Source organism: Equus quagga, chromosome 9 (genome assembly GCF_021613505.1).
Source record: "Equus quagga isolate Etosha38 chromosome 9, UCLA_HA_Equagga_1.0, whole genome shotgun sequence".
Classification (NCBI taxonomy): Eukaryota; Metazoa; Chordata; class Mammalia; order Perissodactyla; family Equidae; genus Equus; species Equus quagga.
The window spans coordinates 92144776-92288954 of record NC_060275.1 but is presented as its reverse complement, the minus strand read 5'-3'; the positions used below and the strand labels follow the sequence as shown (position 1 = coordinate 92288954).

The window sequence follows — 144179 nt, the reverse complement described above, 5'->3', positions numbered from 1 at the left end:
TGCCCATCAGTGGATGAATGGATAAACAAGATGTGGAATATATAAATAGTGGAATACTACTCAGCTATAAAAAAAAAGATGAAATCTTGCCATTTGTGATAACATGGGTGGACCTTGGAGGTATTATGCTAAGTGAAATAAGTTAGAGAAAGTCAAATACTGTATGATTTCACTCATAAGTAGAAGATAAAAACAACAACAATAACAAGCAAACACATAGATACAGAGGTTAGATTGGTGGTTAGCAGAGGCAAAACGGGGAGGGAGGAGGGTAAAGAGGGGAGAATAAGGTACATTGTACAGTGATGGATGGTAATTAGTCTTTGGGTGGAGAACATGATGCAGACTACATAGAAATCAAAATATAATGATGTACACCTGAAATGTATATAATGTTACAAACCAATGTTACCTAAATAAATTAAATAGCCATGCCATCCAAAAAAAAAAGAAAAGAAAAGAAAATCTAGGGCTGCACAGGTGTCCACAATCCAGCTGATTCTACCACTGAAACAGGTGGTCTGTGAGTTCCACCCCTCACCCACCCTCCCTGGCCTGCCTTTCAAAAGTTTCCATAGAGATGATGATAAAATGACCACCTTTCCACTGGCTTCTCCTTCTGTGAGGGGTGTTATCATTAGTGGTATCTTTTACACCAACCTATATCCACCCCAAGCTTTTGTCCCTGGTCTTCCCAGTGCTTGGAACATCCTTACTCTCCTTTCCTGCTTGGTAAATATCTTCCCAGCCTTTTCAAGTTCCAGCTCACATGTAACTCCTTTCCTCACCTTCTCTTTACTGAACTCTTAGACAATATTAACCACTCTCTCTTCCTTATTCCCAAGGTATATCATTCTTTACTCTATTTTAGAACTTAACAGTTGTGTACAGTCACTTGTTTATTCATAAGTCACTCCCAGAGCAATGGAGGGGAAGGACTGTCTTATTTAATCCTTATATCCACAGTTCCTAACCTTGTGCCAAGCACATAGTAGATGTTCCATCAATATGAAGTATTGAATGTGAATAGGCTAGAGGTTCTTGAAATGGACCCAGATGCCACACTGCCCAGGCAGGTAGAAGTCCAGCCCAGGGCAATATTCTACTGCTGCTGCTGATTGCTCCAACTCTCACATATCAACATGGAATTTCTTCTTCTTATCCCAGCTCTGATACTCACTTCTGGTTATGCTTACTCTGCAGGCCCATTGTAGGCCGACATCTCTAGCTTTATTTTTTTTTGAACTCTCTCTGCACAAGCTTAAGCAATTGCCTACTACCTCTGAGCTTCACTTTCTTCATTTGATAAAAACCTACTTGTAGCATTATTGTATAGAGGGAAATGAGGTGTATATGTAAAAAAGTGTTTTGTACTGAAATGTCAAACAGTATGGCAAACAAAAGAAATTCTACATGCACATTTTAAAGTAAAAGAAGGTAAAACTTTAAGGTAGCATTTCTAATCAAAAATGGTGATAATAAAAAAGCAATTCATAGAATATGAATGCAAAGGAGTCAGGAATGCAAAAGAGGGGCCAAATAGGTCAAGAAAAAAATTATAACAATGTAAGTATGGTTGAAAAAATACACTGGACTAAAAAGTTACTGAATATTCCCAATTGTCAAAAGAAAAGACAAAAATCATTCTTTTCATTCCATATTTAAACATCTATTATTATCTCCCCATAGACACCTCAAAACCAGTATGTTCAAAACTAAACTGAGAACCTCTTACCCACCCACTCCCAAACTAACTTGCTTCTCTAGTCTTTTATTCATTCTCGTGGGCAGTGCTGCTGATATCCATCAGTCTCTCAAACCTGGGACCTTACCCCTAACTCCTCCTCATCCACCCATCCTCCATCCAAGCCAATCCAAGTCCTCTGGCTTCTAAGTCCTAAAATATCTCTTGTATCTATCTCTTTCTATACAAATTCATTGTCCCACTTTCAGGCCTTTACAATTTCTCATCTGTTCTGCTTAAGTCATGTCCCATTAAACCTTCTGTCTACAATCCACCCTCCACAATGCTACTAGAGAGAGCTTTCAAAGGTATAAACTTTAACATTTCCCTTCAAAATATTCTGCGGCTCTCTGTAATTCAGATTAAAGACTGAATTCCTTAACATGTCCTTCAAATTCTTTAATGATTTAGCCCCTGTTTATCTTTCAAGTTATACTTCTGTTCTTCTTTAAGCATCTTCTAATATAGAAAATCTTCTCTGACCTTCCCAAGGTGAGGTTTCTTTGTATTCCCCCATAATACTGTGTGCTCACCTTAATTAGAGCATCTGTCTCAAACATTGTCATCTCTGAACAGGTCTCTTCCCTGCCAGACTATACACCCTTTGCCTGTCAACTGAAACTTTTACATGAAGATTTTAATTGGAATTCTTCTATTGCCTCCTCATCCAGGCAGGCAGCCTATGAGTGAGGTGATAAAAAGAAGAGAACCGGATGGGAATGAAGGAAAGAAGAAAAGGTTAGTCCTGACATTGGAGGGAGAAAAGATTAGGGCCTTGTAGCCTCTGTTGGTGAGTGAAGAAAGAAAAATACTGTACTCAGCATAACTTTGACCACATAACCCCAGGAAGGATCAAGGAATTTAACCCTTGATATGAATCATCTTAAAACAATACAGACAGCAAGTCTCCCCATCAGGACCCCTGGAAAAGGCAACTGACTAGACAAGCTTTTGCCTGATGGATATGGACTAATCCCCAAGAACAAATGTTTCATTGTGAATTATGTCTTGACCACATGCCAACAGGTGACTGCATTTAAAGAATACAGAGGTTTTTTAAGCGTTCTTACAATGTTCTCCTCACTGAAACCCCCAGGGGCAGATAAACATTTCAAAATCAACACACTGACCCAAACAGAGTACAAACAGGTCACAAACACAAATTTAACCAGTTAAATTTAGTTCTCTGTGTTCCTCTCTCCACACTACCATCCTCATCATTGGTCTCAATACCTAACCAAGCCGAAGTTTATGCCATAAAAAATAGGACATTCTAAAATTCTACCTTCTTTAGGAAGAAGACTTATACAAATGGAAACGAGGGTTTTATCCACTTAGTAAACGTATTCTCAACCAAACTTTCTGCACTAAAAGCACTAACATTTATAGAGAACGTAACATAGACTATAGTTCTAATGTGATCATTGACTCTGCTGCCAGCAGTGTTAGATGTATCTCAGCTATTTTCGTGATCGATATGACCCTCTTTACCAACATGGGATATAATATAAACTGTCTTTTTTTTTTTTTTCCTGCTTCCCCCCCCCCCCAAATCCTCCCAGTATATAGTTGTATATTTTACTTGTGGGTCCTTCTAGTTGTGGCATGTGGGACGCCACCTCAACATGGCCTGATGACCGGTGCCATGTCCGAGCCCAGGATCCCAACTGGTGAAACCCTGGGCCGCTGAAGCGGAACGCAGGAAGTTAACCACTTCGCCACTGGACGGCCCCTAAATCGTCTTTTTTTAAAATTCAAATTAAACAACTATGCATCTTACTCTTCTATTGTGAAAAGTATTGCCTCCCTCTTCAGGGTGTCTCACCTCCCACACCAAGAGAAAAAGCCCGAGGCGTCTTACTCAGCTCAAGGGGTCAATCCTGGTTACAATCCTTGTGATGGAAGAAAACCAAAAACTATGAAGAGTCCATCCACTGACGGGTGCCAGGATCTGTGGCAGTTGCTGCTGACAGAGAGTCTGTGGAAAGCAGGTGGTTTGATAGTGAGATACAGTACTTGGTCTTTGCTGCAAGAACAGTGGTGACTCACGCTATCTGTGCTGGCCACCATGCCACTGAAGAAAGGGACCTGGATGTCAATCCACAGCTATGCCACTGGTCTGGCAGGAGTTTCTCCCCAAAGCAGAGTATGGAGAAAGAGAAAGATGTATTAAGGTCAGCAATACTCACTACACAACAAGGGCACAAATTCTCATTACGTGGCTTGTCCTAAATGATCACACACAGCTGTTTTTCAGAGGCATATCCGCAGCGCCAGGGAGGCTGCATCAGAGAAAACTTGCAGCCTCAGCCATGTGTTGCACTCCAAGCCAGCCCTTTTCTTGACCTTGGTTCCTTTTCTTCATAGTGAATGTTCCTACCTACCAGCTGACCCTCGGTCTGAGCTGCCTTAATTCAGTGGAGATGGTCTGTTAACATTAATCTGTAAAACAGAAAGTATTGGAGTCTCCATCCTCATCCTCCTAGATGCCTCCACAGATCTTCCCAAATTGCTCACTACTGCACCACATACACACATCCCAACGAGGAGGGTGTCTCAGTCAGAGTCCTGACAGTGAAGAGACGGCACACGTGTAGTTTGGGGATAGTCAACAAAGGGACCATTTAAAGTTGTGTGGGCAGGAAAATGTAGTACCATGCTAGTAACAAAAGCCTGAAAGGCAAGGGGACAGAGTAGATACTAGAACTTAAAGAGAGCAGCCGTAATGAGAGGGCTACCTGATAGGAGCTGTGGACTTTAGTAGAGGGACAATCCTCAGTGACTCATTAAGAAAGAGCTGTAGGAACAAACCCTCCAACCTCACTCCTCTCCTGCCCTTCCATTTCCCGCTGGTTGTCTCTATTGGCCAAATGCAGCAGGAAGCCAGAAGGCGAGAGCTCACATTCTGTACATGTCAGTCTCCTGAGGACAGAGCAGGGCAGAAAGGGTGAAGAATAAAACTAGAGATGGGGACGGGGAGAGATCCAGCCCAGAGAGCTAGGGGGAGAATGTTGTGTATATCAGTGCTCTCCACAGTGTGTTCGCGGGCTGGTGCCAGTCTGTGAAAGGTTTGTGGCTGAACTACTATGAGAAAAATGCAGAATCGGAGAGTATGCATTTAGAAACCTTGAAAGCAATTTGATGCTCAAGTGTGTAATTGTGGACTCAGTTCATTAAACAGCAAATAGGGCAGTTCAGGGGCTGTTGTATGCGGCATGAGCTACCTTCCAGTGATACACAAATACCATCAGTTTAACACATGAGATATTTTAAGGTAAGTTTGTCAACCGTAATCCAAATATTTACAAAAACCTTTTAAAATCTTTAAAAATTTTATTTTTACCACTTATTCTACCATTTCAATTATTAATTCTATATATAGCATATTTATCCTTTATTAGATAAGTTAGGGAGTAATATTTGTATTACTGTTTCTATATCTGATATTGGCAAAGTAGCTTGTATTTTCTGCAGATAATGCTGAAAAAAAATATTTAAAAACAACCCATGGAAGGCTCTGGAGAGCAATCAAAAGCAGTATAAACTGGATGATAGTCTACATTTCAAAGAGAACTAAATTGGATAAAATTTGTGTTTATGTAGCTATTTTGTCTGAGGATACTCCCCAGTCCACACAGGCATAAGGCAACTAGAATGTTAGCAGAAATTTCCAGTCTTACTGGTTTGAGGAATCAACCTGTAGTTTGAAGAAGTCAGTGAATTTAATAACGGGTCAATAGAAATTATCCAATATAAAAAGAAGAAAAAGATTGAAAGAAGATAAACAAAGCTTCAGAAATCTATAAGACAATGGAAAGCAGGCTGCATCCTTGTAATTAGAGTCCCAAAAGAAGAGAAGAGAAAGAATAAGGAAGAAAATTATTTGAAGAAATAATAAAACGTTTCCCAAATTTTGTGAAATGCCAGCATCAGGGGGGCATAGAGATCCAAAAAGCCCAGCAAACTCCCAACAGGATAAATACAAAGAAAAATACACTTAGGCACATCCTAATCAAACGACTGTAAACCAAAGATTAAAAGAAAATCTTGAACACATCAAGAGAAGAGAGAAAATGATGTGGATGATGGTGGACCACTCATCAGAAGCAATGGAAGTAATAATGTCAGTCTTACATAAACTAAGAAATAAAGGACAAAAGATTCAAAAAGAAGAAACAAGACAAAAAGTATCTCTAACCACAGACATCATAAATGTTAAGTTGGAAATCCTTAAGAATCTACAAAACTGTAGTAGAACTAATGAGTGATTTTATCAAAGTACAGGATAAAAAGTCAATATAAAAACATCTATTGGACAGCATTTCTATACACTAGCAGTGAACAATTGAAAAATAAAATTCAGGGGCTGGCCCCGTGGCCGAGTGGTTAAGTTCGCACGCTCCGCTGCAGGCGGCCCAGTGTTTCGTTGGTTCAAATCCTGGGTGCGGACATGGCACTGCTCATCAAACCACGCTGAGGCAGCGTCCCACATGCCACAACTAGAAGGACCCACAACAAAGAATATACAACTATGTACTGGGGGGGCTTTGGGGAGAAAAAGGAAAAAATAAAATCTTTAAAAAAAAGAAAAAGAAAATTCAAAAACAATTCAATTTACAATTGCATCAAAAAACATAAAATATATAGAAATGCATTTAGCAAAAATGTGCAAGATTTCTACACTCAAAACTACAAAATGTGCTGAGATAAAGGTTAAAGACCTAGGGGTCGGCCCCGTAGCCAAGTGGTTAAGTTCTCTCGCTCCACTTCAGCAGCCCAGGGTTTCGCTGGTTCGGATCCTGGGCATGAACATGACACCACTCATCAGGTCATGCTGAGGCAGAGTCCCACATAGCACAACCGGAGGCTCTCATAACTAAGATATACAACTATGTGCTGGGGGGCTTTAGGGAGAAGAAGAAAAATAAAAAAGAAGGTTGGCAACAGTTGTTAGCTCCAGTGCCAACCTTTAAAAAAAATGTTAAAGACCTAAATTAATGGAGAAATATGCCGTGTTCATGGATTGGAAAACTCAATATTGTTAAAATGTCAGTTCTCCACAAATTGATCTACAGATTCACAGCAATCCCGGTTATAATTCCTGCAAGTGTTTTTATAGACACTGACAAGATAATTTTAAATGTATACGGAAAATGAAAAAAACCCTAGTATAACCAAAATAATATTTAAAAAGAGGACAAAGTTGGAGAACTTACATTACCTCATTTCAAAACTTTCTATAAAGCTAAAATAACCAAGAGTGTGTCATAATAGCGTAAAGATAGACAAAACCAATGGAAAAAAATAGAGTCCAGAAATACACTTACACCATTAATTGATTTTCAACATGACCACAAAAAGCAATGAAATGAGAACAAAAGGAAAGCCTTTCAACACATAATACTGAAAACACTAGATCTATGTATGAGGGAGAAACAATCCTCAACTCTTATCTCATCGTTCACAAACATTAATTTGATGTGGATTATAGACCTAGCAGTAAAAACTGAAGTTGTAAGACTTCTAGGAAGATCCAGGAGTATATATTCATGACCTGCATGTGAAGTTCTAAAATAGGTAAAACTAAATTAAAGTGGTTTTAAAAAATCAGGAAAAAAAAATTTTGAGTGTGTTTATTGCGGGAGGGACTTAGGAACTGTGAAAAGCAAGAACAAACTCACTCAAGTGACAGAAATGCTCTTTATCTTGATAGGGGTTGTGATACCCGGGTATATCCATCTGGAAAATCCCATTGTGTTGTACACTTAAGATTCTACACTTCACTATATGCAACTTTTACCTAATAAAACTGTAAATATATTGTAAGCTCTAGTAAGTATGTCTGCTTTTCACGGTGGTATGATTGAGCAATTCCAAAGCTAATTTCTATGTATTCTAAGCATGGCCAAATGAGTAATTATATACTATAGATATGGAAAGGGAGAAGACTGGGATGTATTCTGTGCTGTTGGATTGAATTGGAAGTTATAGCCTAAATTCATGGTTCTATATAATACATACAGAGAAAGAGAAATTTGTGGATGTATAATTTTGTGGATCTGTGTGTATGCATGTGCGTGTGTGAGCATGTGTCAGCACTATCACTGAAACAGCCTGTAAGCAATGACACACAGGTAACAATAAGCACACCTAGTTCTCAGATCTTGGTTTATAAACACCATTCTTGACCAAAAAGCCAGGGCTGCCTGGAGAAAAGGTCGATGGCAGGGTTGGAGCCATAAGAGTATGAGATGATCCTGTAATACCTCATGCTGAAAATTAAGGAAATACTTAAAGAATAAGAGACAATATCAAAAGAACAAGGAAGCACCTTAAAGGATATCCCATTGATCAAATCTAGAACAATTGATAAAATCAACTGATGTTAAATATAGTGGGTAAAAATTTGATTTACATGATTTCCAAGTAATTCTCACAAAATATATCTCCACCTTCCAAAGGAGAGATCTTGTAGATAGCACTTCATCCAAATGATCTAAGTCTACATAACTAGTATTGGGGCAAACTGACATCATGTGCCTCCAGAGGAGATGCAATGAGAAGGACATATCACTTTATCCCTGCCAAAAATGCATGGCCTGAAACTAATCATACCCAAATTGAGGGACATTCTACAAAATGACTGGCTTGTTCTCTTTAAAAATGTCAAGGTTAAGTAATTCAAAAACTGAGGAACTATTTCAAGTTAAAGGATGCCAAAGAGAGCTGACAACCACGGCTACATGTGATAACTGGATTAGATCCTAGACTAGGAAAAAAACGGCTATAAGGGACACTGTCAAGACAAGAGATGAAATTTGAATGTGAACTATGTGTTAGATAGTATCGATATAGTAATGTTAAATTTTCTAAATTTAATATCCTTATTTTAGGAAAATCCACACAAAATGATTTAGTAGAAAAGGGACATGATGTCTTGAACTTACACTCAATGGTTCAGAAAAAATGATTTCATATACGTACACCAATTGACATGAAAGAGAGAGCATTTTCCTTTCTCTAAATGAAAATGCTTCAGTTAATGGAGTAAAATGGAAACTGTGAAGGAATCCTGGAGCTCTTTGTAGTATTCTTTCACCTTTTCTATAAGATTGAAATGGCATCAAAATAAGAACTTGATAAATAATTAAAATTCTTTATTTTGAAATATTTATTCAGTGACCAATATATTGGTGTTACTTTATTGAAGAACTTGTAAATTATTTCATTAAAAATTATTTTCAAAAATAAAATTCTTAAAAAGTTAAAATAATGTATCTGAGTATATAAGCACAAATTTTTTGTCTTTACATTAATTATCTGAACAGTAAAAATAATAAAACTGAAATATTTAGTAAATATTTAATCAAATTTAGAGTATGCAGAATCATGGGTCTTCTCAATTTCAAACCATTCCAGAATAGAATATAAACTTATCAAGTTAAAAATAAAATCTCCTAGCCAGGCCTAGTGGTTAAAGTTCAGCATTCTCACCACTTTGGCGGTTGGGGTTTGGTTCCTAGGCACAGAACCACATCACTGGTCTGTCAGTAGCTGTGCTGTGGCAGTGGCTCACACAGAAGAAGAGAAGGACTTATAACTAGAATACGCAACTATGTACTGGGGTTTTGGAGTGGGGTTAAAAAAAAAGAAGATTGGCAACAGATGTTAGCTCAGGGTGAATCTTGCCCAGCAAAAATTAAAAAATAGAAAATAAACAAAATTTTCATTAAAAGATTTTTTCCATATGTTATTTTACCATTTCAGCTCTCATTAATTAATTTACTTGCATCTTCCCTTACTTTTGTACGGATAAATATCAACATCTCCCTGTTTGCAAGCTTTGTCTGTAACAAATGCAGTTGTTAAAGCTAAAGGTTTTGGTTGTTTCCTGCATTGGACAATTTGATTAAATATTTCCAACCAATTTTTAGCAAAATGAAATCAAAATTTAGAGGATCTTGCCCTATGGTCGACACTTAAGCTGATTTTTCAAGCAATTGTTCGAAAAGTTCAAACATTTATAAGATTCAATTAATGACTCATGGCAAAGACAAAGTACATACTACCGACCTGAAGTTTTGGGGTTTTTTTTTTTTTTCTGCTTTTTCTCCTCAAGTTCTCCCAGAACATAGTTGTATATTTTAGTTGTGGGTCCTCCTAGTTGTGGCATGTGGGACACAGCCTTAGTGTGGCCTGACAAGTGATGCCATGTCTGCGCCCAGGATCTAAACCAGGGAAACCCTGGGCCACTGAAGGGGAGCACTTGAACTTAAGCACTCAGCCATGGGGCTGACCCCCTGGGTTGTTTTTTTTTTTAACATCCGCTTCATCACACAGACTCAAAAATTGTAATTCAGTTACTCTGTGTACATATAAAAATATTTGTAAAATTGAACCACTAACAGCTTCTATTCCAATTGGTAAAATACTGAATTTTTTTCTGGATGCAATTAGGAGTTGAATGTGCACCAAAATCAATTCCAACTATATTTCTGCCCCATAGATATCTTGATTAGAACATAGTTTTAATCTCTGCCATGCTCTGCCAAAATTTGTATTCATATTTCAGCATAGCAATAAATGATTTCATCTTCAATGTTGAATTTTTAACTGAATTTATCGTAATATTCACAGTGATGTCAGATGTTTTGTTTTCAACAGATGAACTTCTAAAAGGTTTACTTTGACTTCATGAATTGTCAGATGGAAAAAGAATTGAATCATTAACTGGAATTAACTTGACAGATTTCCTATCTGTTGTATCTGATAACCCTGATATTACTGGAACTATTTAACTGCAAAATTCTTCTATTGCTAATAGAGCCAACACTTTAATATTGCTTTGTACATGCACAAGAAATCCTAAAACTGAAAATGATTGAAATTAATTTAGAAGAACAGACATTTGATCTAAATGAAAAGTCACTCTTCAAAGAGTCATGTGTAAGCATACCTTTTCACAGCTGCACATATTAAATTGTTTTCTCTGGGTCCAATCCTTTTAAAGTAACTTCTAACTTTGAGGTAGGTGCAGTCGCTTCTTCAGCAGGTGTATGCCTCTATTTTTCACATTTAGTGATATCACTAAAATTCCTCATGTTAACAAACATTTTGTACAAGTTTTCTATTTGTCATTAACCATCTTGAGAAATGAACATTCAGGACCTTATTTTTCATTAAATAGGCTCTTTCAATTTCTTGGTTTTGTTTTGTTTTGTTGTTGTTATTGCTTTTGTTTTTTAGCTTGTTGCTGTTGAAAGTGCTTATTGCAATATATTTAAATAGAGTTCCCAAGTAATAAATGATACAACCGTCACAGCAAGAGAGTTCATACTATTTTCTGAATATCTATTGGTGTCCAGACTGCTCAGCCTTCACATCCAGCACATATTTCACATACATCTAACCTGTTGTTTCCTGTGTTTCCCATTGATGGACAATCTCATGGGTTTGTGAATCTCTCCAGCCATGGCACATACTGCGGTACAACCAGCTGGTAGACCAAGTGGCCAGCACAGGCAGCCACTTGTCAAAGAGCAGAAGGACACAAGTGTCACATGCTCCAGGGTAAACACATTTCCTTTCAACAGTTAGCCCCCTGCATGCTATTCTTGAAAAGGAAGGTGTTAATTACACTGCCTCTGGAAATAGTTGGGAAAAGAGAGACCAGTTATCATTAGTCCTCGTTTAGATTTACCCACATTAAAACAAAAACTCTGTTCACTGCACATGCGTCTTACATGTGACCATGACCACACAGAAGCTAAAAGCACAAGGTGGAGGGCTACCGTATTAGTCTTCTAAGTACTTAACACATGTTCCTTATCCAAAAAGTGGGAAGAAATTAGATCTATTCATTAAGTTGTTGTGAGGAATAAAAGAGTTAATTTGTATAAATACGCCTGGGTCAAGGGAACTGCTATTAGAACAGAATTAGGTATTATTATTATAATTATTACTACTTTCTAGAAGAAAAAAAACATTATCATTCCTTCAACAATTCCTCAATGTTCTCTTAGTGTTCTATTTGCCAATTCCCGTCCCTTTATAGTAGTATTTCTGCAGATATTGCTGCAACCACAGCAATTAGCTTTTTATGGGCAGCCGTGTTACATATTCATTGGCTCATATTAAACTTAAGCCAAAAAAAAAAGTAAACCCAAGTGTATTTTACATGAAGTCTTACTGAGCCATAGTTTCCCCATTTCGAGCTCTAACAGCTGGTTTTATGAAGGTCCATTCAGAATTTTCCATCTATCCCCATTTTATCTAATCTCGTTAGTTTCAGTCCATAGCTCTATTTCTTTTCAGATCTTTCTGATCATCAAATTATCAGCTTTGGAGTCTTTGTCATTAAGAACACGGGTTTGGATTTAAATAGTTCTAAGGTTCAGTAGTAGCTCTGCTCTTCATTAACTATGAGGACTTGGGCAATTTCAACCCAAGTCTCAGTTTTCACATCTGTCAAATGGAAATAATAATAAATATTTTACATCACAGGATTCTTGGGATTACTAAAAGACATAATACCTGGTGTATATCTCTCAATATATTATTATAGAAATAAAATATTGCTATAATTGTATATATTATAACAGCATAACATTAAATATTTTTATTTATTATAATAATTAATATGAAATTATTAGGGAAGATTATTCACCAGAATAAGAATGATCCCTGTGATATTCCAATAGGGACCTCCTTCCAGGGAGATATATGACTATTATATAACAGCTACAAATTTACCTATCAACCAATTTTAAAATCCTACCTGTAAGAAATGAATTTCTTTGTTAAGACTGTCAATACAAATTTTGGTTGGCTTCTTATTCTCAGATCTTTCTTTTTTGATGCATGATTTTTTGTGCCTTATTCCCATCTTATTCTTCAACTCTTTCTCTATGTCCAAATCGGTGTGTCCACCTCAGACAGTAAGTTCCTGGGCAGAAAACATGTCTTCAATCCAGCGCCATAAATAAGCATAGTGCATAGTATTATGGACACATGGGGGCTCAGAAAGTATTTGATGGGGATGATTTTTCTGACCACAGTTAACACTTATTGACCACCTTCTAAGCGCTAGATACTTAATAATAATGATAGCCAGTGCTTCATAGATCTTACCACACGCCAGGCAGCCTTCTCAGTGCCTCATGTGTAAACCTATTTAATCTTATAACAATCCTACAGTTGATACTACTATTATCTGACTTACAAATGAGGACACTGAGTTCAAAGAAGGTTAAGCACTTGTCCAATCGGCAGAGCTAGTTTACAAAACTAGAGTGTGATGCTAGAGTCCATGCTTCTAACCTCTAGCTTTGCTGCCTCTCTGCTTGCACAAGACACGCGTGCCTCACCCAGTAATCTAACCAGGCAGCTACACTACACTGGATGGAGCATGCTGGGCCAGAGTTCTACTGCCCTGGAAAGCAGGCATAGGAAACACATTCCAAGATAACACATCCCAAATGCTGCAAATGCTACAAATGCTATTCCATTTTTAAAAAGCTGTCTATTTCAGCAACACACACGGAGCGGGCATTCCATACATACGGAGATAAGATTCCCTACGCTGCTTCGTTTGTAGATTCCCTCTCCCGTCCTGGTGCCGTGTGGAGGTACCCTAGAATGTCCTACATTTTCCCTCTCTCTGGGCCTACTTTCTCTCTCTTCTACATTGTTTTCAAGGCACCCTACATCAGTGAATCCTCTCTCTCTCTGTCTGGGTGGACTTTGGAGGTGGCAGGATGGAGGGGTGGAGGGGAGGGTCCCATTGGATCTTGCACATACGTCTGAGCACTGAACAAAGCACGGCGCCTCTCAGGGCATATCCCCTTCCCTGCACAGTCCAAGACACTCCCCAGCCGGCCTGTTTCACCATCATCCTGGCACTTTCCACTGGGTTTGTCTTTCCTTTGCCCTTTTTTTTTTTTTTTTTTTAAAGCCCTTTCATCACAGCTTTTCCCTTTGGAATACAACAAGGAGGGACAGAGGTGGAGGAGTGATGACTCCTCCTTGTCACATTCTCTGTGGTACTAAGGAGCCTGTACTTCATGAACAGCCACACCATCCCCAGGCCCCAACCTTCCCTGTGGCACTTGGCCAGGTCAGACTGCCATGTGGTCAGCTGCCTTGTCCTCCTTCCCCTTTGCTCCATTTCCCTTTCCTCTGAGTGCTTTCGCCATCCACCACCACCACAGCATCAGGTCCCATTCCAGTAGATTCTGCTGGACGGTGCCCTTCTGCCAACGAGCCGCATCTCCCTGGTGAATGCCAGAATCTTCCTTAAAATGCCTACTGGAGAAGTTCGTTCTTTAACATCCTGGCTCAAATCCTCCTTCTTGCAGAACCACATACTCATTACTTCATCTATACTCCTTCAGGGAGGAATACTGCCCACATCTTTAGGGTGTATAAACTGAGACTCTAAAAGATTAGTAAGTGGAGGAAGGGAGAAAAGATCATCTTCTGTGCCTGATATACCCTCCTGCTTTACATGCATAGTCTCCAGGGAAGTGTTCCTGGGGCTGTTTATTAATGCTCACAACTATCAGGCAACTCATCCTGGACCTTGGAGTTGAGCCTCACCCCTCCAACTCCAAACCGAGTGTTCTCTCCACCAAGCCAGAGAGAATATTTCCCCAGATCTCTCAGGAATAAAATCACTCCCTCCCCAACCCTTCCCCACAGCACATTGTGGAAATCACTCCCACCTCCCACAGCCTCAAATACTCTCATAGCTGCCTTTCTCCATCCCTGTCTGAAGAGTAGGGCCGACGTTTTGCTCATCTTTATAGTCAACACCCTCTCTCCCATCTTGGAGGCTCTCAACAATATTTGCTTTATGGGATATTTTAAGACAGACCACAGTCTCATAGAGAGAGAGCTCTCAATAATACTCAGGATCCGGCTCATACATAAAGGGGACTGGGGACATCTTTCCTTTTTCCCTAGGCGATCAGCTCCTAATCTGACCCACCCACCCAGCGTGATTAAAAACATAACAAGCATCTCCTTCTTCTCCTGTCCTTCCATGGGATTTAGTAAGAGTCTCTATTATAGCGCTTATCACAGTGTGTCAATATAATTTTTTCCTTGTTCTGTTTCCCTATTAGACCGGGAGTTCATCAAGGACAGAAGACCTTGTAATTCATCTCTGTGAAAGATGAATGGTAGGTGCTGGGTCAAAGCTTCTTGAATGAATCCATGAACTGAAGATTGTACAAACTAGATTCTCCACTTGAAATAGGAAGTGAGGCAGGTTGATACTGGATGTGAGGTTGTCAGTCTTAGATCTGTAGAATGCTAGCATCTAAAGGCACATTAGAAGTGAAGCCCAACTCCTCATTTTACCCAGGGGAAGCCCAGGAAAATCGAGCAACTTGCCCAAAGTCACCACTTAGCCGTTGTGCTGGAACTAGGCCTCAGGTCTTCCCAGTTCAGAGTCCCAATCCTTTGAGAATTTGAGACAAAAGAGGGGAGAAGCCTTCAAAATCTCCCAAAGTGACCTCCTTTCTCCTTCAGTCCAGGCTCCTCTGGAAGCCAGCCTCAACTGCCATCTCTTCTCAGAGGCCTTGTATCGGAGGCAGCCGAGGGGGTTAGGAGGAGTCTGGACCGAGACAGATGAGGAAAACGCTACCTCCACTGAGTTCTCGTCCTTCCCCCAATGATTCCTTCTACTTTCAGGAATTTACCTTCACATGGAAGGTGGATGAAGTTTTATATTCAAGGATGTTTCATCACAAAATTATTGATGATAGCAAAAGTTTTACCCTATATAAATGTCCAAAATAGGGGAACAGTTAAATAAATCATGAAGCAGTTATAAAATGACATATTACGCACTCGTTGAAAAATCATACTTTGATAATATAACGAATCCATGCATGACGTGAAATATATTAATATATTTGTATTAGCTTGGGAGTGCTTACCATATGCCAGGCACTAGCTAGGGGTTGTGCATATATTATCTTCTTTAGTCCTGAGAGCAATCTTGTGAAGGAGGTACTACTATTGTCTCCATTCTACAGATGAAGATGCTGAGGCTTACAGAGGTTAAGTAACTTGCCCAAGCTAACACAAGTAAAAGCAGAGCTAGAAATTTTAGGAAAATGTTTGTATTATAATGTTAGGTTTTAAAAATCAGATGCACGGGGCCGGCCCAGTGGCATAGTGGTTAAGTGAGTGTGCTCCACTTCAGTGGCCTGGGGTTCGCAGGTTTGGATCCTGGGTGCAGACATACACACCGCTCATCAAGCCATGCTATGGCGGCATCCCATATACAAAGAAGGGGAAGATTGGCGCAGATGTTAGCTCAGGGACCAACTTCGTCAAGCAAAAAGAAGAAGACTGGCAACAGATGTTAGCTCACAATCTTCCTCACAAAAAATTTTTTTAAATCAGTTGCACAATTTCATGTATTATATATTCCAACTAGCTAATTTTTTAAAAGGAAATACCATTTAAGGTACAGTGGTCCCCCCTTATCCGCGGGGGATATGTTCCAAGACACCCCAGGGATGCCTGAGACCACAGGTAGTATCAAACCCTGCATATACTATATCTTTTCCTATACATACATATTTAAGGTGCCATAGCAAAACTTGCATGAATTTCTTTTTCCTTCTTCGCAATTTCAGTGATAAAAGATTCGTTCTTACCATAGATCTTAGCAACCTCAGCATATGATTTTTTTCTTTCCTTGTTAAGTCAACAACTTTCACTTTTTCACTTAAAGGAAGCCCTTTATGGCTCCTGGTTGGCATATGCAAATTGCCAGCATAACCACTCTTGTGCTTTGGAGCCATCAAGTAAAACAAGGGTTATTTGAACACAGGCACTGCAATACCATGACAGTTGATCTGATAACCAACATGGCTACCAAGTGACTAATGGGTGACTAGCATATACACCGTGCATACGATGGACAAAGGGATGATTCATGTCCCAGGTGGGATGGAGCAGGACAGCACGAGATTTCATCACGCTACTCAGAATAGCACGTAATTTAAAAGTTATGAATTGTTTATTTCTAGAATTTTCCATTTAATATTTTCAGACTGCAGTCAACCGTGGGTAACTGAAACTGTGAAATCGAAACCACGGACAAGGGGAGACTACCGTAGTTGTCCACGACTCATGGAAGTGTGTCTATCTTTTGTTTTCTAAGGATGCTCAATATTTTTCAAGTGTTCTACAATGAATAAATATTTCTCTTATTTGTTTGTCTTTATTTCTTTTAAGACACAATAAAAGCTTTTCTCAAAGTATTGCTCCTAGGGAAACGGTAGTTACATCTCCAGAATCTGAAAAAAAGGAAAAGAGGGGCTACCTTACAAAAAGCATATGGGAGAGTGAGAGAGGCTGAGCTATCCTGCGGCCTGCACCCTGCTCCCACCTCTGCCAAGCCTCCTCCCCAAGATCTAGCTCAGATCCTGCCTTCGCCAGTAAGAACTTCCCCAGCTCGAGACCTGGAATAAGGAGACAGAAGCTGTTTGCCTCATAGTACCAACTACCCGAACAGCTATCTTGGCCATCTCCCAAAGAATTTCCCCAGAAGGGCTCTGGGTGGGAAACTCCAAAGTCCCCTGCTCCAAGCCGTATTTTTCATCAGAGAGTAAGAACCTAGCACCCACCTCAGACCTTTTAACTCAGTGAAATCATCCAGCCCCTGTACTCAACGTTTCACATGATTGCACAAAGGGTATTATAGAGAAGGCCAGGAAGGCCAGAGGTGGGCACAAGAGTCCCTTGCCCATTTCCTTCATGCAGCAGCTCTACCCAGTTTCCCCAGAATGACCTAGATTCAGTTTGAGGAATGGCTGAGACAGGGACGGTTAGACATGTACCTCGCTCTTGCTTCACTCAGCTTGAAGCTTGGACAGCCACATTGTTCTTTCTGAAGCACTAGGACTACGCTACTTACTTTCTTTCGAGACACTCACTTCTGAGAATGACTCCCCTTCAGGAGAATGTGTGTGTGCACACAGACACACGCAAACACACTTGCCGAGCCATAGCCACAATCACCAGCGCACGTCATCCAAACCCATGAGTAAGCTGACAGTTCCAGCCAACACTCTCTAGTTAAGTCTTATAAATCAGCAATGTTTAGAGACTACCCAACCATGGGGAGCAAAATGATGACTAGAAGTAATGCAGAGACTTCAATATCTACCTTCAAGAAATTTCCACTGTATCTTGGGAAGTAAAGTTCTCTCTGTCAAATCTTTGAAAAGGAAGGAAAGGGAAGAGAAGGGAAAGAAAGTCTGCTTTAAAATGCTTTGCAAAGAAGTTTAAGACGGCTCCAATGAGCAAAGGAGAAATGAGTTTCACAATGTGGACAACTGTAATAACAATAAAAGTGTACTTTTATGTAGTCCTCCTTATTTTTTGAAAGCACTTTCAGATTTGTTTTTTCATTTGATGTTCATAAGAACACTATACAGCCAGCAAATGGAATATTTTCAACCACAGCTATCCTGTGAAGAAACTGAAGCCCAGAGAGAGAAAGTGATGCTCAGAAGATCATAGTAAAAGTGTGACTTAGCCAGAAACCCAGGCTCAGTCTCTCAAATCCAAGCCTGGGACAGGTCAACCATACCTCATTGTCCCCCATTCCCCTCTTTGAGCCGACTACTGATTGTCAGCCCCTAGATAGCACGGCAATAGAAAGAAAAAAAGAATGGACCCGGAATTTCTGCATTCTGCATCTGATACACTTTAGTCTTTGATATCTACCACTGAAACCCTAAGAAAGTTTGTTAATTAGGATTAGATTCAACTACATACCTCAGGGCAAAAAATTGGCTTAAAAGAAGATAGAGGTTTATTCTCTTTCATGTAAAAAATACTGGAAATAGGTATTCCAGAGCTGAACAGGATCATCAGGGACCCAGGATCTTTTTTCTCTGCTCTGCCTTCTTCACCACTGGTTTCCATCCCCAAGATCCCTCACAGTCCAAGATGGCAGCTGGCGCTCCAGTCATTAAGTCCACATTCCAGCCTGACATCAGAAGGAAGCAGGGGAGAGCTATAGGGCCATCTTCTCCTTACTTTTAAAAAGCTTTTCAAGAAGTTCCACATGATCCTTCAATTTAGATTTCTTTGAACAGAACTTCATCATGTAACCAAACCGAGCCACAAGAGAGGCTTGAAACATTGTCTACACTCTAAGTGGCCATTCCCTACCTAAAAATTGTGGTTCCATCACTAAGAAGGGGAGAATAGATATTGGAAGGCAATCTGCAGCCTGCCACCTAATTATATTCAACTGAAGGCTAAGAAAAAGTTGTCCTCATATTTTAAAAGCCCCTAATCCAACACTTACCTCTCGTTCCACTCCCCATCCCCTACTACCTTCAAAGCACCTGGTACACATTTATCCATCAACTTTGGTACAATTTAGGAGAAGATGAAATCACATTAAGGCTAACATAGTCTATTTTCTTGTCAAATTTCACTTTTTAGCATGTTCTGGTGCCAGTGTGTAGTATCTCTTATCCTTTCCTGCACACTTAACATTCCTACACATTGTTTACCCACTTACATAGTATCACTGCCTAAAGAATATTTAGTTCTTGTTTTCTAGTAGGTTAAAATGACTTCAGAAAATCTGAATACAAAAATAATTTGAAAAATAAAGAATTACAAAAGAAAAAAATTAGTAGTTCTAAGATGATTCCAGAGTAATCCATTTACGTCCAGGTGACATTTTTATTTCTAAAATAACAAAGCTTCAAGCCCATGGCGGTACCACATGTCACCTTAAGAAGCAAGAAATTCTGTGCTATCTTTGAACAACAAAGGCTGATTATTTTCTCTGAGATTATTTAACCACCTAAACATCTCAGAGTCATCTTCAACTCCTCTTTTGTATCCACATTTTGCCACCTTACTTCATCCTTCATTCTCTGCTTGGATGATTGCAGAATAAAATGTCTAAAACGTCCTAAAATGTCTACGATGTCTCTCCACTGTAGTTTCCTTCTCTCCCAATCCAAGCCCCGTTAACATCATGCAAATCTGAATACGGCTTTCTCTTCATCGAATAACCTCCCAGAGAATTTCTAGTTGAAATAGCAGAGGAATTACAAGCCCAGTTCTACCCCAACACATCGAAAGAAATAACAGATAAATGTTGTTTAAACTGTTTTTTTAATGTGGTTATTTCACCTGTGACACTGACAGATTAAGTAGTACCACACCAGTGCTCAGACCTCAAAATTACCAAAGAAAGACAAGAATATGTGGGAAACAACTGTTTTTAGATTTTAGACAACCGGCGTCAGAGAATAGCAACCTCTGTGAGAAGGAAAACTAATGAAATGCTCCCTAGGATGACCCCATATTTCTCTCTGAAGGTATTTGCCAGACTCCAGACCATGGAGGTGTAAAGAAAGTAGAGCAGAGCAGTCTCACTGAGTGGAAGAGACATTCATCGAAGTTTAAGGAAGCTGAGGTGCTTGAAATGTGCAGGGCAGAGAGGAGGGAGCTGCGCAGAGGTAGAGCTTCAGAAATCTGCAAAGGGGTCTCCGTGAGTCTTTGACTGAATGCTGATCTGCGCATGCCTAGGGTAATGCTACATGAGACCAATCAAAGAAAGCCAGAAATGCCATTCACAACTCTGGATGTTTTCTTTCACTGAAGATCCCATAGAGGACATGCCTTAGAATTAGGGCCAAATTAATCCTAGAGTCACAGTTACTCCAGACTGACCCTAACACAGCTCAAAAACAAGCCTCAAAATGCTGAAGCAGATCTGCCAGTAAATTAATTGCATAACAGAACAAATCTATCCACTCTTCCATTAAAGGAAGATAAAAAGATGCAGCCAGGAGAAAATGGACCAACATCTTTACAAGTTTGAAGGGTTAAGAAAACAAATCAATCTGGAATGCTATATCAAAAAAACAAATAAAAAAACACTTTCAAAAATGAAGTTGAAACAAAGACATTTTCAGACCAAAAAAAAGCTAAAAGAATTCATTGCCAGGAGATAGGCACTTCAAGACATGTTAAAAGAAGTGCTTCAGGCTGAAGGACAATAATTTCAGATGGAAATTTGAACCTACACAAAATAATGAATAGTGCCATAAATGGTAAATATGCATATAAATATAAAAAAACATTTATTTCTCATTTTTAAAAGTCTTTTAAGTGGTAATTGACTTAAAAAAAAATACTGTGAAGTTTATACCATAGGGAGAAGTAAAATCCATCGCAATAATAGAAGAAAGGGAAGGAGGAAAGGAAGTGTATTGCTGTAAAGTTTTTAAATTTTATGGAAAGTAGCATAAAATCAACTTCTTACCTCACCTCTTACCCTTACACTTTCTTATTCCATCAAATCCTAATGAACCCAATCTTTGTCCTCATCATGACTTCCAGTCCCTGTTCTACTAGCATTATTCCCTTGCCTTCCAACTCAGCAAGACCCTGTGGTCACAACATACAACCACAGAAGCTACAGTGCTAAGGGTTGGACAGCATGCATTACAAAAGGCTCACTTTATAGATAAAGAGAGAGAATTCAGACCTGTAGCTCCTTTCCCTGCGATGATGCTCTTACCATGATCCTTTGCTTCCATGACCAGTGCTCTCCTTGCCTTGCCAATCTTCATGCTATGCAAACACCTCAATTCAATTTTTCCAGCTTCATCTTTTTATACTCATTGCTGTAGTTAATTGCTTAAGAAATTCATTAGTAACATCAAAGGCCGCTATTGCCATTTTCTGCATCAAGTCTCAGCCAGGCTTTCAACACTGTTCTGTATTCCTTTTGTCCATCACTATTTAGTTCCTTAGTAGAATTTATAACTTCAGTCTCAGATGCTTACCTTTTAGTTTTCCTATGTCTTCATTTGTCCTCTTTCTTCCTGTGGTAGACATTTGTAAAGTTTTTGATTTCCCAACATTTGAACCACTGGTACACCCTCCTGTGTTTGAGGAATTTCCCACTGTGGTGGGTAGACTTCTAAAAGATTCCAAGGTTCTTAGTCCCTGCTGTACACATACCTTCTCCCGGTTACTCAGACACTAACGCTGTGAACCCCAGTTATTCAAACACTCATTTCAGATGTAATAAGGTTCCCAAATCAATTGACCTTAAAATAGGGAGATTACCCAGACGAGCCTGACCTCATCACAGTAGGCCTTCACATCTGGATCTAGAGGTCAGAGACAGAGAAAGTCAGAGAGATCTGAAGCATAAGAGAGGGATTGAATGAGAGAGACTCTCCATTGCTGGCTTTGAAGAGGGAGGGGGCCACATGGCAAGGAATGCAGGCAGTGTCTAGTCTCTGAGAGTGACCCATAGCTGACAGCCAGTGAGGAGACAGTGACCTCAGTATTACAACCACAAGGAACTGGACTTTCTACAACCACATGAGTTTGGAGGGAGACTCCTAGCTCTAGAGGAGAATGCAGTCTGACTTACATCTTGGTATGAGTCTTGTAAGACTCCAGACACCAAGACTTCTGACCCACAGAACTATGAGCTAATGACTAAGTGTTGTTTTAAGCCGCTAAGTCTGTGGTAATTTGTTATGCAGCGGAAAGAAACTACTAGACCCACATTTTACCTTTGGGGAAAAGCAGAAACCAGCCTCTTTCAGGATGTAGGCATGTGGTTCAGGTTTTGCGTCTGTTAAAAACAAGACAACAGGCTCAAAATGGAGTCGTTTATGCTAAGCCCCATGTCACCAAACTGAGACTTAATTATGGTTTTGGCTTTCCCAGAAATCTGCCTGGTAGACCCCTGCCATCCCCTAAAGGAAAGTAACTTTGCAATAGCCAACCTGCTTTTTTGGCTCATATAACTTCCTTGTTCCTGCTCGCTTCTACCTGTAAAAGTCTGTCATTCTGTACAGCTTTCTCCTTTCTATCGGCTGGGTTGGCTGCTGCCCAATTCTAGTCAATTTTTGCTCAAATAAACTTTTAAAATGTTTAACATGCCTCAGTTTACCTTTTAACAGGTCTAGTATCCATCGGGGGAACTGAGGGAGACCCCCGACTGCCCACAGGCTCAAGGAGAAACCAGATCTAGGTCCAGCGGAGCCCCTTGAGCGCGCTGCTTTCTCTCTGCCTCTGAAGGTGGTGGGTAAGTCCCTCTTGGATCCTAGACCCGAAACTTTGCATTATGAGCTTTCAGACTATATTTGAGGATTTCTTCTTCCGGACTGGGGCCAGAAATCAGCCGGAGTTGGAATGGGTCCAACTTAGAAACCAGTCCCAGTCAGATTGGATCCAACTTAGAAAATGAACTGCGTTCAGGATCAGAAGAGGTCCAACTTAGAAACCAGAGTGGGTCCAGCATGAGGCCTCAGGTGAGTAAAATTTCGTTTTAAGGCTGAATAAGCAGGTCAACCTTACCAAAGATAATCTTGAATTACAGTGGCCACAGTAGAGAACTTTTGATCTAGATAAGCTTATCCATTTACACAACAGAAGTTATGAGTTTTAGCTGAGCACATGGCCAGCTAGACACTACAGTTCCCGCCCTTCTAACGCAGCTCAACAGAATGATATGACTAAGTTCTGGCAAATGGGATGTAACCAAAAATGCTATGTGCCACTTCCGGCTTATATCCATGAAGAAATAAGCCTGCCCTCCCCTGACCTTTTCCTTTTCATGCTGGTTGAGATGCAACTGGAGCAACCATCTTGGTCTTAGAGATGAAGCTGCATGTTGAAAATGGCAGAGATACTCTTTCAGCCCCAGACCTTGTAGCTCTGGGAGGAGAAAATAAGACTTAATGCTTTGCCATTGGATTTGGGACTCTCTTTGTTACAGCATTTTCGTCGGTACCCTATCCAGTATGATAGCTAATTTTTATACTGAGAGGTTTTTACATGGCAGACACTGTGAGTCACACCATTTAATCCTCACGATGATATTACGAGGAAGATAATATCAGAGATGAGGAAACTGAAACTCAGTAAGAGTTTGCAACTTTTGCAAGGCCACACAGTTAGAAAGTAAAGGAGTTAGAACTCAAATCTAGGCCAGTCGATTTCAGATATTATATTTTTACTTTTTTTTTTATTGAGGTAACACTGGTTTATAAGATTACATAGGTTTCAGGTATACAACATTATAATTTGACATCTGTATCTACTACAGCACACTCCCCACCAAAAGTCTACTTTCTGTCGGTCTCCATACAATTAACCCTCTTTGTCCATTTTGCCCTCCCCACACCCTCCTATCTTTTAATCCCTACTTATTCCTTTACTCTGATCCACAGCCTTAGAGGCATAGGCAGATCTCATTGAGGTTTGCTGAGTGTCCCCATGAACACTTAGAAAAATGCTTTGCATATAGTAGATAATAGATGTTTGTTGAATGAATGATTGATTGGTTTTAGGAAAGCAAGCTTTTTGAAAGTTCCTAACTGCAATAATATGATACAGTTAACTATTTCGGGTTAGCCAGCAGCCCTGCAGCCCTATTTTATACAGAACTCTCTCCTGAGTGCATAATACCAGACAATTTTCTCCCTGAAGAATACCTCATATTGCAGCAGTTTTGGTCCATGTCTTTATGTATCCTACACACAATCAACAGAGAGTACACGTGAGCGGAGCAGGCAGTTGGGGAAAGGATTCAGCCTGTTGCACTCATCTGTATTTATTTACACAGCTGCTCTTCCCCTTGTTCAAGCAGAAGACTCTGGCCCAGAAATGAGAGATGGAAATAAAATTAGGGGGCTTTTTGAAGACTGCTGCGCAGTATCCTGCATCCTGGGCTCTCAGCAGGGATGTGGGGTCCAGCGACATTCAAAGTCTTCCTTTGTGCTGTGTTAAGGGTACTAGTACAAAGTGAATAGTGCTGAGAGTTTGGGGCTGTGGGAGAGGTTATTATAAAGTACTGACGTCCTGCTGTGAGAGTTGAATGTGTTCCCTTCTTCAGGGCTCTTATCTGGAGCCCTTCGATAGAAAAGGAATAGAACAGAATGCCTGAACTGTTCTAGCATTGCCATCAGCCCTCCCCTGGGAAAACTTTTAGCAATAAACACAAATCAAGAGGAAACTAAAGAATGATTTTTTTTTAAAGGGCCTTCAAAGAGCCAGGCTTTATTTTTTCAAGTGGGGGGACTAAAAGAAAGAAATTAGAGCCGAATTTCTTTCTAATTAAGTTCCACGGACCTCCCAAAATACAACACAGATGCTGTAATGAGCATTAACGAGCTCTTCAGTGGAGTGTGCTTGAATCTAGTAGCACTAAGATTGAGAATGATTTTTAAAACTAAAAAAAAAAAAAAAACCACACATAGAGAAAGACTGTAAAAGCTTGTTGTAATTCATGACTTGCATTAGTTCTTTGGGAGGTTGTGCAATAAAGTTGAATTCCTTTTCATCAGTACATTCGAAAATAAATTCACTCTTCTCTTTCCATTCCAATAATGATGTACATTTAAGATTATTCTTTCTCTTCCTATGGGCACCTATCACATTAACATAACAATTTAAAAGTAAGCATTATTTTGTTTTAGAACATATGTTTGGGACTAATACCCCCACCCTGGAATTCCATAGAGTCACGTGGTTCAGGGGTGGGGCACAAGGGTTGGAAGGCTAAGATGGATCTACTACCCAGAGGAACATGTCAATTAGCAGAAGCTAGGCGATCGTTGGAAAGACATGTTTGTCCCACTGGTGGTCAGTTTTACTGAAGCCAGATATCATGGGATAGGAGTAGAATGGGTGTAGGATAGATGATTGGCCCTGGGTTGTTCTAGCTTCAAGTTCAGCAAATAAGAGAGGATGCTGGGTCTTTCTCCCCCAGTTTTAGGGTCTATGGCAGTAATCCCATAGACACCATCAAGGACATGAAAAACACACTATGTAAAGGGAACTATGCATGCAGGTTGGCATCACTTTGGAGTTAATTAATTTGAGGTAAGAGAGTCAGACAGAGCCAAGCTATGTGACAGATGCCAAGAAAGAGATGATGCTGTCCCAAAACAAGTACCACTGGAAAAAGTTTAACTCAATGACAGAATTCCAACTGGAAGCACTTTAAGTTCGGATTGAGAATTATTTGTTTGTGAGATTGTATTAAGGATTATTTGTAAATCATTTGATGAAGAGAAAGAAAAAACCAATGGAGAAATTTATGATTTCTCTCATGTTTACATTGGAGTGAGAGAATATAGCAAGATAATTAATGTAGGGGAATTGTAGAAGACAAGAAAGGCTTTGCAAGTGGAATGAACTGAGGTAGAAGATGAAGGTTTCAGCGTCCCTTCTTAACATCTCTGCCTATTACGTCTCTCCTCTTAAAAAGTGGGATAATAAGTTACTCCTACCAGCATCATATTGTTAGAAGAGAAACTATCAGTTTCCTTTCCTATGGAAGGGTAACTTTCAAGGCCTTTTCCCAGCTCCCTCCCCCTCACTCTTCCTCCCCTTTTGGCAAATTTGGGAACAATAAGGTAGACCTCTTTGACTCCATTCCTTCTTTCTTTGGAGGAGTGAGTGGGCTGCAAAGAGTATTGGTTCCAAAAGTCTTACCTGGACAGTTCCCACCTCAAGAGGCCATCCCCATGAGCCAGGAAACCTCTTCAGAGCTGGGCACTGCAGACATCAGGACTTGGCTTCTCAATCCCTGACTGCCATGCTGAGGTGCTCTTTAGAGTCTCTGTGTCAGGAATTTGAAGAGGAGAGAGTGGGGTGGTCACATAACTTAGCTCCCAGGGGTTGGGTTTCTTTACCTGCCATTCAGGTCAGGTTGGAGTCTTTAAACAACCACAAGCGAGCTATAGCACTTGATCAGACTTTGCATTTCTTTATCTTTTGAGGTTGTGTCAAGATCTTTCTCTAGGATTCCCAACCTGGGGTTGGAGGAGGCCTCCAGTGTGTCTCATGGATAGAACCCAGGGTTTGAGCAGAAGAGGACTGTCTTTCTTTAAGGATACCACTGTGGGAGGGATTTTTCACCTGTCACCCTGTGATCAGGGACTTATCCAAATTATACCACTGTATTTCTGCTGCTGCATCCTGAGTAAACCAAGTCAATGGCAGTTAACCTTTTCTTTTTAATTTTTTTCCAATTTTATTGAGATGTAATTGACGTATAATGTTACCTAAGTTTAAGGTGTACAATATAAGGATTTGATGTATGTCTAGATAGTGAAATGATTATCACAATAAGCTTAGTTAACATCCTTCACCTCACATAGTTACAATTTTTTTCTTGTGATGAGAATTTTTAAGATCTATTCTCTCAGTCACATTCAAGTAAACAATACGGTAATGTTAATTATAGTCATCATGCTACCCTGCCTGTGACAGGGGGTCATATCTGCCCAATTATGAGGTTCAGCTCACAAGCCCATTTGGAGGTCATACTTAACTATCCAACTCAGCCTTGGTCTCTAATAAAGGTTATACAGTATTTTGATTTTCCATATACTTAATTCTTTAGCTTTTTTCTCAATTTGTTCGGAACCTGGACAGAGAACAGGAATGCTATCTATTGAGATCCCTGGGAAATCCCAACAAAATATTGGGATTATGACATATTGGAATGTATAAGATGATTTCAGAGTATGTGTGGGAAAATAAGCAAGCAAGAATAGCTAAGATAATTGTGAAAAACAACAGTAGTCAAAGAAAGTCTTTACACACACACTGAACATACAGACAGGTCAACGGATCAGAGCAGAAAGTCAAGAAATAGACCTAAGTATATGTGGAAATTTAGCAGTTATTAAGAAGGCATTTACAATCAATGGAGAAAAGAAATATTATCTAATAAATTGTGTTGGGGCAGTCATCTGGAAAAAAATTAAGTTGGGTTCTTACTTTATGGCAATATAATTCTACGTAGAAATATTTAATTTCAAAAAATAAAATAACAAAAATTCAAAAAGCAATCGAAGTCTTTTTATAAGCCTGCAGTGGGAAAAATTTTTCTGAGTACCATAAAACATCCAAGAAACCACAAAAGGGAAGACCAATCATTTCGATTACATAAAAATCAAAACTTATATAGCAAAATCCATCATAACCATAATCAGAAGAGAAGTGACAAACTAGTCAAAATATTAGAAATTTAAATCACAGAACAAAGGTCAAAATTTCCTAATACATACATTCTATAAATCAGCAAGAAAATACTAACAACTCAATAGATAAACAGGCAAAGAATATGAAATAGAAATGGTTCTCGAAGATGTGAAAAGATGCCCAATCTCATTCATGAGAAAAAAATATGTAATTAATGCTCCAATGACTTATTTTCTTGCATATTAAATTGGCAAAAGCAGAAAACCTGCATAAAACAATGTACGGAGGAACCAGTACTATCAATACATTATTGGTGGGAGTATAAATTGATACAGCTTCTACTGAGAATAAGTTGACCTCATCTATTACAAATGTACATACACTTTGTCTCAGAAATTCCTCTTCTAGAATTATATTCTACCAATATATTGGCATATGTGCAAAATAACATATATAAAGTATTCACTGCAGTACTGTTTATAACAGCAAAAGATTGAAAACCATCTAAATATCCATTATTAGGGAACTGGTCAAATAAATTATGATAGATCTCATTAGAATATAAGCTCTATGAGGGAAAGGATTTTTGTTTGTTTTGGTCACTGATATATGAGAGCTTAGAAGAGTGCTTCATACATAATAGGTTTTCAATAAATATTTGTTGAGTATATCTATACAATAGAATTCTAAGTAGAAGTAAAAGAGAATGAAGAATCTTTTCAAATATAGATATGGAATGATGTCCAAAATATATTAGTAAGAGAAAAATAAGAAGGTGAAGAATAATGTGTATAATATGCTATTTTGTATGTGTGTATATGTGTGTGTGGGTGTCTGCGTATAGTACATATATTCGTTTATATATGCATAAATATATCTTTTTGAATAGTCAATGCTTTCTTAATTTATCATATTTTTAGCAGCTTTACTGAGGTATCATTGATATATAATAATAAATATGTGCATAAACAAATATCTCTGTAAGGATACCAAAGAAACTAATGACACTGATTACCTCCAGAGAGGGAAATGAGCAACTGGGGCTAGGATTGGGTATAAGTAATAAAGAAACCTTTTACAACATAACATTTCATGTCTTTAAGTTTCAAACCATATAACTATATTAACTGTTCAAAAGATAAATAAATAAAATTTAAGATATTAAGAAATAAAAATAGTTCACTATCTTGATTGTGGTGATGGTTTCAGACATGTATACTTACGTCCAAACTATCAAATTGTACACTTTAAATATATGGAGGTTATTGTATATCAATTATACCTCATTAAAGCTGCTAAAAAAATGCGGTAAATGAGGAAAAGATTGACTATCCAATAAATGGTGTTGGAATATTTGGCAACCATTTTAGGAGAACAAATTAAAAAGTTAGATTCTTACATCACAGCAGACATAGACAAATTCCAATTGGATTAAAGAGCTAGATGAAAAACAAAACAAAACAAAAACCCTAAAAAATGTTGGAAGAAAACATTGGAGAGTACAGTATTTTTATAACTTTGGAGTGGAGAAGGTCTTTCCAAGAAATACTCAAAACCCAAAAACCATGGAGAAAAAAGTAACAATAGCAGACTTCACTACCTAAAATTTAAAACTTCAGATGAGAAAAGACACCAAAAACAAAGATAACGTCATTGACCAAAGCCTCAAGATATCCAGCAGAATATTATTACACTACCTTTAAGAGAGGTATGGTGCCAAGAAGTAGCAAGTACAATGGAAAGAATGCAGGACACAAGTTCAGAGACAGCAGGGGTTCTCCACCTTTCTGCATCATTGTCCTCTTTGGCAGTCTAATGAAGTCCCTTCTCAGAGCAAAATGAAATATGTAAGTACATAAAGTAAAATGCAAAAGATTACTAAGGACATCAATTATGTTGATATACAGTTGTATGTATACGTGCTTTATGTGCTTCTTTACTAACATAAAAAAAGATATAGCATCGGGTCTAATAACTACTGCAATTTTGAAGTCATGAGGAACAGAGATGACATTTTGAGACATCCAAAATAAAGCTAAGGCAATATGATGATGTTTATGATTTCTACTGGTGACAAAGTCCAGGTCATGCTAATACTAATGTGGTTTGTTACCTACATTTATAATTGAAGAAATTTCTGAATTTCAAATAAAAGTTAATGAAAATAAAATTGTGATGTTTTTCCCATCCACATTCACAGATCCCTGGGTTCTCTCCACAGAAGACACTTTGGAGGCCTCCTCCAACCCCAGGTTCGGAATCCCAGGGAAAGATCTTGACACAATCTCAAAAGATAAAGAAATGCAAAGCCCAGTCAAGTGCTGTAGGTCCCCTGTGGTTGCTTAAAGACTCCAACCTAACTTGAATGATAGGTAAAGAAATCCAATCCTTGGGAGTCATGTTTTGTGACCCTCTCCCCTTGGGATTCCTGACACAGAGACTCTAAAGAGCACCCCAGCAGCTCAGTCAGGGACTGAAGCCATGCTTTGATGTCTGCAGCTTCTCATATCACACCCAGCCAGAATCTCTGCAACACTGATTAGCTGGAAATGTGTGGCTGGAAACATAATTCCAAAATATTCCTTTGGGAAAGCAATCCCCAAATTATTTGGATGACAGAATTATTTTCTTAGCAGGCAAGTATCTATAATCCTGGAGAGATTAAGAATTAAATACACAGACTATGTAAATCAAATCGATGGTACTCTGTTTGTGTTAAGTTTGAAAACAATCTGTGACTATTTGATATTTTAAGTAGTTTTAATGTTTAAGATAATTTGGTATGTTAGACAAAACTTCTGCTTTTTCCTCCCTTACCTCATTATCTCCCTTCCAATTCCTCCATATCTTCTCCATCTCTAGACATTGGACAACCCCCAGGGCCAGTCCTTGATTATCTTTTCTTGATTATCTATTTTCTAGCTACACTCGTGCCTTGTGGAGATGACATTCATGTCTTTAATATTAAACTGTATGATAGCTTTAAACACTATCTAGATGTTGATAACACCAAATCTAATCTCAAACCAGACCTCCCCGATGAATTCCTTCTCCCATATCTAATAGCCTATTCAACATCCCACTTGATTATCTCAAATTTTGATTTCTCACCCTGACCACACCCCACAAAGTCTGTTCCCAGTCTTCCCCAAATCAGTAAATTACAACTGCAGTCTTCCAGTTTCTCTGGCCAAAAAACTTGGTGTCATCCTTTTTGAGCCCATAAATGCTCATAAAAATTTGGCTAACAATACGAGGCAGAATAATAGAGATTCCATTAGCTATCATTCCAGTCTTTCTAATAGTGCTTGGTGTACTAGCATGCATCATGTTAAACAAAATAACTTTAGCTATTTAATTTTTAGTTATCCCATTCCATTTCAGCTATGAATCTTCGTTGTCTTCGTGCACTCTCATGCACTCCCTTGGCACACTCATGCAGAGCTGTAGCTTTTAATTCCATGTGTGTGTGACAAGTCCCAAATGTGGAATTCTAGCTTTCTCTCTCTTGAATGCCTTTGCCACCTAGACATCTCCATGCGGACATCGGAGAGTATACAAAATAGATCGCTTCATTCACCTACACCTAACCTGAACCTGTTAAACTCTATTTATCCAGTTGCTCAAGCCTAAAACCTTAGTTCCATCCTTCACTACTCTCTTTCTTTCATACCCTTTGTCCAGTTTATAATCAAATCCTGACAATTGTTCTTTCAAAATATACCCCCAAATAGGACCACTTCTCACCGCCTCTCCGGTGGGTCACCATAATCAAGCCGCCATCACCTCTCCTTGGGCTTTCCCAGCAGCCTCCTAACTAGTCTCCACACAGCAGCCAGAGTTAGCCTTTAAAAAGGCCATTTCACTCTTCTGCACCAAGCTAAGCCCTACCATGGCTTCTTATCCCATTCAGAGCAGGATCCAAAGCCCTTTCCTGAAGCAATGAGCATTCCTTTGTTTAGAGTCTGTCTCTCCCTGACTGGAATGAAGCTCCCTGAGAGGCAGAACCTCCTCTCCTTTCTTCATCACTTTATCCAAACAGTACCTGAAACAGTGCTGGGCACACAGTCCAGACTCCAGCAAATATTTGTTGCATGAAAAGTGAATAAACTGCTGAACATGGAGTGAAGGTGGGAGTGTGAAAGACTGCAGAAGGGCCACACTAACATTTTACCTTATATTTTTTACTCTTTTGCAATAAGAAGACATTTTGAAGACCTAAGTCTTCAAAGATTTTAAAGGGAAAAAATTTACTTAAATGTGTCATGAAGTCCAAGCTCTATATTAGAACTGAAGGGACACCAGAATAAGAGAGAAAAATCTATAGGGCCTGTGCTAGTGGAGCTGAGGAATCTGAAAATGTTAAATCCATCTTAAGAGAAAGATCAGAAAGGAGGCTCCCTCTAGTCTACACTGACATTGTAAGGAGAATCAAAATCCTTGCTTTGTCCATAGCCTGTTTTATCCTTTTGAAGATTGTTTGTGTTCTTGCCCACTCTCGTTTGTTCTTTTCCTTTTTCTCACCATAATCACACCAATTTGAGTTCATACAGTCAATGTGCATTTTTAAATCTCCAGACAGCTATTAGCAACTCAAGACAAGCCTGAAGGAAGGGCCTTCTTCCATAAAGCCCCAATATCTCGATTGCGGTCTCATCAAGACCCAAGGAAACAGCTCTAACAGGCCAACAAGGAAGCAATGAATTCTTGTGATAAGAAGTTGGGAAAACCAGATATTCCTGGTGGATGAAAGGCATGCCAGAGGGGTAGCTCCAAGATTGACAGTAAGTGCCCCATGGAATAGGGCCAGTTCCAGAAGGAGTAGGATTTGCTTCGTGCTGGGCTATGCGAATGAGTTTGTAGTAAAAGGTGCAAAGGGTAGTCAGCCTTGGATAAATTTACCCCTCAACATGCCTCCTTTCCCTAAGCCCATCCCCGCCCGGCCCCCTCCACACACATTTTAACCTCGAGGCAGATCCTGGGCTGGGATTAGAGTGGGACCACATTTCAATCAGTAAACTGCTCCAGAACAGTAGGCTTCACCTGGTGGCTCCAATTTCCTGGAAGAATTTGAAAACAGAACCAGCAGTAAAACTTCTGGGTCCTGTTGGATTAGGCAGAGGAAAGACGCAAATATAATCAGCTTTAGAGAAAGGAGAACTCCAGCTACGTGTCAAGGGCGTGAGGAGTGATTTCTGTCCTAAATATTTGAAAAACACAGCAGACATCTACAAAGGGATTCCAACAGATTATCTAATAAAATTATTCACTCTCTTCTACATCTGGTGAAAGCTGCTTTTACTGGTCTTTTCTGCCTGCCTCATAAATGTTAGCAATTGTTATCCTTTGGTGAATCTACTGTCCCAGAGACAGACCTTCCTCTAATGGAAGAGAAGACAACCAGGATTTTGACCAGAGTGTGGATTGGGGTGAGGGATGAGAAGGCTTTCTGTTTCTGCTGATAGAGATCCTGGAATGTGGAAGAATTTTGGCCACCAAGGGATCGCTCCCACGGTATCTTTGTTACATTTGGATATATTCCTTTTGGCTTATGAAGATTGGGTAGTTCTTGGAAGGTCTTAGGGCCTGATTATGTTGTGGTTGGTATTACTGCTTGCTATGCCAGATTCTAGAAAAAACACATTAGCATTGTACAAAGTGCTTTGATACAAAGCTACCTTTGATTTTGAAAGTCGCACCTAAAGACTGTTTCTCAGTCCAAGGAATACTGTGACTGCATTGTCAAGAAATCAAGGTGTATCAGCTGTTTCTACTTTCTTACCTCTCACTCCTCTACTTGTCCAAAACATGGTATACTCTATCTCTGCAGTCTTTTCTTTCACCTTTTGCCATGTAATAGCCCATCTGGAGTCCTTACTGGTTCCCTCACAAAATCTGTGTATTTGCTCCTGCAGGTTCTTCCACCTAGAATGACTCTCCTTAGCTATTCCTAACTGTGGAAAAGACTTCTTCATCTTTAAAGTTCCTTCTGAAATGCTGCCTCTCCCATGAAACCCTCCTTTATGCCCCACAACTGGAATTAACCTCTTTCCTGTCTGTCTAGAGAAATTTATTTTTTAATCTCTCATCAGGTCTTACTTTGTCAGATATTTCATGGTGCATATGTTTTCCCTACTCTATTGTAAGATCCTTGAGGATTGAAATCATTCTGCCCCTCTTTCTGTATCCCACCATCCCTCCAGTGCCTTCAAACATAGTGAATTTGTAGAATTCTGAAGGCATATTTTCCCTGGGAGTGTTAGTTCTAGAAAAGCAGAATTGTGTGGCACTCAAGTGCCTGAACTTTGAATGCAAGTGGCCTGGGATGGAATCCTAGTCCAACCACTTAACCAGCTTGTGATCTTGGCTGGTTACTGATTCTCTCAGAACCTCAATTCCTTCATTGGTAAAGTGGGAAGAACAAAACTGAGTAGGAGTAGGGTTGTTGTGACAAGTAAAAGAGCCAAACATAAAGCACTTGGCACAGTGCTGGCACATAGAAGGGACAATAAATGGTAGCTATTTTTATTATTATTACTATTACCACTAGCAATAAACCTCTGTGCATGGACCAAAATATTCTCACCACATGTTAATCTATTTAAATAAATTGGGAGAGAATGGGCTGAAGAGGGGATTGCCAGTTCTGCCAATTCCAAAGACTTCTCTATAAAATGCAAGGACTCCACTAGAAAGAAATCACTGCATAACAGTGCTGCTCAATAGAATATAATGTGAGTCACGTATGTAATTTAAAATGTTTTACTGGTCACATCAAAAGAAGCAAAAGAACAGATGCAATTGATTTTAATACATTTTATTTAACCCAATATCTAAAATATTAAAATGTGATCAATATAATTATTAATGAGATACGTTACATTTTTTTGGATTAATTTTTCAAAATCCAAGGTATACTTCACACTCAACAGCACATCTCAGTTTGTACTAGCCACATGCAAGTGCTCAATAGCTACATGTGGCTAGTGGCTCCCATATTGGACAACACAGCTTTTTAACATTAGATTTGAAAACATCTGCCTCATAAATGAATCAAATCATACCAGGCTTTCACTGAATGCAACTGGTATTATAGGACAATATGTTTCTCTGAAAATGATTAGGGCTGGGAGTGAACATGGGGTTCTGGTCTTGACTTTGACATTCACTTGGTTGACTTTGGGCAAACCATTAACTTGGCTGTGCTTCATTTCCCACATCTGTCCTGGGGCTTAGCTAGGTCACAAGGCCAAAAAAGTATGACCAGTCCCTCAGTCCAGTCTCTTCACCACCCTCCGCACTAGGCCGAGGCCTGAGACCTGAAACACATACCCCTACACATTTTACCTGTGTTAAATTTATTTTAAAAAGTCATGACTCTATACGATTTATTAATCAAGGCATCACTAATACCATGGGGTTCTTAGAGTTTACTTTATGCCTTTTGTCTTCTTCCTCAGAGGTTATTCCACCTTATGAGAATGTTATTCCTAGAATTTTAGCCCTTCAAGTTACCTGAAACAGTCATTTCCATATGGTGCTCTGGGAATCTGCTCAAGGTCCAGACGCTGGCAGTGAGGGCAAGGGAAGATGGAGGGGGAGGGGAAGCCAGAGGAAGGGCCAATCTAGTGGTTCTGGGCTCCCTACCCCCTCGTTAGGCTTACCCTTGATGTGCCATATTGCTGTTTGCTTCATCGTGAGATTTTACTTGAACAAAGAGTTTTTAAAAAGTTTGAAATCCAGTTCTTGTCTTACCTTTCATTCGGAGGGGAGGACCACAATATTTGCCCAGGATTACACAACCCAACCCCAGTCTCAGTGTATTTTTCTCCAATGCCATATTATCTCCTCTGATTTTACCTTTGATGTTAAGAGACTTTGAAGAACTAACTGGACTTATGCAATTCCAATAGAAATACCCTTTTACAACGGAGGCCTGTTGACAGGAATGAACTGGTCACCCTGAGTTAATTTCATCAGCAGGTGCGATCTTGTGCGGGGAGGTAGCTGGGTGAAGAAGGAAAATCGCCTTTGCCTCTTCTGTGACCCAGAGGTGAACTGCCTCAAGAGGCGCCAGCAATTCTCCTGCCCAGCTGAGGAAAATGGGATGGGTAAGCATTTGGGAGGTTTTCTTCCCTGGTCTTTCTACTTAGAATCAATCCCTAGACACAGCATTAGCAGAAGATGGACTTTGACTCAGGGGTACAGCACAAATCTTGAATGTATGTTTTAAAGCATAAAATAACTTTATTCTGACCTTCCTCCAGATTACTGTAACAGCATCCAGTGACCAAAAATTATTTCAGCTGCTAAGGTTGATTTGTGTTCAAGGCCCAGACAGTTTCCACCATTCACCCTGTTTTCTCAACTCAAAGCTGCATTTTGCCTTGCTCAAAAAATTTGCATATTTTCTCAGTGCCTGTTTCTGACTCACAATAAACAATGCCCAGACCTCCTGCCAAAAAAATGTCCAAATGCGAAGTAGTTGCTATAATAGTCGTTTTTGTGATGGCAACTTTGAGCTGTGTGCTTTTAAATTATAATTACTTTTTCTCCTTACAAAAGATGTGTATCTGTCTTGATTGCTGTAATTATGATTCTATACTAGCAAACACTTATAAAAGATTCATGTCATTGCTGTGCTTCATAAAAACCCGTGCCCTTCAATAAGCTTCCTTTGGTGACTGTTTATATGTTTGTGTTTAATTTGTGGCAGAGAAATCTAATGAGAAGCCATTAATCATTGAGTGCATATAAAATTTGTGTCCTTAACCAAATAGACAGAAGTGGATAGGGCAAGCCCATTATTGGCACGACATGATTTAGAATCATGGAATATGAATAGGGAAAGGGACTTGAGGAAAATAATCTAGCCTAACCTCATTTTACAGGAGACCTTCAAAATTGGGACGGGAGGAAGATGTGGTTTAGTGATTGAAAACACAATGGGAGCAGGACTGGGAGGACCCAAGTTCTAAACCTGGACCTGGCACTAAAGAATCATGGCACAAGCAGAATTGACTTCCTCATCCATCCTCGTTTTCAAGAATGATAGGTGGAATCCATGATTGATGAGGTGCTTCAGGGGCCCACCTGGGGGAGAGAAGAGGGGGACACTGAGGTAGGCTCTGACCCCTACCCCAGATCAGTTCAATTACAGCAGCCACACTTAGATCTATTTTATATTGTAAAGATTGAAAAAGGATCTCACTGGTTTTGTTGTTGTTGTTGTTTGGTTTTTACTGATATCCTTTTCCTAAGTCTTAGAATTGGAGATGGATTCATGAAATCTCTCATATTTGTGGCTGTGTTGTGTCCACTTACTCATGCAGCAACTCTTTACTGAACACCTTCTGTACTGGTTACTGAGTATGCAGTAGTTATAAACACAGGCTCTGCTCTCAAAGAACCCACAGTCTAGAAAGGGAGAGTTGCAGTACAGGGTGGTGATCACTCTGGAAATTAAGCCCAAGGAGCCTTGGGAGCACCTAGGAGGGGCCATCAACCCTGTCGGGGACTTGAGGACTGACTTCCCAGAAGAAATAACAGACAGTAGGCCTTCCTTTTAATGTTCATTACTTTCTTTTCTATCTGTCTTTAATAAAAGCTGCCAGAGACTTCCTTTGGAAAAAGATGAGAAACTAAAGTTCCAAGAAATGTTAAGAACTCTTGTCACTCACTGACTGTAATCCTGGGTAAATTGCTTAATCTCTACGAAACTACATGTCAACATCTGCATATCGGACCAGTAATAATAGAATGTACCTCAAAGCATTGTCACAAAGATTAAATTTGATAACCTGTGTAAAAGTGTTTCTAATACTGTAAGTCCTTTAAAAATGTTGACTATTATTGTTGCTAACACTCAGCTGAAGGCTTTAGTTCCAATTAACCTACAAAATCTTTCCCAACTAAACCAATATTCTGGTCCTTCAGAGATTTGGCTCGTGTTGAACAACTGGGAAGGATGCCATTTCACAATATAAGTCATAACTAATAGCAATAACACTTATGAAATCTTCATTAAAAAGCAAACCCTCTTTTGCTTTAGTATGGAGAAAATGTGTTAAATTCCTCTAAACCACCATTATGTCCAGCTCTTAGCTAACTTGTGATCAAATGGTTGGAATAACTTCTCACCATTTTCAGATCTGTTTAGGGAGCCCCTCTTGCTCTTCTTCCTCCTTATGTTGGAGTTCCCTGGTCCAGGCCCTTGGCTCAGACCACTTCTTAAACTCCAACAGAGGTCAAAACTTTAGAACATGCTAGAGGAACACACTGGTAACTAAACCAAGTGAAGTGGGCGGGCCAAGTGACCTGGAGAATACACACCTCATCTAAAGGAGGAATCTCAACTCAATGCTGGCCTATCCCTTGAAGGGCCTCAATACCATGAGATTTCATGGCATCTATTTTTTTAAATGTGAGTGTGAACTATCTCAGTTTGTAAATGCCCCTTCACCCCACTTTCAGCTTCCTAACTCAAGTCTTGTTCACTTAAAGGCTTTTCATCAATCTAAAAATAAAATTAATTATTATTATTTTTTTTTTTGCTTGAGGAAGGTTAGCCCTGAGCTAACATCTGTGCCAATCTTTCTCCATTTTCTATGTGGATCTCCACCACAGCATGGCTGACAAGTGGAGTAGGTCCACCCCCTGGATCCAAACCAACAAACGGGAGCCACTGAAGCAGAGCACACGGAACTTAACCACTAAGCCATGGGGCTGGCTCCTAAAATTAATTTTTTAGTTAATTGTGCTTAAATCCTGTGCTCCCTCTTGCCTAGGATTAGAATTCAAGTTCTTTAATTTGGTGTTTGGGGTCCTCTGTACATACAATGTTGAGCCAGCCACAGCTCCTTCAAGGAGCAATCAGTCTCGTAGGGAGACCTGGTCAATAGGCCTCAGCACAGAGTTCCCCTAACACTTTGTGGCGCCCTTCCATTGCCCACTGCGTAATAACTACAGATGCATGTTTGTGGGCTCCTAGAGGAATGGGACTAGTATTTGGAGCATAGTACTTGCTCAAGGTTTGTTGAGTGAAAGGATGAATATGATAATGGTTAATTATAGTTCACCTCAATGGTTGGGTTTTTCACGCTTCAATGAGTTTAAGATAAACCCAGTCCGTTAAAAATCCAACTAACCAGAATTCACCACAGATTCTTTATTGTTTTGCTTTTTACATTCAAACCTAAGAAGGAAAAAAATTAAGACAAAACAAAAGACCAACTACTGCAAGTACCACTTCTACTACTATCTCTAGTACTTCACTAGAGCAAGTCAGCTCCCGTGCATGGTCTCAACATTCTACAATTTCCAAATCGTAGAGGGAGAATTGACATTCTTTATGTGATCCTAAGATACAAGCTATTTGAACAAGGAATGACAAAATCCCTCACGAAATTAAAAATAAAAGTGCAAAATATTTGGAAGGTTAAAAGTTTTTCTAATCCATTTTCTTCCTCAAATTCCAGAATTCTCTTATCTTGAAAGTTGAAATTTGACTATTCTGTACTGTGTTACAGGGCTTACTTATTAATCATGACTCCTCACTCTGCAAACTAATGAATGGGAACAGGCCATTCAAGGATAGATTGGATTTGATTGTTTACTGTTATAGTGATATTTTTTCTCAAAAAAAAGAATTTATCTACAACATACTTTATAATAGTATCTTTAAAGAAAGTTCTCGGAAGATTTTGCAAAAGGAGCAGCATTTGCCACGTGTGGGTTTTTTTTCACTCTGGAATACCAAAATTAATATGGTTCCCTGGCTCTGTGTCTCCCACTCAGAGTAGCTTTAAATGAAATACAGCATACAGAGGCTTGTTCATAATTTCTTGATCTTTCACTTATTTAGTATTTCCATGAACCAAAAAAATGTTTAACACTCAAGGGTCTTATTTATAACGTCAGGGAAAAAGTAGAAATATGTGTTGAGTAAACCTATGTTGCCCCAAGGGCATTATTGCTATAGCTTTCCAAAAGAGAAAGTGGTTCTTAGAGAAGTAATTCCCAATATTTCCCCTGGACTAAAATCTTATAATTCAGATGAACTCTGAACTGAGACTCTTTGCATCTCATTTTCTCATTAGGTTTTATTACAGCCAACAAAACTTTCAGTGGTGAATTACTACCCTTCCCAAGGGGACACCAGACTCCCGTAACGTCTGTGCAAACTAAAATAATAAAATGGTTTTTAACCAAGCTTTAGCGATTAGAAAAAAGGAAAAAAGAAGGGGCACTAGGGTCTTCTCATCTCTGTGCTAACCAAAGTGTGGTTTTTCTAGTCCTTTTTCTTGCCTATGAAAAAACAGAATTAAAAAACGGAAATCCATTTGGCTTGAAACTCCATTTAAAATCATGTAATGATTTCTCTTTTAAGTTGTCTTGAAACACAGGTTACTTCCTCGAGAAAGGTGGACAAATTAGTCTTAAACCCACGGCTCAGCTAGGACTGAGCGTAGTAAATAAACGCTTTAAAATGTACTCATGGTGTTGAGAAATGCCATCTGCTCCATCCACTTAGGCCAGAAGTGCCAACATAAAAACAAGTAGTTTTGTTTTAACACAGAAAATTGAAAAGCATTGTGTTTCATACCTTTATTTTACGCCATCCATTTATAAGAGTTATTTCGTTGTACTACATATCAGGCATAAGACCTATTCCTGCCCTCAAAGAACTTAAAATTTAGTTGAGAAGCTAAAATTTAACTTGACTTTAAAAAGAGAGAAGCAGTGGAAGACAGTATAAGTGAGCATTAAACAATGTGGTACAGATGCTAAATGACCTAGGAGAGCCGAGGAAGGGAAAAATCACCGAGGATTAGGACTGCTAAGAGTATATATTTCCAATAAACTCTTAAAATGATACCAAATTTTAAAGTTGTTATAATTGCTGCTAATTTGTGATTTTAAAGCACTTACATCATTCACCACAGCTATCCAACCAACATCCGTTCAAAAGGACGCACATGGAACAGTTGAAGCTGGCAGGAGACATGGCTTTAGAATCTCCCTGGATTTGCTAATGAGGGAAAAAGATACACTTTCATGTTGGATAAGAGACACCAGAATTAGCAGATTTTGCCTGAGGAATATGAGATTTAATGAACAAGAATACAGAACTGTAGCCGTAATTTTTGGTATGGGTTTTTGTTTCTGTTAAACTTTTTTCTTCATGCTAAACAAATTCTAAGTTTTGGAGCTGAGTCAGGCTCAAAAATTTTTTTTAATTTTTTAAAATCTATTTTAACAGTCTATTTTCCTTCTTAAGAGAAGTGGACCAGAAATGCAAGCTATATTCTCAAGACAACGACAATTTTCTAATTCCTAAAAATCATGGGATGGGAGGGGGGAGAAGGGGGAGACATTTAGCATCTTTGAAAATTGAGGCATCTATCTGTATAGTGACTTTTCTTTTAAAATCACAAAACTTCAAGTGTGCATTTACACTCTTAGTCTTAAAACGCTTTTCACTGTATAGTTGAGCAAAGATCCTGCTGTCTTTGTGTTTCTTACCTTCTTAGTCTTTGCAATGCAGGCAGTTAGAGCTCAACTAGATTTGTTATAAGAGAGTTTAAACTGCTAATATAGAGACATGTCTCATCTCGCGTTTTGGGTAACTTTAGGCAAGTTTAGAGAACTGTGGTAAGCATTTTTTTCTCTCCATACTTGATTGTGTTCCGAGTCTTCCCAAGAAATGTCAGTTATTTCCCCAATTCTAAAAGGGGGACGCTGTCGTAACAGGCAAAAGAGCACACTGTCGTGTTTCCTGAAGGAGAGGAAACCTGCAACAACGTGAGATAATTAAATTTAGCCTTAGAACAGTCTTCTTTGAAACGTTCTAATCAAGACTTCCAGCTTTCTGAGTGTGTGCGCGCTTTATTCTTCAATTCTTCCTGATCCCGGTTTTGCATTTCTAATGAAAGTGAACTGACAAAGCGTGAAAGTGGTCTAAGGAGCAAAACAAAGCCAGCAAGCACGCTTCTGGTGAGCCAAGATTAATCAATATTCCAGAAACCTTGGGTTTTCCCCCTCCTTCCCCGTGGTGTTTTCATTTTTCCCCACTCCCCTTTTCCCGGGCACAGACTCCTCCCCTTTTCTTAAGTTGCCGTGATAGTAACTTGCCGTTTCAGAGCACATGCATGCGTCGCTCGCTGCGTTTTGCTACTCTGCTGTACCGCCTGGGGAATTCACCTTGTCATTGCTTGGGGTATCTTCCACCCGTTACAAAATCAGGAAAGGTAAGTCTAACGTCCTACATTCCTGCTGGGCTTAGATTCTCGTTGCACTTCTCTGCCGATGTATTTTGTTTCTCCAGAAGAGGAGTAGCGAGAGTAAAAGCTAGCCATTTTGGTAGATGAAGTCCGTGTTAGTAATTTAATATAATGAGCGTGGGGTGTCTTACTTACGCCGTGTCCTCTCTTAATTTGGAGTTGAGTCATTTAGAGTGGATTGAAGGCAGATGGTGGTTCGAGGTCTAGAAAAGAATCAAGGCTGAGCTGGTCTGTTTAAAAGTGACTGGTAAAGGGAATCAGAGATTAGAGGAAAAAAAAACCTGGTCTCTCGCGTCTCCCCTTCTTCAGTTCTCCCTAAACTTTTAATCTGCTGTGAAGTATTAAACAAGTTGTAGGTCTTATTATCACTGACCCCAACCTGCAATTTTATTTAAAAGTCAAAACTGTTAAGTCTTTTTTTTCCGCACTTGGATCCGGTTGCCTCCCCGACCGAGACACACGCTGGCTGCTTGCGTTGCCAGCTACACACGTCCACAGGCACGACTGATTTTTAGTTGGATTGACCATGGGAAGGATTATGCGTTAGAAATCTTGAAAAGCAGCAGGAGGAATCCCCTGATTTTTCAAAACAGCTGATTTCCACCAAGGACAGATTTACTTAGATATATTTGAATAACCTAAGAGCACGTTAAAGAAACTGGAAACCGCACACTGTAATATTTGGAATGAAAATTGGATTCATATCTTCATCTGTACTAGAAATCCTAAATTGTAAAATGCTGAATTTCCTTAGAAGACTCCAGTGTGTTTGCCACAAAGACAAATGCTATTTTGTACTGCTGCTTGTATTAAAGATGAAAATGAATTATGATTTCAGATAATTTATAGCTGTGTCCAGAGTACTTTGCTCATTTCATGGAAAAAATTACAAAGTTACCCTGTAAAATGGTAAAATGTATTTCCCAATTCCTGCGAGTATTTGTGTTCTTTTTATGACCATTTTTACTAGTTGATATTATCATGAGTTTTTCTTAATGAAGAAAATCATTATTATATATAACAGAAAGATCCAACTGTGAAATATCAATATTTTAATTCATTTTACTGACCTGGTTATGCCTTCACTCTGTACAGCCTAAGTCATGAGGTAATTAATGAGCACTTCCTGTGCCTTCATTTCAATCAGACATTTATTGAGAGTGTACATTATGCAAAGCACTCGGCTAGGTTCCAGGGAATAGGGCTGAGGTAGGGGGTGCTCAGCCATATCCAGCTCTGAAGAACCCTTTTATAGCCTCTTTGGAGGAGGAAGACAAATTTTTAAAAATAGAACACAAATTTCTGCTAGTCTTTTCTGAATTTATGCCTGTTTTTTGCACGTGGTCTGGGGAAATATGTACATTCTAGCCTTGAAACCTGGCATTGCGGCTCTCCCAGCCCTTGATTCCTACTGAGATTATGCAGTTTGCCAGCATGTTGCCCTGTGGTGGAGCTCCCTGATTTCTCACCCCTACAGGCTGAAACTCTTGTCTTTCTCTCTTCCATTATAGTTGTGTTCTCTAACACCAGAGGTCTGGCTTTCTGGGGGTGATTCTGAGACATTGAAGTGCAAAGAAGAGACAACTCCTAGAGAAGTAAAATATGACTAAAAGCAATGGAGAAGAGCCCAGGATGGGGGGCAGGATGGAGAGATTCCAGCAAGGAGTCCGTAAACGCACACTCTTGGCCAAGAAGAAAGTACAGAACATCACAAGAGAGGATGTTAAAAGCTACCTATTTCGGAATGCTTTTGTGCTGCTCACTGTCACCGCCGTCATTGTGGGTAAGTCATTTGATAACAACCGAAAAAAACTGGATCTTGTTTCTCTGGGGCATCTGGCTGCCTGGGAATATTATCAGATGGACTGATTGTTGGTATTCAGAACGATAGCCCAGGCTTTTCTCTGAATTTCAAGATGTTTTTCCCATTAAATGACAGTTTGTTGGCATGTTTGGAGCAATATATGATAAACACATGGGACTATGAAAGAAGCATCATTAGGCATTATGCAAATCAGTTGATTATGTGGAGAAGGGAAATAAATCAAATGTTTTCCCATCTAATGTAAGGATAAAAGAGTAATAATTTAATCATTAGGCCTAAGCAGTTAAGTAACAATAAAAACAAGCAAGCAAGCTAGAGGTGGCCAAAATGTAATCATTATACAATGTCACTTTCACTTAAAATTAATTTATACAATTAGTATACCCAAAGTGAGATACAGGTCCCTAATAGTACTTATTTTCTAACTGGTACTGATTTGAAGCTGAGTATCAACACTTAGATATAGAGGCTGAATCTTTTATGTGTTTGCACTGTCTCACCCAGTGACTGGGAAAGGTAAATTGGAGAAAAAGTTAACACGGATCTCTTTCATTCATTGCTTTGAAGCACCTGCCATAAATAGCTATACCTTTTTTGAAACATTTCGGTCTCTTGCTAATTTAGCACTGTTGACAGCAATCTATACTGATAAACCATTATCGTTTTGTTGGATTTATTGGTATCTGAAATTATAGTTTATTATTTATGAGTGGCATTGTAAAATACAGCTGAGAAAACTACTTATTCGAAATTTTTCATTGAACCAATATAGAAATTGTTAAGCTGGTAAACAGGCCAATGCCATGTTGTAAAAACTGCTCTAACTTTAATATCTACTAATCTGCCACAAAAAAAAAAAGGCATACACATACAGTTTTAATCTCTATCTTGGAGTTTGCCATCAAATATAAAGAGGTAATCGTAAAAAAAACTAAGAAATTCCTGTAGCATGTAGGTCTAATTATAGCTTTATCCAAAAAAATAGGATTTGTAAATTTTAGACAACTAGGAATACAGCAGAAGAGTATAGTTTATCACAAAGACTGTAGATATATTCCATTGCCACATCTTTGGCTCCTTTTAGTAATTGTTGGTGATTAATGACTGTTCCATTAAGTTTAGAGATGTTCAAAGAGAAAGTATCCTGATTGACTCAGAGAAGTAATGCCTTTCTTTAGTAGGTTTCCAGGTTTGAATACATTCCTGGAAGCAGTATTTCAGTACCATGTCATTGCCTTGAAAGTCAATGTAAAATTCGGTATGCTCGCCTCATTTTTTGCTTTGAATTATAGTCATTGTCAAGCCAAGCAATAGCTACATAATAATAATAATAGTGAACATTTATATGGTCCTATTTCAGTGACTTTCTAGGTGTTTTGCATATATTAGCTCATTTTATCCTTAAACACGCCTGTGAAGTGAGTGGGTAGGTATGAGTCCTGTGCTCTTCATTTTACAAAGGAGTAGACTGAGCATGGAGAAATCAAGCAGCTTGCTTTAGGTCACGCAGCTAGTAAATGCTACAGCTGGAAGTCAATCTCAGGCTGTCTAGTGCCAGAGGCCTTTAACTTAACTTCTCTGCCATCCTGCCTCTAGTTGACATCTTGTAAGAGATGCCAGGAAGAAGAATGCTGCTATGTCTTGGTAGAAGCCAATTAGCAAGTAATACTAGATGCATTCACATAGTATTGCCATTTTTCTATATGATTTACCCAATTAAACTCAGCAGAAAACTTATAATTCTCCTACAAATGATTAAGCCATGTCCCTCTTATTCATTTAACAAATATCCATTTATTTTGTAATCCTATATGTATAATCATAGAGCTCAGTGATACTCGAGTATGTTTGGAAAAGATGCAGAATGCTTATTCAGAATGGTGTTCTAAACACAAGAGTTCAATTTCTATGACAGAAATGTTTCAGTTAAAGAAGAGAGAAATGGAAAGTAATAAAACATGAACATGGAAAGCAGATTGATAGAAGAAAATAAATATTACAAAGAAATAACATCTCTAATAGAAGGAAGATAATGCCAAGATTTGAGTCCATTTTCTCTAAGAGTTCTGGGATCATTTCCTAGTCCAGTGAAGACTTTCCTAAGATTTGTGAGAACTGCAATGAGTTGGCTGAGCTGGGGTAAACAACTTGGCAGGATGCCCTTGTGGTTGGCTTTACTAATGGAACTGAGGAGGTAGAAATAACAAGAAGAAGGCACTAACAAAGAAGCAAATGAAAAGAGCTCATTGATAGTCAGAGAGACCACTGAGTCTACCCCAAAGACTCGGAATCGCAAATAACAACTTAGTAGCAAACAGATTTAGGAGAGAAGGAAGAATCCTTCAGTTATCTCTTGGTACAGCTTCCATTGAGGGTCCAGAAGAAAAAACAGCTCCATTTAGCTTGTTGCTGGGTACCATGTCTATATCAGTCCTAAAAGAGATAATAGGGAAAGCACATCTGGACATCAACTCTCGAATTTATATACTGCAACATAGGAAAAAACTGGAAAGATGCTAGCAAGGAAGAAGAAAATAGCTATTTTTCCCCAAAGATGAGATGAGAAGAACTATAGCTCTTGTTTAGTTTTCAAATTCTTAGGTTTTGATAGCTTTTAGTAAAAAAGACTGGGAAAATCTATATATTGGGGTGAATTTTTTGTTCAATCTGTTTTCTTTTGTCTTTTTGAAATAAAATGAATATGTATTTAGTATATGGAATTGGAAACTAGAAAAATATTGAGGAGGAGTAGAGACACTCCTCCTGAATATGTTCTAAATCCCTATATTCAGAATAAAACAGAGAATTGTAAATATTTCGGTACCAATTCCTCTACAAGCACAGGCGTAGAACACTTGTGCAATTTTGTGCCATTTCTAAGCAATGACATTTCTAACGTCATTTCTAAGTGATGTCAAAGTCTGAATGTGCCATGCTACGGCAAAGCCCATGTAACACGAGTAGGTTAGCAACCTGAGAAAAGGCAGTGCCAAGTGCTAAGTCCCTTTAAGAGAGTTCATTATTAGATAATGCATTAGGTAAAGTGTCTTCCGGGGCTGTTGTAGACATCTGTCTGACGAAAACCACACTGAGAAGAGTGGTTACTGTCGTTCTTCCTCCAGGAAGCACTTTCTCATTTCAAAATGTGGTAAGTTGTGTTAGAGTGACCTCAGACATCTCCCTGAAAGACAGGGAAAGTCCTTTGTCATGTTCAAGCCACTGAATGCCACTCTTTCCATGTCTAGGGAATGAATAGCACAATAAAAATGGATCTCAGGCCAAAGAATTATGAAGAAATAGGTCATAAGATCAGCTTTGAGGGGAGGGAATCAGTGAATAGAATTGCCTAGAATTAGATGGTGGTTTTACCTAAGGGAGGTCACAAACACCTTTCTCTGCTGTTAGTCTTAACACACACACACACACACACGAAGTTTATGTTTAGGTAGTCCTTTATATGGGTTTGAGAGAAACTGGCGACTTTTCAGGAAAGAAAACATGCTGGTTAAACTTGTATAAAGCATTTCCCAACATTCCCTAATACTCTCTGACAATAAATTTAAATTGCACTAAAATTCAATGCAGTTCGATAATATCTCTAGAAGGATATACAAGAAACTGGTCACTATGGCTGCCTGTTGGGATCAGAGCTGGATATGTGGGGAATGGGATGGAAGGGATATTACTTTCCTCTAAATAAGTTTCTATATCCTTTTACCACATTCATATATTATCTACTATTATCTATTATGTGCTAAATAAATATTGGTTATTTTTTTAAAAGAAGATTCAATGCTATTCAGCAATTTAACACATATTGCATGTTGCGTATCTGGCCTTGTCCTAAGCAAAGGGGAGTCTCTGCCGTTAGGTAATTTAGTTGGAGACATGGATGAAAAATAGGATGACAAAGGGATAGACAAGGTTCAGAGGCAGTAATAGAGAAGTTTGTAATTAATTCTAGACACTTTTTAAATGAGATCGTATTATGCATACTGTCCTGTATAATATATGATGTCTTCCTCCGTTAGTACTTAAAGGTTCCACTTTCTTATTAACAACCACATTGGGAGCCCTAGATGTGCCATGAGGGAAAAAAAGAGCGTGGCTTTTGGTGAAGGATAGACCTGGATTCCTATGCCAGCTGTATTGTTTAATAGGTGTGTGATCCTAAAGAAGTCGTTGAACTGCTGAGCCTTGGTTTCCTCATCTGTCGTTCCGTGTAGAATATATATTCTGAACACTTACACTGTGCCAAGCACTGTTGTAAGAGGTTGTTAGTATATTAGCTTTATTTAACCCTCACCACAAGCCAGGGAGGGAGGTATTTTTATTTTCATTCTATCGATGAGGAAACTGAAGCGCAGATACTTATCCCACAGCTGATGCATATTGACTAGGATTCAAATCCACCATTCTGGCTCCAAGTTCATCCTCTTATCCACCACACTGTTCTGGGTGCTGATTCCTGCCCTCAGGGAATGTCTGTTCTTGTTTTAATACAGCAGTTAGCTAGGATGTGCAGTGACCATCAACAGGAATGATGGAAAGGAGAGGTTGAATTGAGACCTCATTACAAGGGTCAATTCTGAGTCTTGGTAATTAATTGCATGTGAGACTTGACAGAAAAGGTGGACTGCAGGTCAGTGGTCCGATGTCTGGCTTGAGTGACCAAGGCAGAATATGGAAGGAAGGTTGGGAAGGGGGCGTAATAAGTTCACTTGGGGATGTGTTGAGTTGGAGATGAGGGATGCCACTGCAGTGGAGGTGCAGGGCAAGAGGCTCACTGTCAACAGAGATTTGGAAAGTATTCTTGTGATCTGCAGACTGAACAAGGACAAGTTCTATCTTGGAAAGTTAAATGAATTATAATCAATGAATTGGGTTATCCTACTGCATAAGCTGCTCTATGAGTCTCTTCTCAGAACAGTATTAACTCTAGGGCCCTTCTTTATGACTAAAAGTACTCATCTCCCGGAAATGCTGTAGTGCTGTTCTGTGCCTTGGACACGTACGCACTGTCTAGCTGAGTCAGTCAGTTCAGCCAAACAGGTTCAACCATGTGGTTAACTATCAGCTGCTGTGCTGAAGTGACCAGTAGTGGGACCAAACTAGCCAACTGCTAGAGTTAGTGGTGTGGGCACAGTCTGGCACCCACACTGACATCCTGTCAGCTTACAAGAGAAGGGCTTCTTCACACAGGTTGAACAACAGGAATTCAAAAAATGGTGAGCAGATTTCTTCAAACTTCCTGGAAATGAGAAAGGAGACAGGGAAGCTCAGGGATGGTGAATAGATTTCTTCAACACTTCCTGGAAATGAGAAGGGAGACAGGGAGCTTCAGGCAGCTGAGGGGAGGGTGGCTCCCTAGGCAGGCCCTCCAAGTGTTACCAGAGCTCAGCTATTCCCTGTCACTCATGCAGGCTCCCCAGGCAGAGGGCTGGGAGGGAAGGGTTAGGCCTTTGGAGCTGAGAAGCAGTGGCTTCTCAATGCCCTGCTCTGGTGAAGTGACACAGGGATAGGGTGTAAGGACTAGAGTCTGATTTTTCTCTGCTTCGTCTTCTCCACCAGGAGGTAGAAATACAGAAAAATTGTTGGGGACAGCAATAGCAAATAACTGACGTGTTCATGGCACACTTGGATCTCGGCCCCCTCTCCCAACTTCTCCAAAAGCATTCCAGGGGGCTGCCTCCTGTCGTGGGGGAATAGTCCATTACGGTATAGGAGAGTGGATCAGAGCTGCAGATTCCGGGGTCAGACACTTAGGCTTATGTCCCAGTTCTGGAACTGAGCCTCTGTTTCTTCATGTGTAAAATAGAATAATTATAACACCTCTCTGCCAAGGTTTATATCGCAGTTCTGCCCCTTATAACCATGTAACCATAAATAATTTCCTCAAATGCTTGGCAGGTAAAGTGTCCAAAGAAACTGTAAACCCCTCGTCTTTTGCTTCTGTCTTTGCTATGGCACCAAGTGAAAATACACACTGATTTGATGATGGTGATCTGCCAGAGAACTGAGACCCAGGGATATGAGGAGGACAAGGAGTGGAAAGGGAGAAGATGGTCACCTGGTTTAGCTCTAGAAGAAGTCATTTCTATTTCCCTAGCTAGAGAAGAGAGCCAAGAGTTGTAAGAAGAGACTTAATAGTTGTCAAGGGCTTTGAGAGGCGGAGATGGAAAGCCTCAGAGTAAGTGATACCATCGTTATCTGTCCCCTACCTACCTGGCCTCTTGAGCCGAAGCAGAAAGTAATCCCCAGACAGTTGTTATCACAACACAGGCTGCTCAATGGAGGGAGTGCCTGACAGTAGATGTCTCTCTCCCGAAAATGAGAAGTTTCTGAGAAAATGTTTTCAATAAATGTTTTAACATACTCAATAGTACATTTTTGTTCATACCACTTGGGACCGTTGAGAGTTCATCACCTCCCTGGTCTCTCCTTTTCTCCAGCATTTTGGTATCTACTGCTCATTAACTGCCACCCTCATCAGAGGGAGGGCAGGCAAGATGAGGGGTTCTGGAAACTTGGGAGAAGTGTTGCCAGTTTCTAACAAAGTTGGTAAAGGTTATTTTGAAGTAGGGGGTAGAAGGCTTAATGTTCTAAGATTATCTTTAGATTTTATTTTGCTCTATTTTCTTCCTGCTAATTCAGATAATAAGAAAACTGAGCAGGCAATTTCAAGTTTGTTTCTTTCAAGTAGGTAATGGAAACAAGCAGGTGTGTTCAGAACAATTACCTGCAGTAATAATACCTTCCATTGTTGCCGTGTTACACTTTACAAAGCGCTCTCCCATTGCGCTCTGTAACAGTGTAAATCCGTGGCCAGTCCATCCCCCTTCTGATTAGTATCTGCAAATGTCTGGAATGCAGCTGAGAAAGCATCGAGAGTCTAAAGGTCTTGGTTACAGACCCAGCCCTGCCATCAACAAACTCACTTTGTGATTTAAGACAAATCTCGAGGCCTCATATTTCCTCATCAGCAAAATACGTTTGGACTAATATCTGCTTCCAACTCCAAAATTCTACCATTTTAAGTCTAAATGCCTTCCTCTAAAGCATCAGAATATATGGAATAAGATACACAAGTTCCAGTCCATGACACTGTACAATTGCAAAGACCTATTTCCCGTACTGATATCTCCCAACCCATTCTAGCCAGTCTCTTCAATCTAACAAGCAACCTCCTTCTGTTGGTTTGAATTCTTGAGGACCATCAAGTTCCTGACTCTGGGTGTAATGATCATTGTTTTCTAACCAGTGTTTGAGGACACCAGTGAGGTACACCTCTGCAGAAGCCACGCTGCCCCTCAGTCTTCTACTCATCTCTCACAAATCAGAGGAGGAAAAATGTGGGCTTTTGTTTTTGCTTTAGAGTAAACAAGGTTGTGAAGAGCCTACACTGTTTGGAAGAGGCAACTAGAATGGAAGCTCCGTCTTTTCCAAGCTGTACATTCCAGGTGTTGGAGTACTTGATATTTATGGAACACTGGGGTGCCATCATTCATCAGGTATTTGGTCTGGCAGCTAGATGAGCTGTATCATTGCTGTGAGATGAGGAAACACACACAGAACACTTCAGGGCACAAAATGTAGCCTTTATGCTCACCGAGTATAAAAATTATGAGTTTTACGTCAAGATTCAGTGCTATCAAAATTGCCCAGAGCTTATTCCCCAGCTGGAAAATATTCCCATCACTGTGCCCAATCAAGAGATGTGCTCAAGTGGTTTTGAAACCAAAAAGAGAAGAATAAAAAGCCCAAAACTAGATAAAGGAAGATATACCCTGCATGAATTAAGACAAGGTGGGGGAAAGGCACTCTTTCTTTTCTCTATGTATTGTATCAAAGATTCGAAGGTAAATTTAGGAGCAACGAGTTAAAAGGCACACTTAAGTTTTGAATTTCAAGACTGAGTTCCTGTCTCCAGAGAAGGCAACTCCATTCTTCTTGTTCCCAAAGAGACTTCTCCAGTTCTCCAGCAATGATTCCGACCACAGACTGCTGCGGCTTCCCAGAGAGTAGACAGCAGGCTATTAGTGAGAGCCTTTCTATTCAGAATCTTGTAAGATGAAGCTCATTTATCCCTAATGAGAGTAGAGATGGACAATTGCTGCCCGTCTCACCCTGAAAAGATGGCCCCTGCTTTTAGACACATTGCATCGCTTGAAATTCCATCTTTAAAGTAAGTAAAGCAAAACCCCAGGGATACATGTGCTTGGTGATATCTTCAGCTTATTGATGGATGTGAAGGTAAAGCATCAAGAAGGAAATTATGAGTCTTTTAAGAGACTGCCTGTGACCAAAGTTGTCTTCCTTTTTATATATTAATTTTTGTCTTTTTAGATTTGCTTTCTTAAGGCAAATGAAGTAGTCATGTAAACAAAGCTAAGATCCTCTAAACTTCCCAGAGCTTTGTAAGTTCTGGCAATGCACTGCTTTCCACAATGTGATGGATGATGAAAAGACCATGCCACCTTTGCCGAGTGGTTTTCAATGTGCGTCTGCAGCTTTGGTACACTTGTTACTCCAAAGCCTCATTGGTTGAGCAGCACAGGAGCCGATAGCGATTGAGTTCAAAGTTTTTTCAGATTCACTTCCTTGCCTCCAAAAGAAACAGCTGTTTGATCAGAAAGTGATCCACTCACTATAAATCTGAGCACAAACTAGTGACTTCCTTCTCCATGTCCCAAATTAAGTAAACTCACTGTTATGGCAAATTAAAGCAGGACTGGAGAGGAAGCAAGCCAGATCCAAAGTGACTTTTTAGAAAGATGCAGGTGTCTAACAGAAGCGATGTAGAATAGAATTCAGTCAGTAAGAAAAAAGGTCGTAGGCCATTTTTGAAAATAAGCAAAGAAAAATGGCCTACAATTTTTCATGAAAAAAATAAATTTATATTGCCCCAAGTCGAAAAGTACAAAAGAATATAAAATGAAAGCATCCCACCCATTGGTGTCCCCCAGGAATCCAGTTTACCTTGTTATCAGTTTCTTATGTGACTTTAGTTATTTTATGAGTATATAAATAAGTACAGATTTATCCTTTTTTTGCCTTTTGTATACAAATGGCAGCCTACTGTGTATAGCCTGCTTTACACCTTGCTTTCTTGCATCTTGCTTCACTTTACAATATCCCTTAGGTATGATTCCTTATTAGCACATAACAAAGCCCCTCATTCTGTCTTGGGGCGGAATTATATGGGTGTGCCATAATTTACTTAAGCAATTCCCAATTGATCACTTAAGTTGTTTCTAACCTTTAGATATTATTTTTTAAATGGCTTCATGAATAATCTTGTACGAAAGTTATTTCACCCAGGCAAAGTATATCTGTGGGATACAGCCCTGGAAGTGAAATTGCTGAGACTAAGGGGATACATGTCTGAGGTATTGATAAGTATTGTAACTTGTGGCCCTTAGAGGTTGCACTAATTTACTCTCCTAAAGTGTGGTATTTCTAAAAGGATTAGCTCCATTACTGCCCCTGCCAAAGGTAAGGATGAGTAGGGTTTGCCATTTGCGTGGGCTAACACACGAGCAAATGGCAGAAGGGGACCTTAAAAATTTTAAATATACTTCATTTCCGATTTCTACTCACCCATGACAATATTTTCTTCTACCAAAAACAGGCAACAGGTTCTGATGATTTTAGTTAATGTTTCTAAAATAGAACATTTTTTTTAAATGCTGATAGATTGGACTTTTAAAAGACCTGTGGGATTATTTGTAAGTTAAATTGCTATTTCACATAGCTTATGTTAGTGCAGTTTTAGGAAGAAATCACCAGGCTTTTCAGAACTCCAAGGTTCTTCCGTTACAATTCTCTCTCAGAGTCGCCCAAGGCTGGTTCCTCTGGGCATCACTGGTGGGACAAGGCTGGAGCAGGTATTTCCCACCTTCAGCAACAGGAAATACCAAAGGACAAAAGAATGAGCCAAGCCAGGGCCCAAATCTCTGGAGGATGTGGGAACAAAGGAGTTGGGAAGGGTTGGAGGGTTACCTCAAATACAGAGTAGCTTCTCACCAGGAAATGTCTGTAAGTTTGGGCTGAAACAAAAGACCAGGGACCGGCAGACCTCTTGGGCAGGTAAATTCACCATATGCCCTTGCCCACTGTGTAAAAATAAGCTAATGGAACCTTACGTCCACCAGCTTCATCAGGCTGGCGTGAGACAGGCTTATGATATCTCCAGATTGGGCCACAATCTAGCCAAGTTCTGAAACAAAAACTTTCCTTCGCTCTATCAAATAGTTATTTATTGTGTACCTGCTGTTGATGCTAATAATTCATAATCAATCTATGAATCCAAATTGGGATGATTATATTATGAGCCAGATCTGAGGACTAGCCCTGGGCCTTCCTTCCCCAAGGAAAATTGATGATATATATACAGAGTGATTATATACCATCTTGGACCAATGAGCGTATATCACATATGATAGGAATGTCCCTTTTACAATAGTCACGAGATTGCTCTGCAGCCACAGCACATCAGTGATTACAGCAGGTCAGTGGTCACAAGCTGAGCACAGCAGGTCAGTAATTAATCCTTAGATTAGGGAGAGATGATTATTCTAAAGGAAATGCCAATATGGGGGAGGTTACATCCCTATCTTTAGGGGCATCGTTCTTGTCTTTGGGACATAGTAAATATTTAAAGCAGATGTGCAATGCATGTTCAACAGCCACATCAGGCCCTTTTGGAAAAACAAGATCAGGCCAAATTAGTTTTAACCAAATAGCTTCCTCATATACTCCAATAAATCCTGTTGCCTTTCATTTATTTATCACTGCTATAATAACTGTAATAGCCAAAGTGATAAAGTGTTTTTTGACTTATTAAGTGCTTTTACAAGCACTATCAAGGAATCAAGGACATTAGCATTCATTAGAAGAGATAAGATAAATTCATAATAAAGCAGCTAAGATTTATAATGCTTTTGGTTTACATGGTTCTTTTAAACTCAGGACATTTCGCTGAGAATATTAAAATTTAAGAGGATCTTAGATACTGCTTGTTCCCATCTATCCCTCCCATTCTTCAGATTTAAAAAAAAAAAAGGAGTCCAAAGAGATTTTGTGATTTGAAGATATGGGCTATGGAAACAGGCAAATCTAAGTTTAAAACTCCATTCTGCCAACATCATTTATTGGCCATGTATTGGCCATGGCCAATGGAAAAATGGCTTTTTTTTCTGGGGCTCAATCTCCTCATCTATAAGATGATAACATTAAATCCTGCAGGTTTGATTTGAAGATTAAATCATTTAAGTAGGTATCCACTGGCATAATTTACTGGCAGTATCAGGTCCAGAACCCTCATCTCTGACCCTCAGCCCATGATCTTTCTACAGCATCACACCTGCTTTCCTTTATGTTCAAAAAACCTGCCTCGTGAGAGAAATAGGGACCAGGAGCTCTCATTCCTGGTTTGTGAATCTAAACAATTGAGAAACTGTAGTTCAGTCAAGATCGAGTTTCGCACATCATGAGTGAGAAGTCACCATTTGGGAGAGAGGGGATGTTCCTTAGGGAGCGCTGCTCTGCTCACAGAGTGCAGTGGGGGAAAGGATTTGCTGTGGAGCACAGAGCAGTGATTCCTCCATTCCAGAAACATTTTCACAACCAGTTGGAGGCCAAGCACCAGTGGATACTGGTCATCCGAAAGAGAGTAAGTCACGCTGTTTATTCATTCATTCTGCAATACATTGAGCACTACTATGTGCCAGGAACTGTTTTAGGGGCTTAATATACATCAGTGAACAAAAGTGAAAAAAAAAAAAACTGTTTTCTTGGAGCTTATATTTTAGCAGGCAGAGACAACAATAAACAACAAGTATAATAAATTAGAAAATTATATTGGATTTTGGAAGGTGATAAGAACTACTGAAACAAATAAAGCCAGCTAAGGGAGAAGAAAGTTCAGGGTAGGCATCATTAAGAAGATGACATGTGAATTAAGTCTTAAAGGAAGTAAGCCTTGTGAGTATCTGGGAAGAGTGCTCTAAGCAGAGGTAAAAGCCACTACAAGGGCCTAAAAGTGGAATCATGTCTAAGGTGATAGAGGAACAACAGTGAGGCAAATGTTGGGGGGGGTGGGGTGCGTTGGCGTAGGAGCTGAGTTCTGAGGATAGTGGAGCTGGAGAAGCAGGCCGGGTGCAGCCATTGCACGGCCTTAGGTTTTCACTCCACAGGAGATGGGGAGCCAGTGGAGAGAACAGAGAGGAGTGACATTCTGACCTAGGTTTGGGTATTATGTTGGGAATAGACTGGAGGAGAGTGGCAAAGTGGAAGCAGGGAAACCAGTAGGAGGCTACTGTGATAGTCCAGGCCATAAGGAGGGTGATGTTTAAATCTTGGAGCCTTCTTCATTCATAAATTAGAAAAGAAAAAGAATGAGGCATGGGGAAAGTCACATAGAGAGTTAAAGGCAGGGCTGGGACTAGAATCCTAGCATCATTCATTTACCTAACATCTAAAGAGCATCTTCTCTCTGAGTGTGTCTACGCCACACTTAGTAGTGAGGAGACCACTAAGCACCTTAAAGCAGCCTAGTGAGGAGGCCTAGAGACCTTTTCAGGGTAGACAGACCCCAACCGCCAAATGCAGCTCACTTATTGAGTGTAGGAGGGACCTGTGACCTTGCTTCTAAACAATAGAATTTGGCAAAGATGATGGATGTCACTCCTGTGATTTTGTTACATCATACACTGGATTGTTGTAACCTTGAGACAAAGTAGTGCTAGGTTTGTTTTTTTGCTACAAGAGGAAAAGATCTTACCTGGGAAATAGTAGCATTATGTCACATAAAACCAGCAGTATGTTATCAACAAAAATATTTGATATTCTTATTTTTCTTGAACCATATTGCATACAAGTAGACAGCATGGTCCCCTTTATGGCTAAAGATCTGCAGGTCAAGCTTTTTCTGGGTATGAGTTTGGGTGTCCTTCTGACTGGTGTGCAGTGTAAATGCTAGAAGAGCTAGTTGGCTCATTCTGGATGGGTGTTTGGTAGTTTTCTTGTGGCAGCCTCAGAATGTGAGGTCTTTCTCTCAAGATCAGTGCCACTATTACTTTTAGATTCTCTTTTGGCATCTGAGCTCTTTGGGGGCATCATCTCTTTTTCTGGAGAATTTTGCATTGTGAGTAATAATTCTAGAAGGCTTTTTGGTCTTCTAAGCTGTTCATGATGGAGTTTGGAGACAGGGTAAAAACTTTAGTAAAATTTTACTATTTCAAACTCCAACATTTACCAAAGTTAAGTGGGTGATTTGGTCCAAATTTTGGTTCAAATTGTGCTTCATTTTTTTACTCAGATATTTTCTGGCTTCTCAATATTTTCAATAATTTCATCAGATTAAATATGGACCAAATTCTTAAAGTAGGTCTAGCTTTTAACTTGTGAGTTTTTGGCCTTCAAAACCAAGCCCATGGTGTGTTCTTTCTAAGGCTCCAGTGTGCACATTGTGTCTTAGTTTAGAAAGCGAAGTGATATGTAATCTTCCAAAGAAGTGTTTGTTGTGTAGACTCCCCAGGGGAAACAGTGAACCCCTGAAGAACTCACTTCTTGAGCTTTCCACATCAGGAGAGAGAAAGTATTTAAATAACAATGCATGTTTGCTCATAGCATCCAACCAGCACAGTTCATTTTGATCACCTTAGACATTCTAGTTAAGATATCTCCTAAATTCTAGAAATCTTGTTAAAATACTAAAGCAGGAATGATGTAAGATGGTTTACAGAGAGTGAGCCATCTGGGTATTGCTCGTGACATCTGTGTATTACACAATGTCACCAAGATGCAAACTTTGCAGAATTTGCTTCAGCTCTAACAAATCCTGCTGGAAGTTATTCTGGTTTTTATTGTTATTTTTGCAGCTTAATCAATAATAAAGGATCTGTTCTTTTCCATTGAAGATCTGGCGGCCATGAAGGTTTTTATTAGCTCTGGGAACATCAATCAATGTGCCTCAAATAAGCGCCCACTAATGGAGCTCAGCTCTGCAGAGGCAGGGGGCTGCTGTACCAAAGGGAAATAGGACTTGCTCGCCCAGATACCTCTAATTGGTCAGAAGGGCAGAGTGTAGAGGGCTCTGAGAAGTCTGCCTATCAGGCTATGGAAACGTGTTTCAGGGAAGGCTTTTTTAATTGCTGGGCTAGAATGCAATCAGAAACCTGAACTGCTTACCCAAAAAAGCAATCTTTGCATTCAGAGCATTTCCTCCTGATTTGATGCTGAGAGCGGGCTGACCTTATCACAATGATCCACCTCTAATGCTGCCTGTCAAAGCAGAAAGCTGAAGAAGAATGTCTTTTGTTTATTTATTCAGCAAATAAATTGAAAAAAGCTAGAGGTTGACTTCATTAAGTAAAAGCAACAAAACAAAACCTTTCCCTAACTCAAGCTCTACATTTAGTTAACCTAATTAAAAATAGAACAGAAAGATAGGCAAAATATCGTGTACTAACTTGGGCTCTTTAAATTAGTAGTGGGACTATTGCGAGGATGTGAGTACAGCATAGTGGGGAGAGTCTGGGCCTGGAACTGGACAGTAGGTGTGATGTCCACCTCAGCCACTCACTTGGCCTTGGGGAAGCAGCTTGACCCCTCTTTACGTCAACCATGGCTCCAACCTGTGCCATCTGTGTGGTTTTGGCAGCTTACCTCTCCTTTCAATGACTCTGGCTCTTCATCTGTGAGTTGTGGATGTTACTAGCCCTGGCCTTCATGGTGTCCATGAGGTGATGTGCTTGGGAGGACTTGGCATCTTGCATGTGCTGAGCACTGTTGGCTGTTGTCATTCAGCATGGGAACCTGCAGCATGTTTTTATGTACTATCCTCTCCACCTTTGTTATCGACAGTTTCCAAGAATTAAAATGTGTGCCATGGAGAGAAAAGGCAGGCTATTTTAATTAATAAATTTTATATGTTTAGTTAAATCATTCCATAAAAGAGGATTTAGAATAACCATTTTAAACAGTGACCTGGTACTAATAATTGTATTTTAAGGTCCTCAACAAGTAAGAAGACCTATAGTGGCTTCCAAGACATGCTGGGCACCTCTGGGGCATCTCTAACAGACCCAAGCCTATTATTCAAGTGCTTCTACCTTTTAGGGGTTAGAGATGCTGAAGACTCAGGAGCCAGGCTCATTTGAGAACTGTTCTCAAGCCCAGGCTGCAAGGATGTGTCTGTGTTTGAGAGGCATTAAAGTGTTATAGAAAGAGTGCTGGGCTTTGTTTAGAATCCCCCAGGTCAACCCCTTGCTAGCTCTGTAACTTTGATAAAGTTAACTGACTTCTGAGCATCAGTGTCTTCATCTTTAAAATGGACATGATAATATCTACCGCTTAAAGTTGAGATGAGGATCATGCCACCATTAATGCATAGTAAGGGCTCAATAAATATTCCACTTCCCCAACATAATCTCCTCTTTCCCAAGAGTAGAAATGGCTGCTAAACCCAAAGATAGTAAACAGACCAAAGCATAGTCAGGGACAAAACTGATTCAAAGTGTATTTACAACATGCTATCCCTCCAAACAACTTCTCTCTTCAAGCCATTTGACCTAAGACTATCCCTTATAAGAAAATGACGTCTCCCCTCTGCTGTTTCCACTATAAAGAAGAACTTTTTAGAAAATGTGGGTTCTGTATTGGAGAATGTAAAGAAACTGAGGCATCCTAGAATAGCTGATGCCAGGACTACACTTCTAAGCAAGACCAGCTTATTGACTGGATGGAGACAGGAGAAAAGTACCACGACCTCTTGAGATTTTGCTTCCCTGACTGTCTTGCTGTTGCTCTGTTAGATACCTATTTGGTAGGTTGAAGAGTTAGAAGCCTTTTTCATTCATACATTGCCCAGAATTCATTCACTGGACTGGCTTACTTTCCCTCCTAACACTTACATGAAAATTGGTTGCACTGAGTAAATGCAGGGTTTGATGGGGGAAGAGGAGAAAAGGAACCTGAACACCCAAGGAGAGAAAGAGGCTGGATGCAGCCAATGTGACTGTAGAGAGGAGAGGAGAGTCAGTGTTGCTACAGGTTAGACTTTGGGAGATGGAATCAAGTGCACCTGGTATTTAGAAAGAATCATCCCTGCCTTCATCTACACTGGCTTGTTTCTTGCTCCTAGAACCTATATCATTAGTAAAGCAGCTATCTATCAATTTTTTCTAAATTATACATTAAATAGGTTTTCTGGACTTGCCAGGATCCTGCCCACCCTTGGAAATATTGTTGTATATGAGTAAATACATTTTGAATAACAGCCAACTTAGAAATGAACTTGTAAAACCAAACCTAGTCTTAAATTGTTACTTGGGGGATATCTAAAATTTCTAATAGCTTGATATGTTCAAATTCCAAATGACCAAAATGAATTTCTTGTGTTTACTGTGCATATTTTTTGCTACAATCGAATGACAGATGTTTAAATGCATTAAAGATCAGAAAACATAATCAATTCCAGTGAAATTGCATTTAATTGGAAGTAAGGTAAAATTTATAAATATTTACTTATTTATTTACTTATTGTAAGATGAAGCACTTACCTGAGTGTGCCTTGGCCTTTATATGAACAAGTAGGAAAGAACAAGATATAACCAGAGCTTTTTGTAATTCATATGTGCTTTTGATGCTGCTGTGTTAAATAATGCACACTGACAATCAGAATTAAATGCCTTCCCCAAACCAAGTTCTAGGGAGATTAAACGTTCAATATTTTAAAACAAACCAAGAAAACCATCAAAGGAGAAAAAATGAGTTAAAGATTTATCAAATTTAGGAGGGGGAGGTAAAGTTTATAATTCTTAAGAAGTCACGTAATAAAAAGATGTGCAAACATTATTTTCTAAAAATGCAAAATACCTGTATATTTTAATGTGATAATATATGGCAAACAAATTAAAAAAATAGTTGTAGCAAATATTATTTTATACATAGGCAAAGGGTAATTGTCTTAATTATTAACGAATCTATACGAAATACATAGATACATATATATATATATACACATATATAAACTTTTAAACTATTAGGATTTAGTAAATGCTTAGAGAAAATGCAATTGGAAGAAATGGTCAGCATCATTAGATATTAAGTAAATTCAAAAGAAAACAAAAATACATACCACTTACTCTACGTTCACAAATTTTGCTTGTTTTAACAATTTTTTTGACAATACTCTGCTTCTGGAGGGATAGGATATAAAGCCTTCTCATTCACTAATGGAACATTAAACTGCTGGGCCAATCAATTGGGAAAGCAATTTGATAACATGAATCGAGGTAGTCATATTCTTTAACGTTGTTTCCATCTCTCTAAACTATACTAAAAAAAGTATTCCTAGGGGCTGGCCCCGTGGCCGAGCGGTTAGGTTCGCGCGCTCCGCTGCAGGCGGCCCAGTGTTTCGTTGGTTCGAATCCTGGGCGCGGACATGGCACTGCTCATCAGACCACGCTGAGGCAGCGTCCCACATACCACAACTAGAAGAACCCACAATGAAGAATACACAACTATGTACCGGGGGCTTTGGGGAGAAAAAGGAAAAAAATAAAAAAATCTTTAAAAAAAAAAAAGTATTCCTAGATATGAAACAGCCTTCATGTATTCATCATGGTGTTCTTCATAAAAATGAAAAATGCTAAACAATCTAAACGTTCAACAGCAAAGCCTGTATTGAGTAAATTTTGATGCAGTCATTGGATCTGAGGTCATGAGGCCTACAAGTGAAGTTTATGGTGACCATATACAGAAAAGTATATTCTGCGTGATTTCCATATGTTTAACTCTGTATGGGAACACTCTGGAAAGAAACCTACTGAAGCACTAGCAGTGGCTGTCTCTGCTCTACTGGAGAGGCAGAGAGTATGTGAGGTGGTCAGGAACGTGAGATCTGAGTGCAAACTGCCTAAGCATAAATCCCAGCTCTGCCACTTGAGTAGCTATTTGACTTTGATGTTGAGTTGCTATTGGAATAGGGCAAGTTTTAAGTGTATTATGGTTAGATTTCTCCATCAGTGAATTGGGGGTAAAATAGTACCTACCTCCTGGGGTTTTTGTGAGGATTAAATTTACTATCACAAGTAAAGGACTGACAACTATGTCTAGCATATGGTAGGAGCTCCGTAAACATTAGCTGTTTGCTATGTAAGCAGTGGAACCAATATGGACAGGCTTTTGCCTCCACTTTTCTACATTTCCAAAATCAATTTTTCTCTCTTGGGTATATTACTGTTACATTGGAATAAAATAATAAACATTTTCTGAAGGCCCTGAAAACTGACTCAGCTGGATTTTCTAGTCAAATAGCTTCAGGCTCTTAATTGGAATATCACAGTATGCAATCAAAGAATGGATACTTCATGGGTGCTGAGACCCAAGAATTGAAATCAGAGTTGCAGTGACAATTGAAAAGAACTTTGCATCCAATTTCATAAGAGAAGAAGCCCATTTCATAGGCAGTTAGGGTGATTCCATTTTCTTAAAGGACTGTTTGCTTCCTTTGGAAAAACTTTATGTCCCACCAATCTTCTCTTCCCCTTCTCCAACCTCTAGCTTCTAGATAACTCATTACTTCTCTATAACTCACATGTTTTAGTAATAGCAGGGCAAAAATTTTGAAAATATTTACAATAATGGAATAAGTACATTTTCTTGAGCAGGAAAAGTAAATTAGGGAAATGGGAGAGGGAGTAAATTTATTCAATATCTTTGTTAATTTCCAAACATTTCAAAAGGTATCCTGCATAATTTGATTTACATATAAAGTTATCATTTAAAAAATGTATTTTAAAGTTCCAGGAGAAGAAGGAAAATTAATGGGAAAATTACTTTCTCTTTCCTCTATTTTCCGCTAAGTTTTCAGGGAAAATTTTTGGGAAAAAAAGTCTCTGCTCATTTTAGAGTCCTCTCTTGCCAGCAACTAACAAGTCTGTACAATAGAGTTGCCAAGGCAATATCAAGACCATGTAGACAGAAAGTGTGTGCAGAGCAGGAGATGATGAAAATGTATTAACAGTGTGAACAAGAATCTTTTTAATTAGAAAAAAAATAAAATTGCAGTACCCTTTATAAGTAGTTGTGCTAGCAATTCTAACATCTGTTGTTACAAAGGAATTTCATTATGAGGCTTTTTTCCCATATTGCCTCGTTCACGGGTACATGAATTGTCTCCTGGTTATGCCCCAGTCTTCGTAACTCTCTACTGAGCCATGTCAAAATTGCTTCCCTGCACTTCAGTTAGACAAAGAAATTTTTCGTTTGCTATAACCAGGGACATTTTTTCTATAAGTTCTGCTCGATGCCCGGGTTTCAGTCAGACCCTTCCAGACTACGACTAAAAAGATAGATACAGCCCTTGCTCCCAAAGCAGCACAAATATTTGCTGCTTAAATAAATTTACTCTTGTCAGAGAGGAGTGATTACCAGCCAAATACTTGCTCATTTTTCTAGGACTGTTACTTCAGTTTCAAAAAAGACTCAATTTTTCTTCTTTTTTTTTTTTCCCTTCAGGTACAATCCTTGGATTTACCCTCCGACCATATAAAATGAGCTACCGGGAAGTCAAGTATTTCTCCTTTCCTGGGGAACTTCTGATGAGGATGTTACAGATGCTGGTGTTACCACTTATCATCTCCAGTCTTGTCACAGGTACCATATGCAGTTGCTTTTTTTTAAGTGTGCTTATTGCAAAAGATCGCTTAGAAAAACAAATGCTTTAGGTTTCTGCTGGATGCATGCTCTGTTCTAGAAAAAAAAAAGTCCCTTCAAAATGATGGAAAGGAGGCTTTAGTAATGCATGAATGATTATAACTCTCGTATTTTACCAATCACAAGAGGAAACGGATTTAAACAGCCACGTAATCTGGTCTGCCTCACTACCAACGAGGTGCTCTGCTAAACACTACACAACCAGCCTTCTCTGACCACAGCGATATAGTTGACAACAGCGTACAACAGGTCTGTTTTCTCACCCTCTTATCCCACCCAGATAACATCTGGTTGGACAGCCTATTAGCTATTGATGCAAGAATGCTTGTTCTCAGAACCACCAGGACTTGAGCGGGAGCCTTCTTGGAAGCCTCATCAAGAGGTAATGCCCACAACACACTCACCAACTCTGCTGCTACCAACACTTTGTCTTTTCCTGGTGAACCCGCATGATTTCATTTCCTTCTCCAGTTGTCCCCCACCCCCGTTACCTTTTACGCTGGTGGGAGAATGGGGAGGGGGTGGGAGATTTCCCCATCCAGATATTTTTTCAGTTGACATTTGGATTTTCAATGAGTGGAAGCTTTGCAGGGTAGAATTCTGTTTTCTATGACAGCAAGATAATTTACTCCTACATGGGAAATAAGAGTCATTTGTATATGTGATTGACAAAAACAAACAGAGCCAGGAAGTTGCAGAAAAATGTTACTGTACATTCCTTCCTGCCCACTCTTCTCTTTCCCCACAGCACATCTCTGACTTGGAGAAGGAATGTCCATAGACACTGCCCCAACAGGATGGTTTCTGGGTTTGTAGCTAAAGCCCAGAACTCAGGTATTACTGACCCTGTTCTCTTTTCCAACCTTGGCTCACTGTCCCTTGTTAGGCAGATCACTCGGCCTCTATGTGAGCTGGCTCTGAGCATCTTTTCCCCTCCCAGGGAGTTCTCAAGGATATTTATAATCTCCTTTAAAGATCTCTGTGTGATAAGAACTTCATAGTACAACTCAAAAGTCATGGGGCAAGATTCTGGCTACTACATACCTTGGAGGGCTAGCCATTACTTGGACAGAGCTATGTCAAATTTTTCCTCAATGCCTTGCAGATCTCTGCTGACTTCCACTTGTCCAGGTCTTTAAACACGTGATTGCATGTACACGAAGCTCCCATTGGAGGAATGAATTGCCCATAAAACAATCATGTAGACAGGATGATTTGGGGTACTTGTTTTTGAAACTGGCCTGGCCCATTTGTGACCAGGCGTAATCATAGCAACCACAGTTCTTAACCCAGAAGCTAGATTAATGCTGATGTGAGGGCACATCCTCCTTTTGTTATCCACGTGCTGCTGTTTTTCTGGGAAACAAGTTCTTTGCAATAAGCGCTTAGAGGACAGAACTCACGTCTGCCATTTTATTTAGTGAAGAGCAAGGAGTCCCTCTTCATCTCTACTGACTATTGTCTGAATTGAGTATCTGTAGTTTTCCTGGACGCAAACTGAGGGGTCCTGCATCCTTTTATACTGTTTCTTCAAGGGTAGGAGCAGTGTTCCGAGATTTCTGCTTTCTGGTAATTGTGCTAAAAACCCACTGTGTTACCCTTTATAAGAGGAAAGCCCTCATTAGGTACAATTAGAGAAAATGTTGCTTCCTCTCAGTAGAAATTCTAGTTGACAGTTGCCTTGAAGTGGCATTTCCTGGTATTTTCTAATACTTAACACATCAACTTTATTGAAGGAATGAGAGCTTTCGTTGAGTAATTTTGCAGGAAAAAACACTATGATGCAATCCCTTTTGCATGGTTAAAAAGAAATTTGTGGGTAAACCTTAGAGGAATCATGAACATTTATAATATTTCTGTTAAAAAGAAAGGAATTATAAGCTGCAAGCAACCGATATAAAATGAACTTTTAAAATGTAGCCTAATTGCAAGTTGGGAATGTTGCCACTTGGGACCATTAAGAGAGTCTCAGCTCTTTTTCAGGAGAGTGTTAAGACAAGGGGCATAATTTAGTTTGTCAAAGATCTTTTTAAGGCTTAGTCTCAAAGGAGTAATTTCCAAGCTACATGGTAATTTAGATACTTATGATCAATTGGAATGAATGATTGATTCAATAAGAATTTCCTTCAGGGTTTTAAGTACAATGATTCTAAGCCAAAGTGGAGTATGACCCAGTGGGAATGGGAACGAGGGAGTACTTCTGCAAATGACACCCATCCTTGGAGGACCCCTGTGTATGTTAGGAGATGTTACCTGAGAATGTTTTGCTTCGGGAAGGAAAGAAGTCAGGCTCCACTATGTTAGAATGGAAAAGCAAACTCAAATGCCACGAGTGGCCAAGCAGGTAATGAATCTATATATATGAAGCTGCCCTTTCAGGCTACTTCTTTTTTTCTTTTTTTTTTTTACTTTTTATCAAAGTTTCACTACTTTGATAGAGTCATGGATACAGAGAACTATTTCTCTTAGACAGGAAAAGTAACAGGGACAAGTGTGATGATAAATGGAAAATGATCCAGCTGCAGGATAGTGTAGACAGAGGGAGGCATGGAGACCATTGTGACCTGAAAAGTATTAGCTCCAGCCAATTGTTACCGTGTGTCAACAAGGGCCAAATCTCCCAATTGTTCAAGTGAATCCAGAAATCCAAAATTTTTAAGAACCTCTAGACTTTTTATTGTTGATGCAGTTAACAGAACAAAACACTGCAAGCCAAATAAAGCATATTTGGAAGCCCCATGCAACCCTTGGGCTACCAATATTGGAACTCAGGTTTGAAAATGGATGCCATTAATTATAAGAAATGCATTGCTAAGCTTGTGCATCCATCGCATTATCACTGGGTTTCATATGTTGCCTTATTCCACTGTTGACAGTTCTGTACCAAAGCTTAACTCAACATGGAAGCAGCTACTAACCACCACATTTATTGCCAACTAAACAAATAGCTATTGAAAAACTTCTCTCCATCTTCTGGGTATAACCATGTTGTGTCACAGCTGTGCTGGTCTTTTGTGTACCCAACAGGAACACCAGAATAAGAACTCCGAGGTCATGCTCCCATGGAAAGTATTTCCCAAGGGGAAAATGCTTGACAGACTTAGTGCTCTTAAGTTCAAAAGTCCCTGGGCCCATGCAGACAGAAGTTCAAATGCATGAAATCCTTATTGCTTTCTTGGAATAGACATTTTCTTTTAGAAGATTCTGTACATTTAATTGTATTGAAGTCACGTTTAAACTCTGAAAAATCTAAACTAGGTTTTTGTACTTGGAACACCATGTTGGTGAGTTCTAAAGCCCCTGTAAGCCATGTTCTCCATTTCCTGAATTTGAAATTCCAATCTTTCCAAACATCGTTGGTGTGCATTAGCATTCCTGAATCACAGAACAATGCTGCCAGAGAGAAGCTGGGAGAAGGCCTAAAGGGCTAGATTTGTACTCAAATACCTATTTTTTGAGCAAGAAGAGATGTCTGTGCCAACACACCACATAGTAAAAGAGGGGTTTGGTGCCAATTTCTATAGATTTGGTCAGGATAGACAGCCAAGCTAGATATTTCACCCTAGAGATATGAGTTGCTTTGGCTGGCTTAGCCTGATTAAATTTGCTAGATAACATTAAACTCCATTTCAGGTTGTGCTGTGTAGACATAACTATCACCTCCTTACTTTGGGATCGTTTTAGAAAATTAATGCCTTCTTCTTTTCTCTTTCTAAGTGTACATTCCTCCTCAATCGCTTACCTCAAAAGGTATCTTTTGTGTCTCCAGTTTTCTGGAAGTGGGGAGCACAGCTTTTGACAAACAATCTCTGTGGAGTTGGGCATATTGTATGTAAAAGGGAGTTGGTGGGAGTATCAACAGCAACAGTCAAAGTAGCAGCAGGATCTGGGGCCCATGGTAGGGCACACTGGAGGTAAGATTACAAAATGAATGAAGTTTATCTTTTAACATTCCTTCCTTCATTAACAGTTGTTTATTGAGTTCTTACTGTGTCAAACACTGAACTAGGCACAGGGGATACATAAATACAGAGTATAGTCCCCAAGAAGATGTATGTTGGGCAGGGAGGAGCTTCCCTGTGCCCCTTAAATCATATAAAATACCTGAGCAAATTCCAATTCTAGCTTTGAAGGAGTAGGGCTGGTCCTCTGTGCTCCCAACTAGAAAGGGATAATTTGATTGGTTTTAAGAACATCATCCCAAATCTGATTTTTGGAGTCGTGGACAAAAGATCTTTGAAACCCATTTTGTTCCTGGAAAACTCTGACAATTCTTTTTTGTATCCAAAATGAAACAAATTAAAAAATAAAAACAGGAAAACAAAACAAAACAACACCTGCCTGCCTGTAATCCCTCCTCCACGTGACAAGCTCTGTGACATGACATGTCACATATTTCCTAGGCAGCTTCCTTCCAAATCTGTAGACCAATGAATTCAGTGGAACGTGGGGCTTAACTATAGTCAAGGCCAAGGAGCTGCGGGGACCAGCGCAGGACTCTTTTACCCGAGTAAATAAAAGTAGAAACAGTAACTATGGTACCTCAAAGTATGGCCTTCTGGCTTCAGAGAAATAGCAGTTACAATAAGAGTAATCTAAAGTTTTGTCTTTAATTTAACGTGAGAGGGCAAAAAATGAGCCAGACAGTTCTTAATTCTTGGACATGTGAAAGGTTTGTTAGGGGCTTGCAAAAATGAGAGCCAAAATCACCTGAGAAAAATTTAGTATTTTAAACTGTTCATCGCCATGGCCCTGGGGTATAGATGAGACCTATTTGAAATACTCCAGGCACTTATGCACAAGAAAAGGGACTGTAGATTTATCTTCTTTCCCTCACATATACATTTTATTGAAGAAGAAAACAAGTATCTGTCTCAGGTGGAGAGGAATTTCTTTGCGCCTCCCTTTCTTCCTCTGTAAAATGAAGGCGATCACAGTACCTGTGTCATGGGGTTGTTATGAGAATTTACAGCTGGCACACACTGTGTGTTCAATTGGTGGTAGCCATGGGCAGTGAGAGCAGCAGCGATGAGTGTCGTGGTGGTCCACATCGTATAAATGAAAATTCTAGAGCAAGAAGCGAGAACTTCAGTTCAGGGTCATGGAACTAAGCCTCCAGATTCCACGCGTCTCATTTGTCTGTGATCCTTGGAGCCGTCGCTTTCCCATTGAAGGCAAATTAAAGAAACCATGAAGTTAATCAAGTAACAACATGGGAGCCTGAGAGAATTCCTTCCTCGCCACCGCGGGGGATTGGTTTCTGCCCTGCAGCATGGGATATGATTACCTCATCACGGCTGCCTACTTCTAAGTACTGTCATTCGTTCGTTATTCAGCTGCCTAGTCTTTCCTGAGAGACTCAGCCCCAGTGTGTGACACCCTGGAATCCACCAGGCAGCAGATTCCACACATGGCATACATGCTGTGAGCGGAGCTTTCCAGCTAACCAAAACTTTAGCCAAACGGAATCGCTGCCTCAACACGCAAACACACTTCATGGCAGCCTGGAAACAAGCCAGACAGAAAGAAGCTTCAGCCCAGCTCATTTGAAACCAACAGGCTGGTTCCTCTTTATTTTCTCTCTACATCTGTACACAAACATGAGAAGGGAGGCTAAGTCATGTCCATCTAGAGAGGAAGGTTGTAGGATATCATGGGAAGACCCATCTGAGCCATCGTCTGGCTTTTTTGCATCATATGGAAATGAAATATGGGCAATTAATTTTTTTCTTTTTTTTAAGTGGATTTGGGTTTAGGTAAAGTCATTTAAGTTTAGCTATTCCAGAAAATGTCTACCTTTCCACTGCAGACAATTTCATTCAGTAAGCATTTGTTGAGGTTTTTTTATGGACCAGCTACTTTTCTAGGACCTGAGGATACCAGAATGAAGAAGACAAGGTCCTTGATCTCAGGGAGTTCAGAGTCTGGTTGGGAGATAGACTTGTGATTGCAATATCACAGGGTAACAATGACCCAGGCAAGATGACCCCAGCGAGGGAACAGAGAAGGGAATGAGCAATGCAACCATCCCTCTTCCGACTCTCAGGGAACAACTCTACCAGCAGGAAAGAAGGAGCTTTTTTTTTTTCCTGCATTGTTTTCCTCACACCTGACTCTTTCATCGTCAAGTGCAGTAAGAGCCAGAGATGGGGCCCTGTGAGGTTCCCAGCAAAGTAACCCCGGGGAATGTGGCATCTCAGATGGAAAGTCAGAGAGATGAGGCACCTGACAGGATTTCAACCACAGAAACTTTCCCTTTCTGAGGGGAGCCACTCAGCTCTCAAGGGGGGAGCCAGGAGACACGAGGCTCTCTGAGGTGGAAGGCACTAGAGGTAGTATAGTGCAACCTGACACCCAGAGCGGGAATCTCCTCTTCAGCACCCCTGGAAGCAGACCGTCAGCAGCAGCCTGGAAGTTCCATTCTCCGATGGGCCAAACTGTTGAGCAGATGTCTGTCTCCCGTAAGGTCCACCTAGTGGTCCTAATTGCACCATATGGAGCAGCAGAGGATGATGGTCCTTCAGCTGGTTTCAGGAGGGCACCTGAGCACAGCCTAGGTGCCCCAATTCTTCCCATGCGCCCAGTTCTTCTAGGCCCTTCATCATCCTGGTTGCCCTCCCCCGAACCCCATTGTGTTCCCAAAATTGAACCCAATGCTCCAGATGTCACATGACTGGGTAGGGAGGGTCACCAGGACCCAACCCTCTGCTAATGCCAGCTGAGGTTGGGTCAGCTGTTGTATCAGCTGCAACAAACCATTGGCTCAGAGTAGTTCAGCTTGTGGTCACCTAACCCCTCAGAATTGAATATTTGTGGAAAACTTTTTGTGATAAAAGTAGACAGTTCTTGAGTTGAAAGATCAGAGGCCCTAGACTCAAGGTTCTGTGTGAGACGTGGCATTCCAGAAGGCTCGGGCCTGTGTGAGTTGGGAATTCTTATCTGTGAATTTCAGCAGCTTCAAATTAGCCTGTGGTTTTAATCAGTTCTGGTTTATAAGACATGTTTGGTTTGGTTTGGTTTGGTTTTTGAGGAAGATTGGCCCTGAGCTAACATCCACTGCCAATCCTCCTCTTTTTGCTGAGGAAGATTGGCCCTGAGCTAACATCTGTGCCCATTTTCCTCTACTTTATATGTGGGATGCCACCACAGCATGGCTTGATAAGTGGTGCTAGGTCCACACCCAGGGTCCAAACCGGCAAACCCCGGGCCCCCAAAGCAGGGCACGCAAACTTAACCACTACACCACCAGGCTGGCCCCCTAAGACATTTTTGAAAGTGTCTTTTAAAAGTATATAAAAGAAAGAAAATTTAGAATCTTTCTTTAAAATTAAATTATCATCTAAGAAAAATAAGATTTTTTCCCCTTGTACTACCAATTTGATAATTTCCTTCAAACCACTGTGGAACTGCAGGTCTGTGGGAAGTGTTGGGAAGGGATGCTTTTCTTCTGTTGATAGGATAATGGTTTCCAGGAGAGCAAGTTACCGATGAATTCTGATTGGAGATTGAGTGGGGGCTGGGGCAGGGGGAGCTTCTGCAGTGGGGCACCATCTGTGCACTTCCAGCTTCTGGAGTTCACATTCTGAGAGCCCATATTGTCCCATTCAGATTAATTACACAACATGGAATCTAGTGCCCAGATGCCACCTCCTCTTGCCCCGACCCCCCCAATTCTTCAGTTAATTTGTCTGAAATGGGGCTTGGAAATTGACATTTCTTTATAGTTTTCCAGGTGATTCTGCCGTGCACCAAGCGTTGGGAACCACCACTTTACACTTTTTCTAGAATTGGTCTTCGGGGATGTCACCATTTAGTTCAGATCCTTCTTAGTTTACACACCCCTTCTTCCAGGAAGCCTTCCCTGGCTTTCCCCTGGCCCCCAACAATACATGCTCCTGGAAGCCTAGGTTCATTATTCCATATGGTTTTATTTAAAGTCATTTAAATAAAATGAATGCTTAGTATTTGTATGAGTAAAACAATATAGAAATATACAGAGCAAAACATGAAAGTACCTCTACCCTACCCCACCCCACCCCCTAAGACACCCAGTCCATTGACTTTGATTTGAATGGACTTCAGCTTTGGGAGAACTGCTCGCCTTGGAAATGACTGGGAGCCTGCCTTCCCTTGTAAAAGACTTCTCTGTGTCCTGTAAGCCGAGTGAAAAGATGCTGGAGTTTCTACCAGCAGAAAGATATGTATATATAAGAGAGAGAGAGGGTCTGCCAAACCCAGACAAGACTTTCTGTGAAGAACTCTTTAGGAAGAGTTCCGTAAGAAGAGGAAGATGATTGTAGGTCTCTTGGATCCATGACATCCATGTTACCAGGACTTGTCAGTACTGTTGGAGAAAAAAAAAAATCTACCTATATCCACACACACTCTGGTCTCTTCTATAATATCCCTGGGCCCCCTCCCCCACCTACACTTAATAACATATCTGAAAGCATTCCTTTGGCATGGACCCCAAAGATAGTCTTAGAGCCAGATATTAACATAGTAGTTCTTAAACATACTCAGGAATAACAAACGGAAAATTCATAACATTCTTATGGGTACATTAAAAAATGATTACATATTGGATTCTATAACATGATATAGGAATATATTAACTATAAGAAAATATGCAGTATAAGAGAAAAACTATAAGCCTATTTTCATGAACAGTATAAGCTATTAAATCTAAGCACGATTGACAACTTCAAATTTTCTAATATCATTTAGGTATAATATTTCATAGTTTTCAAGCTCTTTTTCTGCTAGCATTCAAACATGTAGAAGGCAAGAAAGGCTTAAGAAAAATTTATAGTAAAAGATCTTAAAATTGAGAGAATTCAATCTATTGACTTTAATCTATTCATTTTTTCCCCCTGAACTGGGCACATAGTATCATTATTTGATTTCAGCAGAAAACACTTGGGTTTAGCTTACAGAACACTGATGTTCTATCTGAACATGGCTTGAAGTCAGTATATAATTTCCCCTTAAATAAACATCTGAACACTAACTTAACAACTGCCAAGTGAGGTCAAGTGCGTGAAAAGTGCCATATACATCACATGAGCACATTTTCCTTATGTGAAAGATGGATATAGAGCAATGTGGATCAGACTGTCAACTGCTAGAGGCATACTTGTTGCCCTCCACCACTAACCTTCCCTTCTTCCTTAGAACGGTAGGAACTTTTTTTTGGGAGAGGTATAGTGGCCCTGAGCTCACATCTGTTGCCAATCTTCCTCTTTTTGCTTGAGGAAGATTGCCCCTGAGCTAACATTTGTGCCAGTCTTCCTCTACTTTGTATGTGGGATGCCACCACAGCATGGCTTGATGAGCGGTATATAGGTCCACACCCAGGATCCAAGCCAGCAAACCCCAAGTCGCCAAAGTGGAGCACACAAACTTAACCACTATGCCACTGGGCTGGCCTCCAATAGAAACCTATTTTTACAATAGAAGGAGGGGTTCTTTTATTTATATGAAGTCCCTAAAGTTATTTCTTGGTACTGGTAGACTATCTTATTTCACGATGGCACTATTTTTTAGCAGCTTCACTGAGATATAATTCACATGCATACAACTTAGCCATATTAAGTGTGTAATTCGGTGGTTTTTAGTACCTTCAAAGAGTTGTGCATCCATCACCACAATTAATTTTAGAACATTTTCATTACCCCAAAAAAATTCCCACACTCCTTTGCCATCACCCCCCGGTTAGCCCATTCCCCCAGCCCTAGGCAAACACCAATCTATCTTCTTTCTCTATAGATCTGCCTTTTCTGGGCATTTCATATAAATGGAGTCATACACTATATGGTCCTTTGTGACTGGCTTCTTTCACTTAGCATAATGTTTGCAAGGTTCATCCCTATTGTCACATGTATTAGTATTTTATTCCTTTTTATAGCCAAATAATATTCCATTGTATGGACATCCACGTTTTATTTATCCATTCATTAGTTGGTGGACACTTGGGTTGTTCACTTTTTGTTTTTTTGGCTATTATGAAAATGCTGCTATGAACATTCATGGACATATGTTTTCATTTCTCTTGGGTATATACCTTGGAGTAAAATTGCTGGATCATATGGTAACTCTGCTTAACCTTCTGAAGAACTGCCAGACTGTTTCCCCAAGTCGTTGCACTATTTTACATCCCTGCCAGCAGTGCATGAGGGCTCTGATTTTTTCACATTCTTGCTGACACTTATTATGTCTTTTTTTCTTTTTTCTTGTCTGTTATCTGTAAAAGATTCATGTTTTAGCTTAAACTTTTGAAGTCATGAGATATGTGGTCTGGGGATTATAGTTGTGTGTTTTACATTTCAAAATGGTAAAAGTCAAATATTAAGACTTTGGCTATATACTAAAATAATTGTTGAAATTGCTTAAAATGCATGTAGACTCATCAATTATAATTTTTTGTTACATGAAAATACATGCCAATTTTTTCAGTTATAGTGAATTAAAATAAAGTTAATTTAAAAAAGACAGATGACACAACAATGTGAGTATATTTAACACTACTGAATTATACATTTAAAAATGATTATGATGGTGAATTTTACATTATATGATTTTTAACACAATTAAATATTTTTTAAAATGAGGTAAGTGTGACATTTTAACGTCAGTTCTTTTGAAAGGGCATTCTCAATGGTTGTTTGCTTATCAGTCTTACCTACCAGTTAGAGATTTTACACAAAGCTTTCAAAGGGCATCTTCCACTGCTTGAGTCAGATAGCTTTCTACCTGTGCCTGGATTTCACTTTTGGAAGTGTGTTGTATGGATACTTGAGTTATCCAGAATGTTAGTCCTTGAGGGTAGTGATCAGATAATCTCTCTCAATTGAGACATTCCTCAGCTGCCCCTGTGGTTTGGTGGTAAGGGTTGGGGTGGGGGAAGAGACAGACTGAAGCAAGAGGACCTCTGGATTACATACTCAGGTCCCTCTAAGGAATGTGGATGCTAAGACTGGAGAGCTGATACAAATCTCACTGGCATGAAATGGATTTTATGAGTTGCTTCGGTGCCTGGTACATTCAGTTCACAGAGTGGGCCTGTTGCTGAAAAGTTCTGTTGAGGTCTTTTACAATACTATTGAATTATATATTTATTATAATTGCTTTTATTATGAGCTATTATTCCAGGTCAGTTATTTTCAATTCAGAAAAAAGTTTGCTTTCCTTAGGTGTCAGCATTTGGTGATTGCAAGAGCCCGTCAGGTTATGTTCTTTTAGGACACGCCTTTTTAAGACACTAGTAAAACCTCATAGCCCAATCTTGAACTCTGTGTCTTTGAAGAATGACTTCTACTGCCTTTTGGCCGTCAGTAAGAGCTAAAGTGAAGCTTGCCAACTGACCATTCTCAGTAATTTTAGGGTTGTCTCATTCAGCTTCCATCTCATGTATTGAATTCCCAGCAGCACGTTTTACTTTTACTTGATGAACTAGTTTATCGAGGAACTGATTATTGCTAATTTTTGTACCTAAATAGAGCTACAGCGCAAGTAACTTGTTGCATTGATGTTGACATCCTCTTACAGATATATAAGTAATGTACAGGCTAATTACAAGTCATTTCTTTGTGTTTGTTAAAGAAAACCCTCAAAGACTCTGGGGAAAGCTCATTTTAAGCAACCAAACACTCTTTAAAGAAACAAAACTATACTGCTAAGGGAAAACTAAAGACGGTTGGGTCTTTTGAAATTGATGTCAAGGAGGGCAGCATTGGTGTTGCTGCCCGAGACGGGATGGATTGTTGGTCTGACCAACAAGAATTCTAAAGAACACTGATAGAGTATTCCATGGACTATCCTTGATAACAAGCACTAGCTTTTTTTTCACCGACAGTTGGTTTCCTCTGTTTATTTAGCTGTTTCAGATTATCCTTTCTGTGTTGAAATCCACACAAGGGGCATAAAATTAAAACCCTCAAAAGTAAACAAAATATCCCAGGCTTTTTGGAAATCTAAATGTTAGACATTGTTCAGTAATGTCTGCCCTCTGTGGTTGGACAAAACCACAGTCTGGTATGTATGTGTGTCGGCTTTGTTCCTCAGCCCTGTGATTCGCTTTTGGTGGCTCAGGGCCAGAGTTTCCTCTCGAGGTGCAAGCTGCATGAAGGCAGACAGTGTGTCTGCCTTAATTAAGCCTCACAGTCAAGCTCCGCAATAGGTGCCACACTGGCACCGTGCTGTGCGACTGTTTGCTCATGTTGACAATGACAATTGAACCCCCCCCAGTGGGAAATGGGATTTGGATATTAGTAGGAAAGCAATTTGCAGCATCCTATTTGTGTTCTCTTTAAGGAGAAAATTCCACTGAGTGGTTCCTAAGTCTTTGAAAACTTTCGATTTCAATATTTCTATTTTGAGAGTACTCACAAATAATGCTCAAAGGGATATTTTTGAGAAAAAGATACTTGAAACTTTGCAGGTACGAGTAATTCCTGCCTCAGTGGAGTACAAATAGTGCTATGTGAGGGAAGCAGAGGTGCGAGGAGGAATTCAAAAGTACGCCATATCCACCCCATGTTCATTGTGCCATTGGGATGTGAGGGTCGGGGGTAGAATTGGTCCCATGGGATATTTCTCATTAAAATCATCTCTGTCCACAGCCCTAGAGTCACAACCAAAATGTATCTATTCTAATAAAATATAGGTCCCATATGGTACCATGTTGTAAAATATATATTTGTGAGTTGTAATGGAATTGGATCTACCCACCTGGGACTCACACACAGAAGATGCAGAGAAAGTTTCATGATTCTGCATAACTAAGTTTTAGGTTTTCATTTGTTTTCTTTAATTACCCTATTGGAAATGTGTGGTTCTTTTGTGGTTTCAAGTAAGAATCTAATTTGATCTTTTTCCTCTTAAAATACTTTGAGTCCTGGGAGTACTCAACAAACACTCACTGTTAACCAATTTCTATCTTCAGCCACATGCCAGTCATAATGCAACTTACCAAGAGGACTTGAATGAAATAATTTAATTATTTTCAATGTACAAAAGGCAAAATTAGCTGCCATGGATTTGCATACTTGATCCTTCCAAATGAATGTTTTCACTTTGGACATTCAATCCAGATACACTTAAATTCAAATATATCTTTTGTTAAATGGACTGTTTCCTTTGGCATTCAAAATGATTCCAAACTTTGCTTGGGAAAGAAAGAGAGATCAAATATATTAAAACAAATTTAATCAATTTTACTTTGGCACATTGTTCCTGCCAATCTACCCGTCGGTCTACTCACCCCGAAGAGTACACAAAAATTGAGATAAAATCAGTGATTCTTTCATGGAAAGAGATTTTGTCAGCACCAGAAAAAGGCAAATTTGGTCAAATTTTGTCTCAAACGCTGTTTCCTTAACAAACATCCAGACTCCAGTCATCCATTTTCTTTTATTTTTACAACTGAAATCAGTTTTTGAGAAAAGGAAGCAGTCTCAACAATTATTGCACTTAAAAAGAGAATAGTTTCTTTTAGCACAGTTTATCACAGTAACTTCATGAGTTTTTTTGTTTCTTGTTTTTAAATTATCCCAGCCTTTGTGTGGAGGAAGCTAAAATGGGCTTTGCTTGCTCTGAGTCTGTAGTGAGCCTAACAGGACAGTGAGGGGCCTGTTGTTTGAATCATCCTTAATTTTCCAAGCCTTGTGGTGTTAGGGTTAATGTAAGCTATTCTGCATTTCCATGTGATCATCTAGAATTTTCTTTCAATTAAGGCATTCATCAGCATTTTAGTATATGTGCTGCCGAAGCGAGCACCAATCAGCATTGAATTTGCCATTTGGGTTGTATTGATTCTTTATTTTGGGCACCAAACACATAGATATGCAAGAAGTGGTGTTTTATTCTTCTAAATACCTTTCCATTATTAAGTTTTTTAAAATGATTGCGCTGTCTCAATGTCAAAAGCGAAAAGGCTTGTGTGTTCAATTATTTTACCTACAGACAGGACTATGCCACTGTGAGCAGCAAACTTAAGTTTCAAAAATTTAACTTAGAAACTATTCAAGGAAATTTGAGATTTGTGTCAATAAACCTTCTTTACTGTTGACTAATATAATTTGGAACACAGTTCTTAAATTAATTCAAGCCTGCAAAATCTTCCGTTTTGGTCCCCGTAATTAGATCTTTGGACAACCTCCAAATGCATTCTGTGCCGCACCTCGTAGTGTCTCCTCCTCCGTATAGTTTGAGAATTTGGCTTTTACAAACTTTTCCCTTTGGAAGGTATCTGTGGCTTCGATGGGCTTTGTTCACAGTGCTTTTGTGGGATAAACCCCCTGGCCTTCTTGTCACGCTGAGCGACTGATACCAACTTCCCACAGGTACAGATGGTTGAAATCCACGCTCAAAAAGTGCAGCCTCATCAGGAGAAAGGGTTGAAAAGGACTTCTTTAGTCATGAACAGACCCAGTGTGTGACTGGTCATTAGAGAGAGCAATTCTCTTTATTTTTCCTTTGAACCACATACATTGTGAAAAGATTCAGTGAAGGCAAGTGTAGGGTTTGAGCCCTCACATCTCCCACTGCATTAATGACCTGCGGTTCAAGGGTTACTAAGACTTCAGTAGAAGAAAAAAATATGAAAACAGAAGAAGTATTCAAAAGAAACACCACAAATATACACTTTTATGCTACCTATAATGAGCAGTCCTAACTGTCAATTCAGTTCTTATATTCTTTGCGTATGTTTAATTATAAAAGTCACAAATCGAGCTTAGCTGAATGAATTTATCTGATGGGCTCATGGGTAAAAGATTCTCTGAGAATTTCATTATCTCCATCACAAAAAATGGACAGTTGGCTTAAATTCCTATTTTTAGGCTTCTGAAAGAAAAAAAAAAACAGTTCTGTCTTCTGTTGGTTGACATGATCAAGATGGAAAAGTGACATAATGAACAGGACTCTAGCCTTTCTGCAGCTTGCTGTCGATTAAAAAGAAAAATATTCCATTCTCTTCATTCCAACAGATTCATTCTAAGACAATTCCTGACAATGTTGAAAGATCAAGGTATAGTTCACTTTGAGAAAATACTCTAAAGAAAAGTACAGATCAATGGTTCACAAAATGTTTCCAGTCTCAGCATACTTGAGGGATAAAAATCGCTCTTCTTAATAGCTAATAGTAGCTAATGTAATCTCTTGTTTTTGTTTCTACTGGTGTAGGGGGAGCAGAGGAGCCATGTAAACTTGCATGGCTCAAAAGAACACTAAAGATTATTCAGGTACCAATACTCACTTCCCTCCCTCCAACCCTTGAGGGAGCTGTGCTTTCCCAATTGAGAATAATTGTGTGAGTTTTCCAAAAATAATAAATTATAAAATGCTCCACCATAGATTATTTTAGTGCATTTAAAATTTGACTCAGGGGCTGGCCCCGTGGCCTAGTGGTTAAGTCTGGGGCGTTCCACTTCAGCAGCCCGGGTTCACAGGTTCAGATTCCAGGCATGGACTTACACCACTTGTCAGCCATGCTGTGGTGGCGACCCACATATAAAACAGAGGAAGACTGGCACAGATGTTAACTCAGGGCTAACCTTCCTGAAGCAAAAAAAGGAGGAAGATTGACAACAGATGTTAGCTCTGGGCTAATCTTCTTCAGGAAAAAAAAAATTTTGACTCAAAATTTTAGGAATGTTTATTTCATTTTCAGGAATAAATTGCTGGGCAAATGTGAAAGTAGAGTTTTAGAATGTCAGACTACCTTCCTGTTTTTATCTGAGCATCCAATTCTTATGTAGAGGCAGGTGGCGAAACTAGATTAAATGTTGGGTGAACTTGTCCACTGTTTTTACGTTGACCTCTATCTGTCCAGAGAGTGAAGGCCTTCTCTCCGGATACATGGTAAAGACTTTCTAGAGTCTGAGAGAAAGGCTGTCTCTGTTAGAGTCATTTATGTCTAAAAAGAGAAGCATTCTTTTCCCTAAACACAACCATAATGCCCATTATCACTTGTTTAAAAATTAACAATAATCCCTTAATAATATCATCCAGTTTTCAAAAATCCCCATTTCCTTTCTCCCTCTCTTTTTATAGTCTGTTGGTTTGAGTCAAGCCGCATTTATATGTTGAATTTGTTTTCCATTTCCTTTAAATCCCTTAATCTGTAGGTTCTTTTCTCTCTCTCTCCCTATCTTTCCCATCTTTTTCTTTTGCAATTTGTTTGTTGAAGAGACCAGATTGGCATGTAAAATTAGTTGGCCACAATCTGGACTCTTACTGATTACATCTCCCTAGTGTGTTTTAATGTCTTTCTCTGTCCCTCAGACCATGAAGTTCTTGGTCAAGAGCTTCACAGATAGTTACGAGCCCTGTAAGTCTGTAGCTGAAAGAGGCTTTAGAGAGCCTTAGTAACCACAGCTTTTAGGAGCTGGTAAAATTCAGTTGACCAAAGAATATTGAGTTAGTTAGGCTTAAAGACACAGTAAAGACTTCATAATTCTATGCCTGCCTCCCTGCCTGGAAAGGACCCACGGGCCCCTTTCAAGTTCCTAAGATTTTATAGAACTGGTTCATTATTATGAAGACGGTGAGTGCATGTAGAACAAATTTATTGCTGGTGAAAGAACGTAATGCAGAGGGGAATTCAACTATTTTGGATTTAGAAAAAAAGAGTAGGAAAACTGTTGAAAGGTTTTATTTTAGAAAACTCAAAAGAAATGTAGAAACTAGGGCTAAGCCAGAAATTTAGCCCCTTCCCACAACTCCTCCCCCACCCCCAGGCTTGTTGATTCTACCTCCTTAACTCTGACTTCTGACTATGGCCACCACCCCCACCCTAGTTCAGACAACACCGTCTCAATCCTAATCGACAGCAACAACTCCCCATCTAGTCTCCCTGCCATCCCCCTACTCCAGTAGGGACTTGCCTTTTTCTGACCTGCTTTTTTACACAAAGATGATATCATCATCCTAAAACTCACCTCTGAGCTTATCTCTCACATGGCTTTTGGAATAAAGGTCAAACTTCAAAGCATGTCTTAAATGGCTTCTGCTTAGCTCATTCCATCTCATTTCTTACCACCCCTCCCCCCGACCATGTCTGCCTGAACTCCTTCTCCAGCCTCTTCACCAGAAACCCATCCTTACCCTCTGGTCTTACCTTGGATGTCACTTCCCTACCCATGCAGTGTAATCAGGTGGCCCCATTGTCCTTCTCCACCTCCTCCAGCCAACTGTAAGTTTCATGAAAGCAGGGACCCTTTTGTTTGGCACTCCATCCCCAGGAGCTGGCAGTAATCATTTTCTGAGATCCCAGAGAGTCTCCATCTATTTTACAAAGTGTCATGAAAGTTTCCACTTTCATGTAAAAGGTGTTATACACTACATAACATTCCACTGCTTCCTTGAGCAGTAACAGACCAGAAAAGCCAACATCTGGGCTCTTGACTTAGAGAAACATTGCACCAATTTATGCAGTTGGCTTTTTTTTCTTCTTTTTTAAACAGGCAAAGAGCTTTGCTATGCTTTTCCTGGAAAGATTCACTGATTAAATCTTTCAGTTAATATTTGGTGGAATGCCTACTGAAGCCATGGCGTGCAATTCTGCCCTAGGACATGAGATTGTGTGCCGTTTAAAACAGTGAGCATGACATGGGAGTTTTCTGATTGCCAGCTAGTTCACTTCCCTGATAGGCATTTCCGGATGTGAGGAATGATTTATTTTGGCACCCTCAGCTCTAACTGGTATGCATGCCCACGCACGCGTGTGCGCGCACACACACTCTTCGTACTTTCTCCCTCAGTACTGACGATCATCTGTCTTCAAAGTTTGGAAATTGAGTTTACACTACAGCAGAATAGCTGGCTCTCGGTAACTTTCAAGGAGAGAAAGGGCATATTTCCCTCCCCTGGAACTGAGTACAACTGAGTACAACAGCTTAAAAATAGAACAATGTGCGTTTGGTGTTTTCTTTTCATCCTCTGCATCAATAACAGGTGTACAGTTACAGACACAAAGAGCTAGATTCACGTCTTCTGTACGCCTCCGGAGAATTCCCAGAGTTACCCAGGGAGCAAGAACTGGGCCTAAAATATTTAGTAAAAAGAAAGTAACCCAATATAGCTACGTGTTACTAACACTGCTGTATCACGTGGCTTTATTTTTCTCCTCCCACAGTGACTCTGGGATGTAAATGCACAGTGGAAGAAAATTTCACCAGGAACGATTCTTAGGCACCAGAAAACAGAGTAAAGTTAAGTCCTCTAAAAGCTGAATTAGAGAAACTGACATGGCCTCTGCAAATTGCAGGCTTTGAAATAGTCAGGCTGAGGGTCCTGAAGTTTGAAATGCTTCCTCCTCTGGAGAGCATAAGTACAGCTTCGTAAACCAAATGTGGGACGTCAGATTGATTTGCTAGTTTGCTTTTTAGTGCATTTTCTAAGATATACTTCTTAAATTGTTTTATGACCTCTTAAAGCATTGATCTCGCATGTGCTTTGTGATTGAATTCCTCGTCCATTTCGTGGCATGCCCATGATCAGTAATAGTATTACTTAATGAATAAGTTCGCACGTAAATTTGCAGTGTGGATGGGGCATCCCCTGCTAGCACACTTCTCGGCAGCTGCTTGCAATTCTTTCACTTTCCCTCCCCGAGGAAATGGTTCATAATAGATTTGAACAGATGCTAGGTGTTTGGCAGTGTTGTGAGGGGTACTAGCTTTCGAAATTTGGGTTAGTTCATGTCTCATAATTAGAATTTCAACAGCCTTTGTGCCTTCAATGTGTTCCAGTGTTCACATAAATACCTAACCTCTGACTGCACATTTACCCTTCACGAGTTCTCCTAACCTATTTATTGGTTCTGACGACATCACTACTAAATCCTTGGCTCTCAGTGTGCAATCTGGTAAACACGCACAGGCAGATCTGATTTGGCACTAAAATCGCTCCTTCTTTCTAAATGTGCTTTTCCAATTGTCCCCAACAGCAGAGTCAAGTGTTGCCAGAAATCTAGCTTATAGGTTATTCCAGTTCCCCAGTTTCCCTTCTCCAGGGCCCCTCGCATCTGCCACACACTCTTCCCTTCTTTCCCAATGCTGGTATGAGGCTCACCCAACCCTGCCCCGCCTGCTGGAATGCTGTGCTCCCCCGTGAGCCTGGGAGCCTTGAGAGCAAGCACTAGATTGAACTTCTGTCCATAGGTCTGGCCTGGCATACAATAAGTGCTCAATAAATTTCTCTCAAACGAACCAAGGATGATTAACTAAGAAAAAAGGAAAATGTTCATGTTTTCTTATTAATGTCAGAAGACAGAATCCACTTCTGAGAGGGTTCTCATGCCCCTCCAGGGGCTGTTAGGGAGCATAGAGAAAATTGTGTGTGCATACAGAAAGTCCACAGTGAGTGGGATAAGCCAGTGGGAATGTTCTCATGCTTCAGAACACCCCGTGGTGGATGAAGGGGCGTGTTTGTGTATCTTGCGTACTGATTCTCCCTGGGTGATTATCCCATTCACCTCCCTTCTTTACACAGTTTATCTCCCTACTTGAAATATTTTACATTTCTACTCATTTGGAAGTTATTCCATAGGCATTCATGAGGCATTTTCACGGGCTGTGGCCTCGGTAAGACGGTCAGTATGCTTCTCAGGGGGCACGGACTGCACCATTTCCTTTATTTTCCCTGTCAGACCTTGTATAGCTCTGTGCCTTCACTGGATACGCGGTAAATAGTCCTGACAGCATCTGCCATATGTTTTCATGCTTCATTCCCTTCCTTGTCCTCGCTGCATTTGTGCTCTGAGTCATGCACAGCAGCTATTGTCTAGTTGAGGTTGTTCATTCATTCAGTACCGAGCTCCTCCAGTCAGCTGTGCTAGGTGCTGAAGAAGGAAGTCACAGAGTGTTAAACATAGACTCCAGGCCCTCCATCTTCCTCCCCTGCAAAGATGAAGTGTTTATATCTGAAAACTTGAAGAGGGGCCAGCTGAGTACTGCAGAGCATGCAATCAAAGAAGAGGAGGCTCACGCTGTCACTTATCTGTGACTATCCCTATTCTGTGTTTGAGAACACAAACTTTGGAGCAACCAGACTAATGTCTATACAGACTAATAGTCTCAGCACTGACTAGCTGCGGGAAAAGTCATTTTGGCATTCAAGGCTCATTGAAGGAGTGGGAATAATAGTCGTGATAGTAATGGATATATTTGTCATCCATGCCACTTGGAGGACCCCTAGATGTGCTCACTTGAGATCACAGCTGTGAGCATATGCTTTATGTGAATTTTAGGCATTGGACTAATGTGAGTGATTACTGCCACTCTTAGACTCTGCTTCAATACTATGACATCAACTTCAGAGGCCCTTTTGGCCCCCTCCTGGAGGGTATCAGATGAAAGGCCCTTTCTGGCTTGTACATCTAGGATCTGCCCAGAGAAGATCATTTCCTCAGTGCTGGGCCAGGTCATCTGGTGGCGCTCTCATTGACGATTCCTTGTCTTTATCACTAAGTGGTAACCAGTTTCAGAAATTGCGTTGTGTGTTCCCTCACCTTCTTTCACCTGACTTGCTGTTGTCTTAGTAACGCTCCCTGCAGCTTGTCCATATTTCTGAACAAGAAAACTGCCTGTGGGTGACCTTGAGTAAGAAATCAAAGTCACTATATTTTCTATGTTAAAATAAAAAAACTACATGCCAAGAAAGCTCATGACCATCCAAGATTGCCAAAACTTCGTTTGTTGTCAATGAAACCAGTTTCAAGTTGGTGTGAAGTTAAAGCAAAGCCTTGAACTGCTCTGCAAGAGGCTGTGGTGAAGCTGTCATTCTGTCCTAGCCTCACCACTAACTAGTGGTGTCATTTTGTCATCATTGAACCTCTTGGTTTCTTGGCCTCACTCTCCAAACCTGGAAGTCCTCAGCCGTGACTTAGCCCCAATTTTAGGCATTTAATTTTGGCTTCTTGATAACAGACTTGGTTTCCAGGGGTGTTTGCAGATTCCCTGTGGGATTATGTCCTCTGCAATCAAGTTTCCATGGCATTAAAATGTGTGCAAATTAGAGACAATGCTACAAGGTTTACTTAGTGTGGGACAGAGCCTGGCACATGGTACCTCCTCAATAATTAGCTAAACAATGTGTGATTTACATCTGAAGCTGAAAGTATGTGAGAACACTGATATTGCCATTCAGATCGTGTTTACTCTTTTCCCCCTTAAAGTGGTAAAATGATCATCTTGATTGCAGGTTTATTCTTTGATTGGTCAGTGACATTTTTTATTTTATCTGCATAATAGCTAGTCGTTATTGAATATAAAAGACATATTGGGCATTAAACGTACGTATGTGTTATCCCTTCTGTGTGGTCATTATTATTATCTCCATTTTACAGATGAGGAAACTTCCCAAAGTCTCCCTACTCTCAGGTGGCCTGGGTTCAACTCTGAGCCTGGGGTCAAACTCAGATCTATTTGTCACTAAAGCCCCCTCTCTGTAGTGCCACGCAACCCCTAATGTGGTGTGGCCTCTAGATTTGTACTGGAGCAATTTATAATGATAATGTGCATCTGTTGCACTTATTCACTGCCTGTGATAAAGTCTATTCTCCACAGGAGCTAAATATTTTCCAGTTGTGCACTTAACTCTTTATGTCGTGTGTGGTTGATTATTTGGTGAGAACATGACTTGTCACATTGTTTGGTGAGTATATGACTGATTTGTCTACTCAACAGAAGAACTCCTTGTGAGTAGGAACTACTGTTGGTACATTTGCATCACAGCGCTAGATGCCGTGATGAACTCTTGTTATAGGAGATATTAGATAAATAACTCGATTTGTGGGTTGAGTACAGTTGCTTAATTGTTCTCTCCTGCTTAATTTGCAGACTTTGTCATTCATCATTCATTCAATGAATACCTATTGAGTGCTTACTGTGATAGCCACTAGGCACATAGCAATAAATACAGATCATCCTGTGTATTTATAATTGAAGAACTATAACCTGGAAAATCACGAGCCGATATGTTATTGTGGAAAGAGTACAAGTGAAGATGAATAAGAGGCATATACCTTTAAATAATGGACTTTTTCCTGATCATCATAGCATGTCCAGAATTTTTTGCCAATGAGTTACTCAATGAACTTACTTGAAGCCTAAAATAATTATGTTATTTCTTTCTCATATGAATAACATATGTTTGTATTAATCCTTGATGTATTTACATCTCTACCCAAATGATATTACAATTCCTATTTAGTGGAGAAAGATATTTATCAGCATATACTTTTCTAGATTGATACTAATGATTCTTTTAGGAAAAGAGAGTTATTTCCTAAAGTTACAAAGTCAGGCTGACTGTATTCTCAAAAAGCATCTTGTAATAGCTCCATGTACTACAAGGACTATTTTTATATTTTAAAAATACTCCCTCCCTATAAGAATGTTTGGCTTTGGAATTCCTGATACAATTTGTTTTGGTTCTTCTGAACATTTTTGAGTCTTCCATAATACCTTTGACGATAAAATAGGACCTAATAAAACAATGAAGTGGATTTGAAACTGGCTGAACGTTTAGATCTAAAGAGTGTTTAAGGCTCCATGTCAACCTGGAAAGATACCTAGTGAAGTATCCTGGTGTACTTTTTAAAAACCCTGTCCTCTTCCATATTTTTATCAAGAACTTAAAGACCTAGAAGGCACCTACATTGTGTTTTCAGATGACATAAGCCCAAAAAGAATGGCTTCTGCCACATATGCCTATGATCATGATTCAAAATGACTTCAGTAGGCTGCAATGCTGGACAGAAACCAACAAGATGAAGTTGAGCGGGGGATAAATGTACATTTCTGCTTTTAGATTCAAAAAGCAATTGTGCAATTGCAGGATGGGGAAAGACTGAGCTTGGCAGCAGTTCATGTGACAAAAGGCTTAATATGAACCAACAGTAGGATGTGGTGGCTAAAAAAGAATGAATATAGTTGTGCGCTTCCTCAGTAGAATTATTAATAGTTCACTGTACTCTGCGCTGGTCACACTGCATCGGGAGTAATTTGTTTATTTCCAGGCGCATTCAAGAGTGACTTTGACAAAGCAGAGTAGCTACTAAGAGAGTGTTGAATCCAATCCAAGACACATTTATTGGACACCTGTTTTGGGCGGGCAATGTGCTAATCAGTGTGAGGAATAAAGATATGAAGAGCTATCGCCAGTCTCTAGCCTCAAGGAATTAAAAATTTAAATGGAGAGCTCAACAGGTACACACATGACTGTAAGACAAAGCAGACTCTGAAGCCAAGAATCACAAAGAAAGTGCTGTGGGAATTCAGGGGCTGGACTAGCGGTAGAATTTCCACAGGAAATGAGGATGAGGGCAGAGGAAACCTTAAAAGCAAAGATGCAGAGACAGAAAACTCAAGGAACGTCTAGGGAATACTAAGTAGTCTAGATTGCCTGGAAGAATAGGGCTGGCCTTACTAGGAAATGAAGCTGCGAAAACAAGGTTTGGACCAGAGCGTGAGGGCACTGACGGGTAGGCAGTGGGAGGGATTGCAGGTTGGTGAGCATCTGGAAATAATGACACATGAGGATCAGTTGGAGAAATGATGTGTATTTAGTCTAGAGAAAAGAAGACCAAGGTCCCTCTGGTAAATGTGGATTATGTTTGCTCTGTGTTCCTCCAGAAGCAAAAATTTATCTCAGGGGAAAAGGGTTATAAGGACCCAGATTTCAGTTCTAAGTACTGTCTTTTAAAAATCAAAGCTGCCCAACAATGAAGAGCTAGCCTAGGAGATGGTGAGCGCCATCATGGGTGCGCTCAGAGAAAAGGTTGATAACTGACACCCTACAAGGCATGGGGGTCAGGGCGCTGCAGCTTCACCAAGAGACCTGGAGGTTCTAGTAATCACCCAAGGTCTTTGCAATGTGTAATTATCCATGGTCGAGTTTTCTTTCTTTCTTCTTTGATTTAGGATATCCATCAGTATATCACCTTCTTTTTTTTTTTTGAATTTTCAATTACTTTTTGTGTCTTTTTTTTTAGGAAGACTAACCCTGAGCTAACGTATACTACCAATCCTCCTCTTTTTGCTGAGGAAGACTGGCCCTGAGCTAACATCTATGCCCATCTTCCTCTACTTTATATGTGGGACACCTGCCACAGCATGGCTTGAGAAGCAGTGCATAGGTCTGCACCCGGGATCCAAACTGGCGAACCCTGTGCTGCTGAAGCAGTGTGTGTGAACTTAACTGCTGTGCCACCGGGTCAGCCCCAGTATATCACCTTCTAAATAAAGCCAACATGTTATGAACTCTCCAGTTCAGTGAGATGTCAGACTAATTTCAGTGCAGGCTGCCCAGTGCTTTGACAGTAGCCACTCATCGTCATTGCTTTACTTTTCAACACATGCACCATCCTTTTTTGCTATGATATATGACATACTTCCAAATATGAATTTATCAGATTTTTGTCAGAATTCCCCACTAGTTGAATCAAGTGCAAATCAATAATTGATACAAATCCAGTGCAAAGAAGAATTTATTTTACAAAGAATCTCCAGGGCAGTGAGTGTAAGGATTAAACAGTGGATTCTGGAGGCAGAAAGACAAGTTCAGATGCCAGCAATGCCGCTTATGAACTGTGTGATCCTGAGCAAGTGCTTTCACCTCCCTGTTTCCTAATCTGTAAATGGGGATTGACCATCCCAACCTTGCAGGTTGGTTGGAAGGATAAAATGAAATAAAGCACGTAGCCTGGGCCTGGCAGTGTAGGGTCTAATTTGACTTACTGAGTTTTCTCATTTTACAGAGGTGTTCCAAGGAGCCCTTCAGAGCTAAAGGTGTTTTTAAAAAACAAAAACAAAAACATCATCATCATGGCTAATTTATATGTGCCAGATATTGTTCTAAGGATCACACGTTGAACTCATTTAATCCTCAGAACAATCCTGTGAAGTAAATACTGTTGTTATCCCTCATTTACTGAGACACAGAGAGGTTCCATATCTTGACCAGTCACAAACTAATTAGTGAGAGAGCCCACATTCAAATCAAGAGAAATGTAGAGTTTATTACAACCATGTCTTTTCAATACATACCAACCAATTTCCCTGTTTTCCTCCCAATTCCATTCCAGATCCCTCTGCTGGATAACTTTATTTGTTCAGGGCTGTTTCACAATAATATATTTTTAAGTCTTACTTATTATACTAAATATATGAGGGCCCTAATGATCATGTCTTTGGCCAGAGCACGGAGAAGGTCCTTAATAAAAGTTGAAAGAATGCATGAATAAAGGAAAAACTTTTCGTTGTAGAAGCAGTTAATATAGCCACTTTTAAAAGAAGCAAGTTAGCCTTAACATAACTTCACTACATACCGCCTCTTTCCATTATTTGTGATGGGGCAGTGGGGGCCTTTTTTGAATCATTCATTTGAAATCAGTGCTTTGCACCCGCCTTTCCTTTGCCTTATTTATAAATCTTTTATCTCATATTCCTTTTGCACAACAATGTCTCCAGTTCTCTCCCTCTCTCCCTCTCTCCCTCTCTCCCTCTCTTTTGCCATTTAGTGTTACCAGATTTTATTCAAACGTACCCATCTACTAGTCGTGTTTTTTTCCAAACACTGGTGGCTGCATTGTTACCCACCCTATTCCTAAATCCCACACTAAAGGATAATTTTACCAGTCCAATCCATGCAACATCAGTCTCCAATCAACCAAATGCCGTTTCCACATGTCTTTGACACACTCCTACATCCCTAAAGTCTGTTCAGGATACGTGAAGTTTGATGTGAGGGGCTGCCTATAATTTTCTTTGGAGAATTTTTGGGAATTCCTAAATACCCCTTGAAAAAACATCAAAATATGAAACTGAGAAGCACGTAGAAACTATCTATATGCATGTTACAAAACTAGAGTATGCAGAAACAACCGCCTTGTGTAGAAGGGGGAAAGCTGTCCAGGTGCTGTGCCACTGCTTGTGGAATACGTCAGGAATAATTCAGTCCCGTGACTCTGGGGCAAAAATGCAGCTTTTCCTGTTCCGAGGAGGGAATGTTCTCTTAAGTGTATAAGGCGGAGATGAGGGAAGCCAACAATTCCAAAGTTTAGGACAGTCTTCTTGACTCTGTGAAGTGATACTGCTTTATCGTTTGAGTCAGGTAGCTGGGAGCGGAATCTCCCGCTCCCTGGGTGCAACGATGCCTTTATAGATTAGATAAGAACAAGCGGTGAGCTTTTCAATGCTGAGAAAACTAATCAGAACGCAAAGGGGTGTGTTGGCCACAGCCCAAGAACTCTGTTAACTGAGATAAAAGCACCTACCGAATTTTTTCTGCATTCCATACTTTGCTTTTTAGTCTCCTTTCTTTGTCTTTTCTCTCTCCTCCTGTCTGTCATTCTCTCAACTCTCTTATCTCCACAATCTTTTCTTCCTCCTCTCTTCGACCCAACTGTGTCCCCAAAGACTGAATTTTGCATACTCTTCTTAACTGGCAAAAAGTGGACCTAAATTTTTAAAAATTTACTCTTTTATATAGTATATGAGATTCTACATTATGGATTTAATTTAGAAAATAGCTGAGGTAAACACATTTTATTCTCAATTATTTCCCTTTTTAATAAGGTATATATCTTTTAAAATTATCTTAATTAAGTTTCAAGCAACAAACAACCTCAGTCCGTTTCAGAGTTCTCAGGTTGGGTTATGGTTCCAGCATCTTCTGATGGCACAAAATGGGGCAGGAGGGAGGGGTGGGAGTGGACATTGGGTCACACAGGAATATCTGCCACTTCCTAGCCTCATTTCAAGGCCTGGAGTCACACTCCTGCTTCAACTGTTCTTCTGGGAATCAGGGCCAGGTCGAATTGGTTTTTAATGTCCATATGTTGCCTTCAATTTCTATGAGGCTTTCAATTCCTTTTCTTCTGTGAGGGACAGGCCTTCCACGGAAAGAAAGGGCACCCCTTGAGTCTGACATGTTCTCCAGTCAACTCGAGATGCCTTTTGATTAACTTCGAACAAGTCTGGCCAAGTTGTGGAATTCAATCCCATTCAGCATTCTGCCAACTAGGAAACGTGCTGTCTTGATCATGGTCTTCCTAAGAAAGTCACACAGGGCCCAGAACATAAAGCTCTTTTCCACAGCAAGTAACACAATCCAAAGTAAAGAGGGCTGTTTTGGAAAGCACTCATCCAGTGCTTGGTTGTAAATCATGATTCTTCTGGGAAAAAAGGCAGAGGGGGCTGGAGCTCTGCCCCTCAAAGAACTTCCTCTCATTAAACCAAAGCAATTTGCTGCTCTCTGCACACTCTTTCTACTGCGGGTAAAGTCGCCTACGTTCCCTGTTCACATCAGTGCTCCTGGTGGGTACTGGTTGATGGTCCATCGCGTGTTGGCGCGTCTTCCCACATGGTAGAGGTTTCTTGCCAAGGCCAGGCTTCGCAGGTATAACCAAGAGAGGGTCTGATCAGCCCCTTGCCCTCACTGTCCAACCCACATTTTTTCTTTGAGCTTCTATTTTCTGTGGTCCTGGGTTTCTAAGTCTTGGCGAGAGGACAGTCATTCCTTTGTGCTTGGCTGTTACAATGAGGTAACCAAAGAAAGGGTCTTGGTCTGAGGCTGTCAGCTGTTACTAATCACTACTCCTCAGCTCATCATGGGTCCCGCTCGCCTCTCCCTCTTGCTCTGCTTAGCACACATAAAGAAGATGAATTACTCCTTGGTTCCTCTTCAAAAAAGCATATTGTGCGGCACATTCCAATACTGTGAGCGAAGGATGGGCTAACGTGAAGGGTAAATGGGTATCTGAATCACCTCTCAGTGGATCTTGCGCCGGCAGCTGTGGGCCTCTGAGAAGTGAATTTCAGAGCTGGCCCTTCTGAGAGTTTCCTGAGACCTTGCTGAGAGTGGGAGGAAGTCCCTGTGGCAGGTTCTCTGGCAGACCGCATTACAGGAAGGATTGCAGGGCTGTGTTCAGCTGTAATGAGAAGCTATTGGATGGTTAAGACTAGTGTAGAGAAAAGCAGTTTGACCACTCAGAGGACCTCACCAGCCAGTTACCCCGGAGAAGCAGTCTCCACCCCAAAGCTTACGAAGAAGGCCACTGGAAGCTCTTTGATATTAGAGGTAGCAGCAGTTGAAGATGGGCCTCAGTTTCCCTCACTCCTTCCCTGTATGAAAGTCCATTTTCAAAGGATGACTCTAGCCAGGGAAAAGGCATTGTCTGCTCAGTCCTGCAAGACTAAGGATAAAAGGTGATTTATGTGACTTTTTCTGCCACTAATAATATTGTCTACTGTACTGATTTTTCTGTTTAAATCTTTCAAAGGAGAACATTTCTCTTTCTCCTTTCCACTCTTCATTTTAGTGGTGAACTCTACTAGAGCTCAAAGAAAGGCTTTTGTTGACCAGTTTTAAGGGTCAAATCAAAAACTCAGTTTCCCTGGCAAATGATATGCCACCACAAGCAGTAAATTTGAAAAGAAGCTTCCTTGTCATTCTCATGCCGTATAACCTCATAAAATGAAGTGGTGTTATAGGGGAATGAAATGTCAAGTTTTGTGAAGTTATGAACAGCCGTAACGGGAAGGAAACTTTGGCCAGGGTGAAAACCCATGTGAAAATACTTGTGATTTAATTGACTGTGAATTCCACAAGATCATTCTCAGCTCTTTGTGGAGATGGTTTAACTCTCTTCACTAAGAATCACTGATTAAAGTAAAAGCCTTCTTTGCTTAAAATTCCATGAGGCGAACCTTTTCTAAAACTTTTTCCCTTGTTACAATATCTGTAGAATTTTTGTTCAAATAAGTTGACCAGATACCAGAGATCAGCACCCTCATTTCCCTGGTGTCCACGAGGAAGAAACAAGTCCTTGGGTGTGGTGGGCAGCCCAAGGCGGTAGGAAGCGAAGATGATGGGAAGGGAAGATCATAGTTCCTGGTTCCTTTTGAAAGTCTCTACTATTAACTGAATGGGGTTTTTACCAGCATTTGCAAACTTTTCTTTTTCTTTGCCAGAACTTACAAATAAAATATAAATGTACTTTGCTTTGTGACCTGGCCACACACACAGGTATACACACACAGCTGAAAAAAGTTTCACAAAATAATACTTACCTTTAATATAGCTGATGTCCTCTAATATTTTCTATTCTATTCTCTTTCATTAATGGATAAAAATACTAGTCATGACCCCCTACATTGATTTCCTGACCTGCGTCGTCAGCACTTGTTAGACCTCACCCCCTCTTCTGTTCCCGTCTCAGTATCTATTTTTTCATTTATTCACTTATTCTTCTGTTAACATGTGGACAGATAAGACTCTAGCAATTACTTATATAGGCTCATCTGCAAGACTGAATCATGTCAGCAAAAGAGGGGAAATAAAATAGGAGTGAGAGGGAAAGGGACCGGAAAGAGGGTGGGGTGCTCCTGGTGCGTCGCAGAGGGTCGCCAGTCCCTTGCACTTCCTGACCAGCCAGGGACGTCGTGCTGTGAAGGAGCTCCCAGCTCTGGAAATGGAGCAGCAGGTGTTGCTAGCTTGCTCTTCCCCTCCAGGGTCTGCCTCTCATTCTTCAAGATAGAATGAACCTCACTATTTTGGATTAATTAGTGGAAAAGCAACCAGTATTAGTCAGAATTTTGGAGTATTTTAAACAAAAGCAGCTTTTTAAAAGTACATGTAATTCATACAGTAACCTAATCTAAATGTTAAAAGTTAACATTTTTTAAATGTTAAAAAAAGAATGCATGGCCTCTACCCAGCATAACAATAATAATAGTGATAAGAATGACTATTCAACAAATAATTCTTGGGTGCCTTTCTGTGCTGGCAGTGTTTCAAGAACTGAAGCTATGCTAATGAATGAAACAGATGGTTCTGCTCTCTTGGCACTAAAATTCCAGGAGAGAGAGACATGCAATGATCTTAACCAGCGTTTATCAAGGGCCTACTTTGTACAGATTCTTTCTGTGAGTTTTCCCTAAGCTTGCAATGTAGGTATTATTAGCTTCTTGTCTAGATGAAACAGAGGCTTAGAGAGGCCCAATAGCACTTAGTGAAGAGCTTTTTTATTATTTATCTGCTTAATTAATAATAATAACAGCTAATATTTGTTGAATGCTTACTATGTGCCAAGCACTATGCTACATGCCTTCTGTGTGGAAATCCCTTTAATGCCAATGAAAACTCTATGAGGGAGCTTCATTGTTCCCATTCTACAGATGAGGAAACTGAGGCTTACAGCAGCCATGTGGTATCAGAGCCAGAAATAGAATCCAGGTATTCTAACCCCAGAGCCAGAACTCTTAACCACTGTGCCATAATTTAAAAAAAAAAAAAAAAGAGTGTGCTTCTAAAAATGTGTGAGGTTGACCTTAAGTAGTTTGAAATATTGTCTTTTAGATTAAGTTCTGAGGCTATCACCTGCTTATAACTGGGATTAAAAACTGTGATACAGTCATTCATTACCAACAATTTCTAACCTAACTTTTAAAGATTTGCTTTCTGTTCCAGAACCCATAGAATCATAGGACTCTACTTTTTTTGTACAGTCTAGTCTATAAAGGGGCCAGAAGAAAATATTTTAGTGAAAAAAATTAATCTAGTTTTCGACAGAGGTTTAAAGTGATTTGCTTCGTGCTCACTCCCTCCCCACCTCCACTCCCCCACCCCACCCCCCACTGCCTTTTCCCTGAGCTTTCTGGCCCTTGCTCCCTCTCCTTTCTGAGGGCTCCACCGTGCCCTGGCTCCAGCAGTAGGCAGCTGTGTTAGAACACAAGACCCGATTTTTCAATCTGCGAATATGAAGTATATTGTGTTTTTAGAGTTTAACTTTCTTATAAAAAAATCATCACCTTGTATTCAAATGACTACGGTACATATTAGACTTCATCCTTGATTTCCTTGTTGTAAATTTGCCCATCCTGAAATTCTAGGAGGGTTGAGAACAGGCGGCTTTCATTAGATGAATATTTGAGAAGCCCATTGGAGGAGAAGTACGTCTAAAATAAAATAAAAGCTGAAGCAGAACAATGTTCTTGAGTCAGCAGTTGCTGTCACCCCTTTTCCATTCGTTCTGGGCCTGGTCCAGTGGCGCTGGAAGAACGATGAAGCACCATGAGGGTGAGGGGAAAGACAACTGGTAACAGAAGACTCCTTCTTTAGATTTCATGTTACCAAACCAGAGACGGGAATTATTGGGGGAAGTATACTGCGAGACACGTTAATGTATAAGACACAGATTTCTAGCAGATGGGAGAATAAAATCTATGCAAATAACAGAGCCTTGGGACCTTGACGTTATTTATATGTTATCCTTTAATACTTGGCTGAAAACGTATTTCATTTATCCAAGAAGTCAAACCAAATATTATACCAAAGGAAATCTATTTTACAGTACAGAGTTCCACATAACATATTTATGAAACACTCCTTTCTCCACCCTTAAAAAAAAAAAAAAAACATGAATTTGGTGCATATTTGTTGTGCTAAACTGATTACTAAAGAGGTGAATGCTTATTTAACTATTTGCATCAAGAAAGTCTCTTTTCGTTCTTTCCTCTCTCTTTAGAGTGATTGCTGCCAGCTATTTGGAGCAAAATCTTAATCTTTTACATTCTAGAAAGCATGTTGTTCAGTCTCCTATAGATGTTTGACTAATTGGTGAATATGTGATAGGTTTGCAGAAAAGCTTGATTGCTTGCTTGCTCTTTTCTGTTTGTTTTTTTTTTTAAGGAAGATTAGCCCTAAACTAACATCCGCTGCCAATCCTCCTCTTTTTCCTGAAGAAGATTGGCCCTGAGCTAACATCCATGCCCATCTTCCTCTCCTTTATATGTGGGACGCCTGCCACAGTATGGCTCAATAAGTGGTGCATAGGTCTGTGGCCAGGATCCAATCTGGCAAACCCCGGGCCACCAGGCCGGCCCTGATTGCTTGCTTTCTTGATGACTGGTTATTGATGGGTTGATTTTTTTTCTCTTGGTGAGGAAGATTGGCCCTGAGCTAACATCTGTTGCCAATCTTCCTGTTTTTGCTTGAGGAAGATTGTCCCTGAGCTAATACCTGTGCCAGTCTTCCTCTATTTTGTTTGTAGGATGCCACTACAGCATGGTTTGATGAGTGGTGTGTAGGTTCACGCCAGGGATCCAAACCCGAGAACCCAAGGCTGCCAAAGTGGAGCACACAAACTTAACCACTATGCCACCAGGCCGGCCTGATGGGTTGATTTTAGAAAGGAAAATAAGGTTCATGTGCCCACAGCCAACAAGTATTCATGGCCTTCCACACTCCATTGGAACGTGCTCTGAGCTGTTTTTCTAGGAATGGTGAGGAGCTTGTGTGGGTTGATCAGCTTTCTAGCTGGTCCTTCTGGTGACCAGTTTACCCACTTCCCCTTAAGGTGGGGAGTACTGAGGGATGTGTGAGAGTTTTTCCACAGTTCCCTCCCTCCATGGAATTTTCCTTCTGCCAGATGGCCCATTTCAGCATTGACCTCCAATGCAAGAAAGTTAGAGAAAGCTAGCATGGATAACAAGCAAATGAATTGTGGGTGACTCCTAGCTTGTCCATAAGAAGAGAGATATGGTGGAAAGGGTACTCCGTTGAGAGTGTGGGTTCTAACCCTGCCACTGTCATTTACTAGTTGTGCAACACTGGACAAGTTATTTAACTTCTCTGGCCTCTTGTATCTTCACCTTTAAAATGATATCAACAATATCTAAAACATACGGTTGTCGTGAAATCAGATGAATATGTGCTATTGATGTGAGGTAGGATTTGATGAGTGAGTTAGTGGACCAGCACAAAAGTTAACTCAAAATATACAAAACATTTAAACTTACAAATATGTCATTGTAATTGGAAGAGCCATCACGGTGCTTGTAACAATAGTACAATACAGTATTTCTTTTGGTTTCAGGAGGGTCTCAATTCTGATGGCAGATTGTTTTCATAATAAAGATGTTAGGGTGTCATGAATGGGGCAGTTTAGCAAAGCCCAGATCAAATGAAGGAAAAGAGACCAGACGAGATCATTATCTTTACTACTTGCTCTGGAATGTGTTTCTCAATTATGTATTTCAATGAACGCGTAGTTGGAACACACTCCCACAAGGATCTGCAGACCCAAGTGACTTCCTGTCTCCCTATTACCCCACTGCCCTTTTACTCCACATATTTTAAAGTGACAAGGCTCAATGCAAACTTTCCCCTCCTCCAACATTTAGGGCACTTCCTGCCAAAGTTCCCTTTTCTACACAGTGATTCAGTACTTTACCCTTGCCCCCAACAAGCTGACACTTACGTGTAGTCTCTGGTGTAGAGCTTTGTCTCAGATTTCACGAGGCTGGGGAAAGGAGATGGTCACAGAGTTTGGTCTGCCCTGATGGCAGTGTGTGGCCTTGTTTCTGGTGGTCCCTTTGGTTTTACAAACCTGTCTCAGTGAAGAGGGGAGTAGTGAGAGTTGGAAGGAGTGGGGAGGAGGATGCTGGAGTACCCAGAGCAGAGGTGGACACCAGACCCCTTTTAGGGAAAGGACCTACATGGAGAATCGGTTCATGAAGACATCCCCCACCCCTTCCTTGGCTGAAACAATAGCAGCTGTTGCTTAATTCTCTTTCAGAGGAAGATATGCAGAGGGTGATGAGGCCTGTCATTTGACTGTTGATTCTCCTTCTGGGCACATTGTTAAAAAAATGCCTCAGTGGTTGTCTTCAGCTATTTCAGAGTTAGGAAGTATGGAGAAAATACTTTCAGATTGGCTTTCATTAAAAAAAAAGAAGAAAAAACCACGCACCTATAAACTTTGCTTCCTAGAATTGATGGCCTGTGGCTGTGGATTCTGAGACAACTTCCCCCATCCATGGTCCCCGTGGTGGGAGGGAGGGAGATTGAAGCCTCCTCCTGTGTTTGCCACTTCCGTTTCAGTGCTCTGCCTTGACCACTTAGCACTCTCTCTGAATAGCCATAGGTCGAGAATAGTGGGCAAGAGCGTCAGAGAAGAGTTGGCGTGAGAACGGAACACACCACAGAATAGAAGGCGAGAGGGAAAGAAAGCATCTCGGAGGAAGAAAATACTGCTGCCCGGTACCCCCTAGCAGAGATATCCGGCCTCTTGTGCCCACACCACTCACCCGCCGAAGAATTGCAGGCTTCAGTGGTGACAAGCTCAGGCAATGATGGGCAAGAGAGTGGGCCCCTTCTGAGAGGAATTATTTCAATCACTGGAAAGCCAAGATATTTTGAGATGTGACTCAGATCTGAGGATGAAAATGAGGGGATGGGACACGATGAGAACAGACTAGCCCATGTTTAATGTTGGGGAAGTGTTGAAGCGGCACCATCCCAGTAAATGGATACTTAACCCTGGGTTTCAAGAAACCCAGGGCAAGGATAAAAGAAGCTAAGCTCGTGTATCAAAGCCAAAGTTGGCCTCCTCTTTTGTGGGAGCTGCAATTGGTTTTCTCAAGGGCAGAAAGTACACTAAAATTGTTATTATTTTACTATTGTAAAATTAGTGTACTAAAATAAAAGTACACTAAAAATAGTTACACAAGATCTGAGTTCAAGTTCCCACTCCATTTTACTTACTGTTAACTAAAACCTTACACTGTTACTTAAGTGTTTTGCAATCTGCCTTATAGGTTCTTGTTAAAAATAAGAACATAACAGGTACTAAGTATATGCTTATTGTGAAAATTATGAATGATACAATTCAAATACAAATGAAATTATAAATTGAAGGTCCTGGCTTCAGTTCCCATCTAAACTCGTTACCTTTGTATCAAGATTTTTGGGCAAACGCAGCCAGTTAGCTGGCAATCTTGGACACCATTATTTTTCAATACCTTACTCTAAATGTGTTGGTATGAACAGGATCACTACCTAAATATTAAATTACTATTAGAATCTGACACTAATATTGAAATACAATGTATCCTTTTAATACACTTATAGAAGCACAATTTTAAGTAGAAAAGAAAATAGTCCAATTAACTATAATTGGATTATACTGTGATGGGATTTTAGAGTTTCAGTGGGATTAAGGAGGAGAAAGAACACAAAAAGTGAAGAAATAGCTGATGAAAGAGAAGAACCCATATTATCGTAGATAATCTAATCTTTTGAGAGTTTTGTGTCATTTCTGATTTTTTTCCATCCCAAGAAGCATTGAGATGTGCTCCATTTGCTAGAGCAGTTAGGGAAATGTTAAAAGTCATGCCTCCGTTCTTACCTAAGAGAACACCTTGCCTGAGGTAGACTTTGAAGATGTCCTAAGAACGAAGGGAAGAAGAATGTTTGACGTGAGATGAGGTACTCCAGGCCTTGGGAACAGGTGGAGGAAGGCAGGTGCAAAAAGGGGAAGAACTGCACCAAAATAATTCTTTTTTAAAAATTTTGATGAGATGAGAGAAATGAAACCGCAGAGAAGCTATTTGAGAACTTTGGCTTTATATACCTCAAATGCATATTGAAAATAAATCAGTAGGTGATCAGAACAATAGCTGAAATTTCACATTAAAAACATCAAAAAAAGATTCCCGAGTACATGTATAAAACAATAATCCTTTTAAAAGAATTGAATGGCAGTTAGTCTGTGTGAGTCACCACAGTGCTTGAACTTGAAATATGCTTAGATTATCCTGCTAGAAATTTTTTTTAAGTATCTCTTTTTACACACACACAGAGTACTCACTATTCACACTCATAGCTTCCAGCTAGTAGTAAACCAGGAAGGAACTTGATTGCCCTTTCAAACCATTAGAGGGCCACAGGAAATCAACTCTTGGGACGGAAAAGCGTGATCACATGTTTGCTGACACAGCTGATACCTAGCCTTTCGATGGCTTTTTCTCTTCACCTTTTGTGATGCCCTGATTAAATTTGGTGCAAAGTTCTCACATCATCTATAAAATCCCATTGCCGGGTGGGCTGAGGGTGTGGGAGTGTAGACGGAAATACTATTCCCATTACCTTCCACTGAGAATTCCCTGGACTGACTTCCTGAAAATCTCCTTCTGTTTACCTTCACCAGGAATGGCGGCCCTAGATAGTAAGGCATCAGGGAAGATGGGAATGCGAGCTGTAGTCTATTACATGACTACGACCATCATTGCCGTGGTGATTGGCATAATCATTGTCATCATCATCCATCCTGGGAAGGGCACAAAGGAAAATATGCACAGAGAAGGCAAAATTGTACAAGTGACAGCTGCAGACGCCTTCCTGGACTTGATCAGGTATGTCCTTGCAAGCCCGTCCTTTGGGTATATTTTGACCACCCAACCCCTCTTGTTTTGAGGAGCTTATCAAACTCCGGAAGAGATGTCCAAATGAACGAGCCTTACCAGGCTCGAAATGAAAATTATATCTTTACTTCTTTCTGATAGAAATTAAAGGATCCATTTTCTCATCTCATGTAAAAGAGGTGAGAAGAGCAAGGAAAGGATATAGATTTTGAGAGCCTTGCTTTTCGGATTCGGAATCTGATCACTCAGTTCTCCTCTCAACTGTGCAGCTCGCCTTAGAATATTAATAATTCTTTTTTTTTTAATTGGCACCTAAGCTAACAGCTATTGCCAATCTTCTTTTTTTTTTTTTTCCTGCTTTTTCCCCCAAATCCCCCCAGTACATAGTTGTATATTTTAGTTGTGGGTCCTTCCAGTTGTGGCATGTGGGACACCACCTCAATGTGGCCTGACGACCGGTGCCATGTCTGCGCCCAGGATCCGAACTGGCGAAACCCTCAGCTGCCAAAGCAGAGCTCACGAACTTAACCACTCGGCCACGGGGCTGGCCCTAATAAATCTTGACTGACTTTTCTCAAGTCTTGCTCTTTAAGGCTAGTTTTTATTCAAGTATAGCCAGTTCATTAGATCCTTCTGATTTGGGACTTGTGATCTGTATCATCATCCGTTATACACAACAATTTATTTCCAGAAGGGACTTTAGAGATTGTCTGGTCATGCCTGGTCCAAGGTTTTCCTTTTGTACTACTTCTGAAGAAAGGTTTTGGCAAATCAGTAATGAAAGATTGAAGGATGGCTTCTTTACCATTGTTTTATGTGCAAATCATACACTGATTACAAATGACTCTTAGCTAAGACTTGAAGCAGACTTGGTGATGGAGAGGGTCTTACACAGACCTATGAAGTAAGCTAAAGTTTGCTGCTGGCACCTTCCTGCTTGCTCTGTCTACACCCCTGCCCTTGCATCAGTCAGGTCCTGGCAGAAAGCATATTGCATTTCCAAAAGGATCATTGAAAAGGGTTTGCAAAGGTGTGAGCAGAGTTAAGGGAACCTACAAAGGATGGTGAGGCACCAGGGAACTAATAGCAATAGGATACTGTTTTGTTACCACCCCTAGCTCTGAGGGGGGAAAGAAGGAGCTGTTACTGGAACTCAGGAAGAGCTGTGGCCTTGGGAAAGGGCCATGAGGATAGGAACTATAGCTCTAATTTGGAGGGAGAGAGCTGGAAGAATATATCCATCCACTCCCTGTCCCTCTACCATGTGATCTTTCAGTGCATCCCACAGGACAAACCCAACAGGAAGCCAGAAGGCGAGAGAACCCACAGGCTACAGTCCAAGGGTCAGCCTCCCAGGGTGCAGAGCAAGATGGAGAGTAGATCTAGAAGGACAAATGGAAGCTATCCCAGCTCAGGCCTCTAGATTCCCCACCTGCTTAGCATTCTCCTACCATATAGCCCCACATAGCCTGTCTCCCCAAACCTAGCCCTTTCCTCCCTTCTTCACAACTTACTTGCAAAGTGACTCATTTGCCACTCCTAGATACCTGTTCTAAAGGATTCCCTTGATCATCTGGAAGAAACTCCTTCTAGGGACTTGACGCTACATGCCACGTCAAGGAATGGGTCTGTGGCAGGTAGATTCAAGAAAGATTTGGGCAAAAAATGTCTCTTCAGCAGCACCTCTCAATTCCCCCCATGGGTGACTTTGTATCATCTATATGTGAGCGGAGCCCAGCCCCACAGAGCCTTTTCTTGAAATGCTTTTTATGGAGTTAATCACAATTATCTGAAGATAGCAAACCACCCTATAACAGTGTTTCATACCAAGTTGTCACCCAATAACTGTGATTTTATTTAGTTCACACAATTAGTTAAGGCTTTTCCCTATTTTTCCATGAACTTTACCCTCAGGTAGTTTGGATTAGGGGTATTTTATTATATTCTGTTTCTGTATAATTTCTACTCCTTGTTTGAAGAATTGAGATCTTGTCATTCCCAGTCTGGTTGATCCATCACAGCGCCCGGTGTTTCTGCTCTTCCTTGCCCCAGGGACCTGTATGACTAACCTGCCCCAAACAGTCACTTGACTTGAGCATTTTATCAAGGTTTATGGAAACAGACCATAGAGCATGAATGGGGAGGAAAAGGAAGCAGGATGGTCTAGGCAGGAGGAAGAAAGAAACAAGAGTTTATAACCTTAAAATGTGACTTTGATAGCATACAACTGCTGGAATCTCAGGCTCTGCAGCTGCCTGGGTCCTGTCTCCTTCTCCTGTAGTCTTCAATCTTGGAGCCCTAATGATAGTTTAATTCAATCTCATCTTTAACAGATGAGTCATCTGAGACCTAAATGGGTGCCACGACTTGGCCAAGGTCACACAGCTGGTTAGTTAGAGACTCCCCAACTAAAGTGTTGCCACTTATCTCCCCACTCCCCCGTAAACTCAAACACTGCTCTGAGGAGGTGACAAACCCTGCCACATGGGCCTCAAGTTCAAATGTTGTGGGCCATCTCCCCAGTGGTCACCAAAGAGCCTCAGAAGCTCCAGCAATTCAGAGTCAATATTCTATCCCCCAGAAAACCTTAGAGAGGACTTCGTGGAAAACAAAATTCCACATGGCAACTATGACATTTGGTTCATAACACTTGGTCCCTAGACACATGGCACAATACCAAAATGGCTACTATTGAATAATGCTTCAGTTAACCAGAATGCTTTTGACAAAAGGCATTTCTAGTCTCACTTTGGTGCTTCCCAGGAGCGGTGTTGGTGCTGTGATATCTGAACAAAAACATCCTATTGTCTGACAAGAGGTCAAATGAGTTGAATTTGGGACTTTCTAAAAAGTCTGAACTACATGGGCCACACTTAGGGATGACCATATGTCCCATTTCAAGTCATAAAATCCACCAAAACCTTTCTCTTTTTTCATTTGCTGGTTGGTTCAATTCAATCTTCACCTTAGACACAATGAAAAAATATTTAAGGAGCAAACTTATTCTTTGGGAAATTTTTCAAGTGACCATTATTTTCTTTGCAGGAATATGTTCCCTCCAAATCTGGTGGAAGCCTGCTTTAAACAGGTAAACATTCTACAGCCACTAATTCACCTTTGAAATTTTTCTTTGGCGTACCACAGAGTAGAACCCTCTTTTTTATTTTATTTTATTTTTTCCCATTTCTCTGCAATAAGAAACACTTCTCTTGCCAACCAGATAGAAAGTGCTAGGGTTTTCTGGGGAGTTTAGGACAGGAGGGGATGGGTGGGTCTAACCTTGTACTGAAGGCTTATTCGTTGCCAGACACTATATGTCTTGCATACAAGTAGCTCGTTAAATCTCTGCTAATAATTAAGAAGGTTAATCAGGAGACTCCCTACCCCTCCCGGAGCCCACATCCCACATACAAAAGCCCACTAAGCAAGCAAACTCCAGTATCAGATACCTTTACAACTTGCTTTAAAGATCAGGGAGATTACTCGAGTTTCTGGGTTTGATTTTAAAAATCAATGGGTTGTTTTTTAAAAGTCTGCTAAGGGTCTTATGGATTTTAAAGGAGTAACCATATCAGAAAGGAATGGCATCATCATCTATTGAATGCCTGTTATGTGCCAGGCACTGTTTATATTTTGTCCTTACATAAATATGATGGATATCACTGTCTTCATTTCATTGATGAGGCAACTCATGTATGATAATTAGAGGGATTAGGTAACAGGCACAAGATCTCATAAGCAGTAAATGGCAGACCCAGAATCCAAATCCATTGTGTTGGCTCCAAATCCTCTTTCTGCTCCTACCTTCTGCTTCCTGGAAAGGCATATCCAGGGTGCTGAGACCCCCACCTGGAGGCTATGGTGAGGTCCAGTTCCTTTTCGCCCCATATCCAAGTAACTCTTGGCTCTCTGTGTTATGTATGCAAATACATTTTACTATTAGGGGATAAAATTAGTAAAGTTCATTCTAACCTCACTTGAATAAAAAAGCGTTATTGCCTAATATATTAAAAGGAAAACAATTAAACCTTCTGGGTTAAATAATAGATCCCAAATATTTCTCCAGATGATGTCACTTCACCCTTGTCCTAAGTCCCTAACTCTTCTGCTTAGGATCTATAAAACAAATAAAACAAAGCCTCAACCTCATGGAGGACCAAGCTTTATGTCACCCTTTGTTTTTCCCTTTTTAAAAATTTTATTGACTATTTTTAATAGATAATGCATGCACACACTGCAAAATTCAAACAGAATCCTTTCTTTAAAAAAAAAGCCTAAGACGCCAAAATCTAGCTTTCTTTATTCAAAAACAACTGTAACCATAAATAATCAGCCCCTTTCAATCTGACCAGCCAACCCCAGCACCATGGGGCTGACTATTCCAGTTAGTCAGCTGGCACTGGATAACGGCAAAAATGCTGATTTCTAGCAGCACTATGAAAAGTGCTAACTCAAGCAGATTTATTGTATTTGGTTTTGGATTGCATTTACAGGATTTTGAAGGAGAAGCTAATGTATCTTCCCAGATCTATTTGTCTGAGATCAGAGTGCAAACGAGGTTGCAGTTTCCGTGTAGGCTACAAACTATGTCTAAGGGGAAAGAGTTGGAGGCATAGGAAAAGCTAATCAAGATTGAAAATCTACCCTAGATAATCCATAATATGCATAAGCACCCCAATGGAATAGAGATTTGAGAGTTGACTGGAGTAAGAGACAAAGAGGCGCCTGTTCTTTTGTTACTTAAAATTACCAGCAGTACCCCTGATTATTCAGAGATGTGTCCACAGTATTGACAACTGGCTGAGTCCTTGTTTGGGAATAGTGGTTTCTCACTGGGCAAGAAAGTCTCCCATTTACCTTGGTAGAGAAATGACCCAGCACTTCATGTACAACTGGGCTTTCTTCCCCTAGACTCTAGATCCAGTCAACATCCATATGTTATTATTCTCTTTGATGCTTTGCTACCAGTAACATAAAGACGAAGAATCCTGCTCTCATTATAATCATAGAGGGGTGTGCTTAATTGTTTCATATGGCCACAATAAAATACTCAGCATCTTCTGCTTGGGGCATCCATGGGGAAAAGACCATTTCTTGAGTAAGAAGAGAAACTTTTCTATAGATTTGAGATATGGGTTGTCATCATCAACTATTAATCAAGCACCTATTCTTAAGAATTGATACTGTCAGGAATGCCTTGAAGACTGTTGTTTTGGGATTTTTCATTTTTAATATCTGTTGAAACTCCGACTAAGTCTAGTCCCTGAAGGGCTTTGTTAATTGAGCACCATTAGCCAACATTAGTACAGTACTTTAAAATTTTCAAGATATTCTCATGTATTTTGGTTTAATTTGATCATCACAATGACCCTGTGAGTTAGAACCAGCACAGTTATCTCTGTTTCACAGCTGTGGAATATGAGTAAAAGGCTGTTCAGTGATTTGAGCTTGATCCTATAGCATGATCCCATAGAGAGTAAATGGGCTATTGTGAGTATTTGGATTTACAGTTTTTCTAAAGCCCATTATAGTCATTTTATTAGGGGTTTCAGAAGAAAGCAAAAGCACGTGTATATGTTTAGTCCAACATCTTCACCTGATATTACTTTTCTATTACAATTTGTTCTATATTGAAGTGTGTATGTGTGTCTGTGCTGAGTAAGTAGTAGGGGTTTGTTGCAGATCAGATAGATGATTGATATATAGATAGACAGATACCTTCTACAACACTATTCTCTGAATACAAAGTAATGTATATCATTATAGTAAATTTGAATAACAGGAGAGTACAAAGAAGAAAACAAAAAGCACCTTTAATCTCTGTTGTACCTTGTCTTTTTCAGTTTAAAACCAACTATGAGAAGAGAAGCTTTAAAGTGCCCATCCAGTCCAATGAAACACTCCTGGGTGCTGTGATAAACAATGTGTCAGAGGCCATGGAGACTCTTACGAGGATCACAGAAGAGATGGTCCCAGTTCCAGGGTCTGTGAATGGGGTCAATGCCTTGGGACTAGTTGTCTTCTCCATGTGCTTCGGTTTTGTGATTGGAAACATGAAGGAGCAGGGGCAAGCCCTGAGAGAGTTCTTTGATTCTCTTAACGAAGCCATCATGAGATTGGTAGCAGTGATAATGTGGTATGTATTTCCATTTGCCATGTATGCTATGTACGAGATGCTTATTGCCAGCAACATGTGTTCTGTATTGAGGAAGATGCCCCCAGGCAGGATGCCCAGTTGCAGTGATCTCATTTGGGGTAAGCACAAGAAAATCAATGACTTCCTGGGCCTATAGTGGCCTTGAACCTATCTGCTAGCCTCTCTTAATAAGTTTGCTTTCTTGTTTTTGAAAAGTGTCAGCTCCTTTACCCCAGTGCCAATGAGATCCCATTCTTCATTCCTCCATTTTATATCTATGTATTTATTCAATGAATATTTATTGATTGTCTACTATGTACCAAGCATATAGTACCAGGCACTGTGGATATAGCAATGAAGAAAACATACAAGGATGTCCTGAATCTTACATTCTTTTAAGGGAGACAGAAAATAAATGAATCAACCATATGTGTTAGTCACAAGTGCAATGAAAAATAAAATAAAATAAAACAGGTGGTGCATAAAGGCCTCTGAGGGGGTAGCATTTTTTGCTAAGATCTGAATGACCAGGAGAAGGCAGCCATACAAAGTGCCAAAAGAAGAATATTTCCAGTAGAGAGAAAAACAAACTTAGAGGCCTCTAGACCATCAGAAAAACACATCTCCACTCCTGTTTCAGCCCTAAGAAAGATATGTAAATGGCATTTCTGCTGCGTGCCTGAAGGACTCATGGGAAGTATTATAGAATGCCAAGCCACAATTTATAACCAAACTTCCTTCAAATAAAGTTGAGTGCCGGAGACAAAGGAAAAGACTAAATGCAAAGAGGAACACTGACCTTGGAAAGTAAACGCTCCCCAGCAGGGAAAGAACACTTTGGTTTAGGCCTCGTGTGGGAGTTGCTTTCCCTTTCTCCTTTATTTTTAATCCAGACTCCTTCTTGGCACCTGAGGCAGGAAGGCATCCATTTCTAAGAAAAGCACTCACCAACATGATTAAAAATATCCTTTGTCTTTATTGTCACTAAAGCCCAGAGAAATCTGTTTTCCAGGAGTTTGTACAAGATGGATATGAACTTGGGCACAAAGACTGATCAGAGTGTGGTCTCCACAGGAGCCCCCAGTTGAAATCCTGGGGGCCCTCCTTTGAAATCGTGGCAGGGCTGAAAGTGGACATTTATCTTCATATTATTAAAATGCCTCCACCTTTCACCTCTTTTATGAAAGAAGCCTATTCAGGGCCGCTGAATGAACCTCACATGTAGCTTTTCTAGTACATTCCCTTGCACTTCAACATTGAGTTATTACATTTCTGAAAACAGGTACTCCTATAATTTCCTGGCTTGTGTTTTTAAAGGACTTTTAAAAGGAGCATTGTGTTTTTCATTTTGAAATAAATCCTCCACAGTTCTCAGCAGACCCTTCTCCTTAAGGGGGATTGGCCTCTGTGTTTTTGGCCGTGTGAGTTAAGTTGTAGTTTACTGCACACATCAGACAAAGGGAGTTGAAAGCCAGCAGCGGGGCCTTTAAACCACCGGGGTTGTTTCAATGTGTACAAGTCATTTTGTGTCTCAGTTGTTCATTCTTGCCGAGTCTACAGGGCAACGATCACAAATGGCAGTAGCAGCCTGTGGGTAGTAACAACCTAATTAGAACCGCTATGTCCTGGTTGTGGTAGAACATACATGCAAGTTGTTCATTTTAATAGCTTTCACTTTATTTTACGGTTGCCTTCTATTTATGGCAAATGGTACTAGTTTTCCATTTGCACTATAACATAAAATTTCCTCTTAGAGTAAATTTATTTAAGTGAAAGAGTTGATTTGAAGACTACTACTAAGTAATGTGGTAAATGGTGTGTAATATGGGAAAAATAATGAAAGCGGTCCTTGGGTAAGAGAGCTGGCTGCAAATCTAAAACACTGAGACGGCGTTGTATGCATCTTGCTTTAACTTGGGAACTGGGCTCTGATGTGGGAAATGCTCCCGGAAGTCTGGATCCAGTGGATTCGCTGGTTCTGTGGATCCTGGCAGTTCAGAACGCTTAGCAAGGGAGCGGGAGGCTGGGGGAGTAGGTGGCATCTGAGGGTCAGAAAAGTGCCCCAGGTATGGCGAAAGGAGAGTTATCTAGGAAGAAAGAGGTGGATAACAGAACCTCTGTACCTGCCTTTTTTCACAGGTTTAGGAGGAAAAGGATTGTGACTTAGAGAAATTCTAAGTGAGAGGAGGCCTAATTCTGCCATATTTATATTTTAAAAAGAAAAGAAAGAACCTCACAGTTTCTACAAGTCCTGATAATATCCTGGGCAGGAAAGTTTGGAAATCAACTCTCTCTCACTTTTTCTTATCACTTGATAATTCCTGTGGAATAGCTTGTTGGAAATCACACTTCCAATTGTGCGTGTGTTGCTTCTACATAGGTACGCCCCTCTGGGCATCCTCTTCCTGATTGCAGGGAAAATTGTTGAGATGGAAGACATGGGCGTGATTGGGGGACAGCTTGCCATGTACACAGTGACAGTCATCGTGGGCTTACTCATTCACGCAGTGATTGTCCTGCCCCTCCTCTACTTCTTGGTAACACGCAAAAACCCTTGGGTTTTCATCGGTGGCTTGCTGCAAGCACTCATCACGGCTCTGGGAACCTCTTCCAGGTGTGTATGTATGTGTGGTTTGCTCCTGTCAGAAAACGTATCTCAAACTCTACTTTGAACCAGAACCCTCAGGTTGGGGATAGGGAGAGGCATTTTTTCCAGGTTTTAAACTTTCAGGCGTATAAATTGGCTCTTTCACTTCTGATGTCAATCAGACCTATTTGGGATTCAGGGAATACCTGGCTATATACCCTTTTGGGGGGCAAAATGGAAATCAGCTGTCCTTTCCTGCCCCCTATCATCTCCCTCTTCCAGTTGACATTTGCCTGAGGGAGAGATGGCAGAGTGACTCAGCACAGGATGTTTTGATGGAGCAATAATCATAAGTGATGCCTCTCGAAGGAACCCAGAAGCAGGAGAGCTGCCAAATGACCCAGTGAGGGGACCCACACTGTTCCTAATCCTGCTCCCCTATTTATACAAGTGCTGACTTAGTTCCCTTTAAATTGGCACATGGAAGAGGAAGGAACTCTCTGTCCAAAATGCCAAATGCACAGACACTGTCTGAACTATCAGTATGTCAGCTGACTTGCCCTACTTTACTATTCTCAGTTCCGCCACCCTACCCATCACCTTCAAGTGCCTGGAAGAGAACAATGGCGTGGACAAACGCGTCACCAGATTCGTGCTCCCAGTAGGGGCCACCATTAACATGGATGGAACCGCCCTCTATGAAGCTTTGGCTGCCATTTTCATAGCTCAAGTTAACAACTTTGAACTGAACTTTGGACAGATTATTACCATCAGGTACAAGGAAAGTTCTACATAACTTCTTCTTAAGAATGACTTTAAACAATGAGATGGTGATCAGGGATTGAGTGAAGAAACTGGTTGGGAAGGCGATCAGAGAGAAGCAGGAGGTTGGGGTTTGTGGGAATAGTTTTATTTTTGATATTTAGATATTTTTATTAGTTTTTTAAAAAATACAGATGTGCACATTCACTAATAACAAAATTGTAATAATATGAAAGTATATAAAGTAAAAAGTGAAACTTGCCTGCCACCATCACACCCATTTTCCTATAGGTGGCTGCTGTTAATTTGAGTGTGTAAAGACTCCTTCCAATGCATAGACACACACGCTTTTTTTCATAATTAAGGAAATCATACCATACATACTGCTTGCCACTTGATTGATCTGCTTACTTATCAATATACCATCTAAAAATATATCTAGCTCATTCTTTTTAAAATCTGCAGTATACATAGTATGGATATTTCTCTTTTCACAAATGTTAGCTTGTACTTCAATTTCAAAAGGCATTAAAATATGTTAGCTTTTATTGACAGTTGGAAAACAAAAATACACTTGACAAACTAGATTAACATTTTGTTTTGGGTTAATTTTTGGGCAGCATAAAATAGATGAAAGACCACACTGACAAATAGGTTGAGAATTTGATTTTGGTGGACTATTTTGTGTGTGTCTGTGGACTATCTTTTTAACTATTATATTTGAGGTGTCTAGTGAAAGGTAATTTTCCTTCCCATGCCTTCCCCTGATCTCTTCCTTTCCTTCTCCAGAGGCAACCACTGTTACTTGGTAGTTTCTTTTGTATGTTTCTAGAGATAGTCCACGCACATGCACAACAGATCAGTGAGTAAGTATAATGGAAACTTTAGGCCTCACATCCAGAGCAGACCCTACTCTTCATTGTGTTCATGTACGTTTTAATTATCGTTAGCAATTTCTTTTTGAGATCAAAATAAGTCCAATTTTTTTAATTCTTTCAAAACTTTTTATTATAAAAATTATCTTACATATAGGAAAGTTGAAAGAATACTATAACAAACACCCTCTACCTAGATCCAACAATTGTTAACTTTTTGCCATTTTTTCTCGTCCTTCCTCTCTTTCTGTTCCTCTGCCTTCATGACATTTCACTGGTACATAATTCAGTATACATTTCCTAAGAATAAGGGTAGTTTTCTACATAACTACAAAAATAAGAATCTTAGAAATGCTTCCAGAATATCCAGTCTATAGTCAAATTTCCCCAGTTGTCCCAAAAATATCCTTCATAGCTTTTTCCCCAGACCAAGATCAAATCTAGATTTATGGCTTGCATTTGGTTTTTATGTCACTTTAGTCTTTTTGAATCTCTATCAGCTTCCTCACATTTTTTTGTATGTGTGTATGTTTATTTAGTTACAGGGGCCAGCCCAGTGGCGCAGCGGTTAAGTACACATGTTCCACTTCGGCGGCCCAGGGTTCGCCAGTTCAGATCCTGGGTGCGGACATGGCACCGCTTGGCAAGCCATGCTGTGGCAGGCGTCCCACATATAAACTAGAGGAAGATGGGCACAGATGTTAGCTCAGGGCCAGTCTTCCTCAGCAAAAAGAGGAGGATTGGCAGCAGTTAGCTCAGGGCTAATCTTCCAACAAAAAGAAATAAGTTACGTTAGACTCTATATATGTTTTGTATTATTGGGAAATGAAACTAGTTGTAGGATGCTTTGGGGTAAAAAAAGATGAAGCTGATCATGGCCAGAGGTGACTGGCCTGGGGGTTCTGGGAGCCCCAGGCCCAGTCTGGCTCCTCTGGGGCTGAGACATGAGTGTCTCGGCTCACTTATAACCTATTCCTGGGCATACCTCAGCATACTGCTTGAAAAACCCTGAGTTATGAAAAAGCTTCAGTTTCATGTGACAGAGTTAAAAAGTAATAATAACAATAACAATGACTTAACCAAGATAGAACTGCCCTTCTGTCACCTGGAGCACCTCTGTTCCACAAAGCCTCGAGGTTGGTAGGTGTTCTACAGTGTGAGGGACCAAAGCTTGTGGTTTCCATCATCCCTGGGGTGTTGCCCTCATCCAGGTGGTCCAAGATAGCTCACCACCACCTCCAAATTTTAGCCAGTGGGAAGAGGAGGAGTGACACAGCCTACAAGTTGCTTGATCACTTTCGTCCACGTATCATTGGCCAGAACTTAGTCTAAGCTCCAAGGGAGGCTAGGAAATACAGTCTTCATTCTGAGCAGCCACATTCCAGCTAAAAATTCTAGTACCAGAGAAGGAGAACAACATGGGGGAGTCATGAACAGTCTCTGCCACAGACTTAGTACTTTATGCATGCCACTTTATACCTAGGTAATATTTTACCATTTCTAAAACATTTTCACATTCTCACGTGCCCCTATCAACTAGGCATTTAACAAACTCAGTCGCAGACAGGTTATGTGTCTTACAAACCAGGTCCACACAGCCTCCAGAAAAAATATTTATAGTGCTAGAGAACTTTGTTCATAAATCATTTTGCTTCTAAATTAATAGATTTGATTTCTTTTCTGACCACATTAGTCATGCAAGTTCAGTATCTTGACAATCCTCCACTTAGATAGAGGTATGGTAAGAGACAAATTGTTATTGTAACTATACAGCATTTTAGACCTTACAAAGTACTTTCAGGTACATGAGAAAGTATATAGCCACCAATTTCTTCATTCAAAAATGGCTGTAATAATAGGAGCAACTACCTAAGGGTTGTTGTAAGGATAAAATGAGATAAGCCATGCTTGGTATGTCAGACGGCACATAATACACACTTGATGAATATTAGCTAATATGATTATAAGCTCAATGGGTGTTTTACAATCTCTTTTGCATTTTTCTAAAGCACAGCCTCTTCTGTTAACTTGGCAAGTCAGGCATTGCCGCCAGGCATGTTTTGTAGGGTATACTCTGTATTAGGGGAGATTTGTACGAATGTTTTCTGTTTCGGAACTTCTTTTAACAGCATCACAGCCACAGCTGCCAGTATCGGAGCAGCTGGGATTCCTCAGGCGGGCCTGGTCACCATGGTCATCGTGCTGACATCCGTGGGCCTGCCCACCGACGACATCACGCTCATCATTGCAGTAGACTGGTTCCTGTGAGTATGCTCCAATGCATCCCCGCTTGCTGTCGCGGGGCCCCCTGCTGTCATTCTAGGGCGCCAGGCAGCCTGGCACAGCTGCCAAAAGAGCTCCGAGAAGAGGGGCAGCTTGGCCTGTAGTTTGTCCTCATTGCCTGCCTGATCCCTGCCCTTATCTGGAGAGCAAGCCCCAGACACCGTCACATTCACTCCCTTATCAGCCTGTGGGGCACATCTGGCTGCTACACTCCTCACTCCATAAAGCTATTCAGGGATTGGGAAACCCGCTGTCTGCACAGTCAACATAAATCAGCAAGGCTATTTCTGAATTGCACAACACAACCCATGGTGGCTGGAACAGAACTGCAGGCCTCCCGTGCTGGCTCAGGCCCTTCCTCTTTGTGCTTCCCATTCCAATAGCATAATGCAGCACACACGTCCCATCTGATCCCAACAGGGAGAGGGGGCGTGCAGACAGCAGGAAGAGAGCTAGCGTCATTGCATGGAATTGATTTTTGGCACTGGGGAAAGTTCCAAGGAAACTACGCTCCACACACTCAGACCCTGACCTCTAGGGCCCATCCCTCTGCCCTTTTCCCTCACCTTTCCAGCTGACATCCTCTGCCTCTTTCCTCTCACAAGCTCCCTTCCACTTTCAAAAACTTTCTCCCCAGGATGCCAAAAGTGAATGCATAGAACACAGAAGGTGCTGGAGTCAACGTATGTTGACTTCAGTAGATCTAATGACCATGGGGAGTCCGACAGTGAGCTCAAGGCATGATATGTGGGGCGAGGGTAATCAGTGGAGAGCAGGGGTTCCACACTCACTTGGATCTGTGTTTGTGTCCCTTCCCTGTGTGACACTGGGCAGGTTACCCAACCACCATGTTTCCTCCTCTGTAAAATGGGAACATCAATGTCATCTACCTCCTGGTGGTGCTGTGACGATTAAATGCAGTGATGCATGGAAAGCATTCACCCCACTGTCTAGCCCTCAGTCAGCACTCAACCAATGTGAGCACTTTATGGTATAAAGCTGGGCTTCTTAAAGTGTTTAGTCTCAGGACTCGTTTACCCTTGAAAATTATTGAAGATTCAAAAAGCTTTTATGTGTGTGAGTTCTATCTGCCAATATTTATCGCATGAGAAAAACTTAGAAATGTTTAAAATTGCAATTTCACTTAAAGGTTACAATATTAAATTCATTACATGTTAATATAAATAACATTTTTATGAAAAAATACCATTTCCCAAACCAAAAATTTAAGGGAAAGAATGATATCATTTTACATTTTTGCAAATCTCCTTCATGTCTGGCTTAATGCAAGACAGCTGGAGTTTCCTATTTGCTTCTGCTTTCAATCTGTTGTGATATCTTTTGTGTTCTGTTTTAATCTTTGCAAAACTCCACTATACATTCGTAAGAAAATGAGAGTGAAATGGGCACATAATGTCTTAGCATTGTTTTGAAAATAGTTTTGACCTCAGGGAACCCCCAGGGGTCCCTGGACCACACTTTGGGAACTGCTGGAATAAAGAAAGGTGAGTCATGGAAAGAGAATCAAAGGGAAATTTTAAATAAAAGGAGAAAAGGAAGGGTCATTCCCCACTGTTGGTACTCTTAACTAGTAACCAAAAAGTCATAATCTTTATGTCCTTATAACTTTTAATAATTACTATTATAAACCTGATAAGTCTGTTATGTAATCATGCAGTTGGTGGATACACCAAGCAGAATTTTAAGAGATACCTCCAAAGACTTAGCCAATGGTTCAAAATCTGAGCTGAAATCACATGATGTTCATCGGAGCCTCGTTTTTCCTTCCTCCCCACCCTCCCCGCAGGGACCGTCTCCGCACCACCACCAATGTGCTGGGAGACTCACTTGGAGCTGGCATTGTTGAGCACTTGTCACGACATGAACTGAAGAACCGAGATGTTGAAATGGGTAATTCAGTGATTGAAGAGAATGAAATGAAGAAACCATATCAGCTGATTGCCCAGGAAAGCGAGACTGAAAAACCCATTGACAGTGAAACCAAGATGTAGACAACAAAGAAAACGCTTTCTTGAGCACCAGGTGTTTGAAAACCATTATGAAATGTTTCCATCTTGTTCCAACTCATTCTCTCCAGTAAACCCCTTACTTCCCTTTGCCTCTCTACTCTGATAGGATTGGGAAATATTCATCCAAAAACAAGGGAGGATCTTGTGGCGGCCAAAATCTGTAGTTTTCATCCCACATTTGAAATTTTTGAGTCATTTCGTGTTAGTCTTATCTCATAAGGTACAGAGATCAAAAATAGTCTTGATCAGATCTTAGAAGTTTATGTGGCACACAATCCTGTAAATGTGATTTTTTTAAGTAAGTTAAAGAGTCAAACAAAGAGTAGGCTAAAAACATGCTTTTAAGTTAACTTTCAAAACTTAAAAATCCTTCAGAATACAATTCAATTTTAGCATCCAAATGAAACAACTTGATAAACTACAATCAATTGTCAGTTGGATAGTAGAAGGGTTTTTTCCCATTACCGTTCTGATTTGTGTCCTTATCTTATTAGTAGCAGGACAACATGAATACACACCCAACACAGCTGTGAGGAGGCACATAAAGTGAAATTTCCCTGTGGCCGTGGGCAAGTTCCATCTCATCTCTAGGCCTCAATATTCTCATCTCTAAAAGGAATGAGTTCCCTAGATGCCTTTATGGCCTCTTCTGGCCCACGCATGCTGTGGCGTTGTGAACGAGCCTGCCCTCTATTTCCCTCGGAACATCCTGTAGCAAGTATCATTCCAGGGACTGTGGGACTTTCAGAAAGGACATTTATTGGGAAGGAACATTCCCAAGTAGGAGCGGGATGGCTGTGAGGTTTACCAGGTCCTGTGTCCAAAATGTCACTTATACAAGTCACAGGGCTGGAGGCTATCCCAGGAGTGGAATTATTCATGAAACTCTGCTCAGTTCTTCCCAACAGGGGAAGTATTCCCTTCTTCCCTACTCTTCCCAAACTGAAGGGACTGCTCTGGGAAGGCTGTCTCCCACCACTCCTCCACTGAGGCTAGGCTTTTAAAAAATAAAATGTAAGACTAGCAACTAGCAAGGGTGCTCATGGTCTTACTGTGGAACACTAAAGAGCTGGCTAGGAAAGAGTGGAGCACGGTTGACTTTATAAAGAGAGGATTTTAAAACACCAAGATTATGGGTCATCTTTAAGGAAGAATAATAAAAAAAGGGGAGGTTCATTTTTTTAAAACCAGAAACGTTTTTTTCTCTTCAGTTCAAAATTATTCCCCAAGGAAGTCTGCATATCAAAATAAAAGGTTACTTCTTATATAGTTTAAACAAGTCAAATGAATGAGCTCTCTCTCTTATAGAGGTCTGTGAGCTGGGTGGGTGGTCTCTTATTTGAAAAGGCTTTTGACTATACTCAAAAGTTGTTAGAATGAGAGAAACAAGATATTTCTTTGTGTGAAATTCCACTTCTCAAGTCATTCAAAACCTTCAGCTGGAGTGGAGTTTGGTTTTGTTTTGTTTATGTCCCTGAGAGAAATGGTGGAAGATGAATCAGTATGAAGACATTGTCACTGTGGTTCCAAGAGAAAAACAGCAGGGGCGTTAGTTTCAATCGAGGCAGCTCCCAAGTTTAAAGATTAATTTTGTAGCCCCTAAGGAGTATCCAGTCAAAGACGCAGAGGGGGAGCTGTCGGACAGTACCAGCTACGGTTTGAGTTTCTGACTGAAAATGGTGAAAAATTGACTTAATTATGCTAACAGACTGAAAATCTAGACGTACGTCCTCTGATTACAACTAGAGATATTTTTATAGAGATCCTGAGCATTATGTGTGTACAAAAGTTAACGTTAGGCTGTGGTGGAGTAACCATTTAATGTCAAGGCTCTATTTGGGAATACACTACAAGTTAAGGTACATGGCTGTCATCTTATGACACCAATAGAGCAAAAATTAACCATGTCAAATTAATTCTGTTACACAATGTGATCTTTTTTTATACTAACCATTTCTGGTGGAAAGCAGGTCTTCTAGGATGATCCTCTCGCCAGCCCATCACAGGCTCTGCATGTCTATGCACCCAGTGTGGACTGAGAAGTGTTACTTTGTAGATGTATTTTCAATAAAGAAAAAAATTAGTTTTACATTATACCTTTGCATGTTGTTGTTATTCTTCTCCCTGAAGGAGAATTAATTTTTCATTTGTGAAATTATTTCAGTGAGCTCAGGGCAATGCTTAGGAAGAATACCATGCAGATGTTTTTAGATTTTACTAGGTAAAATCTTGGAAGGACCAGCTCGGGGAGCTGGCCACAAGAAAATAAATAAGGACGAGCTCTCCCTGCCCAATTCCTAGGAATGGAGCTGGAAACAGGAGCTGGTGAGGGACACACTTTGCTGTAACAGCCTGCACGCACTTGTCCACATCAGATTCAAATTTCTCAGATAAATTGAATCATTTCCATGTTGGGATTAGAAAAATATAATGCCACCATTGGTTCTTCCAAAAAAGTAATTTCCTGTCTGACCTTCAAATTAGGTAGATTTATCTATGTGATTACTACTGCCATTTGTGAAAAGAGCTGAATAAGATCTCAAGGGATATTTCAGAAACAGCCATTGTGCTAGTGAACCGTTCTGTTTTTGAAGAACAACTTATGGGTGACTGCTTTTTTCCGTGATGCTTTTTAATAAAGAGATGGTAGGTGGGAACTCACTCCCCCGCCCCCGACCCCGTGGCGTAGTGGTTAAGTTCGAGCACTCGCTTCGGTGTCCTGGGGTTTGCAGGTTTGGATCCCGGGCGTGGACCTCGCACCACTAGTCAAGCCATGCTGTGGGGCCATCCCACATAAAATAGAGGAAGATTGGCACAGGTGTTAGCTCAGGGCCAATCTTCTCAGCAAAAAGAGGAGGATTGGCTGCAGATGTTAGCTCAGTGACAATCTTCCTCACAAAAAAAAAAAGAAAAAAGAATTGTCAGGCAATGTCATGAAATGCCCAGATTGAAGTTGTGTCTGGAGACCCTTTAATCTGACCCTCTACTTGCAGGTGGCACCCACCGAGAGAGGGGCTCTCAAGAAGGATCCACAAACCCCTAGGCCATCCATGTGAAGATTTCATTGAGTTCATATTGCTCTTGAAATTATGGGGACAGTTTTGTGCATTTGCCTTTTTTCTGGAGTCGAAATCTTTAATTTCCGTCATTTCTCTAAAGGATCTTTTGACCCAAAAATTTACAAATCACTGATGAATGCATCCTAACTTTTTTCAAGGCATCTATGATATTCAAGTGGCTGACTGGGGGAATGGAAGGAGGGCTGCTCACAGCCTGAGGGAACCCAACCTGCTCTGGTGGCCCTGAGGAGATCCGTAGCTGCGCGCCTGTGGGACATTCTGGACACTAAAGCATTCCTGGGAGCGCCACCAAAGGTCAATCCACCGTTAGGAAGTGCTTCCTTTTGTAGTCACCAGTTTCCTTCCCTTCTGCAGCCTAAACTGGACTTTGCCCCCCTCCACAGTGCAAGCCTGAGAAGCTGGTCGTCAGCTGGTGGAAGATCTGTGGAGACGCCATTCCGATTGAGGGACATGGTAGCTCTGCCAGGGGGTGGCTAAGATGATGGGGAAGGGAGCATAGATCCCTATGTGTGGTAGTCACAGATCTGTTCCCAAGTGAACTATGACAATTTTTCAGGTTAACATTTCTTTAAATGTTTTTGATAAGGAAATACATTCCTAAAAAATTTTTTAAAGCCTACACTTTGAGAAGCTGGGGGGGGGGGGGGGGGTCTATGTGCGCCCCTTGCATATTTATGCCTTTGGCACCACTGCCCCACCCCAAGCCGGATTGCCTTTCCCAAGCTGAAAAGTGGCACTTTCTCAGTAAAATCCTTTTTTGTGGGCCTTAATTCATATACATCAAGCTGTAAACAGAGACTTTAGTGCTGTTGGTTGTGTAGGTCTGAAGGTGAAGAGAACTTGGAGGAAGGGCTCATTTCCTGCTGGATGGGAGCTGAGTGACGAGGGTCCTGCGGGAGGCCCTGACCTCACGCCCTCTCGCCGGGCGGCCGGCTGGGCACTCGCCCCGGGGCTGCTGTCAGTCACCTGGCCTCCGCGGCGGTGCACTGCCACTTCTCTCACCCGGGTGGTCCCCAAACTGGGGCAACAATGAGCAGCTCTGTGTAGCCCTCTCCCGGGGGCCAGAGCAGTTGGGAGGTGTCACGCCAAAGGCAGGCTCTGAATAAATAAGCCGAGAGAAAAAGAGCAAGGAAGGAAGAGCAAGGGAAGCTGATGGGCAGTATTCTAAGAGGGAAAGTGGGAGAAGTGCAATCTGCCGGATAAATGAGGCAGGGTCTGGGGTAGCGATACCCATAATCACCACCAGGGGGAGCGCGGAGCTCTTCGCAGGGAGGGACTGAATTCCCCCTTAAAGAAAACTCGCTTGGATAAGCCTTTATGGAATTCTAAGGCCTGCAGAACAGAGGGAGGTTCAATATCTGAAAGCCATCAAACGGTTTAAAATTCTTCAGTGCCCCCATCTGCCTTTTTCCTCTGGTCATCCTGCTTCTCCAATAATCTCTGCCAGGAGCCCCTTCCTTTCTGGGTATTCTGTTTTGTCTCCCTAGCGCCCACCCTCTGTCCCCTCCCACCTCCTTTTCTGCCATCCTGTTCTGGATTCTCACCTCCCATTCCATCACTTATGTTTCCCAGGCACAGACAGGTACTCAGAAAGCGGCACGGCAACATTTTCCAGCTGATCTTCCCTCATCGTGCCCACAAAACTGCCCTTCGTTTGGAAACAATCACATTAATTACTGAGTCTTCGCATACAAGTAGGGTTGCCAGATAAAATACAAGACACCTAGTTAAATTTGAATTTCAGATAAGTAACAAATAATGTTCTAGCATATGTATTAAATAACAATATGTTAGTGTAAGTATGTCTTAAAATATCTCATGGGGCAACCTGTATTTTTACTTATCTGGCGACCCTACATGCAAGTTAAATGAAGAATGCAAGACAATTTATGTTTGCCTCCATGAAGTGGCTGTTATAGGCGAAAGAGTGTGTGTGATCGTTAAAAGTAATCATCCTAATTTTTAATTTCTCTCTGCAGACAAAAATGCATTTTAAAAGGCAGTCCAGATCTGGGACATATCCTACTATTTATTTGTTCTGGGGACGTTATCCCTCATTATGTGCTTCTAAATCTTGTGGCTGAACTTAAAACGCCTGATCGATCACTTTCAAGACTTCATAGAACAGTCTTTAATAAATTAGACAGTATTTCAGTTACCCATGCTTGAAATATTTTGACTCACATCTGTTTTTCTTTTCTTCTCTTTCCGTTTTTTCTCTCTTCCTTTTCTCACTCCTTACTCCTGCCCTCCCTCCCCACTCCAAACATGAAATATTTTCTGTAATCCGTGACAGGGCTGAAACATTTTGGCATTCACATCTTGTTTCCAATGATGAACATATTTTTTTCATTTGGGGTGCTCCTTTTAGAAAAGCACCCATTTTTTTTTTCAGATTGCGCTATTCAAAAACCATAATTTTCCGGTCGCTGTAAAGTTAGGAATGAGGCATTTTTCAAAGTCTCCTCAAGGAACTCCAGCCTCCATAGATGGGCATCTTTCCCACAAAAGCCCTTCTTTAAGCTGAGGCTAAAGGATACGAACGGCAGGGCCCAATTGTTACTGCAGAAGGAAGACAAAACATGACCTTTAAAATCATAAACTCTTTCTCAATAACCACATACGTGCAGTCATGTTAAAGACGGCAGCGAGTCTCATAGAAGATGGTGTCAGATGACAACTGTTGGATTTCTTTTCCACCTCTGTACATTCAGGGGATCATAAAAAATCCTGAAGGCAGCCAGCCAGGAGCTTGCAGATAGAGCAGGAGAAAATAAAGACCATCCAGGAGTCAGCTCAGCCACAAAAGGAATTGATGATGGGGTCTGCCCTGGGGAGGACTTAGCACTCAGAGAGTCTGTCAGCAACACAAGTCTGAAAACTGTCACCAAATTCCAGTGCCTTGGCACTGCAGTGCCTCCGCGAGGCATTGTTTCATTTAAGCTGATGATGCGCTGTTAGCCAAAGAAGTAGAAAACCGACTCGAGAAAGTCCACATGTGAGTTAGAAAACTAACACAGCTAGGCTAAAAATAGCTTCCTGCTTCCTAAAACCTAGAGGCCTTTGGCTTCAAACTTGTCCACAATGCCAGGCTGAATCCACACCTGTTCCACCTCAACTCTTGAGCAGTTTCATCAGGGTCCCTGGACCATCTTGATTAATCCTGGGACTTAATCTACTGACTTCGTGGTAATGGTAGTTCCAACATGGCTTCACTGGCGGGTAGAGTGGAAAGCAGACCTGGACAAGGAAAATGAAATCTAGTCTCTCACTTACTTTTAATTAACTGTGGTACCTTGACCAGTCCCTCAGAGTCCACATCTGTACGCGTGGGGGTTGATGAAAGCCACAATCTCCAAACCAATTTTCATATCAAGTGTCCGTATATTGGAGGAGGTGTGGAAGTGGGGTTCTACGGTCAACTAAGCTTGGCAAATGATAGATCAAACTTCAACTTCCTCACCAGAAATGAGTCTGATAATATCTTCTTCACGAGAGTGTGACAAGAATTAAACAGATGATAATAGAAAATTCTCAGCTCAGTTCCTGGCACTTAGGAAGATTCTTAAGATGTTTAGAACAAAACCAGCTCAGTGAAGGAGGAAGGGGCATGGGATGACGCCAGAGGAAGGGGGAGTAGTTCCCTGGCTCCATCTGGGCCCACTGTGCGCAGGACGGAACCCCCGGAGGAGGCCACAGACCTACATCTTCTGGGACGGAGGCTTTGCAGAGGCCTGTCACCCCTGGAAACGGTTATCATGAGAAATTGCCAGGCCTCTTCACTGAGGGGCCCAGGCCTCTGCGCCCGGCTGGACCGGCAGCCCCTGCCAGTCTCCTCCGGGGCCTTTTGTCTCATCCGGCTCTCCCAGCAGCCCCACACTGCATGGTGGTTTTGTGAAAGGCATAATTCGGCACTCTGAAGAGACCACCCAGCTTACTCCCTCGTCTCCCAGAGAACAAAACTGCCCGTCTGTGTGCCAACGACCTCCCCCTCTGCCAGGCCCCCTTCCGCCGTCCTCCTCCCTGCCAAGGGGAAATGGGGAGGCGGTCAGGCCCGAGCTCTGTGGGAACCCAGGCCATGGTGTGCTAATGAGCTGTCCCCAGCGCAAGGCCAAACACTCTGTCCCTGGGATGCTGCTGCCACCCTGTGGCAGAGGTCTTTCTTCAGGCTCCTGATGACCACGCCAAACCAGACTATATGGAAACACTGAGCATTTACTAGAAACTCATTACTGATGGACTCAGGCCAAGGCTATAGAGACAGAAAATCATTCAGAAGTCTGATGGAAAAAGGACCTTGAAACATCCGGCAGTAATTCTCCAAGTGCGGTCCCTGGGCCAGCAGTGTCAGCATCCCCTGGGAACTTATTAGAAATGCAAATTCTCAGATCCCACCCTAGACCTACCGAATCATAAACTGGGAGGGAAGAGCCCAGCAATCTGTTTTAACAAGCCCTCCAGCTGGCGTTCATGTACACCAGAGTCTGAGAACCATGGTTTAGAGTCTAAAAAGAAATGGACTTTGAAGGTGACCATAGGGTCCTAATCCTGGCTTTGCCTGTGAGCTGTGTGACCTTGGATGACTTACTTAACCTATCCATACTTCAATTTGCTCTTCCCCCTCACGATGATAATCATTCCTCTTTTCTAGGATTGTTGAAGATTAGATTAGAAAGCAAGGTAGAGTCACTGACGTATGTACACGCTTGATAAATGGTGCTTGTTTGGGGCGTTATAAGAATGGAGTCATAAATTTGTTCACACTACCACTAGAATAGACTGAGAAAATGTGGTTCCTTCCTCTATTTATTTAACAGATACTTATGGAGTGCCTACTATGCACCAGGCACAGTAATGGGTAATGGAGACATAGTGATATAGAGATACTGTCCCTCACTTCATGGAGCTACATGTCAATAAACGTGTACCCTAAGGGTGCTACGGACTGAATAGCATCCCCTCCAAAATGTTTATGTTGAAGTCCTAACCTCCCTCATGATTGTATCAGAGGCAGAGCTTTTACAAGGTAATTAAGGTTAAATGAGGTCATAAGGGTAGGCACTTAATTCAGCAGGACTGGTGGCCTTCTCTCTCTCCACACACACACACCAAGGAAAGGCCTCATGAGGACACAGGGAGAAGGCTGTGGTCTTCAAGCCAGGAATAGAGCTCTCACCAGTGATGGGGTTCAGGGTAGGCCGCCCCAAGATGCGCCACTCTGGTATGTGGATTATTTTGAGCTGAAGACAATAAAGGCTCAGACTCAGCCAGAAGATTCAACCTTTCCCCCCTAACTGCCTAAAAGAAATTTAACATAAAGGCCTGTCCCCAGGACAGGCCATCACCATAGATAACTTTGGGTTCTGGCAGACTGGGAGGATCCTTGCTAAGCCCACTCTTATCAAAATTCTTTTTACCAAACATTGGCTTTTTCGTTTCCATGTGGGTTGCCTTCCTCCCCTTTGAAGACCCAAATCACTACCCCAAACGTCCTCCTTGTCTGTAGCTGAAGATACTTAAACAGGCAGCCTTGGCCAGTTGGCTGAGTTGCTCAGTTTTCCTGAGCCTCTCCAGTGCATACATATTATAAAGCTTTGTTTAATTTTCTCCTGTTATTCTGTCTCACGTGAATTTAATTCGTTGTATGACCAGAAGGACCCAGAGCGGGTAGAGGAAATGTTTTCTTCCCCTACACCAGAATCCGACCATGCTGGCACCTTGATCTCAGACTTCCAGCCTCCCAGAACTGTGATAAAATAAATCTCTGTTGTTTAAGTCGCCCATCTGTGGTATTTTGTTATGGCAGCCCAAGATGATTAAGACATAGGGTCAAGTTGTAATCATTGTTAGGAAGAATAATAAAACCAGTAAGAGTCTGGAGAGGGGTTGGAGCACTGTTTAAAGAGGATGGGCAGGGAGCTCTTCCTGAGGAGGCTCTGCAGGAGAAGGGACCTGAATGGCGTGAGAGATCAAGCCTGTGGATTAGAAGAGAAGGAAAAGCCAGTGCAAAGACCCCCGGGGCGCAGGTGCGAGCTGCAGCTGCTTGGGAGGAACAGCCAGGGGGCCAGGTGTCTGGAGAAAGGGGAGGATTCAGAGAAGGGCCGAGGCAGGGCCCTCCCAGAGGGTCTTGCACAGAAAGGACTGTGGATTTTTCAAGGTGTGATGGGATACTCCTGGGGGCTCAACAGGAAGGAGATTCTCTATTTTACTTCTAACTTCTCTCTTCATCCTCCAGGTTGACAATCCCAGTCTTTGCCCGTCTAAGCAGTCTCTATCGGGTAACTCGCTAACTTCCATATAAAATCCTCAGCATCTTTGAGCGCAACCCCTTATACTTTCTGCTCCCTCTCTTCTTCTCCACTTTCTTTATCCAGCCCTGGAACTCACTCCCACCAAGGCAGGGCTCCTGTCAGACCTGCAGGCTTTCAACCTGATATCCGTACCACACAGGAAATGAGAGAGGTCTCAGTTATGCAAACCACACCCTCTGTTGTCGCAGGGCAGCCCAGCACAATAAAGGAGAGAATCTCTGCCCACGGGCTTCTCCCAGCTTAGGTGACACCTGCCTCTTGAACAAAAACTTTTCTCATGGCCTCCCTTCTTTTTCCAGTCACCCCCTGGATGGAAGGGACGGGTTTTCTGTCACCCACTTCTCTTCCTGCATGAATCTCCCAGGTAAAACCCTGTGGTCTGGTTCACCTGGCCCCGGTGTGGATAAACCAAAGAAGGAAATGAAGGAATTTAGAAAATCTCTCTTCACAATGCCTGCTCTCAAGTCTATTGCCTTAAAATCAGACCCTACTTTGAGAATCAGAACGTAAATACTATCAATTTCTTTCTGCTGTAATTATCCCAATTTCTTGAGGCCGAGGAGGGCTCTTGGCTTGCTTGGCAGAAAGTATATTCAGAAAAGCAAAAGAGAAAATCATGTTAACTTTTCCTGCCAAAATATTTTGTAATTATAATCATAATTATTATTATTGTAGAAAAATGAGCCCTAGTAACAGGGAAATCTTCACTGGGGTTCTTTTTCTTTCAATGGATTTTTCCACTGTCTTTTCAAAGACTGATTTTTCACTTCTGCTTAAGTAGTCCTTATTTCTCCCTTTGGGATATATTCGTTTATGAAATTCAAACTGCTTGGGGCTTTTATGTCTGGCCTATGTTATTCTCCCCTCAATTTCTTCCACTTGTCCCTCTTGAGAGGCAGTGGATTGCCCCAAGTCACACTGCTGGGTCAGCCAGGACCTCGTTGCTGCACTTTACAGGCCTCATGAGAGAAAAGACTAAGGACCCACATTGGAGAAAGAGCCGAGGAGTCGTAGAGCTCAGACACCAGAAGGGAACCCCAGCCAGGGCTTCTAGCCCCTGAGGGTCATGCTGGGATCAAGTCCAGCTGTTCTCCTCATGTAAGAGTCCTCTTGAAGTGGAGAGAAGGCTTGAAGTAAAAATAATAGAAAAGTTTTTCAAATCCACTCTCAAAAAGATCAAAGAAAACCTTGACATGGGAAAGAGATCACCATTTACTATGTGTCTTCTACCCTATGGGGAATCAGAGACCAGGATGGCCATAACCGTCTCTCAAAGGAAGAAATCAAGTTGTCAATCTAAGCAGAACAGAAAAGACTCCCTTACCCACATGTCTCAATTCTCCGACTCCAAGCAGGTGCTTCCTTGTTCCAGCCTTGTCCCGACTATGTGCCGACAAGACAGTGTGAGTCACCCCAGAGTGGTCAGGCCTGAGCATGAGCTTTGCCATCAGGAGCTCCCAGTTCAAAGCAGACCCTTCCACTTCAGCACTGTGTGTCCTGGGACAGTAACATCACTGCTCTAAACCTACTGTTTCCTCCTCTGGCCAAGTATCATTGGGGGCATGGAGTTTTATGGGGATTTAATTAGGTAACACTTAGCTCATGTCCAGCATATACACACGCTCATTAAACCGTGACTATTCCCTGGGCTGAAATACAGCTGAACAACAGTGCAACAGTACAGCACACCAGTTATTTACTGCCGTGTCATTTCTGATGAGTCAGCATCCATGCTTTAGCAATGGTAAAGTATTTTTACTATCACCTCTGCCTATTGTGAGGACTGATGTTATTATTCCTTTTGTTTTCACACTGTGCGTCCAGGGTGACTTTATCTGGAGAGAGAGAGATCTTGCCACAGGATGGCAGCAAATAATCTCCGAAGTCCTTCCCAGCCCTAAAGTTTCATGAGTCTATGAAAATGATCTACAGCTGGAATCGAGTCAGGCTAAAGAGGACTGAGTTGTAACACAGGCCAGTCATTGGAGCCAGGAGGAGCATCTTTCTCTGCTCCTTCCCATCCTGGCAGGAATCTGCAGGTGTCCTTTACAGAGTCTAGGGCTGTTCCTGAGATTCAAAGGATTTCTCCACTTCCCTGCCTCCCCTTCTTTAATCCTCTGCTCTCCATTGAGTGCATGTAATCACTCAGTTTCTCTCTCTCCCTCTCTCTCTCTCTCTCTCTCTCTCTCTCTCTCTCTCTCGCTAGCCCCCAGACCAGGACTCAGACAGCCTACTGGCCTTCCATTTCCCTTCCCCCTAAGGCATCATCTCTCCCATCACCACACCCCTGGCTGTCAGCTCTGAAGCAGTGTCCCCACATGCCAGGCCCAGGATCCTGAAACCCTCGGTTCCAACCTGGACATGGCAATTTCAGGCTCCTACTTGTCTGTGGGGAATCAGACCGCAGAGTCCTGCGTCTGTCAACCAACCAACCGTCAACACGTATCGATTGAGCGCTGCAAACATGCCAGATACTGAGTTAGCAGCTGTCTGGGGCCACGAAGAAGGGAGGTGCCATGAGCTTTGGGTATGTGCCCCAGCTCTGGCCATAGAGAGGTGAATTTGAATCCAGACTCTGCTGTTTGCTAACTGTGTGACCTTGCGGAAGTTTTATACCCTCTCTGAGCCTCAGTCCCCTCATCTGTAAAATGGAGATAGAACAACATCTACCTTGCTGTGGTAGCTGTGATGGTAGGTGCTCATGCACACACAGAGCAGGTAGTCACCAAACAACGGGCATTATTGTCATAAAACAGGTTCATGGGATTTATAATCCCATGGGGAGGAGAGGTATAATACATCACAAGAAAACAATGCCACAGGCGGTACGGACTTTTATGCCAGGGGTTCAGAGGAGCTGAAGTGCTAGGAAATCAGTCTCTTCCAGGATAACAGAAGTACAAGGCTCCCACAGACTGGAAAAATCTATATAAGCAGCTCTATTATAAAACAAATCACGCTACCCCAGTGATTAGTGTTTATTACCTTGAAATTTTTAAATCAGGCTTCCCAGCTCCTCCCTTAGCTCTTCCTAGGCTAGAATTTTCCACATGGGATGCCCCAAGCTCACTCATAATTCTGCATAATTCTGCAATATTTTGAGCACCTTTGTTTCCCAGCCAAGCATAGATCTTAGCAGGGAAAATCATTAAATGAGGAATAATATTTGTGTGATAAGAACTAGGAAAGGATCACACAGGGAAATTTCAGCGGCAGTATCGCTGTGCGCTAGACGTGTCTCCCTATCCCCGCATCTCAAAGAGGCTTTATCCCCATGCTCTGCCCCTGAGCAAGATTCTGCCTGAACCACACACCCAGGGTTACTCTCTTCTTAAGGATTTCTTAAGTCACTGTGTTTGGTATTAATCCCCCTTGCACATCAGAATGTCCTCATTAAGTTAAATTGTGAAGTTCTCTAACCACATGTAATATAAAACCCTTCAAGAACAGAAGAGGAAGGCATATGTGGAAAGCCTGTTACCTACACCCCTCACAACAGTCCTGTGAGGCGGCATCATTGTGTGCATTTTATACACTGAAAGTTGAGCTTCAGGGATAAGTAACTTATTCAGGTCTATACCCACATAAGCGTGTTCCCCTTAGACTGTTCTAACCTTGGAAATTAACTCTGCTCAAGTATTGTAGACACAGGACCTCATCTAAAACACGCTATGGAATAATCTTCTAGGTCAGTGCTATTCAAACTGTGGGTTATCAGTTTAGTGGGTCCCAACCAGCATTTTTTTTTAATGAAAGAATAGAATAGAATAGAATAGAAAATATCAGAATGCCTCACCTGTTTCAGGAAATTTTTGTTTTAAGTGTGTCTGTGTGCATGTGTGTATGTGTGTGTGTGCGCGTGTAGGTTTGCATTGTGAGTAAATTACATTTCATGATTAAAAAGCTTAAGGCTACAGTTCCAAGCCTTTGCTGATCAATAACCAATAACCAATCAATGACTTTTTCACCTCATGAATCCAAGGGTTTAAGTGCCTTTTGGCTTCTCCAGCTGACCGTCCTCAAGGAACTTTCATCTTCCAAATGCAAATTGTTCCTTAGGAAGTGATGATTTGGACTTTTATCTTAAAAAGCCAAGTGTTCTATCACCACACATTGTCCAAATTCAGTTCTGGGCTGCGCTAACATGTGTCTCTCTGACCCAGCCCTCCAAAATGCCTCTACACTCAGGAGAATTTGAAGATAGGCTCCATGACCAGGTTAAACTTCTCTTAGACAGCTGCATCTGCCCGTGTTGCTTGCCTAATGAAGAAATAAGTGCACCCTGGCACGAAGCTCTGGAAACAGAACCAAGGGGAGAAATTCCTTGTTAGCACTGACATCTGGTGGTCGTCGAGAGGCCGGCACACCAGTATCTTGAACTTAAAGGAAAGCATCAACTGGGAACCAGGTACCAATCCTGCCTGCAGCCTAACTGATTCCTCATGTCCCCACACCCGTCCTGGATAGCCTCCCTTCTCCTTGCAATTGGACACAGCAAGGTGGAGGGAAAGAACAGAGACTTGGAGTCAAACAGAGGCAAGGGTCCATCACCTATCACGAGATCCCAGGTAAACTACTTAAACTCTGGAAGACTCAGCTGCAAAATTGGATAAGAAAACAACCTACAGTGGGCATGAGGGTGTCTTATTTTATTTAAGCCTCAAAACAACTGCTTTGTTGTCAAGTTCCAGGTACTCATTAAGCATTCAAAAAACAATGGTTCTCTTCCCCCTTCCATCATCTTATACAAGACACTCACTAGTTGTCCTTCAAACCCTAGAGTCCTGCTTCTTCCCACCATTGCTTGCCTGGCTTACTCCATCAAAATAATAATGAAGACTTATGGAAAGTTTGCTCCATTCCAGGAGACTTCTAAGAGAAATTTAAGAGTGTTCTAAGAGACTTGCATGGTTAAAATCAAATCATGTCAGCGCTCTGAAATAGGGGCTATCATCACCCATTTTACTGAAAATGGGAAAATGAGGTGCAGTGAATTTAAGTTGGTTGTCCAAGGCCACAAGCCATGGGACTGAATTTTTAAACTCAACAGTGTGGCTCCAGCAGATACGTGTGTTACCTTTGAGCTAAATTTGGCTCTTTGCCACCCATTATAAATGGCTAACACTTACTGAGCGCTTATTAAGTGCTGAGCTCTTTGTATACATTATCTCATCTAATCTTTATTAAAACCCTTCAAGATAGTTATCATTATCCCCATTCTACAGATGAGAAAACTGAGGTTAAATAACTTGCCTGAGGTCACAAAACTAACAAATGATGACGTTGGTATTCCGACTCGGAGAGCTTGATTCTTGAGTCTTTGGTCTTACCCATTCCTCTCCTTCAGACTTTCACATAGTGCCAGCCTCCCAGAGTAGCCTGTGATCTCGAAGGCAAAGCAGCCTCTGCCCTCAGAAGGCACTCCCTCACCAGGTGTTGATGATGGTGCTAGTGATCACGGCCAAGTGGGTGAGGGAGGCCATCTAGCCTTTGCGACTATACAGTAATGTAACCACGAGGAGAGATAAACAGAAAGCCCAGGTGACCCTCAGTGGATTTCCTGTCCAGTGTCTGAAGGCAGGTGACAACAGAACTGACACTAACAAATGTCTCCATTCAATGGCGCCATCGCTGACTTGGGTTCTTGTCATTCCCTTGATTTAGACTCTGCAATGGCTTCTCATGGCTCTAGGATAAAGTCCAAACCACGAAAGAGAGTTTCAGGATGGACCCTTCATTATCAGACCCCTGCTTCCTTGTCCAGGCTCCTTTCTCAATCCTCCCCCAGGTCAGAACCCAGGTACCCAGCAGACTGAAGTTGTGTTACCCTGTGCTCTGTGCTCTTTTAACTCCAGGCCGCAGTTACACATGCTGCTCCTCGCCTGGACTCGCCTCCCTACCCCGCTGTCCCCCCAAACCCCAAACTGCTCTGCCCGCCTTCTCCTTGCTGACTCCAACTCTGACTTTGAGGGAGGCAGCATGTTCTTCTGGAAGCCTTTCTGGAACTCTGCTTTGTTCCCCTTGTTCCTGGGTTACTGCTGTCATGGCAGAATGTGGTCTGACCCCCACCAAACTATATGCTTCTTGAGGGGGCCAAAAAGTGTTTCTTTCTTACCACTGTCCCCAGTGCCTGGCACAGGGAAAACACTATGTATGTACAAATCTGATGAATTCCAAACAGCCGGTGTCCCCATCTATTTGAGTACCATCCCCTCCCTTGTAGTGTCTCTCGGTAGAGGTGTTCCTGTCATTTTGGGGGAGACTGTTCATCACGCAGGGCTGCTCTGAGAACTACAGGCATTGGGCATCTCTGACCCCTGGACAGTAAATGCCGGTTGTTCCCCCCACCCCTGCTTTCCACACCACCCCACCCCAGTTCCCACCCGCTCATCCCTGTGGCTGTGGCAACCGAAAATACCCTCCCACATTTAGAAATGTCCCCTGGGAAGTACCTTCCCCTCCTACACTGGGTAAGAACCAGTGTAGCTGAAAGGTGGTTTTCCTCGAGATGGAATATACTTTCCCTGAATCAGGCATTCACAGTGTTTATGGAATTTTGATATTCTCTCTCTAACACCTTTGCTTGTCACCTACCTCTCATCGTAGGCTCGTCCCAGCCTGGTGCTACGTTCTGTCTTGTAAGATACATGATATTGTGCAAGATCCTGTTTTCATTTATGAAATCACAGAAACTAAACTCTCTTAATTTTGTACTACTTTCTGGGTCTTTCAGCAGTGCAGTTGATACAGAAGGTATATATTTGTATACACATATTATATATATATATATACACATATACATATATTTATATATAATATAAACAAACATATTTAACACAAGAACAAGTCAGCAACTTTTTAAAAATTGAGAACTTCATGACACTTTTGATACAAGAGGCCCTCCTAGGGTGTTGTGCAAAAAAAAAAACAGGGGCAAAAAATCATTGGCTGATTGGGGACAGCAATGAGCCAACCCAATCTTTGGGTGACTGTTTCCTTTTTGTTAATAAGTTGCCCTATTTTCCTATAGGTGCTGCAACAAATTACCACAAACTTAGTGGCTTAAAACAACACAAATTTCTTCTTTTATTGTTTTTGTTCCTTACAGTTCTGGAGGACAGAAGTCTAAAGTCAGGGTATTGGTTGGGCTGCATACCTTCTGGGGGCTTCCAGAGAGAATCAATTTCCTTGCCTTTTTCAGTTTCTAGATGCTGTCCACATCCGTTGGCTGATGGCCCATCCTCAAATCATTCCAGCCGCTTACTTCCATTGTCACATCTCCTACCACTAACGCTAATAGCCTCCTGCTTCCCTCCTATAAGGACCCTTATGACTACATTGGGTCCACCCAGATAATCCCGTCTAATTTCCCCACCTCAAGATCGTTAAAGTCTTTTACCACGTCAGGTAACATATTCACAGGTTCCAGGGATTGGACATCCACATCATTGGGTGACCATGATTCAGCCTACCACATAAGCCTAGGCCAGGTTTCCTCCCATAAGCGACTTTCCAGTTTAGGGCTCTGCTTCTCTAAGAGGATGGTACTTGGAAGCTCCATGAGGCCTGGGCTCCACACCCATGAAGTGAACCTTTATTCTCCACAGTAAAATGGCATGGTGTGGTGCTTTAGAAGGACAGGACTTCTGAGCTCAGCTCTCATCACCTTTTATCAGCTGAATCACGGGCAGCTCACTAAGCTTCAGTTTCCTCATCTGTGAAATGGAAATGCCACCTGCTCTCAGGATTGACATGAGGATTGAAGATCAGCTCTGGAAAAGGCCAGGTACATAGGAGAAGCTCCAGGATACCCTCTTGGGTGAAATGAACTTGAGCTGCCCAGCAATAGCATTGTCATGATGAGTCTACCCATGATAGGGATGAAAGGTGAGGAGAGGAGGAAGAATCCAGAGAGAAGAAAATGGTCACATAGCCAAGGCAAGGATGAGGTAGTATTCTTCTTTTCCTACTTGACCTACTTAGTGCAGACAATAAAAATCTCTTTCTGCTTTCTCATTATCTATTATTAACATCAAATACGTGAGCAGTAGACATCAGGTCTGTGTTGGGAGCAAACGGCTAACCTGAAGAGTTGCCTTCTGTGCTTTGAAGATGGTGCTGGGATTAAGGAGACCTAAAAGGCATGTTGAATATTCAACATTGCTGATAACCCAGTTGGATTGGGAATGCAAAAATCCTTAATTGATTGGTGGTCTCAGTTTTCTTCTCTGCAAACAAAGACCAAAAACTGGCTATCTTTCTAACCAGGTAGAGCATGGAAGAATCTCAAAGAATTTCATTAATGAATGTGCCATTCATCTTGCTGCTTTGAAGGATAATCGTTGCTGAAGTCAGGACTTGTGTCTTAGTTATCGCTGTCAGCACACGAAAGGGTTAAGAATGGAACTCTAATATGAAAAAGACTTGTGAGGCTCTTCTGTTGCTTCTTTTACACTCATAGGCACTGATCACTTTAATCAAAGATAAGACATCTTGCTTAAAACAATTAACCTTGACAATAGCGGTATAAGCACAACATTAAATTGTAAACGTGTTCATTTTCTTCTTCCCTGCCACACGTATTGGATAATAGAAACAAGAAAAGGAGGTGGAAGATGATTCCAAGCAATTTCAGGGCATTATTATAAAGTGAGGCTGGTGAGATTTTTGTCTTTTGACAAATTGAAGGAAGCCGGCAGAACAAATCTTGTTTCAGTAGTGCGTTTTCACTTAGCGGTCCTCTCAGTGCAAATGCATTACCCCTAGAAAGAAAAATCAAAGTTCTTCCGCTGCCAAAGATAAAATGACAAATTTGGCTCCTAGCAATACATTCTTGACAGCTACTAGAGTTCCAGGAAAAGAAAACAAGAAAATTAAATTTGACAGAAATGAAAAGGAGAAAAAAAGAAAGAATTTTTTCCACTTAGCATCCCGATGCCTTTGAAGGGATTTCAGGGCAATTCAATAACAGACCACTTAGGCATCTCCCCCATTTTACCCAAAGACAGAAGTGTTATTTTAATGCAGCTGCCACCCTATAGACAACAGGTGGTGTCTACACGTTTAGTCCACGGATTGATTGCATGATGAATTACTCAAGACAACCTGAGAACAAACGTGAGGAACAACCTGCCTGGAAATGAATTGTGCAGCTTTTCATGAGCCCTCGTTTCTGTACTCAATAAGGCACATCCATGAAAGTCCTGCAAAAGCCTGTTCTCCAGTCTGAGCTTCCGACTGAGAAGCTTGTCTATTTCCTGTTTGGAGAGGTGTGCTATCCAGGATGGTAGTGGCTATTTAAATTTAAATTAATTTAAATTAGTTATTTAAGTCAATTATTTAAAATAATTAGTTGATTTGACTTAAAATTAAATGAAATTAAAAGTCAGCTCTTCAGTTGTACTAGCCACGTTTCAAGTGGTCGTAGCCACACGTGGGTGGTGCTACCATTTAGGACAGCACAAACACATAACATGGCCGTCATGGCAGAAAGTCTTATTCGTTGAGTTATCCCTGAGCTCAGGACACTGTAGGTTGATAGTGAAGGGTGGGAACTGGGAGAGGTGGTACAAAAGGAATGCACTTGGCAAGGAGGGGTTGCAAGGGACTTCTATGAACAATGAGAGGGGGAGTCAAGAAATAATTGCTGATTGCCTCCTCCGTGAGCACCAAACCTGAGAGAAACAAAGATAAATAAATGAGATGTGGTTCCTGTTCTCAGGAACTTCAGAGTAGGACAAAAGAAACAAATACACATGTTAATACAGGTTACAGTATCAAAGGGACATATCATGAGAGAGCTATGGGGGTGCTCAAGGAGTTATTAATGGAAGTTAAAAATAAAAATATTTGGATGGCTGAAGAGTGGAAGAAAAAAGAGACCACAGGGTAGGAGAGGACCCCAGAAGGGAAATAACAGGGATTGGAGAGAAATGTCAGAGTAGAATTGTTGATAAACACAAGCCCAGTATGGAGCAGGGCTGGCAGAGGATACAGATTCCCAACATCACCGAACACCATTTTTTATTAGTCTCCCACCAATATGTTTTGGAAGATGTTTATCATTATTACCCAAAATGATAGAACAGGCGTGTGCTTTGGAGTCAGAAAGAATTGGGTTCAAATCCTAGTTCAACTACTTGCCAGCTGTGCGACCTTAAGCAACTTATCTAACCTCTCTGAGTCTGTTTTCTTCCTCATCCACAGAAATGCGGATTATAACAGCTATTTCTAAGTCTGTCTTGAGGATTAAATGAAATAGTGTATGTGAAAGTGCTTAACAGAGTGCCTGGCACATAGTAGATACTTCACAGGAGTTAGTTTCCCTTCCCTTTCCTGAAGGCAGTGGCTAAGCCTACAGGCTTCAGGGGCAGACTGCTTGGTTCAACTCCCGACTCTGCCTCAGGAGGGTCTGTGATATCTGGCACGTTGTATTCCAAGAGAGGCATTCCCAATGACTGGTGAGCATGGACATGTTACAGCTGAAGCCTGAGCATACCACTTTTTGCAGCAGAAATGGGAGCTATTGGCAAAATCACTTGGTAGGAATCCATTCACACTTCCTATGTTAAGGATGAACGCTTGCCAGTTCATTTCATAGTACCAATTTGAGAACCGTGGTAATGAATATTGCAGCAACCACTCAAACCATCAGAGGAGTAAAAAGATTGGAGTAGAGTTCTGCTTTATTTACACTTGTAGGGTCAGCTCTGTTTTAATCTACGTTGGTTTTAATCTGTTATGAGATACCTCATAACATTTCCTATGGGTTTACACTTTTGAAACTAAATCACATACATGTTGGGCTTATGGCGTTCTCTCTTCTATAACAGATCATCTGCTTCCTTACCATTTATTTTATCTCCCAAACCAATGTGTAAGGTTTTTGAAAGCAGGAGCTGAGTATATGTTCTTTGTATCCCACGTGCTACCTAGCGCAGTCCTGCACTTGTCGTAGAAGGAAGGGAGGGAGAGAAGGGAAGACGGGAGGAGCTTGCATTAGTGTGAGAAATCTGAAATAAACATATATTTGACAATAAAATGACCATCCTGAGTAAGACTCAAACGGCCCATTATAATGTAATATTTGGTGTCTGATCATGTTGGGAGCACATCAAGTGCTGTGTTGTGGAAGACTCTGGTCCTTCTTCATGTCAATCTCAAATACTCAAAACTGTACCCTAGAAATATGTTAGAAAAACTCTTCCAGGTTCTGCAACCATTACTTGTTCTAAATTTCTTTTTTTTTTTTTTTGGAGGAAGATTAACCCTGAGCTAACATCTGCCGCCAATCCTCCTTTTGCTGAGGAAGACTGGCCCTGAGCTAACATCCGTGCCCATCTTCCTCTAGTTTATATGTAGGACGTCTGCCACGGCATGGCTTGCCAAGCAGTGCCATGTCTGCACCTGGGATTCAAATGGGCAGACCCCAGGCCACCGAAGCAGGATGTGCACACTTAATCACTGCGTCACTGGGCTGGCCCCTGTTCTAAATTATTTTAAAGAGATATATTAAATTCTTTCTCACATTTTATGTTTTTTTAAAATAGTACATGAATTCATTCTCTTGTAAAAGATTTGAGTGATAGGGAAATGTACAGAGTAAACCATGGAAGTAGGCTTCACTTCCTTATCTCACTCCCTATACCCCTGACAGCACTGTTAACTATATGTGCATTTCCCTGAAGCAATTTATACTTTATGCCTGTACCATGCTTTGGGTTACTGAATTCCTTCTAGATCGAAGATTTCATGATTTTATAATTAAAGGGGCCATTAGGGGCCGGCCCAGTGATGTAGCAGTTAAGTTCACTGTTCGGATTCCACAGCCCAGGGTTCGTGGTTCACATCCTGGGTGCAGACCTATGCACTGCTTATCAAGTCATGCTGTGGCAGTGTCCCACATATAAAATGGAGGAAGATGGACACAAATGTTAGCTCAGGGCCAGTCTTCCTCAGCAAAAAGAGGAAGATTGGACTCAGATATTAGCTCAGGGATAATCTTCCTCAAAAAAAAGAAGGGACCACTAGATATATTCATTCATCTAATAAATATTTACTGGGGATCTACTCTGGGCTAGGGGAAAGTAGTGGTGGGTTAAACATACAGTGCTGCCTTCTCTTACTATCGACATAGAGATTCCAAGAACTCTCCTTTGAAAGGGCATTTGTGAGGAGGTGTTGGGTGGAAGCTAGATGGCAGGAACTTGAGGGGTGGACGGGAAGGAGGACTGGAACCCGTACTATTGTGCTTCTGTGAAATTTGGCTGTGGAAGAAAGGCTTGTGAGGAGGTTGCAGCTTATGGAAGTAGCAGGGGCTAGGAAAGACTCCTTTAACATGGGAAGAACCTGTAAATTCACATAAGAAATATTTTTGTACACCTACCATGGCCAGCCACCAGGCTTACATTCCACAGGAGCATAAGCATGTACACTTACGTTCATTCAACAAGTGTGTGATGAGTTCCTTCACACTTGGCTGGACTACCATGGAGTGTGTAAGTGTGTGTAAAATAACCACTGCCCATTTATGAGCACCACTGCCATGTTGGAAGGCAAAAGTGAGGGGAAAATCAAGCCTAGTGTGAGAAGAGTTGATTAAGGGGGCCAGTTCCAGAGAGGTGCTAGGAGGATGACTTCCGTGACCAGGTGGGAAGATTTATTTTGGACCAGTTGAAGGACATCTTTTCTTCTCGTAGGAGAGAATGACGAATTGGTACAAATTTTTTATAAAGTAACTGGGAAAAATACATCAAAAGCCTTAAAAATGTTCAACCCCTTGACCCAGTAATTCTTCTTCTAGAAATCTTCTCTAAGGAAATCATCAGTACATGGTCAAAAATGAGAAGCATATTGTGTTGGTTATAGAATATGGACTCTAGGTTCAAATCCTAGCCACCCCACTTACTAATTATATTACCTTGAGCAGATTCCTTAACTTCACTTTCCTCAAGTTAAAATAGGTGTAATAGTATTTATCTATAAGATTATCGTGAGGCTTAAGTGAATCAATATGTAAAACATTTGACACTTGGTAAGCACAAAAATGTTAAAGATTTATCATTGAAACAAAAGAAGATAGTAGCAACAATGTGTGGTCTATATAAGTGGAGGACAGCCATACAAAGTGCAGCAGAAACTGCTAGTTGACCCTCAATATCTGTCTTCTCCTTCTAAAGTACTAGTAGGAAACCTGGTTTTTAGCTAGACTAAAAACTACATTTCCCATCCTTCCTTGCAGCTAGTTATGGCCATATGACTATGTCTGGCCAATGGAACATGAGCAGAAGTCATAGGTATACTTCCTGGGTTGTGTCCTTAAAGATTAGGGGTGTGTCTTCCCCACTTCTTTTCCCCCTTTCTGATTTTCACATGAACTTGGTGGTGAGACATCTTGGAACTCGCAGTTGAGGGCCACACCTGGGGATGGCAGAGCAATACAATAAAGGAACCCGAGCCTCTGACAACTTCACAGGGCAGAGCCACCACTCTGGCCCACATTATCACAGCAGAGAAACAAATTTCTGTCTTGTTTAAGTCACTATTATTTTGTGTCTCTTTCACACCAGCTAAACCTATTTCCTTTTAGCACAAGGAAATATTATGCAACTATTTTAAATGATGCTTTAAGAAGCAATTTGAATGTCATGAAAGAATGTTTATGATATTTTAGGTGGAAAAAACTGATACTAAATTGTATACATAATATGATTTCAGAAATTTTTTTCAAAAAATTCAGGGTTAAAAGCACTGGGAAGAACTTTGCCAAAATAGAATTATGTTTGGATATTTTTCTTCTCCTTGTCTATACTTTTCCAAATTTTCTGCAGTGTGCATCCAATAAGTTGATAATCAAGAGAAGATAAAGTATAAAAATTCTAGCCACCTATATTTCAAGAAAAAGCTTCCCCAGCTGCCAGGAATACCCCTTCCTCTGCTGCACTCATGAGTCATTTTGTTCCTGCCCCTGTTAGACTTTAAGCAAGCACTGTGTCATGTATAACTGTGTCACACAGAATTTTACCTCTAGTAGACACTACATAAGTATTTGATGGATAACTCATCACAATTAGAAAGGTAGAGATGTTTATAAATACAGCTAACTTAGAGGGATAGCTTGGCTGCTTTATTTATACATGACCTGTATTACAAGCAAATTAGTCACAATCTATTGTTTGTAGTTTATCTTCCAATATTCAACTTAAGAACAATACAAAATTTATTGTAGCTGCATTTGAGTTTTACACGTATTTTCTTTCTTAATATTAACCACCACCCTGCTAAGCAGGTGTTATTATCCCCGTTTTACAGATTTCAAAATTGAGGCTCAGAGAGGTTATCTGCCCCAGATCACAGAACCAGCAAGTGATAGGGCTGAGATTGTAAGCTAGGTATTTCTGACTTCACCACATTATCCTACCTAACATCTTTTTATCCCAACATTTATTTTAGTGTATCCTTTTAACCTTTTAACTTCACGATAGCAGTAGTAGTAATAGATAACACTAATTATGCAGTGTGTACTAAACACCAAACAATTTCTAAATTTTATATATATACACACACACACATATACTCTTTTAATCCTCACAATAATCTACATAAGTATTTTTAGTGTACTATATTTCCTTTTTTATTAACTAGCTGTAAGTTGAAAAAGGAACACATGCCCCAGTCTATTCATGAGAAAAACATCAGACAAATCCCAATTAAGAGACATTGTACTGACTGGTAGCCCGTACTGACCAGTACTCTGCAGAACCGTCAAGGTCATCAAAAACAAGGAAGGTCTGAGAAACTGTCACAGCCAAGAGGAGACTAAAGAGATGTGACAACTAAATGCCATGTGGTGTCCTGGATGGGATCTTGGAACCGAAAAAGGACATTAGGAAAAAAATAAGGAAATTCGAATAAAGTATGGACTTCAGTTAATAATAACGTATCGATATTGGTTCATTGTGAAAAATGTACCATACTAAGATAAGATGCTAATAATAGGGGAAACTGGGTGTAGGAATATGGGAACTTTCTGCACTATCTTTGCAATTTTTCTGTAAATCTAAAATTACCCTAGAATTAAAAGTTTATTTTTTTAGAAAAAGAAATACATGCATTTGAAAAAATTTCAAATGAAATGAACAGTAAGTCTGCCTCTTACTTTAGACTCTTATTTTCTTGGTTCCCCTTCCAAGAGGCAACCATGGCTGCCAGTTTCTTGTGTCTCCTTCTCTACACACACACATAGGCACGGACGTATTTTTCAGCAGAGAGACCGATATTGATGACTTAAGAATCTAACTCACTAGGTTCGAGTCAAGTCAGTCTATCAGTTTCCTATGGCAGCTGTAACAAATTATCACAAATGTGGAGACTCAAAACAATGCAGTTTGTTCTCTCACGGTTCTGGAGGTGAGGAGTCTGAAATCAGTATCATTGGGCCAATGTTAAGGTGTCAGCAGGGCCACGCTCCCCCCCCCCCCCGAGGCTCTAGAGGAGATGCTGTTCTGCTAGCCTTTCTTGGCTTGTGACCACACCCCTCCAGCCTGCCTCTGTGCTCACATTGCCATCTCCTCTTCCATGTAAATCAAGTTTCCCTCTTAAAAGGATTATACTGTGATTACACAGGGCCTGCTGGATAATCTGGGATAATCCCTCCAATTCAAGGTCCTTAACTCAATCATACCTGCAAAGAACTTTTCAAAAGAAGGAAATACTCACAGGTTCCCAGGATTAGGATCTGATATTGTTGGGGGCTGTTATTTAGCCCACTACAGTAAGTTGGGTTTTTTTTAACATTAAAGATTTCATTCAGCAATTAATGACAAGAACAAGAACGAAACTGCTGTCCAGACCTTATTCATGTTAATCAAACTAAGAAAGGCTAGTATTCCGATGAATCTCTAACATCCCTCATCCCTCTCCTTCTAAATGACATAATTATATTCCCCTTTAGATCATCTTAAAAGATGTGGGAGGCGCCGGCCCTGTGGCCTAGTGGTTAAGTTTGCTCCGTTTTGGTGGCCCAGGGTTTCGCCAGTTCAAGTCTTGGGCACGGACATGGCACCGCTCATCAGGCCATGCTGAGGTGGCATCCCACATGCCACAACTAGAAGAACCCACAACTGAAAATACACAACTATGTACGGGGGCTTTGGGGAGAAAAAGGAAAAATAAAATCTTTGAAAAGAAAAAGTTGTGGGATAGTCTCAAGTAATGCACAGCTGGTAACTTAAATTCAGCGCCTCAAGATACTGTTTTTAATTTTCCTTTCCGTCTTCTCTTTCACAAGAGTAACTTAACTCCCAGTGCTACCAGCCCCTTCCATCCTGTTGCATCAGTTTTCAACTGTAGTTGTTCCAGCCTCATTGTCAGAGCAACGTGATGAAAGACCTTTCGGCATCTGATGCAAGACTGTGCTCCCTCGGTGCCCTCATGCCCCAACAAGCTGGCTCTGTGCCCCTGTGTGAGAACTGGGCTGCCTGACCGGGGAACATCTGCAAGTCCCCAGAGCCCCAGATTCTGATTTTGAAAGTAACCTGCCGGGCTTTACCTGGGAAGCAGAAGAACTCTGGAGAACAGTGCACACAGGTGGATTCACAAGACAGTGAGGAAGGTAGGAAGGTGCTGTGCACTCCAGGAGGAGGAAAAAACCAAAACAAGAATCCCAGCCTCCACTGACCTGCCATCCTCTCCTGATTCATTTGCTCCAACCCAAAACGTCAGACATTCCTGAGACAGCCTGGAACATCTTGCCTGCGGAATATCCAGTACAGAGACTTGGTACTTGTTTTCTCACGTGATTAAGCATTGAAAATGATGGTTAATATTGAGCCTATCAGAAGTTGAGTTCAGAACTTAGCACTTTCTTACATTTTAGGCTGTTAATCCCTGCTCAATCTCCCCAGTGTTTGTTTTACTGCAGGGAAGGAAGCAGTTAAATTTCAGTCTGAAACAAGGGCTCCCAGTACTTTCATTTACCACCAGTAATTACTGCTCAGGGAAAGGATTAAAAAAACATATAAAGCATAACTCCAATTCCCCATAGGCTGCCTGCTAGTTCCTTTCTGTAGCCGGCATCGTATTTACCAATATGTTTTAAGCCAAGCATGAAAAAGTCAAGAATACCAATAACTTTGTTATCTGGCGTGCTGACAAAAGGACATAATGGAACCATTAAATACCGTGTCTGACCGAGCTCATTACACAAATATGCCCATCCTCCTGGAGGGCTATTGGGAGGAACGAGTGAGGTAATGTATCCAGGGTGCTTCACACAGCGCCTGGCAAGTGGTAAAGGCTTGATACATAGCAGCTATCGCTATTATTAGTACAACGGCGGGGCCCCCATGGAAACTCCATCCAGGATTAGGCAAAACGAGGAGAAGAAATAAGGAGGAATGCACAGTAAGAGGCAGAGAGGGAGAGAAAATGAGAGACCGAGAATCTGACAGACAAGTTTTACAAGTTTTCCTCAGGATAACTTCTATCCTAGATCCACAATGCAAAATGACCTTTTTTTCTGATTATGCGATGCTGCCAATCGAGCTAAAATTGTATACTTTTTATTTACATCAGAAAACATTTTCCAAGATTGGAAATTCAGTTAGCTATCTTTAGCTTCTTTCTTTTTTTTCTTTTTTCCAAAAATGAAAGACCCTGGTGATCATTTTTTCCACCTACACAGTCCTGAGATTGCATCCTGGTGTGTCATAGTTTCGTAGACCATTTACCTATCTGGAATCTCTGGAAAATGTGCCTGATTGGGTAAAGCTCCTCTCTTCTGACCCAGGTGACCAAGACCTCCCTTGATCAACATAGTGAAGTAAGTGACATGTGCACCATCCCCTCTGCCCTTTCGGTGTAGAGGAGTAAAGTGCACAGCTGACATTCATCACCAATCTCTCAATGGGGAGAGGGAACTCAGTGTTACTATTCTATGCACTTGTTTGTGTCCTGTTTTAGTCCATGGAGGATTTGAAGAGCTTTTCAACAAGAACACATATAATATTATGACATGATATAAATTAGAATAAAGTATCAGCAGCAGGGACAATATAAATAAAAATAGAAAGTCGAGACTGAGGAAAGCCCATGACAAAGCTTACATAAGGCCTATAATTGTGCCTCAAATTTAGCTATAGAGAGAAGTTTCCAGGCAGCCAGAGCAGCAACCTAGGAGCCAGGACCCAGGAGGCCAACCTCAGGTCCAGAGAGGAGGGAGAAGCAGGAGCCACTGGCATCACAAGGACTGTAGAGCCAGAGTGCACAAAAGGGCAAGGCTGAACGCCTGTCTGTCTGGACCAGGGGGCAGCCAGTGAGCTAGAGACACCCAACTTTGTTCCAATTATTGCAACCTAACTCCACCCCATCCCCATTTAGCGTGGCCCCAGGGAGACACAGATTACTAGTTTCCAGTTAAGGACCCAGTGTGTAGATGGTGTGAGATGCTGGTTCAGAATGGATCCAGATGTCTTTGAAACCGGATGAGCAAATGGTAAAGTGAGCATCTGCAAGGTACCCGTGGACAAAGCCACGAATTTCCTCGAGATACAGGGTCCATTCTAGCATGGCAACAAATAAATGCTACGGTTGTGGAATTCTATACCATGGATCATGCACTGATACTCTTGGCATGGAGTGTGCTTAAAGCAGGTGTTACCAATCATTCACCAAGGTCAAAAAAAAAAATCTCAGCAATATCCTCATGAGCAACAGCTTCCCAGTGACCCCGCCTGGATGAAGTAGCTGCACAATGTGCCCCTAGAGGACCTATATGAACTAGCCTGCAGCAGTGGTTACTAGATATGAAGCAATAAATTTTGGGGGACATCTGCCAAAAGAGTAATTTTCATTTTAGGATGGTTACTATCAAATGGCTCTTAAAAGGAGAAAAATGATCAGCCTGTTTGTGGTAGGGCCCTCCTGGTTCCTAACGAGAGCAAACTGGAAGGTTTGCATGTTTGTATTTTCCTGTTATCTACAGCCAGGCTTCCAGATGGTTGCAAAGAAGTTTTGGTCATTGAAATGTAATTTTTCAAATAGGTGAGAAGTGGCAAGACTATACAATCTCAAAGTATTATTAATTTCTTAGCAATCCATTCTGGCTAACCCTGCATTTTACAGACATATGAATATACAGGGTACCAGGCTTCCCACGATGTCTGAATTAATAGTCTAGAAGTTTTTAAGTGCCTTGGCCTCTCCAATTGCCTCTTCTGATTCAAAAAATGTGGAGAAGGAATCCCTAGGGTGTCTCTTCCCCAGGGCCCTCATCCCTTATTTCCTTATGATAAGCAGAGTAATGGCTCCCCAAAGATATCCACAGCCTAACCTCCAGAACCTGTGAGTATGTTAGGTTACACAGCAAGGAGGAATTAAAGTTGAATGTGGAATTAAGCTGCTAATCAATTGACCTTGAGATGGGAAGATTAACCTGGATTATCCCAGTGGACCCAAGGTAATCAGAGGGTCCTTAAAAGCGGAAGAGGGAGGCAGAAGAGTCAAAACCAGAGAGATGGCATTATGAGAAAGACTTGACCAGCCTTTGATGGCTTTGAAGAAGGAAGGGGGCCAAGAACGAAGGAATGCAGTAAACCTCTAGAGGCTGGAAAAGGCAAGAAAACAGGTTCTCCCCTGGAGTCTCCAGGAAGGAACCCAGCCCTGCAGACACCTTGATTTTAGCCCAATGAGACCCATTTTGGACTTCTGGCTGCGAGATGGTAAAACTGCTAGTTTACTAGCACAGGTGTGCCTTGCTTAACGACAGGGAAACGTTCTGAGATATGCAGCGTTAGGCGATTTTGTCATTGCCTGAACATCACAGAGTGCACTTACACAAATCTAGATGGTATAGCCTACTACACACTTGGGCTATATGGTACTAATCTTACGGGACCACCGTCGTACATGCAGTCAGTCATTAACCACAACGTCGTTATGCAGCGCACGACTGTAATTTATTTCTCCCCAACTACAACTCACATGTAACCTGAGAATTCACCTCTCTCTCTCTTCCCAGGCTGCAGTGGTTCTCCAACCTTGGATACACATTGGAATCATCTGGGGAGCTTTCAAAAAACTGAATCCTGGGTAATACACCCAGAGATTCTGATTTAATTGGTCTGGAGACAGCCCAGGAATCAAGAATATTTTTAACTCCCCAGATGATTCTAATGTGTAGGTGAGTATGAGAGCCGCTGCCATGGAAGATGTGACATATGCCCTCATTAACCCCTCAGCGTCTTGATAGTTTTTGGTCTCATACTCTTCAGACCATAACTGTTTCCTATGAGAATTAAAGGCC

General features: G+C 40.9%; 1 protein-coding gene across 3 annotated transcripts; it reads left to right on the top strand.

The window, feature by feature from the left end:
• Window positions 1-41903: 41903 nt before the first annotated feature.
• SLC1A3 (solute carrier family 1 member 3) lies at window positions 41904-116580 on the top strand. Of its 3 annotated transcripts, XM_046672403.1 has the most exons (10): window positions 41904-42018; window positions 43563-43834; window positions 63404-63541; window positions 99600-99804; window positions 102859-102901; window positions 105657-105949; window positions 108330-108563; window positions 109116-109310; window positions 112303-112437; window positions 114264-116580. In XM_046672403.1, the coding sequence occupies exons 2-10, from the start codon at window positions 43654-43656 to the stop codon at window positions 114466-114468; spliced, it is 1629 nt and encodes a 542-aa protein (XP_046528359.1). In that variant the 5' UTR covers window positions 41904-42018; window positions 43563-43653; the 3' UTR covers window positions 114469-116580. The 3 variants fall into 3 exon arrangements, with proteins under 3 accessions (XP_046528359.1, XP_046528361.1, XP_046528360.1); XM_046672405.1 differs by lacking the exons at window positions 41904-42018; window positions 43563-43834; window positions 63404-63541 and adding an exon at window positions 63892-63983; XM_046672404.1 differs by lacking the exons at window positions 41904-42018; window positions 43563-43834; window positions 63404-63541 and adding an exon at window positions 64366-64435.
• The last annotated feature ends 27599 nt before the right edge of the window (window positions 116581-144179 follow it).

What these genes read in the sequence shown, in the direction of transcription:
- SLC1A3 (XM_046672403.1), top strand. Translation starts at nt 43,654, where the DNA reads ATGACTAAAAGCAATGGAGAAGAGCCCAGGATGGGGGGCAGGATGGAG. An exon ending in GGACAGATTATTACCATCAG is followed by an intron (nt 109,311 to 112,302) that starts GTACAAGGAAAG and finishes TTCTTTTAACAG; the next exon opens with CATCACAGCCACAGCTGCCA. An exon ending in ATTGCAGTAGACTGGTTCCT is followed by an intron (nt 112,438 to 114,263) that starts GTGAGTATGCTC and finishes CCCTCCCCGCAG; the next exon opens with GGACCGTCTCCGCACCACCA.